The sequence below is a fragment of the Calonectris borealis genome, chromosome 3 (genome assembly GCF_964195595.1).
Source record: "Calonectris borealis chromosome 3, bCalBor7.hap1.2, whole genome shotgun sequence".
Lineage (NCBI taxonomy): Eukaryota > Metazoa > Chordata > Aves > Procellariiformes > Procellariidae > Calonectris > Calonectris borealis.
The window spans coordinates 58,528,041-58,672,219 of record NC_134314.1 but is presented as its reverse complement, the minus strand read 5'-3'; the positions used below and the strand labels follow the sequence as shown (position 1 = coordinate 58,672,219).

The window sequence follows — 144,179 nt, the reverse complement described above, 5'->3', positions numbered from 1 at the left end:
ACTCTGTTCATAGCTGTCAATAACTAATGCGTTCGTTTGAATCCTGAAGGGGCCTCAGACTGCAAAACCTAATTAATATTTACTAAGCAGCAGAAAATTGTATGGAAGAAAGCGTTTCTCTCTAGCATGTATAATGTATACTTGTTCATTCTGCCTTTCCTTTTTCTCTGTCCTTTACCTGTATTTGAGTGGATTTGTCATGACTCTTTTTTTCTTTAGGCATGGCACATACAGACCCCCTATTCCCTTGCAGATGCCACTGAGTAGGCATCTTCCTGAGAGCTATGAGTATACTGGTGGCATGGGAAGGCTTCCCACAGGTCTCAAAGTTCAGTGTAGGCAGACATGAGGAGCCATGGCCCAAGCTGCATTCCTGTACTGCTCCTGCTGGTCCCACAGCCATTTGTGTGAGGGGCTCATTTAGTAGGCCAAATTTAGTAGTTCAAATTAAGATCTCATTTAGCAGAAGAGGAAACCGTTCTCTGGTGGTTCAGACCATTTGAAACTGTGTTAATTCCGTTCTGGGAGGCACCCCTCTGACTCACTGCAACAGGTATTATTTTTCTCCCCTGGCAGTGGACAGTAAACAACCTAACATCCTATCCTAAATGTCGCAGAGAGACAGGTTAAGTGGACTGCGTCCCATGGTGTAAATGCGTCCACCACAGATAAACATGCCCCCTGCTATTCAGCTGAGACCTATCCCATCTGCACAGTTTCTCTGCTTGGGCCCTGGCAGCTGGAAACTTGTCCTCTCCCCACTCCCACCCTGCTAAATCTAATCCTAATAGGACAAATTCTCTTAGCATTCAATATGGGAATGATGCAGACAGGCCTTCAATAATTGGGCACTAATTTAATACCATCTCTCTTTGTTGGAGGTGCCTGGAATGTCTGTTGTGATAAAAGCTTTCCCAGACTGAACTTTGTTCTCCTGCCAGGTTTTTTGTTTGGTTTTCGTTTTTCAGAGTGGCTTAGCCAGAAGAATTTATATGTACACGAACCTACTCTGCCCTTTCACAGGCAGAATTTACCCACATGAGTGTGAGAAAATGCAATGATCTCTATTCGGTTTCCAGCACCAGTACTATCTTGTCTGAAAGTTGTGGAGGCACAGCCTACGGGAGAACCTGCTCACTGTTAGCAGTTTAAAAAATGTCAAAATAAAGCATCTGAAAGATTAAAGAGAGGCTTCCTTTTTACAGCATGGTCTAGTAAAATGGTTTTGCAGAGACATAATCCTCCAAGTCCAAAATGTAAGTAACTACCTTCCTAGAGCCAGGCCCTGGAGACCTATCTGTTGTTACCTACAGAGATTTGTTTGGGACGCTGTGATGGAAGGGCAGGTAATAAGATAGGAGTCTGGTAAGTTGAGGTAGGGAACCTACAAATACTTCACGAAGAAATTAAGCTCTTCCTGTGAGTTTCAAAGCTGAATTTGGTATGCACAAAAGAAAGCGAACATTTTTAAAGGAATTTATCGATTATTTTAACATTTAAAGTTTTCATCCTCTTGTCTTGCTTAAGCTGGAAGTTCACAACCCATTAGACAGCAAACCACAGCTGAAATGTCCTTCCTTGCTTTTCAGTGAGACTGATGATTGAGTTGTCATAAATCTGTGAAGTGCAGCTCTACTTTCTTTATGAACCTTGGACAAATGTTCCTATGCCACAATTGTGATTTAGGTTTTTTTTTGTACATAAAAAAATTAAATTTAAAAAAAAAAAGATGCTTGCAGCTGAATTTTGTCCTTCAAAGGTCTAAACCCAGAGTAATTCTCTTTGTAAATGTTTAGAAATTAACTGCTTGGCTATTTTTAAGATAGAAGATTAAAGAAAGAAACTACTATTTTTATCAATTATTAAAATATTTTGTCAGATGTTTTGTTCTAAAATAATAGAAAACTAAATGTTACAGGCCATATTTTGATTACTGATTTTACTACTGTAATGTAGTGAAAGGGTTCTATTGATACAGATAACTCAAAAAAAAAAAAATTCTCATGCTGCATCTAAATAACTCATAGTCACCTTAGGCCTGAATCATCAGTCTGCGTATCACAGGGCTGGACGTCAGGCACACCCTGTCTCTATGGGGCTGTTGTAACAGGTGTAATTCAGGTTTATGTTGTAAACTGCTGTTTTAATTTGTAAGCAAGCTTGAACTCCCTTGCCTTAATAATCCATCTGTATAACATGAGCAGAAAGGCACTGTCTCAGAGAAACATGGCAATACCCTAGAAAGAGAAGTTCAGTGTATGAAGCATTGAGAAGTCAACAAAAACTTATTTTAAAATTAATTTAATTTTTAAGTGGGTGTTTAGAATAACAGTTTACCTATTTTTCTGAAGACCTAAATTTTAATAGCACACTTAAGTAGAGAAGATAGTATCAAATGGATTCCAGGGAGGAGGATAAGGTACAGAGAAAGAAGCCGCTGAAACAGAAGGGAATACGGTACTCGGGAAAACTCTGGGCAAACTGGTTAAAACTCGGATTCATTTTACCTACTGTGTAAGGCATTAGCCAACTAGTTGTCTAGACTCCCTGTGTATGGAAAGAATACCCAGGGGGCAATTCATCTCAATTAATTTAGATACCTATCTTAGAATGGAATGAAATAAATGTGCTCTGAAGGTATCCTTTCTCTCCACTAACTATAGGGGAACTTAAGCACCTGGTTTAGACTAGACATTTAGCTCTTAGACAGCAGGATAGGTGAGATGTATGGCATGCAAAGTGAAAACGGGAGCAGCGTAGCATCAATAGCTGAGAAATAAAAGGGAGATGAACTGCAAAGGGCCTTTGGAGTAACAGGAAGGAATATGGAAGATGGGAAATAACATAATTAGGTAATCAAGTGGGGCCACACAAAAGGATTTGAAGAGCAGGACAAAATGATTTTGCAGCAACCAGGTAAATCTGACTGGGCTGTCATATGGTATAGAAGAAAATAGAAAAGGTGGCTAGGGGAAAGGTTTGCAATAATCAGTGCAAAAGCCGCTCAATGCATGAATACAAGAGCCTCCTGCTGGGATGCAAAAGAATTGCCAATCTTTGGGATATTGTGAAAATACAAAGGGTATTCAACCACAGTATCTTCAAAAGATGAGAAAGGCACTGAAGGTGAAAATAGGTTGTATTTTTACTGTAGTGAAGATAAAAGATACAATATGCAAAATGTAGTGAGAAAAGATATTTTTTCTGTTTGAACTGGATCTAGACCTCACAATGAGAAATTGCACATTGGTATGGCTTTTTTCTGGTTGCCTATTGTGGCAGAATTGCTGACTGAGATACTAGAAACATTTAAGCCGGAAATTTTTAATAGTACACTATCAAAGGGAATCTATTTTATTGAGAGAATAAATAAAATTGACATGATAAAATACAGAAATCTGCTCCCTGATTATGCATTATATCATCTAGTTTTAACAGTCTGACTACACATTTAATACTACCAATCTGTAAAATAGCAATAAATATTACATAATCCAAACCAAGAAAGAGCAGAAAATTTGATTCAACCAAATTTTAATTATGAATTGATAAATATTGAGTGACTGCAATGGCTTCCAAGGCTGGCTCCTTTGGATGTTTTGGGAAATTGTGCTGAAGTACTATAAAAACCCGTGGTGATCATCAATACCCTGTGTTATTTGAAACTGATCACAGGGTAATTGAAGGGACTATTAAAGCAAATTACTGGTTTGTGACTCTGATTTAACTAAAACATTTTTATATTTTTCTTGCCCATCCTCCCAGCTCAACATCTGAGCTGTACTTCTTGTGTTTCTCTAGGAATTCATCTAGGAGTCCTATTTTTCTCTGTGGTGTTTTGACTGTATTTTAAGCATAAATATTATGAATCCTTTCCTGTTGACTTTTGATTTACCAAGCTTTTGGCCAAGTCAATGAACAGATTAAGCTCACTACATAATACCAGATGGCTTTATGGTTTTGTGTCCTCTCCTAGGCAAGTCCTGCTGTCATCTCTGAGCATCTGCACGGAGCCGCGAGGGATGTGTGCACTTTTCATTCATTCAGCTGGGTCACTCATCATTAATATTCGGAGGAGGAAAGGAGGTGTCAGACAAGAGAATTGGTTCTGGCTTCTGTTAGCACATTGACATGTCAATCATTCACCCTAGAGGCTGCCAGGCCTGATTTAGTACAAAAGTAACTGCTGGGCTGAGCACATCACAAAAGGAGATGAGATTTCTTTGTGTTAACCAGCCCCTTCACAGGGTGGAAACGTAATTAGTCTTCCTCACAACCAATAACACATGAAACCCAGTGATTAGCGGGACCTACTCTGAGATAAAATCGCTGACCTCAATCACGTTATGAATGATTCTGCTGCAATCGTAAGGTGTTCTCAAAATGAAATTGTATTTAAAGCACCTCTCCTAGGAAAGCGGTCCAATCCAGCACAGTGATAGCTTGAATATGTTAAGTTCCCTGCAATTTCTTACATGACAGCTTTGATCATTCATAAAAGGTACTTTTGTTTTCCAAATTAATACAGTCACCTTTAAAAGAAGAAACAGCAGAAACAAATTAATCCTCAAGCCATTTGATCTCGTGCAATTTCCCAGCAGCCGCATGTGTAATAGCCTCTTAGTGCACCCTACTGGACTCCCTAAAGAATGCCTCCTGCTTCCATGGAGCAGCTTTAGTGGGAAAAAGGTGGGTACGGTGGCAAGGGCCACATGGGCTGAGCTGCTGAGACTAGAAAACAGGAATTCCTGCTCCATAAACCCTTCAACCTTTTCTTGCAACATTTGGATCATTTTTGGTGCCTTGAGTTAATCGAAACAAATGTAAGCATCGGCAATAAGAGCATTTGCTATCACAGTTCATAAGTGTTTGCCATCAAGGGGCAAAAGTTTCATTTTGCTCTGGTAGGCAGCTCGTCTTTCGGCAGACGGGCTAACACAGGTCAGCTTTCAAGAGTCTACCATTGTAATAGCAGACTCAAACTTCTCAGATACCAGGATCTGAACATTAAAGCTAGCTTCTTCTCTGGCAGAAGTTGAACCAACATCCAGGCTGCAAATATTCTGAGGAAGGTTAAATATTTATTCTATTGATCAGCTCTCTCTCCCTGTGTAATATCTCCTACCACCTAGTGATAATCAAAGAAACATTTTCACAGAGCAAGCCACATATAAACCAGTAAATCTTTATCAGAATCAATAGATAGACACCTTTCTATACCAGCTGAAGAACTGGTCTAATTAGCCTTAATATAAGGTTGTCAAATATGTGTTTTCTTCCCTTATGCTTGCAGTTATCTGCTGTATACTACATGTGACACAAACAATCCACCCTGAACTTCTGTCTTGGTGAAAATGTTGGGAACCTTTCACCTCCAGCATTTCTCATAAAAGATAGTAATTGTTTCATATACTTAATTTATTTCCTCAAGAAAAGAAAGAAAGTATTTCAGTGTCCTTAATTCATTTATCTCCGTTAGCCCCAGTGTCCATATCTGACTGGATCATGAAAGATGTATTCTTACTGTGGCCTAGTTTTGTAATGAAGTTTTATGGCCAGTTAAATTTAACCCAAAGTATGAACCCTACATCTCTGATTCAGATCCTGCAGAAAAACACATAATATCATCAGCCAAAGGCTGTAGCTAAACTGCAGGAGTAGGAAACAATGACAGTGGGAAACAATAAACCACTTCTCTTTTAGCTCTCATAGGTATATATTACTAATGCTGTTTAGTGATAGAATGGCTGCAACTCATGGGTAGGTGAGAAGAAAGCTAGATCTCCCTGGTCACGTAGCCATCCTGGGTACAAGGAGTAAAATACCATAAATATTTGGCTTTGGCTGTTATTTATACTGCTACTTTATTCATACAGTTATTTTAGTATTCAAAGACTGACTGTATGGCTGACTACATCAAGTGTTCTGCATCTCAAAGATCTGGCACCATGCCCACAAAAAAGAAGACTACAAAGCAGTTTGATGAACTTGTAAGAGTGCGTTTTGATCGCTAGCATAAGTCCATTTCCCTTTTATATTCTAAGAGACTAAATAGGCAACACAGTGGCATTTTACATGCCTTAATGAATGTTACTATTATGTAAATTATATTATTCCTATTAATAATACCACCTTCAAATAACATGTTCTTGCCTATTTTATGTAGGGCTGTAAGTTTACTGAAAGGATACAGCAGACAAACTCTGGCCTAAATATCTGAGAACATCAGTGGAGCATATGTCCTGGCTAAAGCAAGAGATGGAGAAGAGCTTTTGTGCTCTCTCTCAAATGGCCACAAGTCACTGTGTGTCAGTCCAGCATCCTCTCCGAAGTTGTCTCCTCTAAATTATGTGAATGGCCAAGGAGCTGATGTTCACCCTTTTTTTAAAGGTACTTCCTTAGCAAAATGCTGATCCTTCAATATTTCAGACAAAACTATAATGCAAAGAATCTATGTATATCTTAAGTCATTCTTAAGCCCGATTTCCCCACCGCCTGTCACAACGTGAAGAAACGGAGGCTAAGCACAGTACAATTTTGGATAAGCGCCATCACTGATAATGTGATCCATTTGCATGGCGAGTAACTCCAAGTGCAGTTATGTCAATATATGTCAAAACTATACTACAAATACATGCATATGTAGATGGTGTATTAGAGAGGAAGAGCAGATTGGTGTTAACCTGTCAGGTTCGATTTTTTGCTCAACAGAGATTTTGTGTGTTCCCATTTGTCCTCTTCAGTTCCTTGTCTCTAAAAATGGGATGACCATATTTTTTTACACACCACAGGAGATGTGACAGGTCCTTAGAAACAATATTAATAGTATTGCTATAGATATCTTTGATGGATTGATTTTTGGGAGGTTTTAATTGAATTTGTTTTTCCACAAGGAATGCTTGTGGAGTATAAAGATGCTCCAATTTGCAACATGCTTACAATGTTTAGATTAGTAGAATTGTATTTTCTTGCCCTTGTTTCCATCAGAATGATTTTTATATAGGATGCAACTGGTCCCTCTGTAATCCTCTCCATACATTGCATTTTCATAAATAATTTTATGACTTCAGAGACAAATAGTTTGAGAAGGCCGTCTGCTTTCATTTGCATTATTCTCCATGTGCTCGCTGCTCTGAGGTATATTATGTTTAGCAGTTGCTTAAATACTAATCCCCAGACTGAATTATCTCTGTCACTTTAAAGGAGGATAAGAACTCTTTTTATTATGAAACATTCTATCATCTGTTGCAATACAGGAGAGTGGCAGATATACACACAGCAGGCGATGAGCTTGCATTATTGTTCACTCAAAGGTTTAGGGAGTTATTTTCATATTTAAAGAAACTGCATGTGCAAAGTAACTGTTTCCGTGTACTGAAATAAGGAGACAAATTTTAAGAAATGGAGTATTACCTAAGAAAACTCAGACAAAGCTTCAGAGAGAGTATGCAGTATTTATTCAATGTTGAAGACAGATTTAAGAAAATGTCCAATGGAGACTTCTCAGCCACCAAACAGAACTTATGTTGAAAAAGCTAGGAAATAAAGTTAATAAATTGAAGAAAATTTATAAAATACATTGATTGTCAGATGACAGCAATATTGAAAATAAATATAAAGCACTTACTGTTTCTAAAATCAGTTAAAAGTCATCTATGGGACTAACAAAAACACAGTTTCTTTCAGTGGGGGTTTAAGAGAAAACTGTCTCTGAGAAGGCTATGCCTCTTAATTTTTCATTAAAGACATAGTCACAGCAATCTACATCTTCTTAACATCCAGGGTGGATTAATACTCCTCATTGTACTGCACATGCTGCAATTAAAAAGAGCTTCAGCTGATGTAAATCCCAGCAATCTCTTTGAATGGTACTAGCCACCAAGAACATGGCCCCCTAGCACTCTGCTCTGTAGCATGACTCCAAAGCGAACAAAGCAGCCAGCTGGCCTTCTGTGGTGCAGGGCTGAGCTATCTTGTGAGCTTTCTCAGCAGACAGTCCAAGAGCTCCTTCTTGGAAGAGGTGTTCATCACACTGGCAGAACTAGCGGCTATATTCACAAAGGGATTTAAGATCAGAAATTCCTCTTCAGGTCCTTAAGTCATGGGACTTAAGCACCACCAGCATTCGCATCTGTGACTAACGCTAGGTCCAGGCTCCTCACAAACAGATTTTCCTGTGGGTAACGCTGTGGGTGGACTCTTTGGGGTGGTTGCTGTAAAACCAACCTCACTTCAACTGGTATCTCTAAAAGAAATGCGCCATATTAAGATTGTCCTTAGTCCCAACTATGCTCACTGTAGGATGGTCCTTACTATCCTAAATAACTTATTTTCCCCAACCCTACTCTTTCCTTTTTAAGCAGGCAGGGGCAGGGGATGGGTTGTAGCACCAGTAAAATCCTGTAGACCGTATGGCGGTGGGCCTGTGAAGTGCCGACAGCGCGGTACTGCCTGTGACACACGCCCCTAAGCCGTACAGGAATCCCGGCCCAGCTGTCCCGTCCCTGCAGCGAGGTGCATCCCACGGGTCTGGCGACCAGCTCAGACGCATCGGCCTCCTCACGAGATGGGGCGGAGGGCAGAGCGGGGTGCTCCCTCACGCCTACCACTTCAAGGGCTGCAGCGCTCCTCCATGACAGGGATCTTCCCACCCACGCAACTAGGGCCTCAGCTCTGGGTGCGGCTCTCACAGTCCTTCCCACAGAGGTTGCATCTGCAGGCCTCCAGGGTTTGGGATGCGGGGAGAAGGCAGGATAAGAAACTCAAATCCCAAGTGGAGAAAGAAAGATGGCAGCTGCTGGCAGAAAGCCTGGAGAGGTGGCACGAAGGGAAGGCCAAACGCAGGCTGGATGGGGAGCGACTTCTGGAGGCCAGGCCAAAAGAAATGGTGTTGTGAGAAAAGAGATGGCAGAGGCTGGTGCAGGAGGAAGAAACCAAGCACAAGGCAAAACTTGAAAGATCAAAGCTCTAAGGTGAGTACAGGAAATGTTTTCATGAAACACAGCTGAGAGAGAAGCAGATCATGGAGAAGGATACTATAGACTTGAACCATAATCTTCTCAGGGGCAAGGTTGCACGGGCTTTTGAGAAAAGGTGTTTGAAAGAAATCGAAGGGAAAAAGAAGAGAAAAGAGTTGATCCAGTACAAAAAGACAAGACACAGACACCTGAAGTGAGTTAATCAGCAGGTCAAAGTTGATGAGCTTTAGCAAGAGACTTGCTGTGGGACACAAGCTTCAAAGATCTCAAGAAATCCTTGATCAGCTGATGGAGGAAACGATTAGGGAACCAAAAGAAAAATCTCTAAAGGAAGAAGAATGAAGTTTTATGGCCAAATTTAGAGCAAAAGAGAAAGAGGAATAGAAAAGAAGACATAAAAGTATGTTGCTAAATATAGCTGAGAGGAAAATTCAGCAAGCCCCAGAAATGCTGGCCAAAACTATTCAACAGAAAGTAAAACGCATCAAGGAAATTAACTGTTTGAAAGAAAGAAACCACCGCTCTCAAAGACAGAACTTGATGATAATGAAAAATGTCAACTACAGGAAATAGAAGAAGCAATCAGAAGAAGACATCAGAGAAGTGATTTAGTGTTAAGAGATAAGGAATCTGTTGCAGAAAAAGCTAGGAAAAATACCCAGAGGATCTTACGGCCTGAGACAAAAAGTGAGAGAACTGATGAATAGCTAAGCAAATGACTAGATGGCTTCAGATGCCTGTTATAGTGCAGATATTCTTGAGACTTAAAGAAAGATTTCAGCCATTTTTGAACCCAAAAGATAGCATGCAATCTATTCTTTTAGTGTTTTGGCAAGAGCTCTGGATTGTATCACACTAAAATGGTTTCATTTTAACTTTGCTGCATCCAGTGAATATGCCAATCACCACCTGAGCCACTTCAGTTCTGGCAGCCTGGTCTACCTGCTTGTTGTTTTGATGTTCTTCGGTGGCACGACACTTGGACATGTGAGCATCTATATGACAGACCTTTACAGCAATGTTCTCTACCTAGGTAACAACGTCTTGCCACAATACAGCAGCCCAGGTGAGTCTGCACTGCCTGTTGGTCCGTTTCCATGGCTGTAGCCACCTCCACAGGGCATTTGCCACCATCCGAGAGTCAGTATAGATACAGACTACTGGCCAGTTTTCTCATTCAGCAATCCCTAGAGCCAGATGGATGGTTTTCACATCTGCAGACTGACTTGATTTGCCTTTTTCTTCAGTGGCTTCTGCGACCCATTGTGTGAGACTCCAAACAGCAACTTCTTTCCACTTCTGATGGTTTCCTACAACACAACAGGATCCATCAGTAAACACAGCATATTGCTTCTCCTGTCGTGGGGCCCCAGCACAAGCTACCTCCTTGGGTAGTGCTCTGAAATCTCTGCTTTCTGGCCAGTCCATGATGTCTTCCAGGACTCCTGGGTAGTTGGGGTTCCCCATTTGGACCTGTTGCATGATCGACATTACCCATTTACTCCACGTAGTTTCGGTTGCATGATGTGTAGAGGGGACCCTCCCTTTGAACATCCAGTGCAGCACAGGCAATCATGATGCCAAGACAAAGTGTGCTCCTGTACCACCTACTTCCAAAGTGGCTCAAACCCCTCATATGCTGCTGATGTCTGCTTTTTAGACAGGTGTATTTTATATGACATTCCCATGAAATATAATTTAATTTACAAATTATTTATAATTAAATATGTTAAATACATGTAATGAAAATACATTTCAAATATATTTAGTGAAATTGTACTAGATAACCAGGTTTATATACGTATAAATAGATATCTTTTCACAAATAATTCTTACCCCTCATTAACTTTTGCAGCTTTGAGGAGAATGAATTGCTTATATCTGTCATTGCCTCAGTAATGCAACATATACTACTAATGCAGCATTAATATAATACAGAAATATGTTTGGGTTCTTTCTCAAACTAGACGAATTAGCAGTCCTAAAACAAAAATGCAATTATATTTAATCTAACACATAGCTAGCTAATACACAATCTGAAGTGAAATTTAGTTCTATAAACTGTTGAGTCAGTGAATTAGATGACTCACTGCAATGGTGTTTTCTTATTATATGATTGTATTGAGTTTCGGTAAATTATTTTTTGCAGTATGTTTAATTTTCATTTTGAAAAGTTGAAGTACTGTATCATTCACAGCCTGCTAGATATAAAATACAGCTTTTAGTTTTTGAGAAAAAATCAATCCCTGTGGTATGGGACTTTAAATAATTAAGAATAAATACTTTGGAGGGGGGAAATTCTGTGCATTTCATTGAGTAAACTATACTCCAATTCAAAGGCTGCAACGTAGACCTATGTGCTTGAACTCTTTTTTTAATCTATATTTATGTGGTTGAATATACCATTAGTCAATAACCTAGGACAAGAGCAGTGTCATCTGAAAAAGTAAAGAGCTTTCTTTCCTAGGAAAGGAAGGCTGAAACAAAGTGGCATTAGGCTCTACGCCTTTGTGAGGAAGGGCAGATGAAGATCCCAAAGAGCTGGCAGTTTCAGCTGATGTCAACTACACAAGTAACAAGTGATGATGGATGGGAAAAAGACCAAATTTGAGGGCAAGCCTTGGTCTGAATGTCATCAGAGATCTTTGGGGGATTCTGCCTTGTGAAACCAAGATTGCGTTTTCCCAAGCACATGGTTCAAAAATAATGTCTCTTTTCTAAAAAAGAAAAAATCTGACAAAGCAGAAAAATTTAGCAACTGATATAGCCTCACCATTTCACAGCCACTGCTGCAACATCATTAAATTAGATTTGTTTAAGAGCCTGTGTGTGAACTTTCCTAGCTTCAGGCTGCAGCCCAACAATTCAAAAGCACTTCTTGCCAGAAAAGAAAGTAAAACTGTATTTTGCCAATATAAATCAACTATGATTTGAAAACTTGTCCTGCTAAAAATTCAAAGAGATTGTAGAAGTGAGATAACCTAAGAACCCTACAGTTGGAAATATGCCTGCTCCCAGCTGAACTGAGGAATCTAATTTGTAAATCATAACAGCAAGATATTTGCACACTTAAAAATCTATGCTATTTTCTACAGTTCTTTAGAATACATTGTAGTCATCTGCTGGGAGATTTTGGTTAATCTTTCCTACTTTCAGTTAGAATCAGAAAGGGTAATAGTGGTGATTCTGATTTCTGTGTGCTGGGTCTCTAGTGAGGCAACAGACTTCTTTGCTGCTTGCCACCCACTTAGCATGCGATACAGAAACCCACTCCAGCTCAGTACGGAACACTCTAATACTGTGCAAATCATAGTATTTCATGAAAAATGCAGCATTATAACTGATCTCTCTTTTTCAAAGAAAAGATGATGTTACCTCTTTCTGACCTGAGCAGGTAGCCAAGAGTCTGCGGTCTTGTAAATTATTTCAAATGGAGGTAAACTGGCAGAGTCCAGCATATCTTAGATACAAATTAGTTTATTACAAAAAGTGTCAAAAGTCACCTTTCCTGAATGCAAGAGAAATTAAACAGCAAGGGCAGGTTTCTCAGCACACAGGTCAACATCCCTTCCTGAACAACACTTAGACAACAAAATTCTCTCTCCGTTTTCACCCATGCCTGTTTCAAATTGCCTCTTGTAGACTTTTCTCTCAGCTATTTCAGTCATTCTGCATCCCACAGATCTGAAAACGATCATATAGCAAAACCCGTTCGTGCTCTGTCTTTATTTTAGATGGAAGCTGTTTTCGTTTCAACTCTCTGAATACTTACAGAAGCATAATCGTTTCTTACCTTTATCCCTCACAAAGACCTGTTGTTAAACCCAGAAGCTTTTAATGACATTTAGCCAACTATAACAACATCTTGGTTTTGAACACTTTGCAACAGCTACAAAATTTCTCATTGCTGCGAACAGCAGCCATATACGGCCCTGTGTCCCAACATTTATCTTCAGCAAAAGGCAGATAAAGATAAATTGTCCTGGTCTTTGGCGACAAAGAAACAGCAGCATAATAGTTCTCCTGCGCTTTAGTGGTGTGGTGATAAAAAGGAATTGACTCAGAGTGGCCACGGGCACACAGCACAACCGGACAACGCGGGTGCTGAAGGAAGACGAGCTCACTAGTAGTGCTGTCTTTGGAAATCCTGTCAATGGGTGAATGGCATAAAATATACAACAAATAATAGTATCGATTCATGCTTAGCAAAAGCTTGAAACATGGTATTACTTGTCTTTCATGGTACATTGCTGGAATACTGTTTTCTTTTTTACTACTTGTTCTGTAGTAAAAAAAATGCTTTTCCTAAATTAGCCTTATCTGAGAACCCACTGTTCCTTCTAGTTTTGAACTACTATGGGCAGACATCTATCTAGACGTCTGTGAGTATGTCTGCAGTGCATGTGAGTATCTTGAAGCCTTGATCTTAAAGTGAACTCTGCACAGATTCACCTGTAGAGATGGTCATGATATACTCAATGCCAAAATATAAACTAGCTCCTGGTTGGTTTGGATGTTCTGACAAATGCTGCAAAGGCTTGGCACAGTCAATCCACATACTTGGAAACAGAACATTTTCAAATCACCATTTGAAAACATTCACTTCCAGTAGCCAACAAACAAGCTATGTATTTTTGTTGTGGTTTTTTTTTAACCAAGATATGTAATAGCTACAAAAATATTTTGAAATATAAAATAAAATCCATGAGGGATTTTGAAGCAATGTTTATAATTGATTTGGATAAGCTCAGCTTTTAGGATTACTTTCTGCTTCTTTTTAAAATAACTGGATTATCTGAAGGATGAAGAAATCTTTGACCTATATATTCTAGTTACTGTCTGTCTTTCTTCCATTTACTTGTCTTTAAAGCGTATTAAGACAAGCTAACCCATATAAATGTCTTGCGGGATATAAGATCCAATTTTAGTCATGCAAAAAGTACCTGTGCACCAAAGGAAGACAGATGGACAGATTCTTATTTTAGCACACACTGCATGGCAGAAGGAAGCCAGTGGAAAGCAGGACTTAAATTTCTCTCTACCTCAGAAAATTACAGCCACAGAATTATCCCAGAAAATTATAAGAAAATAAGAAAGCGACAAAACAAACAAACAAAAAAACCAAAACCAAAACCAAAACAAAAAAAAAACACCTTCATGCTGCTTATACTTATACCTCTCATATCAGTGTTGGTTACAATGCTCATCAAAGCTATGAACTTAACATATTATCAAGGAGAAAGGACAGACCAGAATGTGGCAGCTTAATTTATCAGTGAATTCCACTTCCTGCAAGGAGGATGTGACGGGCAGAGGAGAGAGTAACACATGGGGAAATTGCTCTTTACTGGGAAGGAAATGAGATGGATGCTGTGTAAGTAAATATTATTGAGGGATGTGAAACGATAATCCTTTTGCATCCAAGGACCACAGCTAGCTCAGATAACCTCTCCCAAAAGTCTAAAGAAATCTGAGTCTCTTGGCTGTGCATCAGACCTTCTTGCCCTTGCGTGGGACTGGCATGCAGTGGCATGAGGTGAGGCTGCAGGGATACGGTCTCAGGGCAGACAGGCAGTGGAGATGGCGCCCTGGCTGTCCGCAGTGCCAGTAAAGCCATCTTCAAGTACCGATGAAGTGAGTCTCCTGCATCTGCAAACCCAATAGATCATTTTCTTCATTCTCCTGTATCTTGCCTCCACCACCCTTACCTTTCTTCTTTCTTTGATTAATGCGTCGACTTAGATAGCACGCCCATCCTCTCTCACCCACGTGGAATGCACAGCATGTTCAATGCTAAATGACCCAGATGGAAGAACTTCTGACTGGCCCAGAGGGTGGTGAGCTTAACCGTTAACTTGAACTTTTTTTCCACCTGCCATTCTCTGACATATTTCACTGAGAAGTCACTATCATTATGAGACTGGAAAAAATGTGCAAAATAGAAAGACGGCATACGCACACTCCTTTAGTGCTCTTTGATTTCTCTTCCTCCAAATGAATTAAATGCCTTGTTCCCCACTTCTGAAACAAAGATATTGAATTTGGAGACAAAACAGCCAACAGTAATATTTCATTTTAGGAACGAAGTCTTGTTGGTTCTCTGTCAAAGACAATTTTATTTTCTTTACCACAGGTGAAGAGTCTCCTTACCAGACGTAGGCATTTCCAAACTGGGACAGGGGAGGGCACTAAAGAGTTACACATGGATCTGAAAGCTGAAGAAATGCTTTGTCCAACATGTAAATTGGCTCTAAAATGATTTCAGGCTTACCATGTGTACTTCTTGAATGAAAAAGAAGCTTTGATACAGCCTATTTTAGTTGATTGAACCACTTCCTTAATCTTTGGGAAAAGCTGCTGAAGCCAAGCCTTGCTTTTGTGTTTTATCATCTTCCAGCCAAGTAAGGAAAAAAACATCCTTGTCAATAGTTTTCTAAGAGCGTGTTGGTCTCTGAGACAAGTAGAGACATGGTGTGAACCAAAGTGTAGTATGTTTAGGCATTAGTTTTATTTGTCTCTAATTCAGTCAAATTAAGTTTTAGGGTAAAAAAATGTGTTTCTAAGGTCCTTGCTCTAACTGGGCTAATACCACTAAAGAACTGTCACGTTTAGATAATGGACTGCAACTCTCTGCATTTCTGAGAAATCTACTGCAAGGTTATTTGCAATTTACTACACTTGCTTAGGACTTGGCTCCTTATGGGAAGCAACGATTCATCTTCATGTACAAAGGGAGTGTGTTTTGTCAACAAAAATGAACAACACACATCTATTTACATAATTAATTACCATCAAGCTCACAGTAGCTAAGAAGCTGAGACAATTCCTCCCATTTTCTGCCTGTCAGAGTGTACTATCACAACTGAGAACATGCACTGAGGTCCTTCTTTGTAAAAGCACATCTGAATGAATACTCTGTTTCAATTATAGCAACTTTTTTTTTTAAGTAGTGGATAATTCTGTAACCAGTGGTAACATTTGTAATGATGCAGGCTGTATTCAGATCTCATGCAGTAGTGGAAAAATTTATCAGTAAGGCTTTACGAATAGATATTCAACGGATGTACAAAGTTCTGTATTTCTCTGAAGACCTTTTACACTATCTTTCATACTACACAACACATAATAAAGGTGGAGTAAACCTGAGTGTGTTGGTCAATCACAGGATAGTTATGAGGCAACGGAATGCAGTGCCTGTTAGTTTTAGGGCACCTGAGGAAACACAATTCTAACAGACATGGAGAGGTCTGAATGCCGCTTTACAGGCCACTGATACAGTTCTGGAACACCGTTCTTGTCAGCCCTGATCAAAAAGATGAGATAAAAGTGGAGCAGATCAGAGGAAGGCTATCAAGGAGCCCTGAAACACTTGAGCTGCTGGATGCCTTGCATGCAGCGAACACATATATACTCCATCCTTGGGCCTGACCTTGATGTGCATCCAGCTCTTCTCCACATCGTAGTTTTCTTTAAAAGGAAGCCCATGTGCATAGGCTAGACAAGAACCACCTTAAATGGTGCTTCAGGAAGAGGTTGGCTTTTTGGATGTTTCCAGAAGAAGTCTGGGAAGGAATGATTGCCTCCTATACACACAACAGAAGGCTAAATACTGGAAAAGGGAACGACTAATTTAACTTATGCGACAATGTTGTCACAAAAACATACGGTAAAAGATGGATGATAAAGAAAATGTCGCTGCAAATTAGAAGACAGTTTCTGAAAATTCTCAGAGGTGTGCAGCGTGAGATCTCAAATCCCAAATAAATGTTTATATTGTCACTGTCATTAGCACAACTGTGTGACAGATATTCTAGGGTAGACGGGGTTCCTCCTAGCCACCCAGGTGACATCCTCCTTATTGATGTTCTAAAAGGAATATCACATGCAGCAGAAATGGAGCTAGGGAACAAAGTGAGGCATGGAGGCGCATGCCTGCCTGGAGAGCCCGTGCAAGGGTGCAGTGGAACACAGCCCAGCAGCACAAACCTTCCCAGCGCTCACTGCCCCACAGCCAAGCTCTGCTCTGGTTTCCAGGGGAGTACAAGGTTGCTGCCTGCCTTCATGGTACAGACAGACAAGTCCCCTCATCGCTCACAAAACTTGTTTCTCTCCATGATCACAGTTTCCCCTGACAACCGCGTTTCTCCACAGGGACACTACGTCTGGCTGCCAAGGGATGGATGTTTGTGAGTGCAGAAATTTCACAGGAGCTGGACCTGCCCCCAGCGGATGGGAATGGTTCGGGTGCTCTCGGTGTCCAAAGTATATACAAAGCCTTCACTTTCCCCAGTCCATTTTTCCACTTTTGAAAGAAGCAAAAACCAAGACTCATTGCAAACAGAAAAATAAAACTTCTTTTGAATTTCAAAACAGAACAAACAAGCTATCGCTTTCTCTTAAGATAATATCAGGAGCTTCCAAAAACAAGGACAAGCTGTGCATATGTACCCATCTCGAATTTGTGGGTGGAACAGAAAACTGGAATCACAAACGCACACCATGTGTTACAATAATTTTTTTAAAAGAGGTCTGGCTGCTGCGTTACTGTATCGACACAGACTCCCCAAATCAATTACAAGGACATCGCCATGAAAAACAGGAACGAGGGAAGCGCTCTGGCTGCTTGGCCTTCCCAGGATCTGCAGCGGATGCGCCGGCCCCCGGCACCGTGGGGGGACTGCGGGTCATTTCCTCACCGCGCCGCGTGCCCTCGCCACACACCCCGCTTTTGTGCGTCCCAGTCTGCGGGGGGGGGGGGAACCGTGTGTGTTTTGGGGTTTTGTTCCCTTCATTACCATGCAGACAATATTCGGCTGTTCTCAAGGAAGGTCTGGGATCCCTGCTCTTTTCCCAGGCTTTCTTCTTGTCCGTGAAAAGAGGAAAAACAACGAGGAGCCTGTTTGGCTCCGTCTGGCCGAGCCGTGGGCTGACGGTGATGTAACGCCGAGCCCGGCGGTGACTGGCTGCAGCCAAACTGGTCATGCTCTGTCCACGCATGGCGCGGCCATCGGCCGGCGGCCGCCTCACACCTCAGCCCCCGCCGCCGCACAAAGGCTCCGAGGGGGGAGCATTCAGCGGCGAACAAAGCGCCAGCCAAGCATGAAGCTGAAGGGGATCTCCCCCTCGGCTCGGAGATGGCTCCCAGCCCTCGCTCCGATGCCTGCCCGGAGCTTGCGCGCTTCCTGGCTCATGCAGGGGCACCCGCCCGGGGCTGCGGAGATGCTGATGGTGATGATGATGATTATTAGCTGGTGGAACAGGATTTTGTGAACTTGGGGCTGGCGGGGGAAGTAAGCGCAGAAGGAAGGAAAGTAAATTCGTTTTGTTTCACAGGATACAAGGCCAGATCTCAACTGATGTAAACCAGGATAGTCTCATTGCCTTCAGTGGTAGATATATTCAAATATATATCAGCACAAAAGGTGCTCCATGATGTCGGATAACTGAAGGCAGTTTAACTTTACACTGTTGCACGGTTCTTTGTTGGACAGTTAGTAAGCTAAATGTCTACTAACGTCTATTTAAACAGAATCATTTAGGCAGTGGGTTTAGTTCGCAGTTTTTTGTCATCTTACGACATTTCATGTTGCCTAAAAAATACTCATTATTCTGAAATGCAAAAAAAAATCCTTAGTCAAAATTTGGTGATTGCTTATGATGGGCTTTTCTGTTTTGATTTTGAAAATGAGTTACGTTCTTATAACTAGAGATAGGTTACCACAGACAGACAATAGTTGTCATGCTTGGCGTGTGATCTCGCCAGACACCTGACATAGAAAGGTCTTATTAAATATTTGAGGTTCCTTCACAGTAGAAGGTAGTAAATACAGGATCTTTGTTTGTTAACTAACTTGTTAACTAGCCTTACATTTTCAGTCCTCATTCTGCCTTCACTCAGCCCATCAAAGACTGACTCCTGGGGTGACACATCCAAACACTTTGTTGCTCACAATAGTTACAGCCTCTTGACAGATCCAGGGGGAATGAAAAGCAACGGAAGCTTGCAGCTTGTTTTCAGCGGGGCAAGACACTGAAAGCATATAACCAGATTTTTCCAAGAAAATATTAGACCTTACGTGAAAGGGGAGGAGGACAAATGGAAAGGATTAAGCACTCCATGTTATCGGAAACATCTCTCACCTTGAAACTGGATCAACTTCTGAAGTATCAGTCAACTTACCTTTCAGATGCAACTTCCCAAGACATGCTGTCATTTAAACTTGCATAATAGGTGTCTGAGAGCATGCAGTTTCATCCTTTTAAATGCCTTCCAGAGTCTTGAGTTTGAAACGTGCTGTATTTAAATTCAGTCTAATTAAAGGTTGGAAATTAATTCATTAATTGTTAATTATAATGGAAATAAGTGCCCAGATACTTGATCTGCATGCCTTTATACTCATTAAAGCATACAGTCAAAGTACAAATGAACAGTAAAGCCCTACTAAGTAAACCCATGCTTATCACCCAGCAACACAAATATTCATTAAAAAAGCCTTCCCCTCAAGTTTTTCATCAGCCATTTAAAGTGCTTCCAAATACATTTGTAATCTTCTTTCTATTACAGGCCATTTCCCAAGAGTATGCAGGTACTGCCTATTTCTGCAGCTCCATGACACAAAGTGCATGCACCTAAAGTGTAATGAACATTTTCATTCAGGAGATCAGAAGTTGCCTTCTGGACAGTTCAGTCTCTCATTTCCAGATATTAGCATTTGGAGATTGACACATAAAAAATGATGAAGCCAAAACTGAGATATTACAGCAAACCCATGCATCCACGAGTACATTCAGGGTCCGTCTCTCTTTACCTTGGTATATATATCTCATACGCGCACACGCACACGGGTTTATGACAGCAGGAAATGTATGCAGTAGAGGGACTACAATTGCACTAGTAAAATCAGAAATTAGAAGTGCTTGGAAAATGGAAAGGATTTATCTATTAAAAAGTAAAACTAAAAATAAAATAGCTGGAGAGTTCCATGAGCCTGACACTGTATGTTTTTGCACAAAATGGAGCTGGGGAGAGGAATGTTTGGGGTTGATTTGTTATTGAAAAGAAATTAAAAAAAAACCAACCTAGAAAATTGGAAAGTCTTCCCCCAAGCAGTTTTCTTTGCTAATTAATTTGTCTTCATCATTAGACTTTTTCCTTTTCCTATAATAACAAGCTATGTTACCTCTCCCTTTTTGTTCATGGTACTTTTAATCTCAGGGCTTTGCTCTTCACTACTGCTAGCTAGCAAAGACTACAATTAGCACAATGTAGCCCTGTGCTGTTAGGATTCTCGTTAAGACTTAGCAATTCGCAGTTCAACCTGATTTTACCTTACTGCCAGTAATTCCTTGCCAAAGCCACCTTCCAGCCATGAAATCTGAAAACTTAACAGTGACTTCTTCAAGGCTTGAATCTCTAGTCCTTTCTGGGGGTTATCCAAAGCGATGGCATCTCTTGTATTTCTTGCACCATCCCCAGTTTTTCACTGGGTCCCCTATTTACAAAGTCAAGAATTGCTTGAGCTATAATTTTTAACAACTAAACACTTCAAACAACATACAGAAAATGTGTCCAGAGAGGAGGAAGATGAGGCCTGTGAGCTGCCACGCGGCTTTGTTTTTATATCTACTTTGTTATCGTGCTTACAATTGTCTTCTGTATTGTAACAATATTTCCTAGGCAAAAACTACCCGGTTCTGATTCTGATAGTGACTGAAGAGCAGCAGAACGAACGGAAGATCTTGAGAACAGATTCCATTCAAAGAAACCACAAAAGACTTAAATAGGGCACTATGCCACTTGTGAATCCTGGTTTGCTCTGGTAAAATTTGTACACAATGGTAAAAAAAAAAAGAGAAAAAAGTAAAACCTTCATAGGCCTCCAGAGAAAAAAGAAGGCATCCATCTGTACTTATACGAATATGTGTTTGGTTGTTTTTGACAACAGTGGTTTCTATTGCTGGGGAATAAACATTTCTAGTCCCAGAGAGGAAACCTTCACACTTCAGAAAGGCAGAAGGAAGAAGAGGCTTTTCATTCTGCTGTGAGATGCTGGGTTTTGTACTTGGGGGGGGGGAGGGCGACCCAAGCTTTCATGCTGATGGGGAAGTAAAATAGTTCTTTATGGAGTATTTTATAAAGGACTATCAATCATTCTGGTATGAGTCTGAAGCAGAAGGGGAGCAAAGGAGAGGTCATGCACAAAAAGGGTTGTGTTTCAAGCCACGCAACGAATGGAGATTTGACTGTGGGAAAGGAGATTCACATTCATGCAGACCCTGAACTTGGCCTTACAGAGCAGATAAGTGCTGCTTGTGCCTGCAGTGTCCTCTCACTGAGGTCTACCACCTATAAAATAAATCCTGTAATGAAAGCAGATCACCTCATAATGCAGTCCTGGAAGGGGTTGATTCGTCTAATATCTCTTGCTTACAAATGTACCGTGGGGTTACCATAGTTCAGGCAGCCTCATTAAAAGCAGTGCAAAACATGCAGAGCCTGAATGGAGATGAAATAAAAGGCCTGTAGATGGCTGTTACACATAATCCATTTGTTACTATGCTTCGAGCAAACAAGGGAGCACATTGTTTATCGAGCTGCTTTCTGTCAGCAGCAGGACAAATTCTTATATGATTCTAGTGAATATTATACAACATTCAACAAAACGAAGAGTGTGCCTTCTTCATAACGCTAGTAATGCATAACTGGGAGAGGAATGAAGGCAGAATAGAGAGAGCGAGAGTAAAAAACTGAGATGAGGTAATTAGTAACAGCTGTACAGGGAAACTGAAATTCTTCCTCATTCTGAGCACCCGGAGACCTGCAATGGAAAAGAGAAGGAATTTTTTCATGATTTTACATGCATTGCATATAGTATATATAAAGCTTAGAATCTATTCCCTAACCACTAAATTCAAGTGGTTTGTAATTTTGCATGCCCGTAGGTGACAAAGTCTCACTAAGTTTGGATAAACAAAAATAAAAGGATATTCTTGAAATAAAAGTTGGCCAGACACTGAAAACCACAATGGCAGGCACTGAATGAAGCAATGAATTTAACAAGTATAGGACCTGCCTAGTTACACAACGAAAAAGTTTAAAATAAAATTGCTATTTCTAGTTCTATATTTGGCATATATGGGAAGGCTTTTTTTCACCCTAACAAATGAATAGAAAACATAGTTTGCAGTCTATGTACTATTTGCTTTCTCATAGCCTGGGTTAAATGATGTCGATGCAGACTTCATCCTGACCTCGCTGGAGTTGCACCAAATTCTAAGCATGCCAACCTAGGTGTCAACCTAGCCAATTAGCACCGGTTAATTCACATTTTTCACCACACCTTGCTTTCTTTTCCAGGAACTACATCTTCATACATAGTTTGAGTACACTCTCATCGCTAATATATGTCAACAAAACAAAATTCCTGAAGTCGGATTTCTAAAAAGACACTAAACGCTCCTTATGCTGGCACAAACTGAGAGGTGGTTTTTATGCCTAAACAAAGGAAATGCGTGGAGGTTATTCTTCAAGCTCAATGTGCAATACACTACACAGAGCTAAACCCTTTGCAGTTTAAGGGTAGGACACTGGTCTGTCACCCCGCCTATACGCATACAAAGTGTTAGAAAAATGCATCACCTGAAAACAAACCTAAGAAGAGGGGGTTCACAGTCCAAAAAAACCTATCGTGAGGTTTTCTTTAGCAGCAGTATAATAACAGTCATCTAACTGCAGCTGAAGCAAGAGATTTTCGCCTCCCCTGGTCAGGAAATGACTTACCCCAGCTTAGAGGCGAAGGGGCAGGGTGTCTCTGAAACAGCTTTAGCTCTCCTTCGGGAGGGAAAGCAAAGCAAAGAGACCCTGAATGCAGTTAGGGGCCTCAAAAGGGAAGCAACGTATCTGCAAAGGAACCGGCGCAGTGTGAGGCCCTGACTGTTACTGTTATCTTTGTCCCGTGAGGAGATGTGGCAGCAAAACATGGCCTGGTATAGAGATGTGAAGACAGCACTAGGGCACTAGGGCACATACGCAAATTTCTGTGGGAAAACATCCCCTCTGAGGCACTGAGAAGCACTGACATACTTTCACATTAAATCATTAGGTAAGACAGGATCCTATTTTCCATCCAAACAGCACTCCAGAAGACGGGAGGAGCTGAGGGCCACCCCTCTTCCATGCACAACTAACCACGTTTGCCTCTACCCAACTGATCACACAGCAATTGCTTTTCTGTGTAATTATATGAAAGTAGCAAATATGATTAGGGTATAGAAAAACTTTCTGTTCTAAGGCTTTCATTGTTTGTGTATCTGGGGTAAATACTGGCAATCAGGATACAGGAAGAGTCACGTTCCTAGATTTCCTAATTATTCATTTTTCTGGACTCTAAGTTCCCAGAATTATTTGAGGCGGCTGTTTGTATCACAGGCAGCTGATATATTCAGGAATACAGACTCCAGTGGGCTGGATTCCTGCTGCAGCTGGGAGGTCTTTCAGACTCGGTGAGTAAGTAAATGCAGTGAGTGAGTGGGAACTTTTTGACTGTTTTGATGGGTCAAATCTTAACTGCTAGCATATGCTGAACGACGGACTCCACTGAAAACTTGGTTTGAACTGATACTACGCAAAAACCAAGAAGTAATGTCTGGCATCTAGCAATTAAATAAGAGGAAATATGTTTCGGTGACAGGGAAAAACATGGGGCCCTAGCGGGGTACCTTAAAGAGGTTGAGTAGAGCGATGGGCTGAGGAGAGGGGTGGTGGCCGCCCAGCTGGCTGCCGCGAGCGGGGACCTTCTGTTACTGCGATGAGCCGAGGCACCTACTGAGCCACCAGCAGGTCTCCAGCACCCGCGCCCACACCCGATGGAAAACCGCACGCCCTAACGAGCCCAATAAACATGTTCTGCTCTCCCCCGCTGCTCCGCCAGCCTGCCTCCGACCCCCTCCCCAGGCAAACGCCCCGCTCCTGCTCCTCCTGCCCCTGGCAGAGAGAAAACTCCCGTCTCCTGGTAATAAGAATCCCTCCATCCATAGAGCCTCACACGGCCACACACGCTACGAATAACACCCTCCGCTTCCCCCGTGGGTCGCTCTGAGGGGAGTGCTTCACCCATACAAATATTTAGCAACAATTTTCAGCAGAAAATTCCCAGAATCACATTGGATGGGACTGTGGGCTGGGGGCAATATAAGTGATTAATGGGTCCTCTGCAGAACAAAACCTCCTCAGCTCTGTCACAAGATAGTTGCTATGGTTTTTTGACACCGCTTAGCAGAAATTTGCTTTAGCCGGGGGATTGGAGGAGGGGAGAAACACAAAAAATACTATAGAAAAGTCCTCCATTGTACACTGGCAATTATTCTGAGCAAAATCCTGAGCCTGTCTAGAATTTCAAGCTCTTTATAAATACTTTCAATTAGACTTAAAAAATAAATAAATAAATGAGGAGACTTTGTTAAGAACAGACAGCTTGAAACATGTCTTGTTAGCTATCAACAAAATCTGTTAGAAATGTTGGAAGGTTTCAGCTAGGTTGATGTAAAAACAACATCAAATATCCCCTCCTGTGAGACTAAGTTAAATGTTCTTTGCAGTGACTCAATTAAGGCTAGGTAAAATGCATGCTTCATTGCTATCAGCTGCAACAACATCAGAATCTTTTAGCGGGATATTTTACCAAAGTCTCAAGTTTCAACTGGTTTAAAAATGCTTTATGGCAGATGGCAGTTTTCATAGGTGTAAAATATTCTAATATATGGGACAAGTTCTGCCTGAAACGTCCAACAAAATAGGAATGAGAAGTTGGCCAGGGAAGGCTTTTCAAAGTGTCTAAAAATGGATGCTTCCCATTTTATAAGGCATAAAAAAGCCAGAGCAGCATGCAAGAGTTTTAAGGCACCCTACCCATCTGGAAGAAGAGTCTTTTTGCATGTATTTTGAGCGACACAACTACAGGCTTTCATCACCACCCCCACTTGAAGGAAGATCCTGCTAGACTGAACACTGGAGATTTTGGGAAGTTCAATGCTTATACAAGAGCCTAGAGACATTGCCATCCTTTAGCAGCCTCAGGCATTTCTAAATTGTCTTCTAAACTCCAAAATCCACAAGATGCAGATTGCCCCACCTCCCTAGAAACTGTAGGGAGGGTTGTCCATCTATAGTCAAACCAGAAGACCTGGGAGCACAATTCATTTGGGTTTGTATGCTTTATGTGCCATATGTATTTATGTGCTGTAAATCAGTGCTATACAGGCAAACATCCAGGGTAGCTTGGAAGGAGAAGCAGGATAGCTGTGTTATCACGTCACTCTGGGCTACAGGGGGAATTATTCCAGGAAAAGCACTATACTGATACAGCTACTCTACTACTGCTACCTGAGTCTGCTTGTTCAGTTCCAGGTGGGACTGCATTATGTCGCACACAAATATTTTTTAGGTATCTTTGAAAACCCATTCCTTAATCTCAAGCAGGATTATTCATTACTTTATTAATTAATTCATCGCTTCACTAATTTCAGTGGTCCAAAGTCAGTTTTTACCAGCTGATCATCTGCCCACATGAACTACCAAAAATGATAGATTATATAGGACAAAAAAAGCTTCTGCAATGTATCCATTGGCATGTACTGTGTTGGACAGGCAAGGTGTCAAACTTTATAGCACGTAGGAGAAGTTCTTGAGAATTGCTTAACAGTTTTCAGTGGAAAATGCTGTGTTAATATTAGAATTTTTTATATAAATATAACAGTTCCAATGAAAATTTTAATTTAGAAAGTTGTTCAGTTCCAGGGTAGAAGGAGAAAGCATAGTCAACACCATGACAGATGCACAGCAAGTGCTTGAGGGGGAAGGTGGCAGGCTCAGGTGCAAATCCCCACTTTGCATATCTCCCTGCCTAAAACCTCAACAAGGTCTTGGTTTTATTCCCGTGGGAAATATTGAAATCTCAGGATGCTTTTCAGGATGGGAAAAACTTTTTTTGCCCAGCTCCACATTCTCCAAGTTAATTATTCCTGATGCCTGAGTGGTTGCTTTAAAATCCAACAAAGAGTTTATAGGGTATGAGAACGGAGTGTCCAATTTTCTTACCCAATGCAAGCTGGAAGACATGATGAAGGAGTATTTCAGTAATTAGCTGTAACACATTTGACAGGTAGATTCAGATCACAACTCGATAGAAATGCAGATAATAGAGGAATTTTCCAGACAGTCTTTCAATATAGCTCTACCACTGAAAGCAGCCTGAGTTGCACTTGAAAAGCTATAATGTGGCTGTAACATCTGTAAGCACATTGGTGCTCTTTCCACTGCTTCACTACGTGCTTGGTGCTGGGCTTTACCACATTTCCAGTGGTTTTGCTTTCAACATTTTTGGTTTTAAGTGGTTCCTTTGTTTTGTTATGATTTCAGTCATCCACCTACTGCATGTTCCATCCTACTTGTGACCACTCTCCTGATACCTACTTTCATAGGAGTTGATGTACGGTGTTCAGTAGCACACTGGCAATGTTCATTCAGTACAGTGCCTTTGCCATTCCCACAACCATCAGAAACGAATTAAGCATATATATGATGGTTAACATTTTTTTCTCTATGTGCTTCCTTTGAATTTTCACAGTTGTGGTATTTCACGCACAGTATGAAAATAACATTCATTTTACACTAGGCTTCTTTGCAGACCAGCAAATAACGAAACTGGTAGAATTCCTAGGTAGGATGTTCCTCCAGCAGAACAAGAAAGCTGGGGCTGACAGATGAGACGTGAATTATCTAAAGCAGTATTTTCTTGTTGAAAGCTATAGTGGTAAGCAGATAAAAGCTAGCCTTCAGCTTTTGGAAAATAAGGAAGGAAAGCAATTACTCTTGTTTAGACAGTTACAGTTCCCTTCTTCATTGACATTGTCATAGTTCCTCTTGACTGGGCATGAAAGGGACTTCCAAGAGGTTTTATTCTTAGACCAATGTGACAACTCATGTTCTTGATATTGCCGATTCCACAGAGGGAACTTACGTGACAGTGTTAAACTAGATACTTACCCTTGAAGATGCTATGGGCTCACCATTTGTCCACCCAGGAAATGGATCGCAAGGGACTACATGTACTTAGTTACCTATTTCTGTCTTTAGACAACTTAAGTTCACCACTTCAATTTTACTAACAGTATGTCCACTTCACTCACCCCCCAGCTCCTCTAGTCATTCAATTTCTTCAGGCTGGCAAGTGAAAAACAATAGAAATGATGAGATCCCATCCAGACATTACTGAGTGCCCCAATCTAAAGCAATTTACATTGGCCTCTGGGTGCACCTTCGCTTTAGTTTGGATCAGGAGCGCACCTTTGGACAGAGTTTACTGATCATCCCCACTTACTGTGCTTTTGTTCATGTTGCAGAGTGCTTTTGGAGAGTGCTCTTTCAGATGCAACGCAGTTGGCAGCTGCACTTGAAGGGTACATCTAATGTCCTCCAACTGCTAATGAAATGTGCAGCAGTCACATCAGCTCCTCAGCACCAACTCTCCTGTTAAAGAAGGCACTCCTATCAGGCTGCAGTACCTGTTAATGTAGACATAAGCTCAGTTAACTCCAGGAGAGAAATAAAGCACAGAAACTAACTGGAAGGAGACACCAGCCTGCTTAGGGATAGATCTTTGGTTTCCATTGCATCCCTCTTCTGCCGGCTAGCTGAGCTGGACTCTGAGGATCCCTTCCGTAGGCTCCAGTTCTTCCCTGGATGTGAGCTGAGACCTGCACCTACTGCAGGATCCATGAAGTGACATGGCCTCTAGGAGCCAGCAACCATTTAATACCCAGAGAAAATGTGCTACATGGCAGTACTGATACAAAGAAGTAGCAGTACTTCCTTCAAAAACTACTTACCTTTAGAAACTACTTACTTTCAAAAACTAAATAGAATATTTGAGAAATGACTCTCCTTGTTTATACGCCGCAAGTTTAATTGTAGATAAATGAAAAGCTGTTTACTCCACTAGGTGGTGTAATTTGTCTTTCTGACACAAATGGCCTTACAAATATTCCCCCTAATCCTTCATTCAGGGTGGGCCCACATAATATCATACAAAAAATGGAATGGGAATCTGGTCTACAGGAGTCAGCAACTTCATCAGGTCATCCCTCTTTGGTGTTTTTTATGATTCTGTAAAAAAGCTTTTGTCAGGATAGGATACCTTACCTTTAGAACATTCCTAGATCCATGAAGGAATAAAGTAGGAACCTGACACAAAAATATAATGGTTGCCCTCTATTTCCCCTTACACCCAGGTGCCATCTAAGCTGTTCATGTGTTTCATCTCAAGTTTTTTACAGTTCCTAGAAGCTCTCCCCTTGGTTTATGTCGGAGTTACAAGATGATGCAGTCAAACATACTCCTGGATCTTTCTTGGCCAGTTACGCTTGCACTTGCATGAGTATAGTTACACACAGGAGAAGCAGAGAATGCTAACCTGCATAACAGGGTGTATCTTGGAGGATATACCTTGGCTAAATGTAACCCTGGTGGATACATACCTCTGGTTGAAACAAAAACAACCTCCTTGGCTGATGCCATCCAATTCTTGGCTTCAATTAAAGTCCAGTTTAAAAAAAAAAGTATGTCTGGATCATAGCTTGCTGTTTAGACATTTGTAGGCATTTATTTGTTCATGTTCACTAAGTAACATCTACTGACACACATACAAAAGAAAAAAGAAATCTAGGAAGCAAGATGCCCAACAACCCATCAGCAGCATACCACTCTTCCCAGGGTTCTGCGGCTACTAATCTGCTACGTGGTTCAGCTCTCCCTGAAGTTCAGCAATAAACAAGTCCTGAATGGAAGAATACAGCTAAATAATTTTTATAGTGTTTCCAGGATGTCTTGTAGGTATTAAGCTTAAACAGAAGTCACAGAACTCACGGAAACAAACCAGTATGAGAAAAGAGACGGTTGTTCAAAGCACAAGACTGAACTGAACAAAACCCATTTGGCAAATTGGAGGAAGCTCAGCTATACTATCAGCTGCAGTTGCCTTTATGCTATCCGCCCACAACTTTGCTTGCTTGCCCTTAGAGAACAGACACTGGTAACATAGGCATTTTTTAATGAACAAACCCATGAGAAACCCAATCAAGAAACATATCCAACACAGAGGGAATCATCAGCGTTCAGTGCTGAAACTTTCTGGTTCTTCCTCACGGTCACAGTCTGCACAGAACCCACGTTAACTCAGGTTATTTACATAGATACATTCGAAATTAGCCAGAGCAGATAGCTCTGAAGAGTTTACATGCCCACCATACCCTCTCCATGCACAGAATTTAAAACACAGGACTGCCTACTGTGCATTATTAATGGCATTTCTAAACATTAGTGCCACTGGAGGATTTCTTTCTGAATGCAAATTTAGCAAACCAACCATTTCCTCTGTGGATGATTGATGCATGACAAATCTGAGGTATCTGCATCTACAGTTGTAAATGCTACATACCTAGAAAATCTGTCCGGAAATATTCTGCTAAGTATTTCAAGCTTGGGTGGAAACAAAACCAGAAAATTCCTCAGTAAAAGCTTTAGTCTCATGAAAATAAACAGTTAGCAGTTGGATTTCTCTCATAACCACTTCTACAGCTCCAGTTACTCTGGAATAGTATTATCTAGAGAAGGGTCTGTATGGTACTACATTGACCAAAGGTTCCAGAAGTATAGCTCTTAATGTGACAGAAGAATGGGTAAAGGTCCTTCTTGGTTATACACACTAGATAAACGGCCTTCTTAATATTATCTTCTTGTGCACACATTTAATCACAAGAAGAGGAAGAAGTGGTCTGTGCAATTGTAAATTCACACATGTGATAATCTTCACATTAGACTACTCCATGAAAAAAGAAACGTGAGAAACACCATGACAAGTCCATGTTTACCTATGCTGCACAGAGAATGTATATGCTATGTCTTCTTAGCGATGTTGATCAATTTAAACCTGATTTATGGTCTGTTGCAAAATCTCATACCAGGAGACGGCTTGCTAGCAGTACCAATGTACATAGCTCTATCACAAGAAAAAAGCACTTTGTGCTGGGCAAACACTCACATACTGAAAAAATACATTAAGTATTAACATGGAGTTTTCTGATCCATAAAGTCACTGTCATGTTGTCGTTAGAATATGCCCCTGAACAGAGGTGGGTTTAAGGGGTTAAGAAAGAAAAGGAAACTTGGCACAGGGAGCTACCTAATACTGGCACCGCATCAACAACATAACTGCACTCCAGTTTCAGCAAATGTGGGTTTTGCAGATTTCAGTTTGCAAATTGTGACAGCAGATGGTTGAAACCTGCCCCCATACAAATCCCATGCCTTGAAATGGCATTGCCTACATTTACACACCCTAAGAAAAGAGACGTGGATTCCCAAAGAACTGAGTAACTTCTATTCCCGCATACTGGGATGCCTGTTACAGAGGGCGCAGGACACTTGAAACAACAGCAAAGTATTTGGCCACTATTACATAGCCAATAAACTTTTATTTAGATGTGGAAGGAAAACATGTTTACAAGAAGAAAGATCTATGGAGATTTATTGCTCCCCTGAAATTCAGAGAACTCCCACAGGCTCCCTGTCAGCATGTCACTGCTTGAGCGAAAAGATGAGCAGGTTCTTTAAATCACAGGCTAAAGTCAGTATCAGCATAAATTGCACGGAGACTTCATCTCCGTGTTGCTTCCCGATTGATACAATCTGTGTATGAGGAGTAATCCAAATATTGTATTGCACATATTTGGCAGGTCTTGCACCCCTCTTCACAGACAATGGTTTTGTCGTAACTCACAATGAAGTTACTGTAATACTGGTCAAACAGCGTGCTGTGTGGCACAGACAACTTCTTGGCCATTTCATATAGGCTTTCTGGCTTCAAGTCTTCAATGCCGTAAGCTTTAGTCAGGATGTATTCTAATTTCCAGTTCGATTCATTTTTCTCGTTGGCATCTCTGAGGTCCAAATAAAACTGCCAAAGATCCTACAGTTAAAAAAAAAGAAAGAAAAAATAGGCATGGCTGTATTGCTTTCTTCCCTGCTTCATTAAGCCTCTAGAGTGATATATTGATTAGGAAGCTGTCGCTCCTCATTAGTCACAAGTGAATAGAAGGTCACGTCCCACCACAAGAGCTGGGCTTACACCCAAAGCTGGTACTTGCAGTGCGGTAATGGTGGGGGGGATGGGGAGGAGAAGAAAAAGGCACGACAAAAGGCAGCAATGGCACTGTTAGAGGTCTTTCCTGTCCAAACTGTAAACCAAACTCCACTATCCTCATGTCTGCTTCAGGAACGGGGCAAAAGGGTGAGATCCAGAAGTTTCTTTTCTGCGGACTCTGCTTCAAGCGCAGAACGGACAGAAAAAGGCCCAGGGAGAATTTAAGGGAAAGGGAGAGATGGAGATGCAGGAGTGAAATCTGCAGAAGAAAGGCACAGCCTGTATTAGCATAAGTCTCCAGAGAGAAACCCCAGTCCCTGTCAAGCTGCAGGATGCATCATCACTGAATTCCTCGAGGTCAAGATTTTACCCTGAATTACAGAGAGTCGTTCAGAGCCAAAATAATTATACAGGATTCACTTTATCTCCAAAAATCCCATGAGACTACAGAATAAAAGTATTCTACCTTTTTCCTTCTAAATTTATCTATAATTTCCTATAAAAAGTATAAACTCTATATAGGAAGGTGCATGATTACGAAAGACATCACATGGTTAAAAGTGCTTTTCTTCCTCTGCTCTTCTACACCTTTTAGAAGCACTTTGTGGACTGCATCCCAAAGCTCAGGCAATCACCAACAAACAACACTGGTATGTAAACAAGCCTGGGATTTAGGTGAACTTTTTTCACTGTTGCAGAGCTTCCTGCAAATAGTTTTAGGATTCCGCCCAGAAAATTTCTGACTGTCTTTGATTCTGTTGTAAGAATATTCCATAGAGAACAGGAAGTACTGGGTAGTCCTGCAGGCACAGAAAGACCGACCAAGTTCTCTTTCAGACTTCCATTCCTTTGCCCAGGAAGAAAAATAAGAGTAAGCACCAAAGTTCCACCAATAACCATAATACTACAAAGGCTGACATCTCGCTGTAATTTTTAATGACACTATATTTAAAGTCTTAAACAATGCTTTAAAATCTTTACTTACCAGCAAGCTATAATCAAGAAGATCATATTGATACAATCTGACACCAGGGTTATTGGACTCCATTTGCCATACATTCTTCACTGGGGTTACAGCAGGTGCCACAAACAAGGAATTTACTGGCTTTTCTGCAGGAAGAGGGAAGGTGAGGAAACAGTTTCCTTTCAATCATTTCTTTCTCAAACAAATGTGTTGGTAGAGAACCAACACAGCAAAGAACCAAAGTGACTGGCTTAGGTACATCAGCATTTTTTTTCCCTGGATTAGCTATATCACTGTGAACTCCTTCTATACTTCCACTGGACAGACCAAAATCTGTGTAAAATACCACACTACACATTCCAGTGTGTACCAGTTTGTCTATAGTAGAGGCTTCCCATCAACTCAACTACCTGTGCAAAGAGTATGTATGTACTTGCCTGTATGTAAGGTATCTATATTTTGCGTATTTCTACCGAAGAAATATTCAAAACTTTTAGTTGCTGTCTCCATGCTATATTTTACATGTTGCTTTATGTATTTTTTGCTTTATGCATTTATGATGTTATTAGAAACACCAGGGTATCATCACCTGACCCTGACTTCACTCATCTAGACTAGCCCAGCACCTAGCATGTGAACACCGATCTTTACAGGAACTGAAACATGAGGATGTACACGGGTTTTAATTAACAGAATATGCAGGTAAGTATATTGAGAGGTTCTCTGTGGAACAAAAAGAAGCCTTAACTATTCCTTTCTCTGACAACATCACAGCAGTGAAATCACAAGGTCAGTCTCCACATACAAGCAGAAGCTTTGAAAGTCTGGAGATCAGTAGATTCTTTTGGAGAAAACAAAACTGAGCTCTGTATCTCAGAACACTGGTGTTGGCTAAATATTACATTTATCTTGAATTATCTGGAATTTTGTCAAGAGGAATATGGCCTGAATAGAAGACAGCCTAAAACTGTACAGATAAACACAAACTGTATTTAGCTACATGCAATTTCACTGTTTAAATTTTGTCAAAAGATGCAAAATTATTAAAATAATTTGGAAGCAGTTACTTGCACATGCAAACTGTAAATACAAGGCACCAAGATCAGCCTGTCCTTAGTGAAATCTGCAGTAGAGGTGATGATTTCATGCACAAATGGGACAAGGTACAAAAATATGTAGGTGTAAGACTGCCTAGAGTACCATTTTAAAAAAAATGTAAAAAGCCAGTTCTTTCACTAGGGCTGGATTCCTTTTTACTGGAGATTAATTCCACGATAATGACATGTAAAAAGGTAAATTATTTAGAGTACTGTTACCCCAGTCAGCATTTTGGGCATTGCTTTTATGAGTTCATATAAAACATAAAGAGCCAATTAATATTTGGGTATTTTACATAAACCAAAGCAATGGACCTCTCACTGTTCTATGGTACAGACACAAATATTTAACAAGTTACTTGTTAGAGATCTTCTGTTAGAGATGTTAGAGTGCTCCATATGGCCATGCCCATGCTTAAAACTAAGGGATTTCAAAGCAATAAACAAAATTTTCAAACCTGGGTGCTTTTCTTGAAGGGAAATTAGCTGATCTAAGAGATGCAACAGGCCGAGACTTTCTTTCCCCTGCCTCCTGCTTACCCTTATCTTAATTAACTTTAAAGCAGCAGGGAACTCAGCAGAGAGGCACAGTAATGATGCAGGAAACACAAGAACATAGAGCATGGCTAGTCAGCCTGAGAACATTCCCTTTGACACGTTACACAATAGCAACTGGCTAGTATAATTTGCCCGTGTCACTGAGAGAGCAGAGAGGAAAGACTAGAAATTCTTGTCGAGGCAGAAGCATTCATGAAAAAAAAAATATAGGAAGTTTGGGGAGTCTCTTCTGACTTCAACAGAAAAAGACAATCTGTCTTGCAAGGTTCTCTTTGGAAAAAAATTGGGAGTGTGTGAGGCTTGAACTCTTGCAGATAAATAGCAGTATTTCCCAATTTCCTTTTTCAATTATTTATAACAGAAGCTGACTAGTAAGAACATGCAAGAAAGTATTAATTTGCTTTTAATCAAGAAGAAAAAGATGAAGGATTCAACAAGCATCATTACCTCTTTCATCCAGGAGGACCATGATACTATCTCTGTGTGTATGTCCAAAAAACTGCCCCGCAATAACACTACTGTATTTGCGAAAAATCTTTACCAGTCTCTCATTGTAATACTCCCTGATAGCTGTAGTATTCCTTGCATATGGCAAGTATCCTACTGGTACATGTCCTATTATATATACCTAAGGAATTAGATACAGAAAACACAATTAGCACTTTCATTTGAAACTTATACTTTTAGCTGTAACTTAGCATTATTATGAAATTGTGGTAACCCTAGCATTCTGAAAGCTATAAATCACAACAGTTTTGTTATACAAAATACAAACAGTAAGAATGTTTAAATTCATAATGAGAAAAAATCAACCGGTTTTTTTCAGTGAATTCAGTATATTCTTGGGAAAAAAGTTCCAATAAATCTGTGTGTGATTTTACGCCAAAGGAAAAATTGATCAATTATATCTAAGGAAAAAACAAGTTTACTAGGGCAAGACTTATGATTTGGCATCTCAAGGGGATAGTAAGAAAAACTTATATTAGAATATTTTTGAGCCTGCACGGTCAGAAAGTCACCAGAAACACAGAAGAACTGGTCGAGACTTTGTTCCAACTGCACACACCAACTAATATGCTGCAGGGTTTTATGGGGAAGGGAAATCTCTCCTTTCTCCAGTCTGTAATGTAATATTTTTAAAATTACAAGACCATAGCAAAATGTAAACATGTTTCAAATTAAACACTTTTTCTGGTCAGATGATGATGCTATCCCCACACCAATCAATCAAACACAAGCCAATAATTTATAACCTCACTTCAAAACCTGAGTATTATATGACAATTTATTGTAACACTGAAATCATAGCAATTGCTGTAGCTTGGCTAAGTTTTGTGGTTGACATACTCCTTTCTAATTTCTATTTTTGATACTTGTAACTACACAAAAATGTAAATGAAATATGCTAGCTTTTGTTTCAGGTCAAGGGTGCACATTTTAAAATTAAAGGCTATTGAGTAAAAAGAGTCAGAAACAAAAGTGCAAGTATTAAGTATTCTCATCTTGGCTTCTACAGTATTTCACATAGTAGGAAAGAAAAGGTATTTTACTGTATAATTTGAGAAACTGCACTCAACTATTTTAATTGTTGTAGTATAATGTGCATATTCAAGGAAGACTTACTAAAAAAATGAAATTTTGATTTTGCAGTATCTTTGGCAGCATTAATATTCTTCTAGAATCATGTTTATATTTTCATTGTCTCTACTTCTTACTACCTTTTTTTTCTTTTCAAAGTTTAAACAAATAATGCTGATGGGTTCTGTTCACAGCCCCTACCTTTTCCTTCTTTTGTGAAGAGGTTTCTAGTATTCCCTCCAGCCAGGCAAACTGGTTGGCTGGATCAGTGATATTCACAGTTACACTGTTGGGGCTGTAATATAAATTTGTGTTCAGACTGATTATCCTGAGTGGTTGAGAGCTATCACTGGATTCAAACAGCTGTGTGTAGAAGCCACCTGTGAAAATAAAACCAACATTATCTGAAAAATGAAAGGCTTCAAAGCATAACTTTAGAATGAAAGTACAGCACTGACAAAATATCCTGCCTCACTCCTTCTAATAAAACAGAATATGGCACATTTATTCAAGCCATGCATCACCTTATCACAACAGAACATCTTAAGAATGTTTTGAGCAACATTTTAGTAAGAGAAGTCGACACTGAATTTTTTACAAATTCTTGCCTGTAATTGCCTTTGTGTTTATTTGACAGTTTCCAGATGCAATTATCCAACTGACATGCAAGAAGTGCTCTGTAACATTTCTTCTACACTGAGATATGCAGTAATTTTCAAAAAGTCCACATTTCTTGAAATACTGCAAACATATAGGTTCCTGCAGGAAGAACTGTTTGAGTTTAGTAGCCTTGTACTTTGAAAGTCATTTAACTTCAGTCTGGAATATGATGAAAAGTAAAGATCACGTTTTTCAATCCAAGCTTCTAAAACTCTCCACAGCATACAGAGCTTCTTCAATGGATGCAATTCCATAGTTCATGGACTTCAGTGGAGCCATGGCAACAGAGCTATAACAATATAGCTTAACTTAAGGTCCGCCCCTTTGAGTTTTATTTTTCCTATTAGAATTTCTACTTCCACTCTTACCCAGAGTTCCTTCTCATTCAGGACAAAAAACCACAAATTAAACTTCCGAATCCCTAATGTTTGACTGGATTGGAAATTGGGTTCAACTTTTCAGTCCTTTGCTAAAAAGAAAAATCATAATTAGGATCTCAATATTCTCCCAGTTTAGTAAGTTGGACACAAATACGATGCAATTAACAGTATAATCACCAAGACTATGTGCTATCATAACTTGAACAAATATGTGCCTGTTCAATATGTTCTGAAATACATATAGTATCAAAACAGAAACAACATTTCATCAATTTTTTTACAACCAAATTTAAGTCTTCTTCTGCATCATACGCCTTTATCTAAAAAGTATTATGAGGTCTTGAAGGCAATAAGCTATTTCACATGCATTGGTACAAAGCCAATAATACTGCACATGTTACAAGAAGCAATAATTATTGCATAGGAAGAGAATAAATGTACCTTGAAGATAAGCACTGCTACCAGGAGAAGCATTACAGATAATCCATTGTGCGGATTCATCCCACGAGACGTAGCTAAACAAACGGGACAAATCTATAGAAACATTAGTTCTCTAAGCCCTAGCTTTACAATGCATTACCGGCATATTTTACCTTTTCTGAAGGTATTGATTGCTTCATCAGTTAGCCAAGGTTTCCAGAAATCTGCTACAGCATTGTAAACTTCACTGGTAGTTACAGGAAGCTGATCCTGTGAGAGAGCAGAACCTGCCTAAGTCTTAGCATTCAGACACACAGACAAAAAAATCACTAAATTATCCCACCTGACCTCTCACATAACACATCAGCATATCCAGTCATCACCAGGAGGAACTCAAGAAAGGGAAAAAAAACTTCTGAACATCCCCTACTGCTGATCAGGAACAAATGCCTGAACTTAGTCAGAACTGACTGCATGGCCGTGTTAATGCATTGATAAACTAATGCCAGAAATATTTCAAGCCTTAGGAGCACAGCAGAGTGGAAAATCATACATTGCGCAAAATTAGTAAATATATAAACTGAAGATTCAACATCTAAAAACAAAGTCTCTTGGAGGAAAAGCTTGAACATAAGCTTCTTTTATAGAAGGTGAATTTTTCAAGCAACTTGGGGTTCACAGCAGCTCCCCAAAACTCCACTCCACGGCCCTCAGAAACGTTCTGGTGAAATTCACAAATATTTCCATGATATCCTGTAGTTCTAGTAACAAAGCATTTAAAACATAAAAGAAAAGTTTTGTCAATATTTTCTCCCACTGGCTCTAATTAGGACTGTAGCACTCTTCAGTCTGAGCCAAGCAATGCCCAAGAGCCACGCTCTCACCTAACCCTGACAGGAAGATCCCAGCCTGTCCTTGCCATGCCTAAAATGCCTGCTTGGATTCTTGGTGCTAGAAGAAAAAAACACAGAGGTCGAAAAATAGGAACAGTATTACAGTGCATGTTTTCTTAAACATAAAATTTGACCTTTCTAAGATCTTTGAAACTAAACCTACATTATTAGAGGCTTAGACACTAAGTCTCTGTCTAGGAATAGTGCAATCAGAACTCTGTTCAGACATTTGTTGCTTGCAGTGCAGAGATACCAGTTATTAAGAAAGCTTCGAGCTATACCAGTTCAGCCAGAGGTAACAGTCACTAACAGACACAGCAAAGCCTGATCTCGGATAAGAGGCCATGTTATGGACTGAAGGTGGTTTGGACCCAGGCACGTCAGTGCTCTGCGAACTCGTAGATCAGATGGCAGTTCGGGAATTTGTTTTAACCAGGGGCAGGGATGTGAAACCAATAAGACTATGCAGAAAGACCGAGGTCACAATATGCAATCTGAAAGGTACCCCAATGCTTGATTAACCTGAGTAGTATTTTTAATAGGCTCTGCAAGAAAAATCACCCAACACCGTCAAATTGTTAAGACGGACAGGTCAGAACACAATAGAGAGCAATAAAATTCTTCAGTGCATGGTGAGCGCACAGCTTTCACACTCGCTCTGGAACAGCCTACGGTGTGTGGTTTGCTCCACATCGCTTCCAGTCTACGGGACATTTGCCAGGCATGTCCATATGAAAAACGGAAATGTCACCAACAGCAAAAAAAAAAAAAAATCCAACAACCTGAAATGACCCCACAGTGAGGAATTTCTAATCCCATGGTCTTTTTCAAACAGTAACAGAAAAGTATGTCAGTTCTGCGCTTTGGTGAAGCCTGCCATTTCAAAGCAAAGTATCACAGAAACACTCCTGTGTGGTTTTGTGCAGAGAGGAACCACAACAGTTATTCCATCAGCAGCCTGCTTCAAAATACTATTTGCTGCCCATCTGCCCTCCTGACCATCTTTTTTCTATCTTCAGATTTAATTTCACAAACAAAACTCATATTTGTTGGAAAAGTCACTACTTTCTTTGTCTACAAGGTTATTGTATACAGTTTTTTTCTTCTATATCAAAGGAGACTGCTGAATGACCACTACTCTCTGTTAAGACTTTTTAAAAAACAAAACAAAATGAAAACAAAACACTGAGTGAGACTTCAGTTAAGGTGTTATTTATCAAAATACTTTACCAGCGGTTTCTGGTGAACCAATTTGGCCCCCTGTCAGTGCATATGACAAGCTGAAGCTATACTACCAGAGTAAGAACACGAGAGACTGAAGTCCAGCTTGGTTTGTGCACTCACATTTCCAAGATATGTTTAGCTCCTATTTGCCTCTCACATTTCCCTTTCCCCACTCTGAGCACCTCTGTTACTCCCTGATTTGGGAATCACTAACTCCAGCAATGATACAGGCAATGATACAATCACCTGCTACATCAAGATATACCCTGATAGGCCTAATGAGTAACACAGAAAGCTGGAATAAAAGCCTTTGGGAGTGTGAAGGGGTGTTACTGAATTCCCATTAGTCATTTCAAACAAAATATTTCAGTTGACCTGCTCCACATCCCTTCCGATCCCCTCAGATCCAATGACAGAACTTGCTTCTCAGTCCTGTGTGCTGCCAGATCAACTCACAATATGCTTTAAAGGACACATGAAGCAACTGTTTACTTTTGAGCTATGCCAAGAACGATATTCGCAGAAAACTGACAGTAAAAAAGCACTGTCCTCAGCTGCAATGCCACACATATCCAGTAAATCATCAATGCTAATAGTTCTAAGTGTCCGATAAGGAAAGAAAAAAAGACATATTTTTAATAATAGTGGCAAAACTATAGGAACACTACAAAAATTCTGCCATTAGTCTGATAAAAAAAAATCCAGTGATGTCAGCAGACAGATTTCCAGGAGGCCTTTCAGTAGGCCAGGGGCTCCCAGATCCATTAAGGATGTAACTTCTATTAGATTAAGTTATTGTACACACATGCATGACTTACACAGCAAGAAAAAAATAAGCGTGTATTGACTATGATGAGACCTGGTGGTTCTAAGCCATGAGGAACAATTAGCAGTAAATTTGCATGACCTCAAGCAATGTATAGATTTTACCTGGCATCAACGTTTGCTTGGGTAACTTAACACAGACAGACACATGTACTTTCTGTTCTTGATTGGAACTATTTATAATTTAAAATGTTAATTGGAGAATTGTAGAATACTGTTTCCAGAATAATAGTTACATAAATTTAACTCTTATTTTTCACACCTGCTTTCTGAGGGGTTAGGACCACACTTAATATGATACATAAACAAATTTCTAACTTGTTTTACCTGTGGCCAGTAGTCATGATTGCCCAAGGCTGGGAAAACCTGAAGATCTGGAAAGAAATTACGAATTGTAGAACTCATATTGCCAATTATGCTAATGACCAACTTTGTGGAGAGTTCTTTTACAGGAACATGAGGAGGGCTATCTCTGAAAACGGAAAGGTTTAACAAAGGTTAGCAACACAAGGAAAGGCAAAAAATTCTGCAAACACATCTACATTCTAGCATGTAATACTACTATAGACTTTTTAATTAAAATCGTAGAATTGCCTGAAAGGCTCTCTGCAAAGGCTTTTTTTTTAAAAAAAAACAAACAAGTAGACTAATGTTTATCCTATGATTCACATTTATTACTACTAAGATTTCCTAGAAATTAAATTAATTCAAGTCCATCGTTTTGAGCTACTGTGCGGTTTGGGTTATATATCTTCCGTCATCTGCACAACCTTGTAAGTTTGTTTTTCCCCTTTTAACAACATCCTGTTGAATATGAAGTACAATAAGGTAAGTGAAATAAATTAATCACTTGTCTTTACGTATTTGTATTTCTTAACACCCTTCCCCCAGCAAAATTAAGTGACATAACATATATAACCTTTCCTGCAAAAAAGACCCTGTCATTGATAAACAACCTAGTTCTCACAAACACTCAAAGATACTAATCTCTTTGATAAATTATCCATTGACGAATACCATAAAAAATTACTGATGGTAGAATGGAGAATTTTGCTATGGCAGAAGCTATTGCTATTGCTTATGAATACCTAGAAAGTAACAGGGCATGGTACTATCGAGCTACTCATATGCCTCCCTTTCACACTTCTTTCTCCAGTCCCACTGCTAAGGCACACAAAGCCTCACAGATAACACCTGTGTGAGAGAGAGAGTATTATTACGCCCATTTTCTAATAAGGAACATAGGCACAGAAAAAGTAAACGTTTTACTCAACAGGGGACTGCACACATCCAAAATACTGCAATGAGGGACTGTGAAACCACACTTTCTTTAGAAGCACATGCAGCTATGAGCGATAGTAACGAGAACGAGATGGCATCTATGACACTGTTATCCTCCCTCCCGCTAACCCCTGATCTGGAATTCATGCAGGCACCGAACCTGAATGGTAACTTTGTACACTTTAAAAAAAAATACATAAGCTATAGTATTGCTTGATTCTAGTTACCTCTTACAGAACCAAATAAAATATAGTTAAAGGGTATTGTCTAAAAAGGGATGCACTTTAGATTTAATGACCTTAAGACCTACAAAATCCAATACCTCCCATAATAATTTATTCCAGTCAGTTATTCCTCTGACCCGTCTTTTTGCTTTTTCCACTTCCTACCTTCCCCGCACCATTTCTATTAACTTACACTAATACAGTCATGTGGTAAACGTCCCAATGAACCGCCCAACAATATCCAGAAATGATGACAGAGATGGAAGTCTGTTCCTGAGGCCTTAAATTCTCACTCAGTCTTCCACTTATTAGCCATTTGGACAACTAAAGGGATTATTTAAAACTAGCATTTGTGAGATACTGAACTCAGATCTGTTGGTGCAAATATAAACTTGTGAATTACTGCACTATATGGTTATCCAGCTTTTAAAAGCTCTAACTGCTGAGTCACTTGAACACTTACCCCGTCCAAATCATGAATGAAACCTGCTGTTCCGAATCCTTCATGAATGCAAATGCTGACAAAATAAGCTCATATGGAGAATCACACAAAAAGTCTCCAAAAGGGCCTGGGTTGGAGGCATTGGCTCCTTTAGAAGAAGAACAAACTTTGGTGCGATCAGGGGTAATGTGGTATGTCGGATCTAAATGTAGGTCAGATACATGCCAGAACTGCCCTGTTTCAGAAAAAAAAAAGATTAAAGAAAATGCATTATTTGCGTTTGAACTGGATATACATGGGTAATGCCCAGTTTGCTCCAGTTTGTCTGCTGCTATTCCTCTTTTAAGTTTTGAAAAGGAGAATAAATTTAACAAATTGTTCATTAGTCCGTCTGATAAGTGTGGGTGGGTTCTGCATTCCTGACAAGAGTCTTTCACGTAGTCTGCTTAGAAAAACTGAAAACAGAAGCAGAGGCATAGGTTTAAGCTATTCAGCAGAAAAAAAAATGGAGGTTGGTAGGGACTGGGAAATCAGCTCCTTTTCATTAATAGCAATCTGGAAACTGGAGGGTAGAGGAGGCAATAGAAGGACTTCTCCACTCCACCACCTGAAAAGAGAGGGAGTTGCATTTTAATTATTTTTCCAGACCTTCCCTGGCTGGAAGCTACTGTAAAAAATCACGGTCTAGAAAGAAAGGCAAGAAACAGCATGTGTGCAAAAATTTCAAAGCTCTTCTCCCCAGCAGCCGCAGCAGCAAAGAGACTGGGCTTCTCACCAGAGAGGTGTGTCAGCCTTACCTAATCACTACTTTCCAGACTGACACATTCTTAGCCACTGGTACTTAGCACTGCACAGAAAAAGGAGCTGAGAAGCACAGGAATATGGTGAACAAGATTAAGTTTGTATTAGACTACCAGCCTTCAAGTTTCATGTAAAACAAGAGTAGTTTCTTTTTGTCAGTTCCAAAGCACTTTGGAAAGGCACGTGTGTATCTGGGGTAGTGCTTGTGAAACCGGGAGAGATATAAATTGATTTTTCCCAAGGTCACATGCTCACTCCGTGGCAGAGCAAGCACCACGCGACTGGACCCCATGGGGATTTATTTCGGGAAGCAAAGACCAGCAGCGTTCTTCGAAATCTGCAACACTGCAACTCTTACCAAGAGGAGACAGAGAAACGCCTGGACACCGCTGCCTGTTTGGTCCGAGGCACGCATGAGTCACAGGGAATGAAAATCCTGTGGAAACCTTTTCGGAGCACTCGCCTGCGTTCGCTACCGCACCACGGATCACGCCAGGCAGAGCATGTGTGTGTTTGCTGACAGCAAACCAAATTTAATGTTTGCAGTGCGTGCCTCAGGACACCGTGCCAAAAGCAAGGCAGGGCTCACCTTACCCGCCACCGACCCGAGCGCCAGCCTACCTAGCTAACTAAATATAAACCCCATTTAACCCCCCCATTCCTGAATAGCGATGTATTTACTTATCTAAAAGTCACGTGAAGTTGAAGCCAGTTGGGACAGGGAATACCACTGCTGCAGTCCATGTGCAGGCAACAGCGAGAAGGGGAGGAAAAGGGGGCGCAGGAGGGAAGCACGTACCCCGGGCCTCCCCCGCCAACGGGCCCCCGCGCTGCCAGCAACGGGTCCCCGCGCTGCCGGGGCCGGGCTGCCCCTCACCCGCCCCCCCCCACGGGGTGCCCCAGCCGGGCCCCTGCCCGCCGTCACCCTGCGCGGGGGCGGCCCCGCTCAGCCGCTGCACCCCGGCGGACTCACCCACAGCGGAGCCGGGCTGCGGGCCGGCCGGCGCCGCCTCCAGCGCGGAGCAGAGCAGCGCCAGGCCGAGCGCCAAGCGGGCGGCGCGTCCCCCCCGCAGTTCCATGTTGGCCGTCCCGGGAGCGCCCTACCCGCCGACGGCTGCTCATGTGACCGCCCCGGCGCGGAGGAAACGGGCGAACCCGGGGCGGCTTGTGCAAGCCCCGGCCCTTCGCTACCTCCCCGGGGCTGCCGGAAGCCGCCACCGCGCCCCGCCCGCACGACCGGGGGCCAAAAGCCGCCCCTGGCCGGGGCACCCCGCTCGCTGGCGGGCGGCGGCGCCCGAGGGGGGCGGCGGGGGCAGCTGTCGTCACCTCAGCCGGCCGTGCCGGGGTGACTTTCAGGAGGTGCCACCCCCGGGTCAGCACCGAGACGCTGAGGACCTCGTAGGAGCCAGCCTGACCGCGGGCAGGGCTAAATTCACGGCACCGGCAGATCTGAGGTGGCCTCGAAGGAAGGTGAGGCGGGCAGCGGGAAGGCGGGAGTGTGCCTTCCCCGCTCGGCCGGTGGCCTATGGCGGCCGATGGGCCTGTCCCTTCGAGCCCTGGGCTCCCAGCAAGGGGTTACGGCTCTCCGAAGCGGCTGGCACCTGTGGCTGAAAATCCTTCCCCCCCCCAGAGCCAGCCGCGGCCCGGCCGGTGCTACCCACCGCAGAGCTGGGGCGCGGAACGCCTCTGAGGGCCGGCGCTGCTGCCGGCCGTGCTGAGCCGAGCCGAGCCGAGCCGTGCTGAGCCGAGCCGAGCCGGCAGCCCTGGGGCACTGCCGAACGCTGCCCCGGGCAGGCTGCGCTCGGACGCCGTACGGAGTCTCGAGCATCTTTTGGAAGGAAGGTTTCTCTCAGTATACATGTAAAAATGGATCCTGGTTACTTAACACGCTTTAAAATTAAAAAAGCTGATGAAATGTGCCATCCAGTACACCTTTAATACAGCTTAAGGAAAATGCTGAGGTGTATTGCAAACGCGAGTCTCCATTGCTAAGGCTTTATGGTAGCGGAGCTGCTGTTTACTGCTGAAGTCAGAGTAGTTTCCGGTGAAGGAAGAGGACTCGGTGTCAGTTTTAGGAGCAGACCGCAATAATGATGTCATGGATCCCGTAGCAGCCCCGCAATGTCCCGCTGCTCACTCTGATGTTCCATTCAGATCTGCTTTCCAGGGCTTTGCAAAGCCGTTTTACCAGCAGCTGGAAGTCCCGTGTGTCCCTATTTTCCTCACTTTTCCACTCCTCTGAGCAGTGCCACTTTGCAGGTACTTCTCCATTTTTTTCTCCCTTATTTAATTTCACATTAATATTGTTCGTCTTTAGAATAGCAAAAGACTTCACCGATAACTTCATGATGGTTTCATGTGACTTACAGAACATATGTATGTAGGGAAAAGTACCTTTGTTTAAAAGTGACTGTAATGTAAAATATTTACCGTTCAGGGTTTATTTGTAAACCAAGCCTTAACAATCTGTCTCTGCATGCCTTTCCTCATATTTAATAAAAACTTAATTTTTTTAATTCATGGCCCCACAAATCACTTGTCATGAAGATGAATGCCAGTACTGGGGACCCAAGTCTGTTTTCCCCAGTGACGAAGGAGAAGCAGCTGCTCCCACCTTTCTGAGAAGGGGTGGCTGGGAAGGACAGTCATGTGGCAAATGCACCTGCGGGCAAGCAGGCAGCAATGGAGGGGAGACAGGTGAAAGCTGTATGAGGTACTGAAGCTGAGGATTAAATGAGCTAATAAAACCGAAGGGCAGAAGATGCTGTTTAAACACAACTTGCACTATAGCAGCTGAAGCAGCCCAAAACAGACTCCCCGTACCACTGGAACAAGTTCTACTTTTCATTTCTCTGATGAAAAAAGTTAGCTCCTAGATTTTAAAAATGGTCAATAACCACCAAATAAAACATTTATAATGGTTCATAATTAAGGACTCTCAGTGTTCCCCACAAGAGAAAACAGACTTGGATGTTCCTTTCAGGCAGCTTCTTTGTGAAAAAGTAAAGCTAACAACATTAAATTTTGTGTTTGTGTTGGTTAGGTGCCATAGTTGTGTCTGAACTTTTATCAGGTAAGTGAGATGAGCTACCTATGTTATCCTAGCTATCCAGGGAAGCAAGACACCACATCCCATGATACCACATAGCAGATCTGAAGGATGGCACCATGCAGTTTTAGGCCTGGGAAGTTGGGCAGGACACCCCTCCTGCACCACCCTCTGCAGCCACACACCCTGGAGTACTGACCGGCTAAATGCCACAGCTCAACTTCTGAAAGGCGGTGGATAGCTACACCTCCATATGGTCCACTGAGTCAGTGTGTCAGAAAACATGGACTTTCCAAACAATCTCTCCATGCTGCCAGCAACCTATTTCAGTTTTCCTAATAATCTGAAGTGTAAGGCAGTTTTTCCCACCCTGGTCTTTTAGGGAACATTCTTCAGGAATAATGTTTTAAATTCTCTCTTTTAAGCAGCATTTTATTTTAAATTGCTCACAGTGCAAATTGTTATCTCCTGTACATATTAGCTATGAAACTACAGCTCAGGGAGTGGAATCTCAGAAGGTTTGTCTTACACTGTTCCCCCCCCATCCCTGTGGAGACTGATGAAAGATAAGCTTTGTACTGTAGGTTGCCCTAGTCCTCCCCTTTATCATGTTGGTCCTTTCCTCGCATCCTGTGAAACACTTCAATCTTTTGTATGTTAGCAAAAAAGCCCACCAAAACAAATGAAAAACTCTCATAACTATTAAAACCAATACTACAGAATCCCCCCCCGACATTGAAGGCTGTCTATCTATTGACCTTAGCATGCACCGGATGACAAATTGCCAGTGAAGAGAGGAACTGAAACTGGCTTGAGCCTCTCACTTCTCTGCCTACATATATAAAGACAGGGGCTTTAGATTTCTCCAGCAGAAAGAAGCCACTGAAGTAGAGTGAAGGCAATTTTTCATTTCCCACGTACTCTACATCACAGAGAGAGGCTGCTGCAGTGTTGTGTACCACATGCTGTTCTGTTGTTTAACTCAGAAAAAGGAACTTTTGACAACTCCCTCCAGAACACTGAATTAAATGTGTTTTAATTCACAATGAATTAATTGCCAATTAAATGCAAAAGGAGCACAGGTTTAAAAAACTTTTTAATTTCTGTTTGATCTGCATTCCAAAACAATTCAAATATGTTCCATTTACTGTAAAAAAGAAAGGCAAGTGTTTCAGAAATTTAATGCCAAGTTTAACCTGTTCCACTATACAGCACAAGCTTGCCAATTTGATGGCATAAAGTTTTTTTTTAAAAAACACCCCCCCAAAATTCTTTATTAACCTTTCATGCCAGAAATGTGCATTTTAGCTACGTTTGATTATGGACGGTACATTAATCCATCCAGCAGAAGTAACATCTGGACAGAGGTCAGGTAAACTCTACGCTTTCTCATAGTGGCGAACAGCAACCACATCACCAAAGGTGAGAGTCTGCAAGTCCAAGGAAAAGACAGACACGTTAGATGCTGGACCGTTTACTGTAATGACTTAACATATTGAGAAGTCCATGCTAGAGCAAGGTTGTTTTACATTATGTAATTTATATCTAGTTGGTCTAGATTATTGATACTTTAAATGAACAAGAGGCAAAACCTTGAAGTTATGGATCCCATAATAAACATAACTTTCTCCTTGCTACTTTCAAACCCAAGAAGCACATAACGCACATGTACAAGGTAACTAAAGTGAGACTAGAAATGACTGTTTAATTTTTCTAATTTTGTGAATGTAATTTCTTAAATATAGCATTGTTTTAATACAGATTTAACACTCATTTTCCCAAAGCTGATCACACTGCAAAATGTGCAATCTAAAATCCAAGTCCTCTATACCCATATTCTATACTATTATGCGTATAAGCATATACTTAAGGAGAACCTTGTATTAAAATAAATGTATTCTGTGCACTTACGTAGTCAGAACTACCAAATATTTTAGTTACTGCAGTTGTGCAGAACACTAACTACACTATGTGAGCTTTGGAGGTGTTTCCTGAAGTGGAACAGGGCATATCACCATGTTCAAATTAGAAAGGAAAAGGTTTTCTGTCTATACGTGTAGCTGTTTCCAAAAACAAAGCATGTATTTTCCCTTGAATCGCTTGTCACATTGTGCTGCACTGACCACATGCTTTAAGGTTTTAATTATTTTGAAGTCTCCATCCATACAGATACTCTCTGAAATATTTAGAAAACAAGCTAACTGGTTTTCTCCAACAGCCAAGTCACATAGATTAGTATAGCTGAAGTAGTTTTATTTTTGAAAGTTACATCTCTGGGCCAAAAATAAGCATGAGAAGTACCACTCTGGACATTAGATACAGTAACTTACACCATTTATTCATCCCATAGTCCTGTTCCTGAAAAGTCAGGAAAAGATTGTGAATTTAAAACAAGACTTTTCTTCACACAATTGCTGTTTATTGTCGTTTTTAACAAGACAGGAGGAATGAACCCTTTATTATTAAATATGAAAATGCTATTACCTCCTGCAATACTGTAATTTTATTTTCCTAGGGAAATACTTGTTCTGTGTAATTAAATATTATTTATGCGTGCATATATAAAACAAGTTTTTAAAGAAATCTAAGGTAGCACTGGCACCAGATCATTGCCTATATAATCAAGAACTTGTATCTTTTCAGCTCACCAGGACTTATTTTTTTTTGCTTGGGCATTTACACAAACTCTAGAAAGAACGTATACACTCTGGAAATCCACTGGCCAGCCTGCCTAAAGCCATTAGCAATTTTTCAGTTGTCAGTAAAACAAGATGCAAACCAAAACAAAATAAATATTTGAAAAATCTCTGCTAGCTTTCCCCACCAATTAGTTTAATGTTTTGTGTATAAGTAACACTATCTGTTCATAAAGCTTCAGATAAATGTAAGTGAGGGGTGTTAGCAGTGTATGTGAATGCTCAGTGAGCTTTATACTTACCATTACCATTTTGCCATCCTTTATTTCTCTCACAAAGTTTGTCTCCTTGCCGTCCCACTTCTGTACGTGCACTAGCTTGTCTCCATCCAGGGTCACAACTGACTGTGAGATACCAAGAAACACAAAGACATTCATTTATTTGGGGTATTTGGGATTCTGCTCACACATTCAGCATGCACTATTCTATTGAATTCTCTTCAATAGATGGATGTGGATCTGGAATGATAAAGTAGTCCCAGCCATTTTAAAGCCAAGCCCATGAATCATCCTCATTTTAAGCATGAGCTCCATACAATACTTTTTTGTGTCAAAGGATGAAAAAAAGTTGTTTCCTTTGAGTTCCAGTCTCACAACAACCACTGTTTCAGATATGCTTTGAGATAAAGTTTATGTTAAGCCCCCACAGATGCAGGGAAGAAGGCATTTCCCCATTTCGACTGGAAAAAGCTATGCCAAATGATATCTGGATTGAGAGAAAAGTGGGCAACTAACACAATTCTTCAACACTGGAAGGTAGAGGGGGGCTAGCGACACAACACGTTGCTTCAGACAAGACATGGCGTAAGCAGGCAAGTAAGATGCAATCTTGTCTTTTTTTCCCGTCCTTCACAGTGCTACAACTGGCAGTAGCAGAAGTTACATTTTTTTCCTTTGACCCTACCAAAGATACAGCCGCCGGGGGCGGGGGTGGGGAGGAAGAAGAGAAAAAAAGGCACTGCAGCCCGAGAGTTCACTTACTTTGCAGTTTCTGTCATCAGGAGTAGTTTCATCAAATTCCTCTCCAAGTTTAAAGCTGATTTCTGTGTTTTTGAAAGTGCTCTGAGTCCTGATAACTACTTTGTCCCCCTCGCTGCTGATAATCACAGTGGGTTTAGTCACATTCCCCACCTGCCGTGTTGCAAACCCCACTCCTACACCATCAGGGGAAAAGAGAAATCCATCAGACATTCGGTTTTTCACATCTCTTTTTGCCACACATGGAGGTACAGAAATCTCTTCCCCTTCTCTACCGCTTTAAGCTATCACAGTGAAATGCTACTTTCTGCTTCGCTTGTGCCCTTATACCTAAAATACTCCTAGGTACTCCCCCAGTAGCACGCAGCGGTAGCTCTGTACCCTCCCCTACCCCCCCGCACCGTTGACAAGGAACCCAATCCAGCAGCACGGCGTGCCCCAGCAGCGCCGCGGAACCGGCGGCAATCGCGTCTGCTGCTGTGCATTTCAGTTCCTTATCGCTCCAGCATAATGATTTATCTTTCATTTGTTTGTTTCCCCTTTATCTGCAGGCAGCATTTGCCCTTCTTTCATACGCTTTCCCTAACCCGGGGGCATCTCCCGCAGCCTCTCCCCAGCAGGACGGCTCTCACGCAAACGCCCCCCGGCCCCCCCGGCTGAACGACCCGCATCAAATTAACTCTATTAGTAGAGGCACAGCCGCCCAAACCTCCCCGCCCCCGCCGATGCCTCACCTGCACCCCTGGCACTGGGGGACTTTTCAATTTTTTTTTTTTTTTTTTTTTTTTTTTTTTTTAGGATGGTGCAATATTCCAGATCTCCTGCTGCCGCCCGGCCGTACCTACCCAGCGCCTTCATGTACTCGTCGAAGTTGTGGCTGTCCACCAGCTTCCAGGTGGCGCAGAAAGCCTCGACCATGGCGGCCGGCTGCGGGTGCCGATCGCGGTGCTGGGGAGTAGCGGGGAGCGCCGCTGCCGCCGCGCCGCCCCGCATTTAAAGCCGGCGCCCGGCGGGGGGCCGGGAGGCGGGGGGCAGCCGCGGCCCGCCCCCGCCGGCCGGGACGGCAGCGGCGGGACGGCACCTCCCCGCCCCGCCGGGGGAGGGCGCTCCTCGCCCCGCCTGTCGCCGCCGCCGCGGCCGCCGCCGGCGGCATAGGGCGGGGGGGGCCGCCGGCCGGGGCCGCCCCCCGGTCCGGGGCGCGCAGCGGGACGCCGAGGGGAAGGGGGAGGGCTGCCTCTGCCTGCGGCTCCGCACCTGAGCCGCCGCGGGGCCGCCCACCGCCCGCCCGCGGCGTTGTCCCTGTTGAAGTAGCGCGGGCAAGAAGAGAAGCGGGCACCGCGCGTGCAGTACTCCGCTGAATAAAAATACAGGGTCGCAACGCTGCTGCAGAACACCACCTCTAAACGCTTTCCCGTGAAGATTTTCAAGCCTGGTTTGGTACCGGCCAAGTACAGATCCCTTTCCCCCACCACCACATGGCATCTATATGGATGCTGTCCAAAATTGGCATTTGCTATTGCTGGCTGGAAACAGCATCTTGCCTCCACAACTGGCAGCATTTGGAAACTAAGAATGAAGAAAGAAGGAAAAGAGCTTAAAACTGTTTCGTCTAATACAATGTTTTTCTGCTAGAGAGGGAATGTTTCCCTTCTTCTAGTTGTTCTTTGAAATTCATTGAATGCGCTAGATAGTCATCTCCTCTCTTGAGTGTCTTTCAGAAAGCAGCCTGTCTCTGTGGGACAAGCCATGGTGTTGGCTTTTCCAGACCTACGGCTTGGATGGATTCCAGAGTCGTGAATCTAGCTCTTCAGCTCGCGTAAAAAAACTGGGGGACTAAGTGAAAGAGACTTCCTGTGATTTAGGAACAAAACTTCAACGATTTTCTACCTGGTGCAGCCATACGAAATACAAATAATTATGAATATTTTCCTAATATTTTAAAATTAGTTTTTGACTGTCATTTGCATTTCTTTCAGGCTCCTGTAGTATACGGCTCCTGTAGTATATGTAGTATACCTTTGGGTGTAGGGCAAGTGATGCTTGTGATGGGATTTTAATTTAATTTGCCACTTTTTCACTTGTCCTCAGAAGGAACTAACCCCTCTGAATTAACCCCAGGAATATAACCCTAATTCCTTTTACCACACAACACAATTTTCATTAGTCTTGCTAACCTAAGGGTATGACCTAGTGCATCTATTTCTCTTTAACCTTCCGTCCACTTACTTTGAAGTACAGAGAGACACGAAGTGCCCTCCTGCAGCTGCTCAGTTTATGTCTGACTTCCTCTTCAGACCTGCACTTCCAAGACTTTTCAGCTAGTGCTCAGAAAGCCAGGGAGGGTAAGAGCATCACTTGAAATAACAGATCCACAGTTGTTGTTCATGAGGCTGAAAGGAATCAAGCCCCTTTTTTTTGTCAAAGTTGATACAGTAACATTATCAAGTATTTAGTAGCCTTCACCACCTGTAGATAAACTCTGCAGTCATGGTCTCACAGAGGTTCACCGCTGGCACCCAGGCAGCTGACATGCAGGTACATGCAAACAGACCTCGCCACTCACCTACTTCATCTGAGATGCATCATATTACATCCTAAATGATTTTACCAATATCCTCATGAAACGTCAGTGTCTCCTCTCCCAGTACTGACAAGACGGAGTTATCTGCTCATGTAGATTCTGTTTGCAGAAGCCCTGGAGCCTCTGCTGATCCTTCTGCTGCAGATGTGTGCACAGAGCCCTGGGAGAGCTCCTTGCCCTCTATGCTCAGTGGGGCTTGTTGTGTAGAACCAGCCCCACGGACTTTGTGTGATAAAAAACTCCTCAAAGTTATTCAGTGCCACTGCCGGTAGCTGGACTCCTCAAGGACACTTCTGCCTTACACCTTCTTCCAGACGGCGCTGCAACCTGGCCCTTGGCAGGTAGCCACTTCAGGATCCTTCATAATTTAAGCAATCATACCTACACGATGGCTCAGTTCTACCAGGATTTCTCAACATACTTAGCTAAGACAAGTACCTAGTCTTAAGAAAAATGTATTCTTTAACACTTTGCACCATGCTTTGGATGTAAAACAGGGTCTGCTAAAATGTTCATATTCCTTCTGCTGCTTAGATAGATTGCCAAAGTCATCACACCAGGTTATATGATGGTGAATCCCACCTGTCTGTGTTAGTGATGATTTGCGAGCAGGATAAATCAACAGTAGGAAATGTTACATTATTGGCACCTCGTGGGGTGACAAGCCACGGCCAAAAATTTTTTCCATGCCATCTTATGCCCTACATTTGCTTGTGGATCCTTATGTAAGAGTTGTGTTAATGTCAACAGCTAGTACAGGACTTCATCCTAATCTATATAAATGGTTTGCTACAGCTGGAACGGAGATAGCAGTGTGAAATACACTGACCTGGTGTGCATTTTAGGTTGCTGCACAAGAGATCAGCTTCGAGTTTCTTTTACGCTGTCAGCAGAGTTTGAAGGTTTTAACAGACTGTGTACTCCCCTGTAAAAAGCCTGCGTGACGAAAGATGTCTCTGGAGATTCCTCTCTGAACACGCAGAGACTCATTCTTGTTTACACTGAACTCTTTACACCACCTGAGCAGTGTAAGTAGGCACATTTGCATTCCCTGTGCAAGGCCTGCTTGAAAGATGAAAATGCTGTGGCAAGACATCCCTGTGTAATAAGTAATCCTTGCTTCCAAAGGCCATCCAGGGTGAATTGGGACTGCTCTAACCTTCAGCCTTTGGATACGGGACACAGAAACTGTTTTTGGCTACCTTTTCCCCCTGTTATATCCCTGGTTCATATGCCCTCGGGCATTCAGAGAATGGGGCGCTCAGCCTCATTCAGCCTTCATTCAGTCCTTGAAAAAAAAATTCACTTGTTCAGGAAAAAAAAAAAAAAGGGCACCACACAATGGCCACCAGGCTCCTGTGGTAGAAAAGCCTGACCAAGAGGTTCCTCATAATCAATGTCAGGAACTGCTGAGCATCTAATCACTGCAGCCAGTCACTAAGGGCTTAGTACTCTGGTTATGGAAATGTAGTGAAATTGGCGCAGCTAATGTTTGAGGTAGGTTAATCTATCCTTCTGCTGTGTCCCTCTGTGGATCTAACACAGGAGGGGCACTCTTGCTACACCAATTCAGTTAAACCTATCCTTTTGCCATCCTTGCAGTACAATAGCCAGGAATAAGGTATTACTCTGTAGAGTTTGATCAGTAGTTAAGGGGATACTATGTTATAAGACCTTCAGATAATTTAGTGATGACTGCGTTAGTCAAACATTTCTGTGTTCGGGGCAACGAAGACCCTGGAACTGCAGAGCATCTTGTATCCATGTGTGCAACAAAGGGTAGCAGTGACAGCAGGGCAGTGACACTCTCCTGGCACGAAAGCAGATGTAGGCACTCAAGGACCTTTTAGATATTGAATCCCATTGAAAGCCAACATGATTCAGGGTCCTAACTCACTTAGGCATTTTGGTAATCTCTTAGCATTCTGAAATATATAGGGGGCTACTTTTGAATTAAGGAAATTGAAAATAATGTGTAGCTGAAAGTAGAAGAGATTTCCTCCATTTATGGACAGCAGACTAGGGTATTCTCAGCACATTTTAATCTTGTTTGAAGCCCTGCTGTGAATCTCTGTGCAGTTTTGATCTCAGTGTAATACAGAAATGACCAGATTTGAGTAGCTATTGTGACAGATGGGATGATGTTGCTTCAGGGCTGAGTGTGATTTGATTTTTGGTGCTGCAGAAAAACCTAATGTCAAACAGGGCAGTAGAATGTCCTTAACTAAAATTATCTCGTGTCCTCTAGCTGTCTAAGAGATTTGCTGATCCCCCTAATAAAAATAAACTATCTCAGTGCTGTCAGTGAGTCACAGAAAATCACTAGGCTTACTCTATTGATGGGCAGCTCTTTAGAAATCCCAGTTTAAACAAAAGAGATAAATGCCTTATGGAGAAGACGCCCAATTATGCAGCTGCACAAGCAAGTGGTCACAGAATGGCCTCAGGTACAAAGTAGCTGTATGAATCCAGTCTTGTGCTGCGTAAATGCCATGGGAAGGGCTCTGCTGGAACCGCGGACCAGATGATAGGCAAGGTGCAAGGTAAAGCAGGCAGGAGCAGGGAAGATATACATTTATACCATATCCCTTCTAAGAGCACGGCATACCTTAGGCAAAGCTTAGGAGCATGTTCGGCAAGCTTCCTGCCACTGTAAAAGCTCAACCAAAATAATGCCGGGACAGGCTAACATTAGAGCACAAGTCATGTTAAGGTCTAATTCTGGTGTCTCTTGCTAATTGGTGAAAACGAAGTAGTCTGTGATCATGTATTTCATTCTTGTAGATTCTCTCTTAGGTTACAAATTGGTGTGACATGAGATTAGGAGAGTCCTGGAAAGTAAATACCCACTAATACCTCATTATGAACTATTAGACATTTATTCGGATTGTTTTAAGCTGAGAGGACAGCTGGTCTACAATGGTTTAAAGAAGGAAGCAAATACTACTAAATATCTCCAGGGTCTTCTCTGCTTCTTAAAGGCATTTGTCTAATATTACTATATCTACCATTTAGAATACTCAAGTCAGAGGCTCTCCTCAAAGAATTAGCCTGCACTAAAGCCAGTGACCTTCCTGGCTCCCCGTTCTATTTATTGAAGAAGCAGTTATTTTAACTTTGTACCATTAGGCCTTTGGTTATTTTAGTATTTGTCTTCGATTTCTTTTGTGTTTAAGAGTAGAAAAACTATTTAAAATCCTCTAAAATGTAACAGAAATGTCTGATACTAGGTGTCACTTACAATAGCTGTCTAGTTATTGTAAAATCAATACAAGAAATCAGCTTTCCAGACTTACTATTTCAGCATGGGGAAATGTAAGGTCATACACTGAGGAAGAAAGAAATACAGTTTTATAAATAAGCAACTGACTATTTCAGCGGCAATAATGACTCAGAAAAATTTAGAAGGCATATGAATAAGCTGAACATACGAAGTTAAAATAGTGCTTATGTGCATAAATGGAAAAATAGCACATAGGTTTAAGGAGATTAGATTACTTGCATTTGACTTGTTGCAACTGATTCTGGAAGACTTGTGCAGATTTGGTGTTCAGAGCAGCCCAGTGAGAATATCAGTGGAGCAGAAACACACTCTGTATTACGGTCCAAGGGTTCTGTATTATAACAAAGGTAGGGAATGATTTTCATCATCATCAATACAAATTTTACAGTATTAAAGGAACAGGTGATCTCTAAATGTTGTATTCTCTTTCTGTAGCCCTAGTATACACCATGGAGGCTCTCTAACACTTAATAAGTGCAACTATTTGAAATTCAGTATAATCGATCTCAAACTACATCCTTGCAGCATAACAAAAGACAACTTTGCAGTCTGCAGGGCTGGATTTAAGAAACTTTTGGAATAGCTTAATGTACCTTCATTCTGTTTGTTTGTACTGAAGCACTCCATTTGCTGCAACATCCTGAAATCACTCTCAATACCAGCTGAGATTTAGACAAAAAGTAAAATCAGTTTTATTTCACTGAATTACAAATTTAAGAAAATAACTACTGAATTTGGAAAACAGGTGCAAAGTAATAACTCAGCTTATTAACTACCTGCATTCGGATACTCCCAGGGTCCTCCTCTGTTCCACTCAGCTATGGACTGACAGGACAGAGTCACAGCCTGCTGGAGCCAGAAGTGATCCCTCAGATGCAGCTGGAGCCACACTCCTCTGGGTTTGTCTTCTCTAAATTGGAATCTCTCACCTGGAGCAAGTCGTTTCCTCCAAAGTTCTAAAGTAGCAGTGGGTTACAGGGACCGTTAATGCACCCCCGAGAAATGTCTGAATTCCACAGTCTTGATAAATAATTTAATTAGATTATCAATTTATGGGCCTGTTGTTGATGAAAAAATGCCTGACACAGATCAGGCAGAAGCGCTTTCGAAATAAAACCTCATGCTGGGTGACCTAGATAGAATTACACACCTAACTTGATTCATTCAAGAGTGCAACTATATCCCAGCTTTACATACTGGTTTGTGACCCAGCGTTGAGTCATTTCTGAGTTTTCATGAATCTAAATATGTAAAATTCCTGGAACACAAAATTCTAGAGCAACTTAAAGCCTCGCAGCTTTAAAAGGGACTAGTACCAAGACAAACTTGGGGAAAACTTTAGTCATCCAGCTGTTTGGAGACAATCCCAGAGAAACAGAAATAAGAGTGGTCTCTTCAGTCTGGTATACAAAACTCCAGTCACTGGAAGTTAAGCCTAGAGAAATTTGTATTAAAAATGAAGTGCATATTAGCTGTGAGGAGACTTAACCCCTTGACCAGCTTTCAAAAACTGCCTTACTAGACTTTTCATCCCTGCAAGTTGTAAACTATGCTAACAACCACAGCTATTAGACATGATGCAGGAAGTAATTCAGAGAAGTTCCATATCCTGGATTATGCAAGAAATCACATGAAATGGTCACAATGGGCAAGTCTAAACCAGGAAACTTAAAAACACATCCCACTTGCTGAGTGTGGGTTTGTACTTTGCCAAATCCAGAGTCTACTATGGGAAAAGACGCAGATATGCCCAGAAAGGAAAATAGGCGTGTAGTCCCTGCCTGGATAGTCGTGGGACCCACTTTCTGGACTGTAGTGCAGCAAGTGCCAATGGGGAAGTATAGATACATCCACTATTCCTTTAATTCTATACATCCATGTGTACATGTTTCAAAAGATTTCCCCCTCAGTGTGGCAGTGGTAAACATAACCCAGACCCTCTATGTATCACAAAATCCTTAACTAATCTTGTAATAGTTAAACAAGGCTTCTAATAGCATCTTCCTCCAGACCTTTGAAACTTTCTTGAGCAGCTGATCAGTGCTGCAGTCAGAGCTCAGAACATCCAGAGTCCAGAGCCAGTGGAAGTTGCAGGAGCAGGCTGACTCGCTCGCAACCACAACTGGCTCAGCTGTTGTACTAAAAGAAGGGCTACGGAAAGGAAACATGGCGCAACTTTCACACCTTTAACTCCATCTCATTGTCCTTTGTCTCCCCCACCCTTAAATATACTCCTTCTTACATGCCAGCATTTCATTTTATCCTTTCTAAATTTACCCAGAAGTCTCCACTCATAACAGCCCATGTTAAAAAAAAAAAAAAGATGCAAAGTCAAGAGTTCAAAGGCTGTCTGAAAGAACATGCCTGAAAGAAACTTATTTCAGCACTTTCTTATATTGCAACATCATGTCTATTTGCATAATCACATGCTATTTTTTTTCTAGAGAAGCTTTCCCTCTCTCAATGCTCAAGACAAAGACTATTCAGGGACTGGCTCAAGGCTCTTTAATGAGTCTGTCTGATATATAAGATCTCTACCCAGTACTTGGTGGGAGGAATAGCAGTGAGTTGTCCTTCTACCATCTCATTTTATCGAATATGGAGGCAAAGAGAGATTAGTTTCTTATATTGGGTGTTTAAAGCACTAACAGTTGATGTTGGGCACAAGGAGATATAAGTGAGCAAAGCAAGGGGTGAGCACTGAAGAAAGGAAGTGAGTAGGTGGGTGTGAGCTTTGAATGGAGTTAGATGAGAAATTCAGAGGGATGGAAGGAATGGGATGGGATTGTTGAGCAATTAAAGTAGAAGATGTGTACAAAATTGGTGAGAGGAACAAGCAGGTTCAAAACCTGTAGCTCTCCTGCGAATGCATGTATGGCAGTTTTTCCCTTAAAGGGCACTTTTTTTTATGTGGTGCACAGGATACCATTGCTCAGCCCCTGCTGTCTGCTGGAAGCTGGAGGTGGCCTAGGTGGCTGCTGGGGAACGCCCGGCTCCCTGGCGCACTGGGCAGCTGTGTGCGGGTGGCTGCTGGGCCATGGAAGCGCTGCTGGGGAACGGGGAGCGTGCAGGAGCAACAGCTATGCTGGAGAGCAAGAAGTAACGTTATTGTGAATAAACCGCTTATTTAGCTGGGGAGATGGATACCGGCGCGGTCTGTGTGGAAGGTGCCTCTGAGGGGAGTTCGCCTGCTCTCCGCCGGCTGCTGCAGCTCAGCAGGAGCTGCCCGAGGGGGTGTGGTGGGGGAAAAGGGCGGCACATTTCAACCCCGTTTCCCCCATGCTTTTGAAGACGCCGGGACTTCTGGCGTCTACGAGCCCTTTGGAGGATGAGTCGCCGGGGCAGGTCAAGGGGCAGCGTCGGGGCGGGAGAGGTTGGACGCAGCCGCTGAAGCCCGGGCCTGCCCAGGGCGGGGGCGCCCTCTGCCGGCACCACCCGGCGCCCCCGGGGAACCCCGTCCTTCGTCCCACCGGCGCCCCCGGGGAGCCCCGACCTTCGTCCCACGGGCGGCCGGGGCGTTGCCACCGCTCCCTCTCTCTTTCACGTTACGGTTCATACCGAAGGAGGCCCAAACTCTGTCATTTCCGAGGCGCTGCGAGCTGGGGGCGGAGAGGGGCGAGGCTGTGAGGAAGGCGAAGGCTCGGCCGTGTGCCTGCCGCGGGCTCGGGCGCCATCTTGTGCCCGCCGTGCGGAAAGTGCCCGGCTGCCGCCTGCCTCCGGCACGGCCCGCGGACGGCCTGCCTGCCTGTCCGCCTGACGGCGGCGGAGCCCTCGGGCAAAAGATGCTCCCGTCCCCTTAGGAAACTAGGTGCATTATTAGAAAACTGCTTCTGGAATACTGCTGGGGGTTAACAGCAGATTACATGCTCCTTCTTTGTGTTTACCCTGGTCATGTATCATTTACAAACGTGCCCAAGGGATCTGAAAAAAAAAGTATATAGGAAGGTTAAACCAGTCTCTTACAGATTAGCTTTTCTGTACATTGTATGATAAGCACTGGATTTACAGCATCAGTCACTGCACAGCAGAGTTGCAGGAATAAAGGACTGGTGAGGATTGTCTAAATCCTCGCGTCAGGGCCCTTTACATGGCAGGCAGTTGCTGAATATATGTTTAATCCAGAAAAGCCCACAGCACCCAGGCTTTGTATCAACAGCCAAAAAAACAATTTTCCATTAAACGTAAGTCTTGCATTAAAATCCGGAGATCTGGCATTAGGACGTGGCACAGGACAGGGCGGAGCGACGGCCTTCAGGCCTGCTGTCGCTCCCGGCCATCTTGGGATATGAACTGGTCCCCACTGGGCTGAACAGGGAATTAAACCAAAATAATAAAATAAAATAACAGCTCTCAGCATTTAGTGCTGATTACTGTCTGAAGTAGAACAGCTTCAGGTGGGGAAGACGAAACTGAGCTCTCCCTAAAAAAGGTTAAAACCAGTCATCTATGGCGGTATTGGCACCTTAGCCCAAATCGCAGAGCGGGCATCTAAAGCTGGGTAGGCTGCAAGCCAGACTTGGACACCTGTTCTACAACAGAGTTTACAGGTTGAAAATGCTTTTGGGCTAGTTTACCCCTCGGTGCCCAAACCCGGCATCTTTCCTTTGCCCAGGCAGTGCGAGTGAGTTTCCACCAAGAGGTCTGGGCCTCCGAACCGGAGGCGACGCGCTCCTGCTGACTGGGCGAGGAAGTAAGCCGCAAGGGGCAGCGGGAAGGAGCGCCGCACATCTCCGAATGGCAGCCCTGTGGAGTGGGGAAGCTTCAGCTGGCATTATTTTCCCAAGCTTACGTAAGCCATTGGAGCAGTGTTCTCAGCAACGCGAGACGTGTCCTGCTTGTGATTACCCAACTTTCTGAATACCCAGAGACACCAAGGTACTGGACCCTTAGCAAAACCCTTGAAGGGAACGTCTCAGATTAGCTGGAGACAGTCTGCCTCTCACCAGGCCAGCTCATGCCCCCTTTGCACTTGCGCTGTCAAGCAGCTGCCTCCCAGCTGGTTTTGAGGTCTCTTAAACTGTCTCCCTCCACTTATTAGCACAAACTACCTGGCAGGCTGAGGAACCCACTAGATGGCAGGACAGTTTAAGCCCTTGCTATTTCTACCCAAACCACCTCAGAGCAAGTGCCCTGGGATCCCAGTGGGCTCAGCCCCACTGGCCTGTGCTGTATGGACCCTGGGGAACCCACATGCACCACGATGGGTCTGGGGCTTATGCTCACTGAGCACAGCAAATACAGCCTGTGCCAAACCGGTGGAGAACTCCATGCAGAAATCTCTGCTCAGTTCCTTTTCATGGGCTTTATCACACATAGAGCACCAGCAGACAGAAGAGAGGAATATGAACTAGTCCTAAGTAATTTGTTAAATCTTGAAGTATTCCTCTTTGTATGTGTGATACATAAAGGGTATTTGGAATACTGATGGTAAAGTGTAGTTTAAACCTCTTCTAGCCACTGCTCTGTTGTCATTTTTAACTAATGCAAGTGCAGTTATATTATTTTGTATGATCACCATTGTATGAAAGCTGCACAACAGAGAAGTGGCCACTGTGGGTCAGATCGTAGGTCCATATAACTAAATATGATGTCTTGGACAGTGCAAATGTATATGACAAATTTCCACTGACTAGCCTCCTTGCCTCCAAGCATTTCTGTTCATGCACTTTCTGAGTTGGAAGAAATTTTCTGTATGATTAGTAACTCATGACTTAAAACTAAAGTTAGATATAATTCACACTGTAGTTAGTATAAAACCAATCTTTCTCTTCAGTGACAACTAGATCTGGCCTGTACATTGCTCTACTATCAATGATTTGGAAATTTCTTTTAAAATATACCACCTTGTGAACTGCTTTGCCACTCATTTCATCCATCCAACCTCAGCCTATGCAGTATTATACCAGAATGATGGTATATGGCACAGGTGGAGATCGCTGTGTCAGGAATCATAGCAAATAAGCTTCATTTTAAAAAATGCTTAATTACTTCTCTTAATCTCTCTAAATGAGAACATTCTAATAATCAGTCCCCTACCTCAAAATCTATTTAGTCCTTTATTGCCTTTCAGATAACAAATTGAACTTTCCTGTTTTATAGCAACAAAAGATGTGCCTCAGCATGTTCATCCACCTCTTACATGAAGCTTCTGATGAAGGGCTGACCCAAAGAAAATTACCTTCTTAATGACATCTGGAAAAGATTGAGGCCAATTTTCTGTATATTCAAAGTACCTAAATTATTTTAAATATGCACAATGAAGTTACAAGGGTATTTCCTGGTTTGTGTTTTTTTTTAATATGCGGAGTGGCTAAGAGTTAATAATGGCTTCATTAAGTTCTAAAATTTGGAGACAACAAAGTTACCTGTTTTGCCTGGTACTAAAATGAATTTCTTTGCTCTATAAAAGCCTAGGATAGTGCTGTAAGCTGATAAAAAAGATGCTATGACCTGTGCCACACTTGCTGGAATGGAAATTGGGATTAATGCATTATAATACCAGATTAGCCTTAATAGAAGTTTGCCGCCGTAATTTATCAAGGTAATTAAGGATGTACCTAATTTTAGGCATTAAGTAGTTCTGTTGACTTCTGTGAGCCTGCATTTTAAGTTAAGCATGTTTTAAAATACTCTGCTGATTCAGGGCCGTAACTTTGTTACCCTGTGGATTAAGAGAATGCACTGTCATCAATAACCCATTAGCTGAGCTAAGGGGAGGGTGGTATAGGCTGGATAATGGTTGAAACTGGATAAACTGGCTCAGTGAGAAACGTATTCAGAAGCACTTAATTTGCTCTTTACAGGCTCAGCCGAAGTTTAGTACGACTATTACGTATCTTCAAAATACTAACAAGAAAATGAACCAGCGCTTTCCCAATGTTAGCTGTGCTTAAGATAGTAACCCTGCCTAAACCCCAGACTATTGGACAGCGTGGCATAGAGACCCCAGACAGCTCTAAAGGGGCTAGCCCCTGTCTGGCTGAGTCAAGTGTAATATACAACTAATAAATTCTTCTGGACCAAAGTTTCTATGGCACAGTGTCTCACACACCAATCAGTGTTTGTGGTTCTGTTTATACTGGTCAGAAACATGCAGCTGGCTCAGAACTGGAAAGGTTTATTTGACAAAATCCAGGGCATAACTAGATATTCCTCTTCTGTATCTGAACTAACTACAAAAGAGTTCTCTAATGCAGCCTAGACTAATAATTGTTTAGACGCAAACTGTACATGCATGTGGCAAGGAAGTATTTCTGCATCTGTAATTTGGTTAATCTGCAACTAGATAATACACAGGCAAATAAGGACTGTATAATATGTGACCCACATATTATAGATCAAAAAAGTTCATCCTGCTTTTAATTGAGTTGCATTTAAATGTTCCTGTTAGTCTTTACTTCTTATGCAGTTTTTCTAATTTTCTGTTAAAATTCTATGCCGCATTTTCTCAATGACAGGTGCATAGAGCTCAAGCACAAAGTAAGCACTAATTTTCCAGAGTGTTGAGCACTGTGACTAGTTCTAAGCTGTATGTCTGTGAGTGGTTAACTCCATATAGCTGTGGAATGGTTTTTATAGAGAGTTTAGCACATGAATAATTTGCTAAATTCAGCTGGTTCGTAATTGGTATTTTAATAGTAAAAAACTTCAAAGCATCTTAGGCTAACAAAATACTTACTTTAAGTATCTATTCCTGTAACCCAAATTTAAGTGTCTGTATTCTGTAAGAGAAGATTCTAAATATATCCAGTGCTGCAACTGTGCAAGAGGAGGAGAATTCAATATAGGCCATGACCTATTTTGAAGAGCACTTTAGCATACGCTCCATTTAAAGCATATAAGGAATTCTGTTTCAGTAATACTCAGCTACTTGATTTCCATGGGATCATTTTAACTTCTTAACATTGAACAATTTTATGTACTGTGATGCTATAAAGGAGGCTGGTCTATGAGAATGGGACTGCAACCCAGAACAAGAGTGTGTACCACAAATACAGTTAGCTCCGAGTCCCTCTCCACTGTGATTGTCAACTTCTAATCCTCCAGTGTCAGCTAGTTCAGTCTCTCAGACCTTCTTAAGCCACCTGTTTTGCTCCAGTGGAGTAAGTTATTTCACCTTTCAAAACCTGAAAGTAATTCTGGGATGTTGCACTTGTTAAATGAATACAGGTAAGTGGAGGAAACTAAGTGTCCGTTCAGTTGGATGAAACCGAATCCTTTACTGAATGGTCCCCAAAAGACAGCGTGTGAGTAAATGCACAGTAGGAATGGTAGGTGTGCAGAGAGGCCTTTTACAAGCTCTCTGCCAGCTATAAAATACACAAATATTTTATAGATGGAATACCGGTCAAAAGTGGAATGTACCCATCAGAGATGCTTCCTCCGCCTGGCTACAGCCCAGCAGAGAGATTGTGTGGGCAAATAAAAGCATTCGATTGTCAGTGTTGGTTAGGTTTCAAGAAGTACGTAAATGGCTGCTGCCCTAGGCTGCAGTAAAGGTGACATGTTTGTACCTGGATCTTAGGTCTCCTCCAATAAGGGAAAGAATGCTAAGTATTTTCAGGAGCATGACCTCCATAACAAAACAACTCCTTTCAGCAAAGAAAAAACTTTGCTTAAAAATCTTTGTAAGAATCACAATGATTGAAACATCTTCATTGTCAGCAAACAATAAAGCAAAACCCAGATGAAATAAAGGAAGTATGTATTATGGGGTTTTAAGTCTTGTCATACAGGAGAATCATCAAGGAATCAACAGAAGACAGAAAAGATGATAGCTATTTAATTTCCACAGTGAGATTAAACAATTTTAATCACTTACAAACATGGCTACTTTATTTTAGATACACATGAACAGCTACAATATTCAGCCTGAAAACAGAAATGACAGAAGTGGCAAGACTGATAAGACTGAGAGAACTGAGATGATCTGCCATAATAGAGTTTAAAGAGAGTTTGAAAACAAACACTGGTGTTTAAGTAGTTTACAAAACCTTTTGGAGACAGGAGGAGTAGAGAAAAAAAATTGTTTCTTTTTTTATTTCTCACACCCATCTACATATGTCTAATGAGAACAAAAATCTCAGGAGATAAATTACAGGTAATGTCTGTAATCTAATATATACTTAATACCATCTTAAGGTGGGGAGAGTGAACGCACCTCTGTGTCAGAGAGAAAGAAGCTATTTTGGGAAACTAAGAAGGATTTTTATTTTGAAGCAATTATTAGTTGGTGGTACATCTGCTAGGTCTATTAATTGAAACTGTCAAAGAAGATTAGTTAGGACGAATACTATAACCATGAGAAAACCCAAAGCAAGAGATACATTCTTTATTCTCTTCCCATTTGGATGTGTAGAACATTGGTTTTGAAGGACAACAGTAGAAAAAACAGTAGTTCCACGTTAATGTCATCTAGGTACAAGTGTGTTGCAAAATCTTGTCTGTGCTGCTAAAGTTGCTACCACACTTCAGATGGGGTGACACAGGGAAACTGGAAAGTCTGTTGATGGGTTTCATTAATCCAGCAGTCTTTAGGTGTTAGGAATCATTGATTTTTCCTTCTGCCTCTTGACTTTCCAGCAAGGCTTTGGATGATGGCACTTCTCCACCCTCTGCTCCTTCATCTAAAAAAGACAGAATTAAACATTTTTACCACACACATTCTCACAGCTTTTTTAATGTGGCCAAATATTTGGGTTCACTGATCACCTCTGTTTGAATTGGCTCTTTATTACCACACTTATGGGTGCTTTAGAAAGAGAGATTAACTTGAAAGATAAAGAACTTGCAGAGATATCTTCCAAAAGCAATTGCCTATTGGTGTTGATTTACCTGCTCCTTGCACATGCCGATCAATGTGCATTTGGTTGTAAGAAACAGACTAGAGATAACTTTTTATTATTGTTATTCTTTTTTTCTGGGTCATTTCCAAAGGCTAGTTAGAATATTGCATTCCTCTGAGCATTGCTTGGTTTCAGGTAGATAACATTACAGTTTATGAACATGCCAGTTATCTGGCTGACCTTCTTTGCCAAGAAATACCTAGGAGAATACACCCTGCCTTCACAATATGAGGGGATTTTTGTTACTCTGATTTGCAAGTTCACTCTTCCATAGGCTAGAGTTGAATGCTTACATGACTAATATAAGTAAAAGCTCCCCAGCATGTGTGGTCATTAGATGAAGAGTTCCATGCTGTCACTTTTGATGCTCAAATTCTCTCACTGAGAAACAGGAACTCCTCTTGCCTCGATTTCCTTGCAAAGCATAATCATTTTCACACTACCTTCAAGTCCCACATGGCATTACTAGTGCTAACAGAACAGTTTGTATAGCCAAATCTAAGACAGCCCATAGCTTTTGGGGGCTCAGCATATCTGGCTGTACTTTCTTCCACTTTAATAGCCGTAATCTAAGGGGTACATTTCCAGCTATTTGCCCTGGACTTGCCGTAAAATATCACAAACAGACAAAAGAGTTACATATCTTGGTCTCTACATATGTCCTGGTTTTGGCTGGGATAGAGTTAATTTTCTTCCTAGTAGCTGGTATAGTGCTGTGTTTTGGATTTAGTACAAGAATAATGTTGATAACACACTGATGTTTTAGTTGTTGCTAAGTAATGTTTATATAGTCAAGGACTTTTCAGCTTCCCATGCTCTGCCAGGTGCACAAGAAGCTGGGAGGGAGCACAGCCAGGACAGCTAACCCAACTGGCCAATGGGGTATTCCATACCATATGATGTTATTATTATCCCTTCCTTTTCTATTAAATTGTGTTTACCTCAGTCCATGAATTTTACTTTTTTTTCCGGTTCTCTCCCCCATCCCATGCAGGAGGGGGAGTGAGCAAGTGGATGTGTGGTGTTTGGTTGCCTGCCAAGTTAAACCACAACAACATATCACAGTAAATATATACTGCTATACACAATTCAAGAGCTAAAGCTCTTGGCAGAAACCACTTGATGTTGTAAGTCTGTTCAGAGATTTACACTGGTAAATTAAGAACTGAGTTATTTGACACCCTTCAGCATTACGTACCACAGCACTGTTGAGGAAAGGAAGACAGAGCAATCTCCTCTATTGGCTGTTTCTGTGTGGGGTTGGCTGTCTAATATTACTGGGGTCTTGCAGACAGGGTAGAGGAAGACAGTTTGTTAGAGGAAATCTAATCTCATAGTTGGTAGCACTTAGGTGTGCAACAGTGCTAAGCTGCTGAGTTATACACAGTCACCTAGAAAAAATTCAACAAACAATAAAGGTTATTGGCAGAATGGTGCCCTAACACAGACTACCAAATGTGGGAGACCAGTATAGCCTCTTTGCTCTCAAACTTCTAGCAGACTCCTCTTCAACCTTTGGATCACCAGTGACACCAATCAACTGTTTAACATGGTTCCAGTATGGCCTCCTATCAGCCCACCTGTGGAAAGTTTCAGCCCTCCAAAACTTACGGACCATCAGAGGATGATCAGACAGGATACAGATGGTCTTCATTTCAGAGTTAGGCTCTGAGATAAACGGCTGGTGCAAAAATCTCTCCTGTCCATCTCATGAGAACATTAATTCAGTGCGGCTTGCAGAATACATGGAAATTTATATCACACAGCTATGATCCTTGTATATTCATAAAGAATAAAGCAAAGTCTCTTTTCTCTTCTAAGCCAGACAAAAGGTATTAGCACATCCTGTTCCTGAGCTTTCACTATGACAGCAGCTGACAGCATTTTAGAAAGAGAGGAAATGTATGATCCAATGAGCATTAGCTAAATTTGAAGCAAGATGGAGAGAGTCCTCCTCACCATTTCCCATAATCTTCACTGAATCTTTCAGAGTAGAAAAAATATAGGACATACTTTATATAGCCACATGTTCCATCTTCTCCACTTTTCTCATTTATCCAACTTCCTTGTTCTGAGCTGGAAATGGCTTTCATTTTTTTAACAACTTATTGTTAAAGCCAGAAACAGGCAAAAAGAGATGCCTGTTAGAGCCCCAAATGTTTCACAAACAAACAGTTTCCCTGTCACAGCATTTGAACTTCCAAACTTTCTTTCCATTTTGATGAATTCTCCTCGTTTTGCTTGCTGTCTCATCAGAAGTTTAACTTAGAACATAATGAGGCTGTAATTCCCATCTGATACTTGTGGAATTCCCAACCCAAAAAGCATCCAAGCAGTCAGAGTGGACCTAACTGTATCCTGTATTCATTTCCTGTTATCACTACTGCAAACTGCTGATAACAGAAACTGCTCCTTCCAGGCACGCTCTGGCGCAGCTGTATGTCAATGCCAAAAGCAAAGGATAATTCCATGCTCTTAATTGTTCTTCAAATCCTGGCAGCGCTGGTCCTTGTATTTGTAAGAAAGCATCAGCACATTTTGCTAAAACTAATGTAGCTGTCTTTTATTTCTTCTTCTTAATGCATTGGATGGGTACCAGGAGAGGAGGATTATTCTGTCTGGAGGGCTAAGTGCTTATTTTATGCTGTGCTGTAACATTTCTTTTAACAAGACTTTCACTCTTTCATGTTTATTTTTATCCAGGGGAAAAAAAGGGATCGAAGAGAGAAATTTTGCATGCTTTAAAAAGTATACTCTTTCTAACTACTAAACTTTCCGGAGGCCAAAATGAAACAAACACGAGGAACTTATCTACAGCTGTGGTATACTTTTGTGCTTTGTTTAACATGGTTAACATGGTGAATCTCTGTCAAGGTTCACTGCTCTAAACAATACTGAGGTTAGTTACACATAATGTAGCAATGAATATTTCAGTGGGTTGGACTGATCACTTCACTTCCACAGCTCCTGACACAAATAACAATATAAATTCACATCTACCTCCCCTTTGATAAGGGAAACAATTCTCTCCTGCTGGAACCTGACCCCTGGTCACGGTGCATGAACTGTGCCAGGCGGAAGAGCTATTTGGAATAAAAAAAAAAACCCATAATATTTGAAAACTAAAGCATTAAATGTTAAGTGACTGTCTGTACTTTGCAATGGATTTCCAGTGCTCCAGTCACACACACCAGAAGGAGAAAATCTGTAGGGACATACTTTTCATACTCCTAGGGAAAAATCTCTCCCCGAAACAAAGGAGTTTTAACTGGACTCACAGGGCTCCCAGCTTTACTTTGAATGAACTCTGACACAGTGCCCGCCGTCCTTCCAGCCTGCTCTTCCAGATTCTCCCAGTTCCCCTCACTACTGCCCTGCAGCCTGAGGGTATCTGACCTGGTTGTCTTTCCCTTTTGTTTTTATGTCCACCCTCTCTCCTTCATAAATCTTTGCGCTTTCCTTTTGCAAACGTAATGCCTCCTTCCAGCACTCATTCAGATTCTTATTTTCCTCTTTCCCAGGTTCAAGCCAGGATGTGGTCATTCGGTCCCTTCTCACTCCTCCTGGAAATGTTTTTTCTACCTGCCCAGCAGTCCTTCGATGGGCCCGTGTTGGGTTTAGATTACAGAACCCCAAATACATAAATATAAATTAAATCACCAAAGCAAGAAAAACTTGTAATCAACGGAATTCCGCCCCCCCCATAGCCTTTATGGTGCTTTAGGAGGCTGTAAACTCAGCAGCCTGTAATTGCTTCGGGCAACGTACAAGCAGGACATGTATCCTCGAGCCTGGGAGTCCCTCCTATAATCTCCTTCAGTTCAGATTCATGGACCCTCCAACTCCTCAGCACAGGCCTGCCTCCCGCTGTGCTGCACCCACACCATCGCTGCTCCTGGATATGGGACCACCAGTTGTTAAAGCAGCAACAGTGATGGGCATGGGAAGAAAAAGTTACTTCCAAATCAGAACCTAAAAAAGTAGGGGCAACCCATGCTCAGGGCAAACCTGTAATTCTCACTTCATAGGCATTAGAAACCAGATTTTTCTGAATCTGAAAATCCCCCTGAAATCCCCCTGAAAGTAAAAAGAACTCAAATGTAAAGCCGGTGTTGATTAGACGTGTGCTAAATCAACAGAGCACCTTATCAATTTAAAGGACATGGCAAAATAAGACATTGGTCTCAGGTAGCAAAGTTGAAAGCTTACTAGCAGGAGTAAATCACTGTAAACCCTACTCTTAATGTATATACCTGAGTTAGGATAGCTGTAAATGGATTAACAGCGCAGCTTGCTGTCTTGTGCTAAGTTATCTCAGTGCAGGAGTAGACCCTAATTTATAGCTGGAGTGATGGTTTTCCAAGCTGCCCAGCAATGCAACTGTGTTTGCTCTTCCTCAGGGGAACTGGAATTCAGTTCCCAGCACCTTTCCCCAGGCTGCTGAACAGTGAATCTGTGGGTAGGTATGGCAGACTTAGTCTCGGTTAAAATTAACTTGTCTCATCAGGAGGTACAAGTGGTAACTGCTTTGGAAGGTTGAATTTAATCCTAATGAAGAAAGAAATACTAGTATTGACATCAAAACTGCACGATGGCAGAAGTCTTTAGGAGAAAGCAAAGGATGACTGCATAAAAATGTCCATTTCTTGAACGTGCAGCCATTACCTTCTGAAACGGAGAGCTCAGCCAGTTTGTGTGGCAGATCTGAAGTCCCAGCACCAGCAGGAGAGCCCAGAATATCTGGTAAGGCGTTCCGGCGGCCTGCCCGTCCTGATGCTGCAAAATCTGTGATCACAGGCTCCACATCAGTCATTGCTGACTCCTTTCCTCATAGCAACATCTGCATATGGAACAAACATAAGAAGAAAACAGCTGGATGGATGCTAATCACCTGCTCAACAATACAATAGCCATAGGCTTTGCCCAATGGGTCTTTTGTTATTAAAAATGACATATTGCAATACTAGGTGATTAAGCTTTATTTGTGCCCCCCGAAGAAGATAAAAGAATCTCTGCATTTTCTTATGTTGCCATTTGCACGTCAGACTAGCACAATGAACAGCTCTGTACCTACAACAAACCTGTGGATAGGGTCAGCAACAGCCCTTTCTGCCAGCCACTTGTATGTCTTTTTATGACCTGATCCCTCTTTTTAAGTGGTTTTGCCATACAACCACTAGGAAGGGAATTGAAACTCTATTTTGTCATACTGTATCTATGAAGCAAAGCATGTTTTATTATGAATCTTGTTTAGATTCTTATTTAGAATCTTCTTGGAACAAACTCCTTTCAGAGGAGCAAATTATACAACAACGACAAACTAAAACTCGTCATAAAATTCCTTTATCCTGCAGATATCAAACCCTTTGTTTTCCTTTCCTTTTCCTTTCCTTTCCTTTTCCTTTCCTCCTTCTTAGTTTGGTTTAACCTCAGCTTGTGCATGTGACTTTTATCTAATAAATAACTGAATCCTGGAAATAATAGAACCAACAGTGCTCAGCTCCCTCGATCCCTGTCTCATTGAATTGAATAGGAAAACTCCTGCTGACCGAAATGGGCTTTGGATCAGGCACAGAGGTGTTTGCAGGATCACACCCCAGGGCTCCCGCTTAAGTGAGAACACCTGGAGCAGAAGGAGGTGATACTTAGCTGCAAGTGGCACACAGGGGTAGTGTGTGAAAACTGCCATTAGCAACTGTATTATTAAGAATCACAAAAAACTATCACACCGGAATTGTATACAATAATTTCTGATAATTAACAGAGTAATTTCTAATAATTAGACATGAATTGCTCAATTAAAAACAGTATTTACTTCTCTATATGAATGTAGTTCTGTGTTCTTTGTGTAAACATGGTCAGTGTTTTTTGTGGGAAGGGATACAGATGGGGCTAGAGACCAATCTGATGGAAGGCTGTCAGCTTTTGGTTGACAACTGGCTGTATTTAGAATAAGAACTGGATAAGGGAAGTCTCAATCATTTTAGTGTTGTTCATATAAGAAGCAAAGCATCATAGTCCCCTTTCTAAAATTCTGCTAAGGTTGGGAAATATCGGTGCTCTCATTTCATGAATAGAAAAACCGAGGCAAATGGAGATCAAACATGACTTGCTCTGGTGTGCAGGAAGGGAGGGGCAGAAATTTGATTACTGATGCTGACCAGGCATTTCCACCACAAAGAACATTTTCCTTTTCTGCCTCGAAGTCCCTCTCAGCTGTGTCACTCCAACAATAAGAATAAATATTCTTAATCTTCTTTGTATCTCTAAATACTCTGTAAGAAAAGAATGAATCCTCTTGGCAAGAAATGAAGGCATGAGTAAAATCTGCAAGTCTGAAAGACAACTTGAACATGCAAATAAACCACCTCCTTTAACCAAAGTCAGTAACTGAAAGTTCTGACCTGGAGATTTAGCAGAAAGTTCCTGTCTTGCATGAAAACAGTCAGATCAAGTCCAAATGAAACTTTTCCATAAGTAGCAAAAATATAAAAACTATACATGGACATTCAAGAGTGCAACTTTTAGAAAATATACAAAGTATGTGTATCAACATTCTCGGTTAGATATAGCATTATACTTATTCGTTAAAATGGGTGAGATCAGCACTTGACAATATCAAAATACGGAGAATGAATCCATATTTACAGACACAGTCTCATGGCTTTTTGTGGGTGTTCGTATTTACTTAACTGTAGGTGTCCTAAATACACTTCTCCACATGCTCACCAGAGCAAGTAAAGAGACTGTAAATTAAACTTCAGAACAGAAAATACTCAGGATGTCCTTTTGCTTAGTAAAGCTGTTAAAATTTGTTCCCAATGCCAAAATACCAGTGTTGCTACAGCTCCTGCCCATTTCATTTCAGCCATTTAGTTGGTGAGACAATAATACTGTTGTGAGCTGTCTGCTGCTCACATAAAGATCTACAGAATGACATTAACATCAAAACACACCAAAGACTTTCTCAAACCTGTCTTGTGGACTTGTTTTTTTCTCTTTTCGCTCCTACATGGATGCTTTGGTCCCTAAATGGTTACTTTTTAAATGGAGAAAATCTGCTCTACAACTCATGCTATATGGAACTACTGTCTTCTGTAGTACGGTTTCATCTTACCCACCTGGTGCACTTGTTTCAAATCCCTCCCTTTCCTCTCCAGCTCACCTCTTTCTCCCCTGATGTAATCTCCCTTCATTGCGTAATACTGGACAACCCAGGAAGATGATGGACAGAGTCTGACACACTTTCATGTACGTGAATTTTGATTTATGCACTTGATTAAAAAGGTGTGCAGAGACAAATATAGAACAACTGTCAGACAGAAAATCAGTTGATCATTATCCATCAGTCTGGTGGCCATAGCTCAAACGTAGCACTCCGTGGCACCAGACTAACTTTGCAGCTCATTACTGGGCCATGACATAGCGCTGAGGGATTTTTGGGAGTACTAGGTTAATCTTCTCATATACGCCTCTGAAATCCCTGCAGGACCAGAATGCACAACAGACCACTAAGGTGTCCAAGGGGGAGGGAAATGCTCTGCTTGTGAAAACTGGCTACAACCAAAAGTAAAACTCAATCCATGTCACCTATCAGACATTTAAGTAAGTGTCCTCAGACAAAGCCATGGCAGGTAAACTACCCTGGGATTTTCTCTAAGCAAGACAGCTAATCTTTTGTTGGCAGCATAGCCAGCCTCTTCGGGGAAAATGAGTCACAGAAGCTGTTAAGAATTTATTTAAGTAAATTACAAAGGAAAAGAACAAATAAGTCTCCTGAAACACCTTGTGTTGAGGATCAAAGGAAAAAATGCTTTACAGTGCTCAGTTGTAGCAGGTGCCATGGTCCACATTAATGTCAGCGCTGTCTCTTCCTCACCCTATCTGTTAGGAAGTAGATAAATCACCACCATACGTATTTGTGACAGCTCTTTTTTCTTCTGATCTTTTTACTGTCTTATACAGAGACAAAATACTGTTTTTGTTCTGCTTGGAAGGACAAACTATTCCTCAGGAAATGTCAGAAGGTTCCTGACATTGATATTGTTGCAACTCCACGCAGGAGACTGGAAGACCAAACACGTCACTTCTTGCCACTCAGGCTACTTCTCTCCTCTCAAAAACTTTTCTCTTAGGTCTCACAACTAGTCTCTGCACTATCAGAGAAAGCTACCCTTCCCAAACACGGTTCCTTTTGAATGCCCCTTAGTAGGAACAAACTGGAAAGCATGAAATCCTCTCACAAACACTTGAAAAATACAATAGCCAAGTAGGACTTTTAGAGCCAGACTGATTGATTTTGTGTCTTGATGGTCTCTTACTGTAAGATGCATTTCACCATCTTACTTTATTCAGAAAGAACTTTAGTCCTTTTAGTTGTGTTTAGTTCGGTTTTATTTACTTGTAAGTAATGAGTGTTCCCCAAGCACCTTTACCCCAAAAGCCTGTAGGTTCAAAAGTTTCTAAGGAGAACAGAAAACTTATTGAATGAAGTGCTTCCCACGGTGCAACTGAGATGAAAACCACATCTCCTTGCTATGCCATTGCCATGCTTTCACATCCTCTTCTGCTGCAGCTGCATCCTGACGGCTTTGCCTCCTCTTCCCAAAGATCTCGGAATAGGAACATTCTCATTATACATGCTCACGTAATCCTTATGCTTTATCCTGAAGCATTACTGGGCCACAGAAAATGCTTTTCAGGAAGACAGTCCAGAGATTATGATGATGACTAACAGTAACCTGGGCACTGACATAACAATTTTTGTGAGAAAAATTTCTGTTATATGTTTTTTCACATCAATAACATTTGTAACACACTCGTAAGCCTAGTGCTGGGAAGCACACAGAAAGATAAGCAAGCGGTCTTTACCGTATCTATACCAAACACAGGAGTCTTGATTCTGTTTGGGGCTTAGGACAAGAGACCACACATTTCTTAATATACAAAAGCAATATAGCTAACGATACAAAAGTTAGAAGTGAATCACTCAGGAAAAAAAGTAAATTTGTTAGCTTTCAGTTTTTTTGATACATTGCTAACATTGAGACAAGAGTTCCTTTTATTATTTCATGTTAGAAAGATGATTTGGGTTTCCTGTACCAACAGAGATGGCCTCTCTAGTGCATGTTCTCTGAAAAATTCAGGAGTTGTTTTCCCACACAGGGAAACTAAATTATATCCCATCTCAGTAAATCCACAGTGCAGAAGCATGTCTGAGTCCTTCTACACCTTCTGCCTCAGTGTGGATGGTACAGCCCATATAACACATGATATTTTTGGGATGATATTTGGTATATTGTATAACAGGTTTTCACTTTGGTTCTTTGCAGTGTACACAGCTGGACAGACTTTTAACATAAATGTCTTGTGTGTTTCTTCTGCTCTGGATACATGACCTACTCTACACTCTTGCACCAGGGGCAACATCCTTACTAATAATATGCAAAAATGGCTTCCATACATGATTTTCCTAGTCCCAAACTGGTCAGCCTGGCATACTAAGATTACACCATTCCTCCATTTTCTGCCTCGGTGCTCTCAGAAGCGTTGAATGAAGGTCCAAGATCTTGATCATGTTGTTCAGACGCTCATCAGTTTGGGATACAGAATCTGAAAACCTTGGCCAAAGCTGTAGGATAAAGACAGGAGCTGATGAATTTTGCCCCTTGGTGAGTCCAATTCCTAGATAAATCTTGCCTATGCTTTCATGAGGAATGGTTGAAGACGGGGAATTAATTTCATTAAGTATTAAGGACCATCACAAACCTCACCAATCTTCAACTCAAAATGCAACATATACCTTAACTTTTGCTGTCACCTGTATACAGTACCTAAAAAGCGTATGTGTGCACTTGTATAGATACTGCAGCTGAAAGGACTGGTGTAAGCCAGTATGCTACGCCAGCATGCCATGCCAGCATTACAAGGTATGTATGGTATGGCATGAAACCATTTTCCATACAAATGAAATGGGATTAACTTTTTTCTTTCTCAGATTGGTACTTCGAAACTTTCAGTTGAATTTTCTGATCACTTCCATAAAGCCAGTATTATACTCATGGAAAAGACAAGAGAAAAAAAGTCACATAACTTATTAGTCATGCTGTTTTTACACCTCTGGAGAACACACAGATACCATGGTGCGGTTCACCCTCTACAAACCTGTACAGAGTAGAACAGCTTTACTGTGAGCTGTGTTTGACCCTGAGTACGCACCGTGCTCTGATGCATGGAATAACACATTACAAAGCTAACAGCAGTTCTAAGTAATGGTACAATTTTCCTGTTGTGAAAGAAAATAAGGAAGAGAGGGGAAGGGGTCATGATACTGACGACTGAATCAGAAGCTACCTGCAGCAAGTAATAAATGACATGACATTAGCTGAAGGCAGTCAATACCAAGCAAGCAAGCAAGCAACTTTCCAAATGTCTCTGAGTGACCAAAAGCAATGAGAGACATCAGTTTTAGTCGACTTCACAGGAAACGCAATTCAACAGGGAAGAAACTCTAATGCAGCAGCTATGCTGGAAAGAAATCAAATGCGTCCCCTACTATGGAATAAGAAACGAAGCTCAATGGAAACAAACAAACCAACCAACCTAATTCTTCCTCTTATATTTTGGCCATTCATCCTCACAGAGTTTTCATTTCCTATTGCAAAATGTATAAATATTGCCTGTCCCACATATACACAGTACACTTTCTGAGTTCAGCCACAGAGCTCCACCCTTCCAAATCCTTTCTTAAGATTCGCATCTGGCCCGAAATCCAAGAGAAGTCTGCCCACCTATGGGAACATACCTGAGGAATAATTTAGGAATTACTTAGAAATGTTTTTTAAAGCTAACTTTGCAGAGGCCCTGCAACTACAACATTGTGGTTAACTTGTATTTATGACTTTTCGCATTGCCAAAGGCACACAAGGAAATGAATATCCTTACTGTACTATTACTTAGTTTTGTTACTACTCATACATGCACCACACCTTTCCTCCAACCTTTCCGATCTCCTTGTTCCTCAGCCTTTGAACTGGGAATTCTTTAGAGAAAAATCAAAGGACTTTGATACCTGCTGCCCCAGCATCCCACGAACGCTTCCTGCGACACAGACAAGTCAACAGCTTGACAGCTACGTAAGCCAGCATATACGAATGTCCGTACTGTATTCTTTATTAGAAGCAGCGAGGGATTTGGTTCTATGCTTGCCAGCTCTGTGGAAGAAAACGACTCTGACAAAACCACTGGGAAAAGCTGAAGCAGCAAACAGCTTGTGGCATCCTGGAGTCCACTTACACAACGCACTCTAGTAAAGGAATTAGCACAGTGCAATATAAAATGCAATTGAGAGAAGATGAATTTACAATTTAGCAGATATATGAGAATGGGACAATCCTATGCACTAACCAACACACCTATGTACCCAAATTCTTTTACTGAAGAAGGCCCAAGTCTTCTTGAGATCTTACTGACATGAAGGAGGAACGTTTCCATCTAGTTCAGAGTGAATCAAAGGGCACTGGTATGGACAGGAGGTTCCCAGGAATGGCGATCCTTGTGGAAGTGCTTAAGAAGAGGAGGAGTTGCAAAGAAAGAGGAGGAGTTGCCTGGCAGCAACCTGTGGGCACAAAGGGCTGACAGTCAGGAGCACAAGGATGACAGAGGGGAAGAGGCATGGGGAGCCTGTAATGGTGTTTTTGTACACAGAGAGAAGCCAAGATTAACTGAGGGTCTATCTGAGATAAAGAAATTACACGGCAAGCTAAAGCAACACAGGAGGAAAGAAGCCTCTGGAACCTTACTGAGGAAGAGGAACGAAGTCAGTAACGAGGAGTTTCTGTGGAGGGCAAGCGGGATGGAGGCAGGGAGGAAGAGAGGCTTGGTAAAGTTTGGGGAGCATTTCAGGAGACCAGCTCTGCTGGAGGATACGCACAGAGATGGGCACTACAGAGAACCTATGGATTAGCAGCAAACTAGCTAGGTAGCAGTAAAACGGGCATTTTTTTTTTGCTTAAAAGATTACGTGTGTAATTATCCCAATATGCCCACATGTAGGAAACCTGAAGAGTCTGCACAAGAAATACAAGGACAGTTTACTACACCAAGGAATTTTTTTTTCTTTGAGAGGGATAAATTATTTTGTTAACATGACACGTGCCACAATGCCTAGTTAACTGAATACGTAGTATTTGTGATGACCTTTACAGACTGATGTTGTGCAGACCCCTCAAAAGAACAAGCAGCTGCAATGCAAGCTTCCACACAGACATGCCTCTTTTTTTGCCCTGCCAGCAGCTCCCTTCCAGGGAGAAAAGTGCCTGTTTATTTCATGTTCAGACCTCCAGAATGTCTCCCGGAGGCAGGAGTGGGTTTGGTGAAAGGGCACAACTCAGTGCTTCTCTCCATCTAGCCGTTGGGTGGTAACAGTCTGGCAGTGAGCAGGAACTGTGTGGGAACAGCAGCAGGCACCTTGCTAAGTCCCTAAGCCTTCAAAGCATGAGACTATTTCCATTAAAAAGCAAAGACAAGCTCTCAGAAGCACTTTATTGTTTTATTTATGCAAATGAAAGCTGACTTTTTATTTTATTATCTTTGTCATGACCAGATAACATTCCATAATTATATATAAAAACAGATTAATCATATCTTATTTGTATCATTCTTCCTCCTTCAAACCTACGAGCTGTATTTTTTATGGCCTGGATTAGACCTGGAGAGCATCCCACCCTATGCATGGACTTCTTCCCTGGTCAGCTTCAGTTGCACCTTACTGATGTGGAAATACTTGTGTTTAGCCAGTTTTGCAGTCACACCCCTTACTGCTTCTTCGCCTGAAGACAGGAGAGGATACTCTCTGTCTTGTACTGATATGGTTCATGTCTAATTAACACTTTGGAAAAGCTAAAGCATAACCAAATCCAAGCACCACTCTTCTCCTTAAGTTAGAGTAAAATTTTCCTATTTAAATTTTTCATTTCTGCATTTTGGTTTCATAGTGCCAAACACACACAAGGAGAAGTCACTGTCTCCAGACCAAGAATTAGTCATAGTAGTCTGTTCTAATAAAAACCAAAAAACCACCCCAAAAAAACCCAAACACCCCCCCAAAAAAAAAAACACCCCAAAACACACACCAAACCAAACCAAACAAAACCTGAAGTGAAACTTAGTAAATAATTGCTACTTACTCATAGAGGTCTGGATATAGCATTTAAATCAAAGTCAGCTTAACCCTCAACTCTTTATTGGGCAAAGTCCTATGTACTACTAAAAGCTAATTTTATTTTCTTTAGGATAGCAAGCTGCAACAAAGCCTGCTTGTCTTTGTCGTAAGTGAGTTTGTAAATCTAACACTCCAAGCTTTTATTACTCGACTAGCTTCCTTAAGCACCAGCCTGAAAGGTAAAGCAGTTGACAACTTCAGCTATTTCCCTAGTGTTTGTTGTTGATGAGAGCATCTCTTCCACCCTATTCACAAAGAGCAAATAATACTAGCCCGAGAGCTGCTATGGTATCTTGTAGACATCACCCCAACACTTCACTCAAACATGGTTCTCGGGGTCTCAGAGGTCTTTGCTTTCACCATGAAGCTCTGCATAACTATTTCCCCCCATAATTATTTTTTTTGTCTCTCGCTTCAGTTGTTTCTTCTACTCCACAAATGATCTGGGTTTCCTGAACTATTCTTCTGACTCATCCACGAATGCTGCTGGAAATCCAATCCAAAATACTTAATTTGGCATTCTTCACTGGATAGGATGTTGGAAAGAAAACCGTGTTTGCACAACTCAATAGATGTTTAGTTAGTTAATAAAATATTATTTTATTGGCTCAGTTCAAGGGTAGTAAGAGGTCTTTGATTTTCCAAATATAAGTGAACTATTGTAGGATAATTCTATAAAGTCATTTCAGCTTGAAGGACTGCTGGTCTACCCAAAAGTTTTTCCAATGACATTTTTCTAACTAATAAAAGATATTTTCTCTCCCTAAAAACTTTGTCTTGACGATGTCCTTAGGCCACCACAGGTGCTGGAAAGCTCTACAAATCATTTTGGTTCAGTTTGCCCTCGGGGAAAGATGAACCAACAGAGATCGCTGTGCTTTTCAAAGTAATCTGATGACTTTACGTGAGCCTGGGCAGAAAACAGCCATTTGGGATGTGAAGTCTAATACAAACAAAATGGAGCTAACCCCCAGCTGCAAGTCACCCTGGTGCACTGAAGCACCCTTTAATGAGTTACTGAAGTTTCCTACTGCTGTGCTCGACATATCAGTGACATGCCAGTTAACATTCACATAGATGAAAAATCAGTAAGACATACGGCTACATTTTGAGAAGTTATGTTATACAACTTTCTGCACTGTCTTCTAAAATTGCATTTTAAATCTGGACCCTCAGTTCCCTGCTCTGTATGTTCCACTTATATTTTATTTATGCTTTAGCATATATTTTTGCTTCAGATACAATATTTCTTCACTATTAAATGAATAATTTTTCATTTTCATTTCATTCTCCAACATACATCATGCCTACTCTAACACAATTCCACTCAGGTCATATCCTCTAGAGCATACCTGTTCAATCTTGGCAGTAGTCCCGTTTACTGACTTCAATGAAATTACAGGTAAAAAATCTGCCCCCTCCCATGGTGACTCACCAAGACAATAGACTGACATTCGAGAAATGTGTCTTCCTTTAGCCTTATAATTTAAGCTAAACAATGACCTTGATTCACAAGACTTCCCATTATATTTACAATAGACTTTAACTTACAAATAAAAAAATAAATTAAATCAATTACAATTCATTGAAACATATCCTGATAGTATAGGCTTACATTTTGATACTGCAGTTATGCATGTACTTAACTTTATCTGATTGCAAGGCTTCTGTTCCTTTCACTGTAATTTGCTAATACAGACAGCAGACAGCACTAGGAATGCGCTCTTTAACTTTCAGGAGCAGATCACTGGGTCAGATTTGTCCCACTCAGACTTGGAGATAAGAGTTGTCTCCAGTGGATCAGACGCCTGCCGATACAGTCCCTGGTTATTCGTCTGCACCAGAAAGTCTGTGACTGCACCTTAATGGTCAGAGACCACAGGGTATTTACATGCACGCACAGGCACAAACGATCAGAACAAGGCAAGCCTCAGATTTACTCCTCTGTCAGAAAATTTTGAGACTAGGGGAAAAACTTACCAAAATTTTCCACAGAATAGGGAATATGGGGCACAAATATTTGAGAGCATCTTGTCCTTAAATTTTCTGGGAATGAGCCAGCTCCACCCTGCTCCACTGAATAGCACCGATGAAATAGAATTTCAAATAAATGAAAAAAAAATCCCCAAACCTCCAATCTCTTGAGGACTAATGATGGAAACAAACAGCCTATATGATTAGCCACGGTACACACCAAGGAATTTTTCCTTGCAACTTATTTTGGATTAATTTTACACTTCAGGTGAAGGGTTTATCTGCAGTACTACACTTGCTCCTGCCTTCCTATTTTTAGATGACTCCATTTGTTTCCTCCGCTTCTCTGCTGAAAGAATACGATTGATCACAGCAATTTATAAACCTCGCTGACTTTCATGCTATTTCAGACTGTCTCTTTTTCCTATGAGAGTAGGCCTAATAGGTGAAATTCATACTAGTTATAAGCCTAAACAAGTCAGTGGAATTGCACCTGGGATTCATTTGGTTTAATTTCTTTAGCCTTTCAATATACTTCTATTTTATGAACGTATGAATCATCTCTATTACCCTCCAATGCCCTTAGCCTAGGACATTAAAACAGCCTACCTATCTTAGAGCTTCATGGTTATAGACTAGTTTGGTAAAACAGACATATTTTGATCAAAATTCTAGTAAAATATACCAAGGAAATTATTTTATGGTCTCCCTGAGCTTACTCGGCAATTGAGGAAAATTATTGTCTCTCAAAAAAGTAAGCCTTAAAAGTAAATCTCTACCTCCAAATATTATAGCCTATCTGTTGTTCAAGAACACACACCAGTCATTTCCAAGGCACGTACTGGGCTGGCAGTCAGATAATTTCCACACAGTTGAATTAACGTATTTTAAATTAATTCAATTAAAATGATCTCTAATTAAAGCAGATGGCTTTAAAAGAGTATTTTCCATTTTGCTGAATGATCCTTCAGTAAACATGCCCTGCTATCGAAACACCTGGATAGCATGCTTCGAATAAGGACCAAAAAAAGTGTATTTATATCCCAAATGATAATGAGGCTGTGAAAACAACCAGTAGATATAGGACCATTTAAAAGATGACAGAGTAGAAAGTTAAGGTGTGCTTTTTATAAATAACTTGAATGAAGTACGGCTGGACCCTTAAGCTATTTTTAGTTGGAATGCCACCAGGCACAGAACTTTTATTTAACTTGCTTAATCTACATGGGCCATTGCCGCTTAAGGAAAAGTGGAGGGATAGAAACCAAAATATAAGAAAGCCATCAAGTCTTGTTCCTACTCCTCATAGAAACAACATTAGTTGGGAGGTCCACATACTGAATCTTTTGGTTTTAAAAGTTTAACAATCAGCTTTCTTTTTCCTCGTCTTTATTATTTTTAATTTAACATTTAGTCTGCTATATTCTGAGTGAGAGGTGGGTTTAATTTTGACATGTCAGGCCAGAGCCATTCTCCCACAAGGAGTAGCAAAAGCAACAAGTAAGATCTGTCTGAGCAAATGTGTTTACTTTGCTTTCCTTTGGAGCAGAATTGGATAGGATTTTCCTACTGAAAACTCTTTTCCATCGTAAAGGAATCCACACTTCCACTGCACGGGGAACCATACCGTTCCTGAACCGTATCAATTTTAAGAAAAATTTTTTTACTAGGTCCAGGCAAGAGAGAGCCTGCCCACTGCTGCCGAAGAGTTGCTTGGCTGTGGTTAGGGCTGCAGAGGGTGGGAGGACAGACAGCTCGAATTCCTATGGATTAGGCGAGTGCTTTAATCGCGAGGCTCTTGCCGTTTCATGCCCGCAAGCACACAAACACGACCTCACTGGGTTTCCTTGCCCTGGAAAGAGCCTGTGTACAGCCCTGGTGATACAGGACATTTCCTAAAATGTTAGGAGGCGAGGAAAGCCCAGACCTTGCTCAGCTTTGTCGCAGGGGGGTGGTTCCTTTGCACTCTCATCTGGCACTGAGACCAAGATGGTCAAACCCTGGCAGCCACACAGGCCATGTAGGAGACTGGGCATCCTCCACCTCAACTCCTCCCTCCCTCGCCCTGAAAGGTGCAGCACCAGCCCTGCCCTCCTTCTTCCCACCCTCCCAGGGCAGCAAACACCTTCCCTCCTCTTTCTCTGCCCTTCTACAGCAGCAAATTCTCCCCCCACCAACATATACCCCCGAGGACACTCTCACTCCATGCACAAAGTCCCAGTGCCCCCCTCCCCATCTAGCCTCTCCCAGCCTGCCCCACAGGAGGACCACAGTAAGAGCCTACCCCGTCCCCGCAGAGGCTCTTCCCCGGGCAGCACCCCGCACGAGCCTCCCCGCGGAAAGACAGAAGAACGAGCAATGCAACCCGGAGAGGGGGAGTTAATCACATCTGCCATTTCACTCGCTCGCTGAAAGCACTCTGATGCCGAGGAATGAGGCGCCCGAAAGAACCCATTTCCAGTTGGTGAAAGATTACTGTTCAGCACTGACATTTTGTATCCTTCGGATTTTATGTTAAATTGGAAATTCCACCCTTGCAAGTTCCTCTTTGGATTTTGCATCCTCCACGGCATTTGGCCAGTGTGTATACATACCTGTGTAACGTGTTGTCAGAGTTCAGGAACTGCTGAATGCTTAGAAACAAATTTTTCTCATCTGCTAAGTTGATGACCTCTTCTAAAATGTCTATGAACTCGGAACATTTCCTTTTTTAGCTTTGCCAGCATAACCGTATTACAGCCTGACACCCGGCAGTGTAAATTAATCTCTCTCCTTTTTTTTTTCCCATGCAAATTCGTCAGAAGTGGATTTTTTCCCCATTTTGTCTTATTAAGCACAGACAGGGAGAGAAGGAGGAAAACAGTTAGGCATTATCACTGAGTGACTCTTTCTGAAAACTGATACTTCTGTTTTTAGACAGATTGAAACCAATACCAAGATCGAGGACACATTCTACAAAGATGCATCTTTCCCAGAAACACACAGACCAAACTGCATTGCCTAATGGAAACTCCACGGGAGTTTTGTTTGTGGAAGTATGGAGCTGAGCTTTTCAAAACAAAAACCTGGAAATTATACTGACAAGTGCAGATCTTTGGGGGGTTATGCTGATGTTGTAGTACTCAAAACATTTACTCCTTGTTTTATGCACTGGCATTTACTTCTGCATCAAGACCTGTATCTTTAAAAGGTCAAAAATAAAGATGCTTGTCATGCTTTCCTGATGAGCGGATATCCTTAGAGATGGTGGATTCCCTTTCTCTAAACTCCACTCAACACTGGAGATGAGTAGAGCCTACACCTCCTCCCTAGAGTCTGGCATAAAACTGCAGATGGTGTGATTTCAGGGGACTCTCTTTTTCCTGCAGATGACCTCTTGTTCTTGAAGAGCTACAAAAGACTGCAGGCACCATGGGACACATTTTTCTCTGGTCTTCTCTGCTACATTTTTATGGCTTACTTTAAAATGAGCAGTTGAAAGGTTTGTTTTATTTATATCTTGCGTTTTTCTCAAAAAAAAAATGCAGAAACAGTTCTGAATTTTCTTGGTTGCAGACGAAAAGACACGACCTTTCACCGACCAGACCTGTACGCTTCACTCATTTTTAAACTATGGGTCACATTCTGTTCCTTATAACATCAACCAAACCACTGCAGATTTGTTGAATTAAATAGAGGTTTAGTAAAGAGCTGACAGAAAATAAATCTCTGCAGACATCGCTCCACAAAAGCCCCACTCATTTATTCCGGATGGGGTGGGGGGGAGGAAGAGCAAGATTTGTTCCTGCCTTACAAGTTTTAGCACTCCTCCCTAAACTGTAAAGAGTCCCTCAAATCTGTGAGGACTGGATGAAGACCCAGTAGGCCAGGTCCAAGCACAGGCAGCTCTTCGTGCTCAGAGCTCAGAGCTCAGAGCTGTTCGTGGCCAGTGCTCCATCTCAGACTCCTCCTGGTCACAGAGAGCTCCAGAAACCTGGCTGTGATATGGATGTCTCTACAGGACCGACATGACAATCTGCGTTTGAAGGGCCACATGGACGGTGGCTCTCCCCGGTTTCGCCTGATGAATCCCTCTTCCCCTCAGAAGAAGGAAGAGATGCGCCCACAGAGAAACTGAGCCCGTTGCTGTACTTCTCAGCAGGAAACCCCCTAAGGCACCGACAGTCACAGCCAAAGAACAACATTTGCACATATAATCTAGAGTCTTTTTTTTTCTTTTAATCTAACCACATTTATTATACCAAACAAAATTCTTACTCTAATGTTTCAGCAGAGAGCCTAGAAGGACAAAGACGACTTCAGAGGTGCGTAAAGGCCAGCAAGCAGGAGAACACTGGCCAGGCTACGAACACTTAAATAATGGCGACCTTTTCTGTTTGCTTAGTTTGTTCAGAGCAGTATGCAGACAAGCACAGCCTTTTAACTGAAGTTCATTAGGAATGCTAGATACTATTGAAACCTTGTTAAAATAGTTTAAAAACAGCCTAAAAGAGGTAGAGAACACAAATGGCAGAATACAGCAAACGAGAGCATAAGAAAAAAACCTACTTACAGGACAGCAAAAAGGGGTTGATGAATACCAGAGAGACCCAGAAACAACTGGAACGTGATCTCAATGTCTGGCTTTCAGCTGACTACAGCAAAACGCCAAGGGAAAGCTGGACTGTTGCCAAGAGGGAAACAAAACTTGAATACATTAAAAAGAAAGAAACAGACTACAAATTCACAAACAGGAGCACATGCCTGACAGGTAGACTTCTGGACTTCAGGCTTTCCATTCAGTGCATTTCTGGTACAAAAATAAGCCCTCACCACCATGTCATAAAACAAATTCTCCATCCTCCCGTAAAGGCGGGCGAATCTCCCTGCACCAGCAGCGCTGCTACACTCACCCCAAAGGTGGCAGCTGCTGCCTGGACACTGTGTCAGAAAGCTGTCTCTCTTCAATGACATTCTGCTGTCCGAAGTGGTAACACGTTAACTATGGCATAAAAATGGCTTTGACACTGTTATAAGATAAATAATACTTTCCCACCGCCTTTTCAGCAAATGTCTACAAGAGAGTTAATATTTCATCATCTACACACAGAGAGTTTCACAGTGGACAAGAAAGCTGCCTGGAAATAACCATACTGCTTAATTTTGTACTAGCTGTCAGCTGATTTGCATGGAGAACCGACCAGCCTGCAGGGAAGAGGGTCACCTAGGATGACTTCTCAGCAATCTGCCCAATTCTGCCCCCCAAAATGCTAAGTACCTTAAAGTTCATGGTTCAGGTACGCCTTCAGCCCCACAGCATGGTCCTTCTTGAAGAGGGGCTGGGCATGAGCTACAGAAGAAAGCCACCACAATCACAAGGAGGAACATCCAGGAAGGTGCCAGCAGCTCTGGCTTCCACTGTCTCCTCAAGAACAACCTGCCGTCACACAACTACCAGAGAAGCAAATCAACACTGGAAAAGCCTCTCCGCTTTTAAAAATCAGAAAGGCTGAAACAATTTGAAGCTATACAAATAAAAAAGGCTTCTTGTGTGCCAAACACGTCAGCAGGGGGAAAAAAGGAAAGGAACACTGAAGAAAAATTAACTCCTCAGTTGAGGAAATGACTCAACGTTTTGTATAAAGTCAAGATGACATTTTTCAAAGGACATCCAGAAGTGGGGGACTGGGGGGAAGGTGGGGCTTTATTTACCACTGGATGGGTTTCTTCCAACACAGAGGACCCAACTGCTGTAAATCTAGAGCAATCCCCCAGGAGTTATGTTCCTCTGGATGTACACCGGGGCAACTGAGATCAGGGTCTTCCCATAAACTGTTCACATCAGCCATTTCTTAGTTACTAAAGTGAAAATGGGACACTTCAGTGGATGTCAGTGGAATCATGAAGTCAGGTAGCAGAAATAGAAATTAATTTGCCTAGATACATATTCCTTTTTTGTACACTGTCATCTCTATTTCAAATGTTTAACCTAGACATAAAAAGAAAAGAAAAAAGGAAACAATTTGTTTAAATGGTTATATTAAGTTAGCCTTCAAATCACTTATGTATTTATTTGGATACAGTATGAAACCACACTAAAGTCTACACTGATCTATTCAACAATTCAGCACTTGCCAAGTATAACCTTTCCTTCCCCATATTCTCCCTTGGATGAACTTCTTCCCTCTGCACTTTCATATTAAGTGATAATACTTCATGAAACCCAGTACAAACTTTGCAAAGGGCTCAGAGAACCCCTGCCTGTTCCACAGGTACTAGTTATAAAGAATGCCGCTCCAGAAAGTTGTTAGAATAATAATAATACAAAGATCAGCATTTTGAAGTAGATAGGGGTTCGTCGTGGAGAGATTACTGGATTTCAAAATACTGCAAAATAAATTGTACTACTTCTCAACCTCCATCTCAACATTTCTGCAACAGTAACTGATACAACAGAGCGAGCATAAATTTACAGGAAAAACTGCAATCTTCCCTGAAGCTTTTGGCACTCTGTAAAATTAGTTTTCTTCCTGTGCTTGTCGATTATGCCTATTTTATTGGTTTTGCTTAATTAACACTATCCAGAAGACACTTCAACGACATAACTGTCCTTGGCCATTAGTTATGAGATATGCTTCATTTATTTTACAAGTATAGTTGGCAAGGCAAAGCAAGAAAGGGTTTCTAATGAAGAACCAGGATCTGAAGAGACTAGCGTGAATAAAGGGAGACCGAAAACGTTACCAGGGTCACACCTACCAGTGCTGCAGTAGTGGAAAGGAACTATGTGGTTGCCACCATGCTGATGCACACACACAACGCAGCTGGGGTCATGCAATGGCTAGAGCCCCCTTTCCAACCTATTTTCTTTCCTTCTATTCCCCCTCCCTTCAATAAATCATGCCTGGTATCAGCAGGGAAGCAGAAAATTGTGAATATTATCTCAAGTTAAAATGCGCTCTTGTTCCAAATCCGTTGCTCGCTTGAAGACCAAAAACCATGCTTTAACATCAGTGATATATTACTGGACGAACGGTTGGTACCGTCAGTGCTCTGAACGACATCCTTGGCCTGAAATGCTTTCTCTGCACACATGCCCTTTCAAACCTGACATTTTATGTGTTGATTGTAGCTGCTTTATAGTTACCTAAGTGCTGAGGAGAGGAAGAAAACAACATGCACATACAAAAGGTCTGTTGATGGGTTCTCTCTTTTCTATTTTAAAGTTCAAAAGCACATATATTATACATCTTTGCAGCTCTCCAGGGCTTCTACCAGCTAAAGGATAGATTACTGTTACTGCAGCTTCCAAAGCTGTGACTCAGCAACCACACTTTCACACTTAGAAGTTTGGCAAGTGGCTTGGTGCCAGATAAACTAATGATCTAACAGCTTCCTAATATGCAGCAGGATGCTTTAATGGAAGTATGCCCATTATATATGTAAGACAGATTATTTGCTGTAAACTCAGATAAACTTTATTGGTCTTGCAGTGCTGAGAGCATTCAGAATCTCCCAAACAACGCAATGTTTGGGTTGTGGAAAGTCTATTCTGGCATGTCATCATTTATTAAGAAACAACTTTTGCATTTCTCATTTCAAGGAATTTATTTTCCAAATAATATTGCTGAGACCTTTACTTGCTGACTTTTTCTACAATAAGAAGTTCTATTTATTTATTTTTTAACAAATGAAGAAAGTCGTCTCGAGTTCAGTGCACTTGAGAAGCTCAGTTAAGTCAGAACGATTCCTTTTATAGACCAACCAAGTTATCTTGTATGAAGTTTTTAAAGAAATGAAAATTAGACCATGAGATATATTATTGTCTTGATGTCCAGAATGCTCTTTATAAATAAAATGCTTACCTATGCATATAAAAGCACTTCAGGTTATTTGTAATTTGCAAATATTTTGTATTATTAGGTATAGATACCTCCATATCTCCTACACTGAAGTCTAAGGACATATGTCATCCAAATTCTTTTTTCTCTAAATGCTGTTGCCGTAGCCAGTAAGGTGAGATGACTTCACTGAATATGGAACTGTTCAGGCTCACACCACAGCTGATGAAAAAAAGCCTCCTCTCTCAAGTGAAGAAATGTGGAGTCAAGCCTACTGCAAGCAGCCATATGTAAAGTCAAGCTTTGTGTGGACTGTCATGATGAAGGCCCACTAGTGTCCCTGGATCTCATCTTGCCTCTTTTTTTGTTCCCCACATCGCGATCTTTCATAGCATCTGGGAGTGGATTTTTCTTCGTTCTTCAGCCAAGAGCATGCGTATGTAGAATACAGGTGCCACGACACCTTTGCTCGAGGTACCAGACCTGCAAAGTAGAAAGAAGCCAAACCGCAAAACTGGATGCCAAAGTTTCCTCTACCAAGTCGGATGCTTCAGAAAACTGCTTCAACCTACAAATCTGATACATGAAAGGAGAGCCACCTGGAACTAACCAACAGGTAATACCTGGGAGAAGGGCAAGACTTTGCCTTGCGCTGGGTTGCCAGGAAGTACTCGCATCCACTCACCGCTCACTTCAGCTGATGAAGAAATCATCATCTCTGCTATGACTCCTTCAAATCACCAGGCAGGGCTCACTCCTCCTTTTGAAAACATGCCCAGAGGAGAATACCTGGTGATTTGAAGAAAAACTGCCTTGAGCTTCTGTCTCCTAGGTGAAAGCTCTGATCCCTAGGGAAGAGATTAAGTTAAGCGCTAGCACTTCCCACTGTGCAGAAGTATTGTAACTGAAATTCTGCTCTTTTGATGTCAACGTAAGTTCTGCCCTAGTCTTTACACTTTGACCTCTAATACCATGCTTTCTTTGAGGGGGAAAAAAGGTATGTCACAGAAGTTGGTGGTCAGGACTGGCATTCGTCAGGCCACCACTTGAAACACAGAGGAAAAATATTATGCTTGAAACCTAAAGGCTGCTTCTGTAATTTATGCAGTTACTATTTCTCATACAAGAAGAAAGAGGCCTTGGAATCAGTCCAACAGTCACAACTTCCACATTTCCAGCTGAGTACCATAATGACTGCGCTCATTTTGTCCCCACAAACCATAAATTCTTACCTGTCCTCTTCTTAGAGGTTAGCTCCCAACTGGCTGGATAAAAACTGTCCACAGCACTGAGCTGTTAGAAAGGGGTTAAGCCAAACATGAGTAAAACCAAAACAAAATTAAACCAAAACACTGTATGTTTATTTAAGTAAGACTTGACACTAAAAACATTGACAGTGCTGCAAGGAACTGCTGAGTATTTCTCTGAAAGAATATTTTCCTTGCATTGCCAGTATTACATTAGCAAAATACTGACAAGGAAAAGCACTAAAGAGGACCCCAACAAGGCACTGTTCTCTTGGCGACAACAGTTGCAAAACATCTTAGGACATTTACATGCTTCTTGTAACTGAAAGTAAATGAGATCAATCACAACACAGACCTGCTAATCTGATGATAGGACAGTTGTAATTGCCTCTGTTGCTACATGCTATGTTGACTTATCTCCCTAGGGGAATGGTTATTAGAATTTGTCCCTGCCAGTGAGGAGTTACCACACCTACAAAGAAAGGAACAGGATTAAAAGAAAGTTGAACAGTCAGTTTTCAATTATATGTATTATTTGCATGTACCAAACTCAAACAGTAATTATTTACTCTGGAAAGAGTTTTTAGACAGTTTTAATACAACTAAACTCAGGAAAAAAATAAATTCTGCAATTTTCCTAACTTTATTTCTCAATTACTATTAAGTCATTATTTCAGGCTGTTCAGGGGTACTTTTTAGATGATGTCTTTGTATCTTCCCATTCTGTATGGATTCTGACTCTCCTGCTGAAGAAAAGCATGAGCTTTCTGAGTTTTTCTCAAAGTCAGATGAGGAGGGGAAGGGAAGAAGTAACATAATTAGGAAAAATACAAACTAGTTCAACTTTATCCTGTTTAGTCTTCTAAAAAAGAGTTCCGCATATGAAAATGAATTAGGGTCACTGCTTCTGGGACAACTCAAAAACCTAATTACATCAAAGCAAGGAATCTACTTGACTTTGCCGAATACTTTACAAACAGATGGGGTGAGTAAGACATGAAGACAGGTCTGGAGGGAAGCAGGCTGGTAGCTTACTGGAGGCCACAGTCCACTGATGCTTCCTTCAGAACATCAAACACAAATAAATGGAGGGATATCCTAAAATGTCAGTCTTCTGAAAAAAAAGGAGCAATCACCTCTTTCACAGTGAAAACAAGTTAACAAAACAAAATTGTTCTGCTCAGATGGGAGTAAATGGCTGAGGCAGCCAGGTGGAAATCAGTAATTTACGCTTCCAGCATTGGTCAGAACTGTCTTCCTCACCAAGCAGATTTACAAGGCCACAGGGACAGACTGGTGTAGGTTTGAACCCCGGTACAGAATCAGTCGAGGTGATGACTGGGTGTGAGACGCGTTTTACACTTCCCTGATGCAGGAATTCACTAAGTCTCTTGCCAGTGACTACTGTTTTGTTGTACGGGGCTTAATCTGTCTTTTTGCCTAAATGAACATGTATCCACTGTCTTTGGCTTATTTCCCGCTCCTGCTCCCAGAAATTACTCCACTTTATTTTGGATACAAGTTCTTTGAACTTATTTGAGGCTAGAACACTAGACAGTATTATTTCTTCATTTGTTGAAGCAGAAATAAAACTTCATTTTTGTTTTACTAAACTACCTCAGCTAGGTGTTTGTTGGAATGCAGTTCTGCCTTCCTGCTAATTATTGCGATGGCTTCTTGCCAGCCATCATTTTGACTAGCTTCTAGATGAGCAGCAATGCTAAAGACAACAGAACATCATTCTAAAGAAAACAGGTGGCAGCATGAAAGGAAAGCAAAGATTTTCGGTTTGGACAGTTGCCTACAAGTCGTGGCTAAGCAACTCCCTTATGAAGACAAGGTAGGGCTTTGTCAAAATAGAAGTTTGTCAACATCTCAAAACCAGCATACTTTTCATCATGTCAAGGCTCACTCTGCGGAGAACAGCAGTGATATTTTGCATTACTCGTAGGCCTCTGAGAGTGGGACAGAATATGCAGCCAGGAGGAGGTGTCTGAGACAGAGCCAGAAGTAGAGGATAAAGCAAGGGTGAAAACTTGGTGATATAAAATCATAGAATAATTCAGGTTGGAAGTGACCTCAGGAGGTCACCTATACCAACCTCCTGCTCAAAGCAGTGTCAATATTTAATTCCAAGACCACGCTGCTCAGGGATTTATCCAGTGAGCTTTTTAGTATCTCCAAGGATGGAGACTCCACAACTTCTCTGGGCAACTGTGCCAGGGCTTGTCTGACCTCATGGAAGAAAAAGCTTTTCCTTACCTCAAGTCTGAATCTGCCCTGTTCTAGTTCTTGACCATAGTCTCTTTTTCTCCTGTTGTGCAACTCCGGCTCCATCTTCTCAGTAACACCTTATAGGTATAGGAAGGCTGCTCTTAGGTCCCCCCAAAGTCTTCTCCAAGCTGAGTAAGCCCCGGTCCCTCAGCCTCTCCTCACAGGGCAAGCGTTCCTTCCCTGACCAACTTGGTGGTCTCCTGCTCCACTTTATCAACATCCATCTGGTAAGGCAGGGGCAAAACTGGACACAATCTTGCAGACGTGGTCTAATGAGTGCACCTTCCTTGGTGAGTAATGTACAGTCTGTTGCAGGCAATGCACAAAGCACGATAAGATGGTCACAGTTACCACGAGTTTTCAGGTTGAGCGGCTCACCCCGACAGGTGTGCAAAAGATGGGGAACTATCAACTGATCCAGCAGGACTTTGTATACTAAGAGCCTCCATCTTTTGGAAACTGGGCATGGTGACAGATTTCCAGTTCGGCTGTGAGACGTGTAGAGCCGAGCATGTGGTACTCCAAATCAGGCATCAAAAATCAGCTTTTTTATTCTGAATGGGGCTGGCACCAAGTCTGGTTTCCAGATGGTTTTCTGTTGTGTGTTTCTGTTGCTTAGAGGAACACAGCAAAATCAGAAGGGAAAGCCCTTCCCCACAGAGAAGCAAGAAATCAGGGAAACAGAAGTAAAAATGCGAAGAATAAGGCAATAACTAGTATCTGTGTCACAGTTTTCTCAAGTACGGAACCAGCTGTGGAAGCTCTCACTTTTATGCCAAACAATTTCAGTGTTTGACTCTCCTGTCTGTAGTAGCTTTGGCTGGAATTTTCCAGTCTTATTTACACAGTTAGATGCAAAGCAGGCAATTAACATGCTTGTTATTTCTTTATTAACAAACACGCTCTTTGAAAGGACAGATGCTCTTGTTTACCATCCCCTCAGATTTCAGTCAGTCTCTGTATCGGTGTTTGAGCTCTATGCTATACAAAGTCTTGAGCTCTATGCTATACAAAGTCTGACTTCTTTTGCTCTTTATCTGCTTTTGATATTTAATTTTTCAAACTGCTTGATGCCTGTATTAGGATCTGTTTTAATTTTTTGCACATTTAGAAATGTTCCTTACAGCTCACTGATCTCAAATTCATTCATGAATATCACTAAACGTCAATGGGAAAATGCAGTTTAAGAATTTGACCCCTGGAGTAACTCTGGCTTCTAAAAGACTCCCAGCACAGCTGAAGGGCACATTAATACAGTGGGGACATGACAAAGTTGAGATAAAGGACTGCTAACTACACTCACCTTTAACTATTTGACTATGTTCCATTTATTTATTGTATTAGAGCCCGCTTATTGCCTAGCAAAAGACAACTCAAATACAATAGGAGATAATGTCAAATCAATAAACTGAAGTGCAATATACAATCGAATGCCGCTTTAACTCCAAGTTGTAGCACTACACGCCATTGTAGTGCATAGCTCCAGTACACAGGAGCACTCAATCATTTAATTTTCGTAGTTGCATGCTTGAAAACACATACTTAAGCACTCTGTACAACTGGGGACATAATCACTTATTTTATCTTATTTTCTAATTTCGTCTTTCAAAATAGCAGTTGCAGGCTTAAGAGAGGCCAGGACACAACAGGTCCAAATATTCAACTTTCTAGTCTTAACTCTGAAGAGTGCTGAGTATCGCTGACTTCTACAGATATTGGGGAGAGCTGAGGTTATTTAGCAACTTAAAGGATCAAGCCCTATTAAAATTGCAGCAATGTGCAAGACTTCATCAGAAATGTTTCTTTCATCAGGAAAATTTTCTTTTCTAACAGTAGACCTTTCCCTGACGTCCGATCTCCTGTAACAGCCTGATAGGCAAACACACATTCTTGCAGGTCTGTTGTGCTGCTGTGGCCTTGAGCCCGGGCCCTCTGAGGAGACCACAGAGCAAAGATGCAGCAAGTCATGGAAAACAGGATTCCCTTTGCTGCTCGTACCACCCTGCCTAAGGGCAAGCGTCGGAGGCTGAGCCTGCAGCTCCTTGCTGCTGCTGAGCAGCAGTAGCTGGGGCAGAGGAACTGGGGCTGGAAGGCACCTTACCCTCTAACTCTACTGCTCCTTCAGCCCTTGCCTCTTGACCTTGAACCCATGTTACAGTTTCCTCACTCCTTACCAACTTTTCTCTTTTACTGATGCAGAACTCAAGCTAATAGACTTTGCGAGCTTATTGGGGCTGGGGAGGGATGGTGGTCAAAAGGATTGAGAAGGGTAACGAAGCTGGTGAAGGGTCTGGAGAGCAAGTCTTATGAGGAGCGGCTGAGGGAACTGGGGTTGTTTAGCCTGGAAAAGAGGAGGCTGAGGGGAGACTTTATCGCGCTCTACAACTACCTGAAAGGAGGTTGTAGTGAGGTGGGTGTTGGTCTCTTCTCCCAAGTAACTAGTGATAGGACGAGAGGAAATGGCCTCAAGTTGCGCCAAGGGAGGTTTAGATTGGACATTAGGAAAAATTTCTTTACTGAAAGAGTGGTCAGGCCTTGGAACAGGCTGCCCAGGGAAGTGGTTGAGTCACCATCCCTGGAGGTATTTAAAAGACGTGTAGATGTGGTGCTTAGGGACATGGTTTAGTGGGCATGGTGGTGTTGGGTTGACGGTTGGACTCGATGATCTTAGAGGTCTTTTCCAACCTTAATGATTCTATGATTCAACGATTCTATGATTTAGTCTTTCCTCCCATACTGTAGAGCCGATCCTGCCTGTCTGTAACACAGAAAGGGAGAGGGGAGAGAAATCTCCCCCAAACATCGGTATGCAATCTTTGGTGGCTTGCTGTTGCGAATCAGCAAATTCGCGCAGACAGACCTAGGCCCGAGTGAGGCTACAGCTTATTTCCATGCAGGTTATTGTACTGTGCACAGGATTTTGTAAGCACAATTATAGCCTCTGACATCCTATCTAAAAAGAGCAGTCACCATAGTAACGCTTGAATCATGTGGCACTGCACACCTGATACCAATCAATCATGAAAACATCTTTATAAAGAAACAGACTCCTGGAAAACTGCAAATGGAGGTTTCTCGTTGAGACTAAGAAGATGCTCTCTTACCACAAAAATGGGAATTGTACCTTATAATCTTCTCATTTGACTTTCCCTCCATACAATCCCATTGTCTATCAGCTTACAAAGGTCATAGAAAATAAAAAAGGGCAACAGTTCTGTGCTGAAAAGAGTGACAAACAACGAAGTACAGCTGGCATGTAAATGATAGGCTGCATTTTTCCCCCAGAGCATTATCTGTGACTTCTGAGAATACAGCCATGCTCTGGTTGCTGAAACAAAACATAAACATGCCCACCATAGTGCCTCTCCACCGCCCCAGGACACCAGATTCCCCCTCAAATGTTAAAAACCAGAAATTTCACCAGCTTCTTTCTCCCTTTTTGCTTTCCCAGTCTGCAATTTAATTTAGTTGATTAGAGTTGTGTTCCTCTGCATGGGTAAAAGAAGAAGAGCATGTTTAAGGAAATGATGTTTGCATTTAGCTTGGCACCGTGGCTTTCAGAAGTGCAGAGTGCCATCAGCCCTCCAGACTCATCCAGCAGCCAAAGAGCCGATGAAGTTGCTGATGTCTCAGGGGGGGGTTTGGTGGGTTGCTTTTTTTTTACAGCCCAGCTTCACCCTAGCAGACTTTGAGCTATCTGTGCTGTGCCTGCTCCTCTACCTGTTTCAACAGCCTGCTGCCTCTCGTCATCCTGGCAAGAACACTGCTACAGGTTGATGAAAATAATCCCAGCAAATAACTCATGCACAAAGCTCAACCAGCCTCAGCAGTATTTCCAAGATAGTCTTGGTATTTCCTATTTGATTCCATCCCAAATTATCGCTACTTTCATTATTTGAAAGTCTACCACTTCTTAATTTTCCGTTGAAAAAGACTGTTTCTGTTCAGATGGCTTCCATCTTTGTCATCTTCCATTCCATCTGTATTTTATTTTTCAAATAAGTCACAGCTATAATAATTTATTTTGACAGTGCCTCTCTTTTAGTTGATGTGATTTTAGAACAGGAGAGCCACTGAATTTGCAAATGCCATTGACTGACAAAAGTTGGATATCCAACTGCCATGACGCTAGTAACAAATTTGCTTAGAAATTCTTTTAGCATCCTGGAGATGAGTGTAAAAACAACAGGAGTAGATACTGTATGAGTCTAAGGAGGTAATGAGACATCCTTTACTAAGCTTGCTGAAGTCACCAGAACCTGCTCACCCCCTCTTGCCATTCCTTCATTGCTGACCCACCAAGAACAGATTACGTGCACATGAGCTGCTACCACAGGTCGTACTGTCTGTAATGCTTTAGAAGTCAGTGCTAGTGATCATGGAGTCCTATTACACATAAGGAAGTTGGGCTTTAAATCTGCTTTCATAGTCTGTGGAAGTTAAATTTATTCAGCTGCACTTCTGACATGTGTCTCACAGTAAATGGCATTATTGTTCGACAGGGCAACAGACCCCCATGATAGAAATGTAATGTTCCAAAATCAAAATTAAGACGTCACTAAGAGTTTATTGAGTTTCAAGCTATGCCAGGGCCCAGTTGTGGTTTTCAAACTGCATAGGAATCGGTAGCAAAAGAGATCCATTGATTTTGGCAAGGATCAGAGCGTATACTTCGATTACAGCCAGTATCTTTTGCAGAGATAAGTGGCAAGGGAAGATCAGGAAAGCGCAAGTGAGTTGTTACAGCAATTGAGAGAGCTGCCTGTGGCCTCCTGCGCTTTATCAGCCTGTAGGAAAGAGCTCAAAACCCGCCCTTCCCAAATCCTTAGTTTAAAGACAACAAAGTAATCCATGCAGCGAAACACACAAAACCAGTCTACCCTCGCCCTGAAAGAGCTTTGCCGTAAATAACTAATTAACCACGCAGTGCAGTCTGGAAGGCATTCGTACACAGGCACCCAGGAAAAACCCCGTTAAGGAACAGAACATCACATTATACTTGCCACTGGAAAATGATGATTCATTTGTTTTCCATATCCATTTATAATTTAAGGGTCATCATAAAAAAAAAAAAAAGCAGTGAGGGTCAAAAGCTTCACGAATATTTTCATTACCTTCTCTAGCAAGTCTTCATATGCTTTTGCTGACAGTAAGATCACAAACCTTTCACCCTTACGCAGCTGACTCAGCAATGCTATAGAAGCTGTCAGTACTGCAAGTTTTGAAATGTATGCTAAACTGATGCTTTCTCTTAAGGTTGCCTTCCTTTACTACTGTCCTTATGTGTATGAACTTCAAATACCGAATACCGGACTGTGGACTTGGGATGTGGCTTTTAGGCTGGGGGGCTTTTTAGTGCTCCCTTAGGAATACAATCTTTATGTAAGCACATCTTCACTGTGACTCTTTTTTATCCCCTGACGCTGTACAGTAGAAGTAACTAATAAATAGCTTGCTAAAGAGTTATTTATACAAGTGCAAACACAAACCCACTAGATTTGATAATATATTTTCCTTTTGTACTAGTGTAAAATAGTAGTGAAATAAAATCAGCATGATAGAAATTTGGTCTGTAAAAAGCAAACACAATCAGCACAGCAGAACTAGCAAGCAAAACAAGTCAGAAAGTCTGCCTTCTGAGTTCCCCTTCCAGATTCAGACTTCCATTCCTGGCACCTATGGTAAAGATTTTTTTGCCCTAGTCCAGTTTTAATTTCTGAGTCTCAGTACTATCACCTAGATGCATTTGACAGCTTTTCTCCCCTCTTCTTTCTGTGTCTCGGAGAAGAGCAAAAAGCAAAGATAAAGCCTGGATCCTCTGACAGGGTTTGTCTTCATGCTGTGATTGATGAGGCTGATGCTGTTCTGAATTTAAACTTGAAAACGTGAAAACCAAGATCATCCCTCTGAAGCAGTGAGGAGAACCGACTCAGCCCATTGCTGTAGGTAGCATAGCCTGAAGTTGCTTGAATAGGCTCAAAAGCACTTGAAGACAGAGGCCTGCCTCGTAAGAGAGGACTTATGGTATTCATTTACCTGGAATTTAGACTGAATGACCACTAGTTTCTACCAGTGAAATGTAAAAGGAATTGCTACCTGCTGCAGCCCAGCGCTCCCCTTCTCCAGGGGAGAAGGATTTCAGCCAGACGTCCCCGGCGAGAGCCACCCCCCCAGAGAACAGGAGAGGGGCAAGTCACAGGAGAGGACGCTCCCCGCCAACCCGCATACAAAGCTCCCCTTGTCCCCCGGGGACTCCAGCTGGGAGGGTGCGTGTGCCTTACCCTCACCCGTGGTGGTTCCCCACCCGTGAAACACATGACCACGAAATCCACAGGCGTACTGGCCAAGTACAGCTCTACAGCAGGTGGGGAACCAGACTAAGCCCTACGGACTACGGACTAAGCCCTCTCCTTCTTAGGCTTCCTATCTATTCCCATGACTGTAATTACAGCATTGCTTTGGCCGTAAGAGGCCAACGTGCTCTTTCTTCTGAAATACATAAATATGGCATCAGTTTAGACTGTGCAGTGCTTTTATAGGACATCTTTAATGTGCACACAGAGCAGCTTTAGAGATTCCACCGTCCTTTTTGTGAGAGGTTCATACATGGTCTCTCCAATGAAAAAATCCCTTATCACAATTCCTCCTGGGTCCTGGGCGACTGTTCCCCACTTCAGTGTGGTGCCTACACGGTCCACAGGCTTTGAGAGGATGCACAGTGACATAATCCTCCTCATACAGCCTATGCTGGACATGAAGGATATTGGCAGGCATGACTTCCACATTGTAAACCCGTATTTGAGGAGTTTATCCTTCAAAATGGATGGAGCTTATCAGTTTGCACATTTTTACCATTCCCAGACACAGAGATATGTGGGCTCTACATCTGAACAGATAAAGGAGACTAATTTAATTTCTGATCCCATATTGTAAACTATTAAGCTACACAACTTGTGTCATGAGCATTATCTGCAGTGAAATATGTAAGAAAAAAGACAGTTCATGAGTTCTTTTATCAAGTTTAAAAAAATGTCAAAAGAAATTCCACAGATGCAGAGAGGAAAAAACCTTTTCCATACCCAGTGTTATTACTACTTATTGATAAGCATTTCAAACTCAAAATCTGTTCTCAACATTCAGGAATGAGCACCCCAAAGAAGCTTGTTTTCAGCAACAGAAAAACCATTTTTCAAAAACAAGTCCGTCCATATTAATGAGGCCTCATTAAGCATCTTTCCCTTAACAATCCTGGCTGTAAATACCTTACTGAATTACTTAATTTGCAGAACCACTCAATATCTGCACTTCTCATATGGGGGCTCTAAGAACTTAGGTTGAATGACATAGTGTAAAAATCATCTACTGTAATTAGGCTTTAGTTTTAATTACACAAGTTCAGATGTTTTTGTTAACATAGATTTTCTTCAGATCTTCAAATATAACATGAAGGAGCTCTGCACTCCTCAATAGGATCTTAAAAATCACCAGGATTGTTTCTTCCCGAGCTGTGACTAGTTCCTGTTTCATTCTCCTCTGGGACATCTCAATGTATACCTTCTGAAAGCAAGAGTAGGTGGATGATCTGAAGGGTGTTCACTGCACGTAACACCCTTTCTCACCTCAGTATTTCTTTGTGCGCTGAGAGGCACGTGAGCAATGCTTCTGCCTTCAAAACCACTTGCCCTGCAAAGCACTGGCAACACCCCTACATACCTGGTACCATGACAAGAAAGCAATGGCCACAGCTGGGGTAGGGGCAAGGAGACAATTACACCAGCTGGCAGAGAGCGATGAGGAGGTAGCAGTGACATCCAAAGGAAAGATGAATTACGGCAGCAGTGAGGCTTGACTTTGAGAAGACTGGGGCTATCATTCCGGATGTCCTGTACCTTGGCCAGGATCTCCGTCAGAAACCAACACTCTGCAAATTCTCACACCTCCAGAGATTTATGGTTTGCTTGCCATTACACACGATCTTAGCATTTCAAATGTCCACAGAATCAATAGGCAACAAATCTCAATTGTTTCCAAGACAGAACTTGCTTGATGTTATGCAGTTGGCTTGATGTTATTGGCTTCAGGGAGCAATTTCTGGATGTCTGTGGCAAATCTATCCTGGATCTGAAAACTGAGTTCAATCTAAAGAGATGATTGAGAGGCCCAGGAGGTAATTAATAATGTTGAGAAGATCATAAAAAAATTGAAGACAGTAAGATCTATCAACGGCTATTAAACACAAAGATACTGTACCTGGCTCAAGTAACCCATGAGCTGCTGAGCACTGGACACACATGGAGAATATGCAGGGGAAAGTACTGTTGTGTGTTCACAGCATTTTTCTTAGGCACTTATTTTTTACTTCTCTCAGCAGCAAGACACTGCACAAGATAGCCGTTCAATCTGAACCAGTTCAACTGTTCTTATGGAGAAAAATATAAAAATAAACCCCCCCACAAATGAAATCCCCATTATGTCCGTTCAAAACAAATGGAAAACTTTCCTCCCCTTCCACACCATAGAGCAGTCCAAGTCATTTAGTCAACACTGATTTAAGAAAACCCTGGACACCCAAGCAGTGGAACAGCACAGCACACCAAGGTTTCTAGTCCAGTGTTTGCTGCCTGGTGCTGTGGTGAGGCAGAACATCATGTTTCTAATAAAGAGAAGACCACAAAACACATTTTCAGTTTTGATTTCCACCCCCAGAAGCTGGTGTGGGAGACCACCTCCAACTAGCCGCACAGCAATCCCTTGCAGAGGGGAAGGACTGGTCCTTCCTGAGGCAAGGAGAAGTCAAATGTGTCTGCTGATTTTGGACAGGTAGAAAGCAGAGTCTGAAAGTGGAAAATTACAAGGGTATTCTGGGCTAATAAGACATTACAGCTTTCCAATGAAAATGGGAAAGGATCCTATTAACTGTTCATTCGGTTCAGTTTTTGATTTCAAAGAAGCATTAGAGAATGAAAAAGCACTCTGAAGATTGGAAGAGCTCAATCAGAAAAGAACATAAGACTATCAATTTTGTCTTCCTATTAAAACTGTGTGACCCTTCCACTTGTGCTGAACTCTGCTTGAATGGTAAAATGGGAAGTTTCACAGCGCACAAAGAGATGAACACACAGGTATTTCCATATTGATCATCCCTGAAGCCCAGCAACTCTCCGCTGGTGGCTGCAGAGGCAGCCCTGCAGTGCTGCAGGTTGCCCTTCTGAAAGGGCAGCAACAGGAGCCATCAATTCCTCAAGCAGTGCTCTTTAAAGCAAGGTGATGCCGAGGAAATTTAGAAGTCAAATACCCTAAAGAAACACCACCTGCTCTCCTGTCTACAGAGACATCCCTGACATTGGGCAGTCACGACATGACAATTTATGGCTGTATCTGCCACAAATAAAGCTGTATCAGCATAGATGTGAGAGCTGAAGTCAGCAGTTCCAAAACTAAATCCCTCTTTAAAAACCTCTGATTAGAAGGAAAAGGACGTCAGAAGCCCAGACCCACCATAGCAGCAGCTTGTGGTCACTTGCCAATATTCAGCTGAAGCAATCTGCTGGCCCACAAGGGCTTGCCAAAGGTTGAACAGCATTTGGAGGTGAGGGGAAGGAGGTCCCAGGGAAGACAACAAATCATATCTGATCCCCAAAGAGGTGGAGAGGGACAGCAGAGGCGGAAAAAGGTTTTCTTCAGTCTTTATTCTTGCACTATATAGGCCAGACACAGCTGCAGCCCAAGGGGTTCCCTGAGGGTTAGGGTTGCACCTCTTAGCTCTCCCTGGAACAACAGCATCTCTGCAAAGAGCAGGAGAGAGAAAGCAGGAATCATTAAACCCCATCCCTAGCCTCTGCATACTCCATTATACCTTCATCCATCAAACGGGATTTTTACGAGCGCTTTGCAACCCCCCCTGCAAGACTCCTTGGTGCTATCAGTAGGGGAATGCAATTTTACATATCATGAAAACACAGTATTTACATTTGCATGTAGCAAATAACAAAAAAAAAAGCATAACTGACATCAATGGCAGAAGGATGATAAGCCTGAAGCCTTGACGATAAGCCTGAAGAGAAGCAAGTATGTTTGAAAACTACTGTCCTCCATCCAGAGTCACTGCTGAATCCACCATCCCTCCCCAATTTCATGTCACTTGATCATCGCACTTTCTCCTCCCTTTCCCCCACCCAAACTGTTCTGCACAAGAACCTATTGCATTTGTTAGCACAAGGGTCTCCATCATGCAGCCTCTAAAACCGCATTTGCTAACATTTCTTTTAACCTAACAGGCTGTGACTGACCACATGTTACTTCACATCTGGTATCACTGAGATCAAACCTGAAATAAAACAACGGAAGGAAGCCTTGGCACACTGCGTATCCAAGGACGTCACATTCATGATAACTGAAGGTCACCTCCGGATTCAGTGTGCTGTGAAACCAAACCTCAGGCAATCTGGTGGTGTTCTTGCTCTTCTCTCTGCCATGTATACCACTTAAATGATGCGAGACTCCTTATGCAGCTTTTAGCAGCCTAACTTCAGTAAGTGAACAGTTCTGATGTTAATTCCCAGGTATTATTCCTGGTCCATCTCTCTCTCACATATGCATAGCAACAGCATTCCCTCTGTTCATTCCTGGAATGAAATCTTCCCTTTACCCATATTTAGGAGAAGGATGAATGCACTGGCTTATTCTGACCACAGTTCACGTGTCAATGCTCTACACAAGGATATATTTGGGCCACACATCAATCATCCATGCAGCTTTACAGCGACAAGCAGGCAGAACTACAGATTTTTTAATCGCTCTTGGTATGAGGATATCACCAAAGAAAAAGCAGAGCCAGTGTACCACTGTGCTGCAGAGATCCATCTGAGAGGCTAATGTAGCCAGGCACAATTTATAACAGATATTCTGAATTATATCAGAAGCCAAATTCACCCTCATTTACCCTCAAGCTCAACAAGGCAGACAGGCACCAATAGAGGAGTCTACCCTTCAAGTCCTGGGTGGTCCTTAGGCCTTGGTGAGCTGTGGCTCTAAGCTGGCTAAAAGTACCTCTTGAGGCAGAAAACTGTTCTTGAAAGAGCTGCTGAAAAGTTCTTCTAAGGATGCACTGCTTCCAAAGAAATGCATAAAAACCCAATAGAAATAGAAATAGGGTAGGATACATCTCACAGAAATGAAGGGACACATGGCATAAGCCTCAGGATTTTGTGTATTTAGCCAAGTTCCTTTCAGGGTTTTATTCAAAATCAGAAAAATATTCATGCATAGCATTCAAGCATGCCTATTCCCACTAAAGGATGTCCAAGCTCCACAGCCAACTTCTCTTACAATGGTCTGCGTTTTCTCTCACTATTTGTCCTTAGTGATTTTTTGCTTCTCCAAAGAATTCTGAGGGCAGCATGAAGGAGAAGAGACAGCAGGTATTTAGCAGTAGTATAATGTCTGTTAGAAGCACAAAAGCTACCCTGCCACAAATACCATTGGTCAGGGGTTTGTGCCTAATGCCCAGGCTCTTCCTACCGCATGTTCTTCTTAGGATGCATCGGTCAGCCAGTCCTACACTGTCCTCTCAGTTTTCGTGTTCACTGAATTTAATGAGGTAATATTTGATTCTTCAGAGATGTGCGTTTGGAACACATCTGGGAGCTGACTGTCAAAATACTCAATATATATTTGAAAATTACATCTGGATGAAGAAAAAGGGAGGAACATCTACAAATAAACTACTCTCCTATTGTGGTCTTTCAACTACAGCATTGGAGGCTGAAAAACGGGTACCAGATATCAAAAACTGACAAAGACAAAATAACTTTGTCAAAGGAGAATGAGCTGCAAGTTCACACTAACTCCTTTACCAATGCAAGTGGAAGTTTTCTTTGAAACTGTAAATGACTATAAAAAGAAAAATCAAAGTCAGGATATACCAATACCCTTTCTAAGATTTCATACAGCAAGAAAATATGCTGAACATACACACCCAGGAAAGCTGTATTTAGTAGAGTGTTGTTTCAGGTTGCTTACTAAGTGACCTGAAATAGTTCAATGGAACCGGAGTAGTTCAGTGGCTGTAGAGAAGAATAAATTGAGTGAAGCAACAGTGCCCAGCCGGTGCGATGGCAGAATACTTGCGTATGTAAAACCTGCACTTGCGTTGTGCAGTAGGTTTTACATACGTGCCAGTAAATGTTTCTAGGATCATAAACTTTTTCACAAACAATTAATTTCCATTATCACCCGCTTGGCACAACTGAATCCAGAGCACGTCACTCATTTGCCTCGTTAGAAGAACATAAACTCCTCAGTCTTTCAAGAAACTTCCCTGGTGATACGTTGTCTGTTCTGCATTTTGTAAGCTTCGTCTCGCAGCTCGGAAGGTAACATTTTCCCATTTTATTGTCAGGGGTGTCACAGATTAGAGGACAAGCCAACATTTCTTGGTAAGCACGCCCATGTTCTATGGCCTGCTTTACAGGCATTATGAATGCTGCAAATGCTCTTCCTTGAGACTGAAAACAGTACTGCTGGCCTCTGCGTTTCCCTTCTCCAGCATTAAATAAAAGGGGAAAAAACTGGTTTGAGGCAAACAGGTGAATGTGAAAGTTCTGGGTGCAGATCTCCAGATGTTGCAGAGCCAGCGAGGAGATCTGTGAGAAAGTCCACCCCTACGGCACAGACCCCCAGCTGAACGATGGCCTCCAGCCACAGGGGAGCACTTCCGACACAGGATGCCCCATGACCAACCGGCAGAAGCTTCATCACCAAACCACAGCATGGAGGGATCTATGGGGTGCCACAAACTAAACCCTGGCACCGATCAGCTCCGACAGCCAGATGCGGCTCATCAGCAGGCTGGAGAAAATGCCAAAGAACGGTGCAGCTGCTGGAGCAAGCCCCGTGCCACAAATGGCCACGAAACCACCAAGCTGAGGTGGAGGCGTGAGGCTGAAGCCAACGGTGTGAATGCTCAATAGATGCCATACACAAGCAGCAGACAAATATCTGCAGACCTTCCTCCCCTTCCCCATGTCCCACGCTCTTGGAGAAGAAGGTACTTGCTACGCTGCTGGGAGGTACTGCTACACCGCACATCAACGTCTGGGATTTGTGGAAGCCCATTCTGGATTTACTGGGTAGCTGCCCTCACTACTCAATTGCAGAGAAGCAAACAGAAATAAAAATCGGGGTTACATGGTAAAAATGCCTTTCCAAAATCAAGTTATGAAAGACAAAAAGAAAGGTTTAAATGAATTTCTGAATTAGAAGTAATCAATTTGGTGGTGTAGTAGAAAAGCTCTTTTGATCGGTTTGGGTTTTTATTGTTTTTTTTTTTAATCTGAACCATTCATCAACCTAAAGCTCCGAACAATTCCTACATTATCTGAGGAGGCACTGCTGATTCAAAGCAAGGATTAGTAACAACTCTGTGCCATCCCAGAGCCATTAAAACTGCAAGTTAGGGGATGGGAAAAGGGCAGATGCATCTGATAACTAAAATGACCTTTCTTACAGATTTCCATGTTTGATTACCAGTATCTGTTCAGGTTATACAGATGCACTGGTACACTGTAACATCAGAACTCTTCCTGAATTGTGGAGACGAGAATAAGATAGTCTCTACCACCAAAACAGGAGAAGCCTCACAAATCACAGAATCATAGAATCATTAAGGTTGGAAAAGACCTCTAAGATCATCGAGTCCAACCGTCATCCCAACACCACCGTGCCCACTAAACCATGTCCCTAAGCGCCTCATCTACACGTCTTTTAAATACTTCCAGGGTTGGTGACGCAACCACTTCCCTGGGCAGCCTGTTCCAAGGCCTGACCACTCTTTCAGTAAAGAAATTTCTCCTAATGTCCAATCTACAAAGTGCAATTCAGTACTGCATACACAGTGCAAAATAGTGCAAAATAGTGCAAAACCATCGGTACAATTTTATTATTCTGAATAGTGAAGATGCTTTAATAAACCCTATTAAACCCAAGCGTCAGTACCAGTCCCAGCATTAAACTGTTGAATACAGAGCAGTCTTTCCATGGCAAATTTATGACCAGAGGAAATGTTATAGCCTTGGTATTTTTATAGCATCCATTCATTTTTTAATGGAGGAGGGGGTGATCCAAGATTTCAAAGGCTATTCGAAGTGTCCTCTACCTTGAAGAAGGAAAGTAACCTGCACCGGGACACCTGCCACAGCTCCCAAAACATAAGATGGCAACTGGGTACAACCGCCGTTGCCAAGGCACATTCATGTAGTCAGCCACCGTTCTCCTCAACAGACTAGGAGAGTATTCGCAGGGTCTCGTTAGATTCATCCTGCACATTTTGGTTATAAAACCAAACCGTCCCGACCTTTTATCTCACTCCTCTGCCCAGTATCATTGACACCCGTTGTCGAAGCCACGGTGCACAGCCCCAAGGCCAAACGGCACGCAGCAGACCTTGTTCCCCGAGCCGCCCCCTGCCCCGTCACCCCAGCTCTGCCCCATCACCCCAGTTCTGCCCCGTCACCCCAGCTCTGCCCTGTCACCCCAGTTCTGCCCCATCACCCCAGCTCTGCCCTGTCACCCCAGCTCTGCCCCATCACCCCAGCTCTGCCCCCTCCCACGGGCAGCTGCCTTTCCCAAGGCGTTCCAAGTGAACATCCCGCAAACTCAGCACCCCAGATGAGAAGTACAGACAGTTCATGAGCTATTTATTGCCCAATGCAGCATGATCCGAGAAAAAAAAAAAAAAAATCAACTGTTATTTTTGTTCCTCTAATTTAGAAAATGAGGGTGCAATTTCCTCCAGAAAGCAGATGCCACAGAATTAGTGGTGTTTTTTTTCCTGGTATTTTGTTCACAGTTTAAACATTCAAATTGGAGTCTCAATAAGTGTTTGTTGAATGTCTAGCACAGTTAAGCTCTATTTTTGTCTAGAGAAGTGTCATTTCAGATGTCACAGTTCACCAACGAATGCTGAGCACCACGTTCATGCAGGGTGGCATTTCGCCTAGGATCTACAACTCCAGAGCCTTTCTCTCCTGAGCAGCAGCTCTTCCACTGAAACATAATTAACAATATAACACATCACTGCAGCTCCTCTGCAGCTTCCATTTGCAAACAAACTGGTGCTAATCTCTGCCAGATCCCAGCATCGCCCTCTCCTCAGCTTCTCTTCCTCCTCACCCTCCCTCCCTAAATTCAGAGTCACAAATCTACAGGAAAACGTCTGAAGACACTTTCTGAAGGGATGTAAAATGGAGAACAGAGCATCTGCTATGTTCCTCACTCAAAATAACCCTACGTGCCTTTTATACAGTCCATATGCTTATTTTCTTAACAATTTTTGAAACTCCCATACTGATACCAGACATGACCATGTCCTAATACTCCTTCCTCAGCTTCAGTTTTCTTCCCCCCTGAGGATTCTCTCCTCTGAGCAAACCCAGAATGGCTCCAGCCGCTCCCAGGTTAGGCGCTGGCCGTGCTGGCACCCTGCAAGCGCAGCTCCAACACCACCGAGCTGTTTTTAGCTCCCCTGCTGCCCGAGGCTGAGCATCTTCCCCCTCACCACATCCCATGTAGTGATGAGCCATCAATCCTCCTGCTTGTGAACCCAACCCTCTCTCTTATGAGATCGGGCCTTAAAAAGGTCTCCATCAAAAGAGCACGTCTCTCTCTATGCTCCTATCAAGGCCTTTGCCCCAAAACACAGGAGAGGTCAACACAGACACTAGAAAATCAGAACTAGGTCTCATCCTGCACATGTTTTGTTCAGCTGTCTATAGCCTGGCTCGTTGTCTGATGGAGCAGTTCAGACTGGCACGGGAGGAGTGGAGCCAGATCCCCCTGCCAGCTCCTGGTAAGACATCTGAACAGATATCCCCATTTTGGGAGAAGTTTAATTTCAAATGGTAATTACGTCCCACCTTCGATGGGCTCCTGCTTTTCTCAGCCTAAACTGCTGGATTGCCTGGCTTGTTACAGACACAACTAACCGATCCGCTGCCATTTATACGTCAAATGTGACTCCCGTCAGATGGTAGCTCGGGCTGTCAGCCTCGCTTTTCTTCCTCTATGAAATACTGACATTGGAAAGTCTTAACAAGGAAACAGGGATTTCGGGAAATCTCCTTCGCTCCAGAGACGGCAGTGCTGGCTCTTACCTCTGCTCCCTAGTTCTCAACCAGGAACAGTGCAGGAACACATGCATTCGTTCCTACCCCGAATGATAGCTCTACAGAAAGGTCTGGACTGGAAATCCTGGCTTTTTGGTGGCTTTAATCAAATGGAAACAAGGCACAGCATCGGGATGAGGGGGAGTGGTGGTGGGCAGGGGCTGCGCTGTCCAAAATTTAAATTGACCTTTTTTTAATCTGCTTTGATTCACCTCCCATCTTACACATTTTTTCCTAAGTTCTGAAAAGGTACAGAAATGAGGCCAAAACACAAATTTAAACAAATAAATTACCATTTCCTTTCAAAATCTATGCTTAGAAAACTTACATAGTTAAAATATTTATAGTAAAAGCTGATCAAGTGACTAAGTATACTTAAAAAGTTTCCTTTTTAAAAAAAATTATATGTCCCTGAATCTCATCTTTCAGTTCTTCCAGAGTATAAATTTTCATTTAATTTTAAGCAATAGAACTTCAGGTTCTAGGTTTGATAGAAATTTAAAGAACAAGCAACTTTTAAGATCATTATGGTGTGAATTTTTAATTGATTTTTTTTGGTAGTCAGAATCAAGAGGCAGATATCACTCCACGTGGACTTGCAAAATAGGTCAGCTGGGTAAATTTGTTCAGCTTTCTTCTATGCTCTTTAGACGCCTCACCAATTACTACTTCTTTCTAAAGAGGCCTCCAAATTTGTTTGTTCTCTCTTTATATGACATAATTTAACTCTCTACAAAGGCTGGCTTGTTAACCAGTCATTTAATTAACACAGTGAATATACAGTTGAATGTCTTATTATATCTGTTCAAGATAGCTAAGCTTCTGTAATAACATTCAATTTCCATGGTAAGACGCATGAATTGTTATCATTCACCCAAAACAAGAAATTGTCTCTGCTTAAATGTGATTATAGCAAGTAGGTTTCCACTTGGAATTATTTTAATAATCAGTAAAGGTAAATGAATTAGTATCGTAAATTAATATTTATTTCTTTTACTTTCAAAACTTGCTAGAACAGAAACAATACACTAACTCTATTGGGAAATCTGTTTGAGAAACACATCGTCCCATTTATTCTGTTTTACTTTGAAGTGCTACTTCCAGCTACCTGTAAGTAATACGAATTTGAAAGGAAAGAAAGAACGTAGAAGTAAGCTAGCCCATTAATAAAAGGAACTGTGTGGACAGTGTGTACACTCTCTTCAAATTTTAAGTAATAAAACTACAAATTCAGAACAGAAAAAGCTAGCATTGCCTTTTCAGTAAGTCTTCTTCCTAAAGGCATCGTGTTCTGGCTCTATGCTATACCCATCCACGTTCAAGTGGAGAGCTTCCGACCACATCAACAACAGGATGTTTCCATTAGGAATCGGCTGAGATTCAGTTTTATTCAGTTCAATTCTTTCCACAATCCTAGCTTTTCCAGCAAACAAGTGCAAATTCAAGGGGAAAGAAAACAAATATTCCTCCAAGCCTCACACACTCACCTTCTTAAGCTTTTTTAAGCTCTCTGAGGTAAACAGCAAGCACTTTTAATGACAGTTTCTGAGTAGTGATGGGGAAGAGCGAGGAGGTGGTTGAAAGCACTACTGGCTGCTTAATGCAAACTTTTATAGTGCTCAGGGAATGCATGTTCAATCACTGCTTATGAAACAGCTTTGACAACACAGAGAGGAGCTTTTTGCTTGATGTTTGTTTAAGTAAGATTATATCTATTTCAGAAGCAATTGCTTTTATTTTACTTTTTTTTAAAATTTTTTTATTAGACTGAAGCAACCCACAGTCTTAATAACAGATTAGTGAGTTTCTGGAGATTTCATTATCATGATGTTTCACTACACTCCGTATCTTCTCAGAAGACATTTACAGAAAACATATGAAAAGGAGTATAGAATTTATAATACCTGAGCTTCCCAATAAAAAAAACAAGTGAGACATATAAGAACCCCATCCCCACTGAAGGATGTTTCTTTAAAACGTCAAAATCACACCATTGCACATGATGCCTACTTTCAAGAAAGCAATAGGATCCGCGTTTCATTTTTGAACACAGAACATAAATATCATGTTAACACTTTAGCAAAACATGTTTACAAAGATCCCTGCATATTTATGGTACTATATTGTGCCTTGGAGAAAGCTTTTCTTAGATGAACAAAAGCAGCAGCAAACTGAATTAGACTTGAAGCCTGAAACAGAGCACGTGCAGCACACTTAGAAATTATTTTACAACCTTGAATTTAACCGTATTTAAGACAGATTATATTGGCAAGATATTTAAGGCAGGGACTGCAAACCACTATGCTGTTGTAAGCATCTATTTGTTATTTCTTATTAAAGGTACTGTCACTGGCCTTCTTTCAGTCTGGGAAATAAGGGCCCCTCTTCCCTGTTACATTTTTCACGCACAGATGGTAACACGGACTTCGCAGCAACTTTTTTTTGGAACTTGGGATGACAGGGTCGCAGGACAGCTCAGGCTGGACGGGAGCTTGGGAGGTCCCTGGGGGGGCCCTGCCACAGCAGGCTCAGCACCGAGGTCCGGCCGGGCTGCTCAGGGCTGTGCCCCCCCGGGGCTGGAAACCCCCCGGACGGAGCGGCACAGCCTCCCTGGGCAGCCTGCGCCTCTGCCCCGCCGGCCCCGGGGAAAAGCCCTTTCCTCAGGTCCCGTCTCAGCCGCTTTTCCTTGGTCCAGCCGATGCCCCTTGTCTCTCTGGCTCCCTCTTCTCGACCACCTCCCCGCGAGTACCGGGGGCTGCTGCCAGCCCCCCCGGAGCCGCCTCCCCCCGGGCTGAGCCAGCCCATCCTCAGCCTCTCCTCGCGGGGCAACTGCTCCAGACATGACCATCGTGCTCTTGATACTCTCAAAAAAGGCTCCTTCCCCAGAGGAAAGTGCATCCTGTTTCACAGGGAACCAGACCAGGCGAATCGCAGACAGCTCTTGTCAAGTCCACAGCATCATCTGACCACGCGCGTCGGGGGTGGAGCCGCGTTCCTGTGTCCAAGCCCGGCTCTGCTACAGGCAGGATTACAGCTAAACCGGTGTCTCATCTTCCACTTAGAAGCTGTCTCTGTGAGAGCATCCCATTCACGCTCCGGAAGAAGCGGCAACAGAAACGCAGAGCTCTGCTCCGCTCCGCCCCTCAGTTCCAGGGCGGCTTCCCTTTTTTGCAGAACTGCTCGTCCGCTCAGAGGCAGAATTTCTAGACATCATCTTCCTGTCTTCTGCTTCCTTTAGTCCTCCTATCTAACCAACCCTGTCCACAACAGACAGAAGAGACCTTTCAAGGTCTCCATGTAAATACTTACAGGACAAACCTTACCAACACTATTGAATGGAAACTCTCTTAACTAAGGACTGTAAAATCTACCTTTGTAGATACAAATTGCTTATGAACAAAGCATACCACATATTGCCCAAGAATTAAAGCTATTTCTGATGAGGCAGAGGGAGGGCGTAGAACTCACCTTAATGATAATCTAAAGTGGTATGTCACAGAGCACTTTTCATTAGTTAGTATGAAATATGTAACAGCTGCTAACGCTTCTGCTGCCGTCTAAGCAAAAGCCAAATACCTCGTAATGAAGAAATTATCGATGGGTGAGGTGCTCAGCTACAGGATGCAAATGGCACAGGTTTCAAAACTGGGCAAAACAAAAATTAAAGGAGGTGTCAAGCCTAAGCAAAAGGGAATACTTTATCGAGACAGAATACATAGTTGCGCGAATTTATTAATGCCTGAATCATGTAGACATCATACAGAGATCATAAAATACCACACTTCCAGGTGTCTTCTGTAGCGTACATGAATATGCACACTGCCACAGAGCTTCCATGTAAACACTCCCTAGGATATAGGATAACTCCAAGATGCTTCCTAATCAGAATATGTTGTATCATGGGGAAAATGTAAAGCTTTAATGCAATATTGTCCTGAAAGTGTGAAGAAGTAGCACTATTTGTCGTGGTTTAACCCGGCAGGCAGCCAAATACCACGCAGCCGCTCACTCACTCCCCCCACCCCCAGCGGGACGGGGAGAGAATCGGAAGGGTAAGAGTGAGAAAAACTCGTGGGTTGAGATAAAGACAGTTTAATAGAACAGAAAAGGGAAAATAATAATGATAATGATAAAATATACAAAATGAGTGATGCACAATGCAATTGCTCACCACCCGCGCTGACCGATAACCAAGTAGCGATCGCTACTTCCTGGATCACGCCTACCGTTCATATACTGAGCATGACGTCACATGGTATGGAATACCCCATTGGCCAGCTGGGCTGGCTGTCCTGATTATGTTCCCTCCCATCTCGTGTACCTAGCTCAGTCAGTAGGCACGGGAGCTGTCCTTGGACTAGGAGGGCACTTAGCAACAACTGAAAACATCAGTGTGTTATCAACATTCTTCTCATACTAAATCCAAAACACAGCACTAGGAAGAAATTTAACCCTATCCCAGCTGAAACCAGGACATGATAGAATATACAAAATGAGTGATGCACAATGCAATTGCTCACCACACGCTGACCGATAACCAAGTAGCGATCGCTACTTCCTGGATCACGCCACCCATTCATACTCAGAGCATGACGTCACATGATATGGAATACCCCATTGGCCAGCTGGGCCAGCTGTCCCAACTGTGCTCCCTCCCAGCCTCTTCCAGAGCATGGAAGCTGAGTGTCCTTGACTAGCCCTGCTAGCCAGGGTACTTAGTAACAACTAAAACATCAGTGTGTTATCAACATTCTTCTCATACTAAATCCAAAACACAGCACTAGGAAGAAATGTAACTGTATCCCAGCCAAAACCAGGACACTATTAAAAGTTCTGGACACACAAACTGAAACTTCCCTCCTCCCTGGTTCTCCTCAGTTTCATTTCTGTTGGTCCCTTTTCTTTTAAGGCCTGTCACACAGGTACTGCTAACCATTTTGTATTCGCAACTAACTCAAAATACTGTGAAGAGTATCCTAGTGACATTACCCTTCAACAAGTCAGCCAGGAATAATAACCGCAAAGACCAAACCCAGAGATCTGCAGGCATTTGGGTTTGTCTTGTAAAAACAGCTTACGTACTCCTGTGATGTTCACTTTAATACTTGTTTTCATTGACCTGCTGGGTTCTCTTCAGGCAAAGAGAGTTGCAGGATGTCGATCCGATCCAAGGCCGACTCTGAAGGAGGGATTTTCATTGCAGAGGAAGCTGTCCCTACCCAAGAGGTATTGAATGTAGCACATCTTCCAAGGACATTTCAACAGCTCTGCAGCTGCGTTACTGAACACAGTTACAGGTTACTCAGGAACCTATGGACAAACTTGTGGGTTCCCCACAGAATTTTGTAAACCGTTTTCAAAGGTAATTGAAAAAGGCTAAAATAAAAGGCTGCCCATTTGCCCATGAAGGCTGGAAAGCAGCATAAATTATTGCCCTGTTCTGCATCAGCAGGTGTTTAGATCTGCAAACATAAACGGTCCTGTGTACTACAAACCCACTTCACCTTCCTTTGTCGGATGGAATACGTGGACAGGGTGGGGAAAGCCAACAGAGAGGAAAATAATGCATTGCTATCATTACATATGCAGCAAATACTGCTTAATCTGGATTAAAGAAGAAAAAAGCAAGAAGCGCTCCCTGATCTGCAGTTGCTTCTCTGGGATCTTCCTAAGAACACCACAGCAAAATGAAAGTTTTTTAATTAAGAGCTGCGTCCTTGCAGCACAACCTCGCGCAGAACCGCCCCCACCTCTGGGGTCAGCACGGAAAGATGTGCGCTACACACCAAAGCAAGCACATGCAGAAAAGCTTCTGCCGCGTATATTCAGTGCTTACAGTGCTCTGGCAAACTAGCTGAACAGCCCCTGCCCAGGTGCCTCAGCCTGGGTACACCTGACACAGCTCCACGCTCAAAGGCTGCTCACGGTTCACGTCTTCCCTTGTGCAGTGCAAACCTGACCCAACTGGTAAAACTGTCACCTCCCTTCGCTGATGCTGTTTTTTTAGGCTGTAGTCAGATGTGCTGCCTCGGCCGCAGCTGAACCATGTCAAGGGCTCCTGCTCTCTGCTGGCTTTCCCACCCCAGCCCATCCCCCTGGCCTCTGGGCAGGAGCCACGCTCCCCTCTCTGCAGGATGTCACTGCCCTGGTAAGGGCAGGGTTTTGCACACCCTACCCGATCTGTCACAGCGGTTCAAGTTAAACACTTCTGCTGGCAGGGTTTTAAGATCCCTTGGATGCATCTTAACCGAAACAGACTGGGTAGCATCTACGCATGCTGCTACACCCCGCATGTCTGGGAGCAATGCATCTGCTGGTGAGGGGTGGGGGGTGAGAAACCGCTGTGGGAGTTGCCTCTTAAACCAGCTGGGAGGCACCCAGCCCGGCGTGCCTGGTGGCAGCTCCCCGGGGTGCGGGGAGAGCCCTGTGGGGCTGCCAGGAGGGGCCAGGTCCCCGTGGCGGGGAAGGAAGGATATTTGGCTCCATCGAAGTGCAAGAAGAAGAGGCAGGGCAAGATGTTACAGGAGCATATGTGCTTGTTCCCAGAGAAAAAGACGTTCTTGTGCACCTTGTTCCTCCTCTTGCTAATATAAACCGGGAGGATGAAATCAAATGGCATCGCTATACAAGCACAGCGCTCTCTCTTCAGCACAGAATGCGGGCTTTAATAATATATGAAGAGTTTCTAAAAGATGTAAAGGAGAGCTTAGTGCAACTTGAATGCAGATGAATATTTAAAAAGAAATTAACATCATTCACTAAGCACTTCACTAAATTGGTTTCATTTATATATGTACGTTCATGCCCAGACAGCAAGTCCAGTTGATATGTTTTCTACCATACGAAAAAAAAAAGCAAGTCATCTTACTATACTACTAAAGCTTTCTAAAGAACAAAACAAAACAAAACAAACCACCCAAAGCAATTTCTTAGGGAGGTAATGAAAGAGAGAAGAAAGGAACTATTGTGATGGTATTAATGTTGGAAAGACAAGGAAGGAGAAAATGGGCAATTACCCGTAAATACAGCTCTTAACTTTAGTTATGTAACAGAACAAATAATCAGAACAATAACCACCACTTAAAAGTCAATAAAAGCGTCAGGTATTTATAAAGGTCTTGCTAGATAAACTCACAATACCTTTCCATGCTTCTCCTCCATTATCCTTCTCCTGTAGTGACCCGGGGAGAGTGCTACAGCATCACACTATGCAGAGAAAGCAGAAGAAACAGCAGTGGCAGGAGGAAGCAAATGAAAGTCTAATCAAAAACTTGTAAGCAATTCAGAGAAACAGATTGTGGAAGAAAGTAGGTTTTATTGTGACCACAGTAATCAAGTGTTTGCACTTGAGTCAAGATAACAAAAGAAAATTGTCATCGTCTATCAACCTTGTATCTGGAAGTATTGAATTAAGGGCTAGGAAAGCAACAGGTCAGTTTATGAAGTTGAGGAACAACAGCATTTATATGTATGCCATTACCAGAAACATCTTGGACAAATAGAGCTTATTTTGAGCTGACTGTGGAGGCAAAAAGGCATGATCAAAACTTCCAAGACTGTGCACTCCTAAGGAGCAGAGAAATTGAAAAATATAATCACTAACCTTGTGAGTAGCAGAAGCTATGAAGCTCAGTATCCTATGGAGCACCTGCACGAATTTTCTGATGTCTAATAAGCTGAATGCTTGCTACAGCTCTTCCCTCAGTGGGGGCATCAACCTCACCTCTCTCATCTCCGTGGTTACCAGCAGTCTTGAGGTTAGTAAGAATTTCATCACTTTGAAATCTCTACTCTTCTATTTATATTGGTTGAAACTGATCCCCAGGGGTAAAAAATTACTCCGGGGCAATGCGGGGAGCTATCAGTCAGACGGCATTATTATTATTTTAGCCTCATCTCCTTAGGAAACCATGTTAAAAGAATATAGTCAGGACAGAGGGGAAGAAATAACAAACAGAAATCTCAAATGGGAAAAACTTCTAAAACCAGAATTATTAAGTCAAGTACAGAAGACATTATTTCACGTGAGGAAAGCCAGATTTTGGAGCTTTTCACAAACAGATCACCATTCCTGACTTTCTAGGATTTCTGCTAAGCCATACTCTTAGGCTGCAATGAAAATCTGGATGATCCCCTTGTAAAAATGTAAATGCCAGAATCTTAATCCATTCTAACACAGATGTTTGACTGTCCAAATACTTCTACCAGACAAGATCGCTTAGATTTATTTTTGTAATTCTCCCCTTTCAGCACCGGTGGCGATCCCATGGGTCTGAGTGGCCAGTCTGGACACCACAGAGTGGAACAAATCAAGCCATCAATCCTAAATCCTGCGTTGTTGCACCGCTCGCAAAACTGTTTGAGGGAACAGGGAGCACGCTAGGGAGACGCTGCAGTGAATGAAGGCTCTTTGGCCATCAAGATATGGAGAGAGCACAGAAATTTCCCTCACTCTTCCCCCAAAGCCAGACAAGAGGGAGCCATGCCCAGAGAAGTGAGCAAGGTCCTGGAGCATCTTCACCAGAAAGCGAAATCAATGAAGTCCAGCAGAAAGCCCGGCAGGAGTTCAGGGAACGTACAAGCTCCCATTAGAGCGATCTTTAGCTGATGGAGAAAACTACACATACGATTCCTCACAGATTTTCGTCCCAGGTTTTAGAAATCAAAGGAAACAGGTACATTCTGAATGATTCATTAAAAATACTCGTTATGCTAACCGAAAATATTATTTGAACAGGACACATCAATAAATGGACACAAGGGAACAATTTTGCACTGCCAGATTAACAACATGACCTGACTGAGTTTCTCTCTCTCTGCATTTCATTATTTGCATCAGTATTTTTTAAATTTGTCATGATTTTGAAGCTCATATATATTTTTATAGCATATTGATGTAAGTTATGCTGTTTTGCTTAAATTTGTTACTGTCATGACATGTCTAAGACAAAATAAAGTAGACTGATCTCTGTTCCCACAGGGTGTATTTCAAAATCAATCTATAGAACTAAACCTTCACTCTAATGGCACAGTAAAGTGACTGCTTTTGTAAGTTATTTGAATATTTCTAGAGAAGTTTCAATTTATCTTACTTCCATGTAAGTAGTTTTATCAGCTGTAACATTTCACAAACATCATAAAACAAACATTTAAGTTCAGCATTTCAAAGGGAATATTAACAACTGAAGCAAAAAAAAAATATTTCTTCCGTGAGGAAAGGTAAACAAAGTCATGGTCTTTCCTTCAAGGTCTCCGTTCTGATCAAATGTTTCATCCAAACTGGTTTTTGCTAGCTACAAAAGGTGATGGAAGTTATACTGGGTAAGTCAACACGCTGTACATATTTTCACATTCATCAATCCTAACCACAATGCCCCCAAAGACGGTTAGGATTGTCTTGGAATGACCAAAGTCTCATTATTTCTCAAAATTCAAACTTTTAAGAATTGGGTGTATCTGTACCAACCAAACAGTATGCTGTACATCATTTTTCTATCGCTTCAGGAGTATTTTGAATACTCTTTTTACTTCTTCCTTTGCTAAAAGCACTTGCCTGCTCTTCAGAGTCCACAAATAACTTTTAACAAATGCAGAGGAGCATCCATCAAAACTGAATTAAGAAAAATTCTCTTACTGCCAATATTTTGTTGCAATCAGAAAGAAAAATTCCTGCCTTGTGAGTGATCAAAGTACAAGGACACTCCTTGCAATCACGGAAAGATGAAAGTCAATGATGTATTTTAACTCATTTTCTAGGAACATCTTTTGCATCACCAAACTGCATGTTGTTCATCATCTTGTCCATGCAACTTTAATTATGGACTTCATGCACAAAGGTTATTTTTCAGAAATGTATTTTAATATAACTAAGCAGTCTTATGATGTAAATAAAGCCGATATTTTTACTCTCTACTCTTCATGTTCTTACCACTGATTAATTTGACCATGCAAACATAATTTCAGAAAGGAGTTGTGGATAAAAATTGCACCTGGAGCACTTCTGATTGCTCTTCTGCCAGAGAAAAAGTCGTTTTAGTTTTCCTCCTGATGAGAGGCAGTCTATTTATGGCACCTAAAGCTTAATACCTAACGTTAATAAACATTAAACCTGGTCGGTCGATCGTGCGGAAGCATCTAGGACAGGGAGGCACAGCCAGATTATCCACGGCCACGCAGAACACCCGGGACACGGTCGGACACCGCACCTCAGGTCCCCAGGAGCACCCTCACCAGCTACCTCACCTCTCCCCTCCCAGCGCATCCGGGCCACGCGTCCCCGGCTGTAACTTCTCCCGTCCCTTTCCCCGTGGCGCCGGTCAGAGGCTGCCCGAGGCAGGGGGCAGGGGCCGGGGTCGCTGGGCCGGGAGCCGCTGGGACGCGCCCGTTACCGGGACGCTCCGCCTGGCAGGGGCTCGGCCAGCCGGCAACGCTCCGCTTCGCAGGCGCAGGGCGGGCGTCCCCTCCCGCGCCCCCGCCGCCACACGCCGCCCGGCACCGCCGCCGCCCCTGCGGCGTGTCCCCGGCCGGCACCCGGACCGGGCGACCGAGCCGCCCGCGGCGGCCACGGCCCGGGCAGGAGCGGGACGCCGCCCTGCGCCGCTCCCCCTCCGCCCGACCCCCAGCTTGCCCCGCCGCCGCCGCCGCCCCCTCGGCTGCCCGCCCGCCGCACTCACCCGGCGCCGGAGGTGCCGCTCCCGCGGCCGGCGGGTCTCTGCCCTCGGCCCGCGCTGCGCCGGGAGCCGCGGCCGTGGCGGGAGGCGGCGGGCTGCCGTGCCCGCCCTGCGGCCGCACCGCCCCCCCACCGGCGCGTCCGTCGCCGCCGCCCGTCCCGGCAGGGAGCGGCGCGGGGGGGCCGGGGCCGGGGCCGCCCCCGGAGCGCATGAGGCGGCCGCGGCGGGGCACCCCCGAGGGGCTGCCAAGCCTGGAGGGGGCGGACCGCCAGCTTGATCCGACCCTTGGCGCTGGCATAGGGCACCGCTCCCCAAACTAAACGAGTGTGGGGTGGCCCAGCTTGGTGCCCCCCAGCTTGCCTCTGCAGCCGGGAGAGGGGGCCTGGCCGGGGACCCCCCCTCACCTCCAGCGAGCATGGAGGGCCATGCCTCCCGAGGGCCCCGAGGCCCTCCTGGGGACACAGAGCTGTCCTTCTGCAGACTGATGGCGGCGGGGAGAGCAGGTCCCGGTGCCCGGTCACCCAAAAATAGCGGGGAAAAATACAGCTCTTACCTGGAGCCTTGCTCGTTTTAGTCTCAGTTCTTCGTGTTACACATATTTTTGGCTGCAGTCCCTCAAACTGCACCAGCAAAATGACACAGGACATCCTCCCGCTGCTGCCCGACGCAAGCAGCTAGTGTCTGACACATTCTGGTGTGAAAACAATGCAAAAACTTGGCTCCTGGATGTAGCCATATGTGACCCTTTTTGGCTGCAAGCTTTATTATGCGGCACAGGGAGAGGCCGTGGTGCAACTGCACTAGTCTGTCGTAAGACTTCTGGCCTCTGGGACGTGCCTTTATGCAGGAACTTGAAAAAATGCAATCTGGGCCTGAAATGAGCAGTGTTTGCATTTTGCCTCTTAAAATGTGGCCCTGTGAATAATATAGCAAGTTCTGTGTCTTAATTATTGCATTTCAGTGGGAACACAAAAGTTAACATCTGGCATCTTAGAGTATATCAAGGCACAGTCACATTCCCTACAGCTGGATGCACAAGACCGTATTATACCAAACTGGCTTTGAAAGCTTTTTAAAAGATCTAGAAATTTTAGGCATTGATTTTTAACATAGTTTTTCTACGTTGTACCGAAAGGACTCTAGACTATCTATTTTGAAATCCCTTTAAAGTGTTTTTAAAATCTCACTACAGGCAATCCATATTTATCTGAGCCTTTATCCGGCCATTTCCCTAGATCCAGTCATAGCCGCATGGAATGCGGAACCTGCACAGAGGTTTTCCATTTATAGCTGATATTCTGAGAGCTGGAGAGATTCAGCTAAAGATGGGTATCATACCTGGGTTTTTCAGTGCTTACACTACAAAGTATGTCAAGATTTTTATCATATTTATTTATGATAACAAATAAAAGGAGTCAGAGGGTTACAATTTTATTTCATTTTGAAACTGAAGTGGCATTCCTGAACTTAAAATCCCTTGGTTTTACTTTGTACATTTTTCTGGTGTGACCTAGAATACTTAGGATCTATTTTTAAGACTATTTAAGACATGTTATTACAGTAATCCAATTTACAATGGGAACTTTAAACACCTAATAACTCAGGTGATGGCTTAGAATTGGTTGGTTATCTTGGGTTTTTATTAGATCTTTCCAAATGTCCTCTTAAAGTATAAGAGCTGTAGTTTGGAGTCATGCCACTACTCCCTGTAAAATACTTTTCTTAGAATATAATTTACCGTATCTCCTTTAATGATTAGTCTCTTTGTCATTGATTTTATTATTTGGGCAGATGGTTTGATTTCTCAAAAAACCCTTTTGACTACTATTTTTAGCTTAATGATAAAAATAATGAGCAGATGTGTTTCATTTTCTGGGTTATAAGAAAGGTCCATTCAGAAGAATGAACCTGCAGTTATTCTCCCACGAAGCTAGTATTTATACTGTAGATTTACATTCAGCAGCTCATTTTTCCAGCAGAAACTGGAATTCAGTGTGCTGATCACCTACGGTGCTTCGTTTGTGTGGGGACACATGAGGAAAGAAGAATACACCCAACCACCATATATATCACCATTAGAGATATTAGTGCCAAAGTGCAGTCCTGGACTTAGCTTGGTAATATTATGTGAAGGCCTTGACGTCTTTCTAACTCGTCTGGATGTCTTCTGAGGGAAAACCCAACCTGCGTATTCCTTCAGGCTGATGTAGTGGTAGTACTTCTGAGGTAGTATGAAACGCTGCTCACCTTTCCTCATGCAGCCGGTGTCTGCCGTGTACAGGCGGGATTTCATGGGTGGTGTTTGGGGTGGAGAACTTCAGACAGCTGTTCTGAATTAGGCCCAATACGAATGTCTGGAAGAACCGTAGATACCAATAAGTGTGATAGTTACTATACGGCAAGAAGTTCTTCTTCAGAGATGTGCATGTTCCCACTGTGACACTGAGAAAATCATTTCTGCAAACCTTTCACAAGCTACCTTAGTGATGTTCGGTAGTGGAAAGCTGTTTCGAAGCAGCTGGGATCGACTTATTTTCTGCTGTGGGCATGCCTTGACAGAAACATGGAGCACCCCACTTAGAGCCACAACAGGTTTCTCTTCCCTTTCTTTATCATAAACTGCTATTTCTCTGATTTATTTTAATTTTTCCCTCCTTGTAGCAAAATCAGTGTTATTTGAAAAACAGATTTTATATCTGTAAGGCTTGCTGAGAAACTTTTCATGCTATAGCTCTGTGCAGTTTCTGTATTTTTAGACATCTCGAGGATTAGGAAAAAATCCTAGTGTACTTTAATAATATTCATGCCAAGCCTTTCTTTCTTTCTATTATATTGTACATATTGTTGAACATTTCAGATAGAAAATAATAGAAGATTAAATCCCAACGAAGCTTCTAATGATATCAATTGCTACCACAGGAAACAACCCAGTGAGGAAAATACTGCAGATGACTATTTTTGAATTCCAGTTGAGAAATTTATGAAGAAGATTTTGTTTTACTGTGGTGCCTAGAAGCCAGGGAATGAATTCAGTGGCCCACATCCTTGCTAGTCCTGTGACCATGTTCCATATTTCACCTGGCATCTAAAATTTGTAAGATAAACAGGATATATATAAAGTAAAAAATGAAACAAAAGCAAAATGCAGACTTTTACAATTATTTTGCTCTCCGTGCGGTGCCCCCACTGCAGCGGGCACTGGCGATGCCAGCCAGGAGAGGAAGGGGACTGCACCTGGGGAGCGGCGGGACCACCATCCTTCTCCATTGGCCACCTCACTGGATGGGCCACGTAGCAAGCCTCCTGCCAATAGCCCTTCCCTGAGCTGGGGGTAGAGCTGGGCTGAGCTGGGTTTTCTTTGGATCTGAGCAGCCACGGTACTGGACGTAGCAATGTGTCAGAGCCTCAGGCCTCAAGCTGGAGGCAGAGTCTTGCCTCAGTAAAGGCTTCTGAACTCTCTGCTTTCTTCTACAGAGCTGGCTTTAGAAAGCTGACGTTTTGCCCTCCTTAAAAGCATCGTCTTAAGATATGCAGAATAAATGAATATTCCTTGTAAAAAAAAAACGAAGGTTCTTAGAGGGCTGTAAATAAGATGACAGAGCTATAGAAGAGGAAGAAGAGGCCTGATCTGAAGGCAGAAGGCACTTTTCAAGAAGTGGAAGTTGTGTGCAAACAAGGGAGCTTACACAGATCATAAACCCCGACAAATTAGGCTTAAAGCTATAAACAAAGATTTCGAAGAACAACTTGCTAAAGGCAAGTACAAAAGTTACTAACAAAACCTTAGACCGCAAGAGCTGGGAAGTTTTGCAGAGCTGAGAGATGATCTTGGAGTAGAAGGATCACAGAAAAGGCCACGGAAGAGGTGCTAACGCAAGTAACTCTTCGTTGCAGTGCTCACTACCAAAGAGCTCGGAGACATTCATATCCATACTCTTTCTTTACAAAAATCGGGTCTGAAGAGTTATCTCACGTTGAATGGTTGGAAGAAGAAAAATAGCTCAGATAAGTAAAATGGATAATAAAATCAGCTGGCCTAATTCCTAGTCACCCAGAAGTTCCTAGAGAGGTCAGATATTGAATAGCTGTTCCACTAACTGAAGCGTAAACTTACCATTCAAATAGTTTTTGAAGTCAGCCAAATAGTAGGTACCAAATCTTGAAAAGGGCTCCAGAGGGTATTTGTATTTGAAGCAATTCACTTAAAAATATCCTAAAGAATAGTATCAGTTGGCACACGAATAACTCTGAACTAATGGGGAAGCATCAACCTACCTTTTGTGGAAGGAAGCCATGCCTCCTCCCTATCTGCTGAAGGCTTCATCAAGCTGCTTCAAATGTAAATGATCCAGTCTATACGGGACTTTTAAATACCATTAATGTTTCTGTCAAGGTCTTTTAGGAAAGACCTATGAAGACCTTTATAAAGACACTCAACTATCTTGAGATGAAAAGGATTAATAACTACTTAAAGGCCCATCACGGGATATTAAAGAAAATGGTCCAGATGCAACTTCTGCCTCGCAACGCAAGAGGCACTGAGTGAAATCCTCAGACAGGGGGTTTGAAACCAATAAAAGGAAATACTTGTTCCCCACAGCACATTATTAAATGACACTTTGCCCACATAATCAGAGAATGATGTAGAAACAAAAATCATAGACGGGTAAAAAAATGCAAATTATGGAAGAAATATCCATCAGGTGCAATTAAACACAAAAATTCCGATTTCCAGTTCTTTATATGCGTGAAGTCTCTAACAAATGACCAAAAGCAACAAGGCTTATAATAGGCTACAGAAACAGAAAAGCAAGTGCATCCCTTGTGTCTCAGCTCCCTGCAGCTTTAACACCTGCAGTCTTCATGCTTACTTGGGGAAAGCTCAGACTCTGGAGACATTCAGAAATCTTCTTGGGGAGAATGTTAGTTGGAAAAGGTGTTTCAGTAGGAATACTAGAATTTTTATTTACTTATTTACCAGTATTTTCATTAAAATACTGACAGCATGAGCACTGCATGGAGCCCTTCCTAGTTTGCATAGCACAACTACTCTACGTGGTAACATCTTTTTCTTGTTACCATCGTACCCTCCTGTTGATCAAAATCAGGAGAGGGCCTCCAACATATTGGCCTCCAGCAACTGGCCTCTAAATTAGCACAAAGCAAGAGTTAATTGCACAGAAGTTAAAAGCAAGTATGAAGCAAAAATCAAGCTTCTGATTAATGAGATTACATGTATGCATCCAAATACATGCAAACTTCCACGGGCAAGCGTTCTGTCATCTGTGATACAGCATCAGGCTTCATGTCTTGCGACCTAGAGCAGAACTGACAGCTATATACGGGCTTTGAATTAAAGCACTCTAAGGAGAAGGGAGGAGATTACATTGCCTAGATTCAGAAGTGTCTACCCAGAGGATCTGCAGCTGAAATGTGTGTTCATATCAGAATGACAAAACCAGGGTTTGAACAGAGATGCTGCTTTTTCAGCCCAGAGTTGGTTGTATGTGAGATGTGCCCTGCAGATATCCAGCTCTTGCCTCCTACCCTTCCTCATCTCCAGGCTGCCACACACATTCATAAAAGGGTTAGAGCATTTAAATAGCCTGGTTACAAAATTGTATTGAAACATAGATGCTGATGCAAATTGTACAGCGTGTTGGCGCTGTATGAATAATGCCAGGCCTAGAATGAGTCTACATTAATTCCAAGTGTCCTGTATTTCCATTTCCAAACTAGTTCTCTTTTGATATTCATATTGCGAGTTGCCTTCATTTAGATTATTTTCTTTCTTTTTGCAATTTTCCTTTGCATCTATTAATGCCCTTGCCAAGTCTCTGTATACATAGCTAATTTCCAAAGCTGCCCTCATCCTGTTCTGTGTTTGATCTCCAGTTCTTCCAAAGGAATGTAAACAATAGCAATCAGAAATCAAGATAAAGAAAGAGGCATCTCTTGAGCTAGCTTTAACAAACAAATCCTTATTAGAAACAGGACCAAAGGAATCAGGAAAGGGTCCATTCCCACTGTAAAGTGTTGGGTTTTTTTTTTGCGTCCCAGATATACAAACTGTTGACTTGTGTCCTATTATTTTGCTCACCTCTTTCATATGAAAAGCATGAGCTACCCTTTGAAGCCTGCTCCTGCTTTGTAAGGGAAAGCGAGCTGTTCCCTTGTGTCACCTCCATGGAGAACACAGGCACGCGTGTAGCCTCACCAACAGCACGTACACCATGCCATCAACAGCAGTCTTCTCGCCAAAGAACGGAGAAGAAGGAAGACAAGTCAAGCTGGTGATAGTGCCACTGAGGAGGCTATTCACTGTGGTGGCTGGTGTGATGAATGGCCATATTCAGATGATACATTTGAGAGTGGCTATAAACCACCTGTCATTAGGAGTCTGCATTTATCAAGTCAGACGTAACTTTGGTGACTCTGGTACCTGTGGGGATTAATGGGCGAAATACATGCAACCCTGCGCGCTGCAGCAGCTACCGCAAAGTCACTACACTGTTGTTTGATCCTTGCTACCAAAAATTACAAAAACACTTGTAACAAATACAGTTGTTCATAAATCCCTGGAATAGCCTGCTGGGTGAAAAGTTCATTAAAAGTCACATTCAATTAACAAATGACTGTCATCGACAGATGTGTATATCCTGAGGTACAGTGTAATATATGTCAGACACAGCCAAAATGACAGGCTAAATGGTGATTAATGCTAAGCTGACAATTTCACAAAGCATCACACTAAGTAAAGGAATACCTCTGAAATAAGCAGCCTAACCCGCATAACTTAAGCTAACTGGGGTGAAAATATGAAATAAGGTAAAAAAGATGATGTCCAAAAAATACAGAGAATTGCAATGTGTTTGCAGTCATTCCCCAGGCTATGTTTCCATGTTTCACCCAGCTGGGGAGGAAACATCTCCTTTTCAGATCAATAAATAGACAAACATTTTGTTCAGAAGTGATAAACCACAGCAACAGAACTCCAAGTCCATTCCCAAAAAGACAATGAAGGCAAGGTAGAGTCTCAAATGTGACTTGCTGGGCTTCTGAAGAGCATTGCATACAGGCTCAGAAGACCCAAAGTGGTGGTGTTCACGAGCCTCTCCAGAGCTTTGTGGGACATCTTCCAGGCCTAACACATATTACTGCGACGTTACAACTGAAATGCAGGCTGTGTTTCAATATATGAGCGCGCTGGCAACAACACTGAGTTAAGGAGTTCTTTTGCCCCCCACACCTGCTTCCCAGACGGTCAATTTTAGCTCCATGAAATGGTGCATCATCTCCTCAGTTGTCCTGTACAACTGGCTGGGGGGTCATGATATAAACTGGAACGGCAAATGGGGCGTAGGGTGGGCCACAGGCACTAATGAATATTGCCAGAGTAGTATCATGAAAGCATGGTCTCCACTCAAGCTCTGCTATACTGCAACCATCTACATGTGCTTAACTTAATTGTCAGGTGGGTCCTCAAGAACTGGGGTTGACTATGCAGAGCTGTGCCTTACCAGATGGAGTGTGCTCAGACATTGCCCTTTGCTGGAGTGAAATGTCCAGTTTATTCATTAGCATTTAAAGAGAAGACACTGATTCCTTTCATCATACAGCTCTAAGTTCTTAGTGCAACAGAAGCAGTGCAGAAAAGTTGCCAGGCCATTACCTGTCTTCTAATAGTTGAGTTTTGCAGCAGGAGGCACAGGAAAGGTACAGTGCAGGCACCGGAAAATTGCCACCTGCTTGCTTTAGAGCAGTGAGAAAAACAATGCAAATTGCTTTTGTGTTGTGAAATAGTTTCTTAACACTCTTTGGTGTGCATGATTTCATCTTGTCTACTCAGTGACCCCAGGCTCTCTGCTGATAGAAATTATTTAGCAAGTTAGCTCAGCTGGAAGATTTACACAGTTCCTGATCTCTGGGGTATCAGAGTTTGATCCAAATACGCCTTCAGTGCACCAGTTTCTTTTAAATTTATCTTTTTATTATTTTTTCCTCATTCTACTGGATACAAGGAAGTTGGATGATACTTACTCGTATGGCTGTCTGCAAGGTGTTCTTTACGACTGAAGTCAGTTCAACCTTCCAGAGCGGTGGCTGCTGCAGTAATGTCACATCCTGCATGAATTCCTGGGCTGAACACTTTCACTTTTTCTGAGCATTCTGTCCTCTGCACACCACAGCAGTTAGACAAAATGATCATATGGGATGAGGATACCAACCATTCCCAGCTGGAAATGTTGGGAAATTGTCCTACCAGGAGCAGTCTTGTCAGATGTCCAGAATAAGCTATAACTACTGAGGAAAGGTGCTAAAAAGGCAGAGAACTGAGAAAAAAAAAGTTGAATACAAAGAATAATCTCCAGTTTTCTCACTCCAAAAGGGACAGGTTCACAGCATCCCTCTTGTCCCCTTCCACATTTCCCTCTTCCAAGGGTCTTTGACCTGTCTCTCAAACCCGGCCACAAAGCACATGCCTGTCACAAGCACACGTTGCTCAAACCACAGCAAGGCAAGCAGCAGCGGGACAGCCCTTCTGCCTGCACAGGAACCACGGGTGTGACACAGCACAAGATACAGCATCTGCAGTCTAACAGCAACCACAGTCAGCCAGTGCTCCTGGCATCAGCTTAACTCCACCAGCAGTAAGGACCGCTCGTATAGCATCATACGGGGAGTCAGTTGCAAGAAATAAGGCTAGAAGAGTTACAGCACCTGATTCTCTCCTCTACAGCACCTGATTCTCTCCTATAATCCCAAAATAACACATTTCTTCATTTCCTCATCAAATGACTGGACACTGTGTGTTGTCATTCGTTTATATTATGAGTACACAGGCTACAGCGATGTCTCTGTCAGGTCTTACTTCTCATGCAATTTATGGTGTATTAGATACTTCTGTAACTGCTTTACAACATTATTCTCTCCCGTCTTCCTTTTGTTTTTAAAAGCAAAGTAAGTAATAACTTCTCTTTCAGCTATAAATTCCCAGGGCTTTGGAGCACTGCTTTTCTCATAGTGCCAGTCCCAGCTAAATGAATGCTGCGTGAAGGTACCCAGCTTACCTTTGCCGTCTCCAAAAGCCAGGTTCTTCCTCAGACTTTTGTTAACTAGGGAGCACTCTTCAGTAAGCACAGCATAAAGGAGCTTATAAAAAGATATAAACCAGCCTCTCAATGGCTGCAACAGCTAGAAGAAAAAACAAGCCCTGAGACGCATTAATGAAGAATGAAGCACAAATCAGTAGGGAGACAAAAGACAAGAGAAACAGCATTGTGGAGAATTATCTGCATGTTGTCACAAGGTGATCAGAGAACTAAAATTATTACAGGCATCCAAGCACATGACTCTCTATTAATTTGGCATTAGATATCATTTTAATTTGGTATCTGAGTAGCCTGGACTACAAAGTTCCAAATAAAGAAGACACTTAATGCAAGTAATTTGGAATAAAAAACTTAGAGAATAGAATGGACTGGAATCTGAGTTCTCACTTCAGAGGTAGAGATCATTAAGTCAGGGATGATGTAAGCAGCAACAAACTTGCACTGTGTCTTTCTGGGGGGTACTCATTTCATGGCTGGCTCAGAGAAGTCTCCAGGGAGAGAGCACATGGATACTGAAAAGCAGCAAAACCAGTTCTGAAGAAGGGTGAAAGGACATTTTGTCTTAAAAAAAAAAAAAGCTGAGAGAGAAGATGTTTCATGAAAGAACCTCTCAGAATGAATCAGCTCTTTGGAGTGCATCAAGTTAGCTTTATACAGACTGTTTCTGTGTATTCACCATTTAGAAACCTTCAGTGAACCAGTGAATTAATTTCTTTCGGGAAGTTTCTCAAAAGTGTCTCGCCAACATCACTGGAGAATTAATCTTTATAATTCAGCTGTCAAGCACTATGACTGATCACCTATAGACTTATTCTTGCTCCCTCATTAAATGGTCTCCGCTTTTAAAAGACTTTTTCCCCTGAAAAAAAAAATCCTCACCTAGTCACAAAATTGATCTCAAATTTAAGCAGCCTTGAAGATCAAAGTTCTTAACTTTGTGTTTATTAGTCTCAGTTAGAATTATAATTATCTGAAAATAGTAGGAAAGCAAAAGTTTTGTTCCTTAGAAAGCTCGGGGGGAGAAGATAACTAGGACATAGACAATGGATTAGAAGATACAGGCCGACCCTCTTAAATAACCTTGTAGAAGACTCTCTGGGCTGCTGTAAAATGGGAATATTAATAATTCAGAAAATCATTAAGAGAATGATCACTGTGGATTTGGAGGTCCAAAACATTATACCAGGTAATGAGACCATAGGGAAAGAGATTAAGGATGGACGTATCTGAGATTTGATCAGTTCTGAGGGAAGCAGTTTGAGCAAGAATCTAGCTGACAGAAAGACCATCAGTGAAGGGTTAAGAAGAGAGATGAGCTTTGAGGAAGAAGAACTGAAATATTTCTCCCCCGATGGTAATTAAAATGTGGAATGTCCGACCAAAACTATCAAAACAGTTGCAACAAAAAATCATATTCAGGTAAAAGTTGTATGTAGTCAGATGGTACCAATTAGAAATTATATCTTCATCCAGAACCAATGAATGGGTGTATACCCAATTTATGCATATGTTATTAGGATGCCACAGCAGTGCCTCTTTGCAGACTTTCCATGATTGTGAGAACAGCTGTAATCATTCACACAGAAGCTCGATGACTACAGAAATGGGGCATGTGGTCTTTCCATAATTCAAACTTACTATGAAGTTCCTGCCATGGCAATTTAGCAACAGTAAAGAGCTTGGTTATTGTAGAATGCAAAATTTTCAAACCATCACTATGTAGAAGAAATACAGCCTGAGTTTTTTTCCACTCTCATAATCCCTGAAAGATATGTTTCCTCTAACTGTCCACTAGAAAACAGTATTTCCTCCTCAGAGTTCTAGACATAGCACGGGACAGTTCACAATATGCAGAGATGACTGGTCTTCTAAATTCATAACCAAATGATTTGGGGGTTGTCACTGGAAAGTTTGTTTGCTATGTTATTTAGAGTCCATGCAACGTTTACTCACTTGGATGTGCTTCTAAATTTAATAGAGCTGCTCCTCTAAGTCAGTCTTCACCAGTCAGGCCACCAAAGTGGTCCTTGCTGTATGAGAAGTGCCAAATACTGACTTACATTGCTCCTGTTTTGGTTTCGTGCGACACAACAGAATGTGAGTTTCCTTTACTACACTACAGATGTGAAATATAAAAATGTATAGCAAAAAGATGTTTGCCAATCAGAAAATCTGATTTTTTAAATTATTTTTATTTTATTTTAAGTCAATCCAACGTGATCATGAGGGAGTAATATTTGGAACCAGAAAGTGACAAGAACAAAAACCATGAGCCTGGTACTGTAATGTTGAAATATGGTTTTGGGCATAAACTAATGCTGGCGCATCATTCATAGAATAGCAGAACAGCCTAGATCGGAAGGGACCTCAAAAGATGATCTGGTCTAACCTTTCGTGGGAAAGGGGATTCATCAATTACAAGAGTTACATGATGCATCCTTTTCTAATTTTCCATAAACGTAAATTTAGTGAGTCCCATGGAGTGTAAATATTAATACTGGCAATATTAAATACATAAACAAAGCATGCAAAAGCAGAGCTTTCAACCACTGCATCTTATGCTTTTGTCTTTTCAGCTTTCATAAGCTAAACAATATGATATCCTTAGCCCATACCTTTACTTTCATTGAAAATTTTTAAATTTTGTTGAAAAATTGTAAATGATGCAAAAAATATAAGTTTTGGGATATTCTGGTTTTGGTTTTTTTTTCAATAGTAGCCTAAAGGCAAAAAAAGTCTGGTAGAAAGAAAAAAATACTTTTATTTGAAACACTAAAACATAGGGAAAAAATATTTTTCAAACTTTTTAGTTTTAGTTAGCAGTCATTAAAATACAGCCCCCTATCCAAAGCAAAAGTATGACAGTATCTTATTCAGAAAAAAAAAAAAATGTTGATGGCAAGATATAACTTCCACAGAGTTTTCCTCCATTTTAAGGAACTTCTAAGGATGTTTAAGTGTGTATGAACCTTTTAATTATTTTGCTCTTAAGCATTAACTGGATAACCAGGTAATGCTACAAATATCAGAAGCTGAAAATAAAATATATAGTACCAAACACAAACACTAAAAACTAGGTGAAGCTAGCTTAGGCTGGGTTGTTCCGATACGCATTTTTGTTGTAGGTGGTTCTCCTCCATATTCATTATATATTCTTATTTCACCTAGGTTTTCTTTCCCTCCTAGATCACACAGTGCATGTTAAGGAGGCATTGGTGCCCTAAGACTCCCTTCCACAAAATCCCCGTGAGATGGTCATTGATGTGCCAGCGTAGGAGTACAAAGGATCTGTAGTTTGCTCCCTTCTTTTGATTCACCAGGGCATGAAAGTTTCTGGGACTGACCTTTTTCCTTTCCTGCAGTCAGCTTTAAAAATTCTTTTTCTGCTAATGGCGTATCAAGCCTTGACACGAGAATGCCAGAATGATCTATAAAATGGTTCCCAGTCTCCTAAGCTTGACCATCTGTGGCCCTTTCTTTAAAAAGATGTGCGTAAACACTTGTATAAACACGAGTTTCAGCAAGAATCAGCATTTATAGTGCTTGGATATGAAAATACCTGCTACTAAATGAAATGCTAGGGATGTTACCTGGGGTCCGGAATGGCATCTCTCACTAGCTAAGCCAATAAGGATAAAAACATGACACTGTAAATTCAATTTATAAACATGGTATAAAAATATTCATCATGGGCTTAACGTATTTCTTTTGCACTAATGTCTATGTTTTATATATAAAGATATGCTGCATATTTATACGTCCAAACCACGTCACACATGCTGGGACACCACAATGTGCCTGCCTGGATGTGCAAGTCCGGATTTACCCCGCCTGATCGCACTCTGCAGGCTGCCCTCCGCTTTCCTTCTCCATCATCTGGGTTGGGACATACACGCAGGGAGGAGCCCGGCCACCTCCTGAAACACACCTCAAGTCCTGAGGCTCGGAGTCCGAGATGCCAGAGTCCAAAGTCCTCTCCCCCCAGACTCCGTGCTTAAATCAATGAGAAAAATAGCAGCAGGTTAACTATTGTCTGCTTGCTGACTATGTGGGGGACCTTGGGGAACCAGATGTTTACCTGGGGCACATTATTTAAGAAAGCATTAAGAAAGCCTTAGAGTGGCCTTCAATTTGGCACGTTGCAAGAGATAGATGAGGGCATTTCTGTGCCTCTAATCTACCCCGGATGATGGACACGGGAGAGTGACCGTTAATCCACTCCCAGCACCACTTGGACCAGCACCACTTGGACCGTTCTCTTTCACCATCCACATCGCTCTGAAACGGCCACTGACCCATTTCAGACCTGCTATCTCATCTGCCTCACCTGATACACTGCTGTCACAGATTTTGCCACCCTGGAAAGAAGCAAAATTACATTTATTTCTTTCAAAATTGAAATCTGCCTCTGTTGTTGAGTAGCCTGGAGCTGGCTCTTCTTACCTGCGTATCAGGTGGGCAGGCAAAAACAACACCTTTGTCTCTAAGCTCTGATTCACTGCTCAGAGCTGGCAGGAAATCTCATTGCCTTTTTTAGGAGATCTTGCGTGCCCACCTGAAGTAGGTTTGCTACAGGCAGATAGGCAAATGCCATTTGCAACTTGGTCAGCCTTCGCCAAATTACTTTGCCCAGAAACAAAGCTGGTCTGGGGGCATTCCAGAAAAGGTGGGAGGCTGCTGAAAAGCATAGTGCCAATTCCCACTGGGAGACAGCACAACCCAGGCCTGACTGTCCTATCTTTAGCCCTAGAATCAAAATAGGAGTTAATCTGGTTCAGCACTGAGAGGTTTGTGTCAGGGGAGGTGTGAAACACTCCGGCTGTTAATCATAGAATCATAGAATCATAGAATCATACAGGTTGGAAAAGACCTCTAAGATCATCGTGTCCAACCGTCAACCCAACACCACCATGCCCACTACACCATGTCCCTAAGGGCCTCATCTAAACGTCTTTTAAATACCTCCAGGGATGGTGACTCCACCACTTCCCTGGGCAGCCTGTTCCAAGGCCTGACCACTCTTTCAGTAAAAAAATTTTTCCTAATGTTCAATCTAAACCTCCCTTGGCACAACTTGAGGCCATTTCCTCTTGTCCTATCGCTAGTTACTTGGGAGAAGAGACCAACACCCACCTCGCTACACCCTCCTTTCAGGTAGTTGTAGAGTGCGATGAGGTCTCCCCTCAGCCTCCTCTTCTCCAGGCTAAACAACCCCAGTTCCCTCAGCCGCTCCTCATAAGACTTGTGCTCCAGGCCCTTCACCAGCTTCGTTGCCCTCCTCTGGACGCGCTCCAGCACCTCCATGTCCTTCTTGTAGTGAGGGGCCCAAAACTGAACACAGTATTCGAGGTGCGGCCTCACCAGAGCCGAGTACAGGGGCACGATCACCTCCCTATTCCTGCTGGCCACACTATTTCTGATACAGGCCAGGATGCCGTTGGCCTTCTTGGCCACCTGAGCACACTGCCGGCTCATGTTCAGCCGGCTGTCAACCAGTACCCCCAGGTCCTTTTCCTCTGGGCAGCTTTCCAGCCACTCTTCCCCAAGCCTGTAGCGTTGCCTGGGGTTGTTGTGGCCGAAGTGCAGGACCCGGCACTTGGCCTTGTTGAATCTCATACAGTTGGCCTCGGCCCATCGATCCAGCCTGTCCAGGTCCCTCTGCAGAGCCTTCCTACCCTCCAGCAGATCAACACTCCCGCCCAACTTGGTGTCGTCTGCAAACTTACTGAGGGAGCACTCGATCCCCTCGTCCAGATCATTGATGAAGATATTGAACAGGACCGGCCCCAAAACTGAGCCCTGGGGAACACCGCTCGTGACCGGCGGCCAACTGGATTTAACTCCGTTCACCACAACTCTCTGGGCTCGGCCGTCCAGCCAGTTTTTTACCCAGCGAAGAGTGTACCTGTCTAGGCCGTGAGCCGCCAGCTTCTCTAGGAGAATGCTGTGGGAGACAGTGTCAAAGGCCTTACTGAAGTCCAAGTAGACCACATCCACTGCCTTTCCCTCATCCACTAGGCGGGTCACCTGGTCATAGAAGGAGATCAGGTTGGTCAAGCAGGACCTGCCTTCCATGAACCCGTGCTGGCTGGGCCTGATCCCCTGGTTGTCCCGCACATGGCTCGTGAGCACCCTCAAAACCAACCGCTCCATGATCTTCCCCGGCACCGAGGTCAGGCTGACCGGCCTGTAGTTCCCCGGATCCTCCTTCCGGCCCTTCTTGTAGATGGGCGTCACATTGGCAAGCCTCCAGTCGTCCGGGACTTCCCCAGTTAACCAGGACTGCTGGTAAATGATGGAGAGCGGCTCGGCAAGCTCCTCCGCCAGCTCCCTCAGAACCCTCGGGTGGATCCCATCCGGCCCCATAGACTTGTGAACATCCAGGTGGCATAGCAGGTCATGAACTTCATCCTCTTGAATTATGGGGGGTTTATCCTGCTCGTCGTCCCTGTCTTCCAGCTCAGGGGGCTGAGTACCCTGAGGATAACCATTCTGACTACTAAAGACTGAGGCAAAGAAGGCGTTGAGTACCTCAGCCTTTTCCTCGTCCTTGGTGGCAACGTTCCCCCCCGCATCCAATAGAGGATGGAGATTCTCCTTGGCTCTCCTTTTGTCATTAACATACTTATAAAAGCATTTTTTGTTGTCTCTCACGACAGTGGCCAGGTGGAGTTCTAGCTGGGCTTTTGCCTTTCTAATTTCCTCTCTGCACGACCTAACGCGATCCCTGTACTCTTCCTGAGTTGCCTGACCCTTCCTCCACAAGTGATAAACTCTCCTTTTTTCCCTGAGTCCCAGCCAGAGCTCCCCGTTCAGCCAGGCCGGTCGCCTTCCCCGCCCGTTCTTCTTGCGGCACATGGGGACAGCCCGCTCCTGCGCCTTTAAGACTTCCTTCTTGAAGAACGTCCAGCCTTCCTGGACCCCTTTGCCCTTCAGGACCGTCTCCCAAGCGATCCTCTCGACCAGTGTCCTGAGCAGGCCAAAGTCCGCCCGCCGGAAGTCCATGGTAGCGGTTTTGCTGGCCCCCCTCTTTACTTCACCAAGTATCGAGAATTCTACCATTTCATGGTCGCTAAGCCCAAGCCGACCTCCGACCACCACATCTCCCACCAGCCCTTCTCTGTTCGTGAACAGCAGGTCAAGCGAGGCATCTCCCCTGGTGGGCTCGCTTACCAGCTGCGTCAGGAAGTTATCCTCCACACACTCCAGGAACCTCCTCGACTGTTTCCTCTCTGCCGTGTGATATTTCCAGCAGACATCCGGAAAGTTGAAGTCCCCCACGAGAACAAGGGCTAGCGACTGGGAGACTTCTGCCAGCCTCTGGTAGAATATTTCGTCTGCCTCCTCTTCCTGGCCAGGTGGTCTATAACAGACCCCCAGCAGGATATCTGCCTTGTTGGCCTTCCCCCTCATCCTTACCCACAAGCACTCGACCTCGTCATCACTATCATTGAGCTCTAGACAGTCGAAGCATTCCCTAACATACAGGGCTACTCCACCGCCTCTCCTTCCTCGCCTGTTCCTTCTGAAAAGCTTATAGCCGTCCATTGCAGCACTCCAATCGTGCGACTCATCCCACCACGTTTCCGTGATGGCGACTAAGTCATAGCTACCCCACAAGCTTGTCCCTACAAGGACAAGCTGTGGTAAGACGGAAGATGAAAGTGCAATGATGAGCTGGCAGAAGCTGTCCTGACGGTGCTGCTGACTACTGCAGGTTCTGGAGAGCCAGAGGAGCTGGGACTTGCTGCAGGGTAGAGCCCTGACAGCCCAGAGAAGGAGGAAGGTCAGGTTGTATTTCCTTTAGATGAACACTCTTTCTCTATGGTTGCCATACATTGCCTATGGCACATGTTGTCATTGAAGACAGATGTTTTCTAGGACAAAAGTTAAGCTGCCGTGAAAGTCAAGAGACAAGATAAGAAAAATACTTTTCAATCTGGATCTGAAAGGATATCCGTACAAAATAAATTATTTATATAAAACATAGAGAACATATCAAGCAAATTTGCCCTAATAATATGCTGGGAAAGCCTGGAAAACCTAAGAAAGCAAACCTAGACCAGACAGTATTTATGTGATAGAACATCAATGACTTATAAAATCAATGCTTGTAATTCACTTCTGTGAGACAGATGAAACAGCAAAAATACAGTGGCACTAGTATGAAAAAAGTACAAAATCTTGTGTTGGTAGAGAAACAAAAATTACAGTGATTCCTTTTCCTGCCTTAGGTTACAATAAACCAATCTGCAGCTGGGATCAGGAAGAAATCAAGAAACTACTAGTAATGAATAGGATATTTTGCCACATTTGTGGCAGTAGTCTAGACAGACTCCTCCTAAACTCTTGCATAGTTAAATAACCCTCTCTTTTCTTTTCAGACATCAGAATTTTTATATACGGGAAATGGATCCTATAGGGGACATGTTGAATTCACAGTAGGCTATGTAAACATTCCCTGACACCGTTATCATTGTATGATATTTGACCAGAGTCCCTCCTTGTTATAAAGCCTTCAAGAAGAAAAATAATAATTTGTTATAGTCAGAGAAAAAAATGCAGGTAAAATGAGTTTAAAGACAAAACTTACAACAGTTAAAAAAATGGGAAAGAGAAGTGTTATTGCCCCCAAACAAAAGCCTCCTTGTTGCTAAGTTGTATCTGCAAAGCCATGTAGATTGGCCAGAATATTATCCAGTAGACCTCAGTCAAGAAATATAGTTTATTTGTATTGAAGTAAATACCTCACATACATTTACCTTTAATACCTGCTAGTACTTAGGTCTTTCTTGATAATGTCTCATGGGTCAATGCTTGACCATCAAAGGTGGGTATAGGTCATGATTTAGTACCTGAGATGCCATCATCCATGTGAGCTTGCTGGTCAGATGAGTGGGAGCAGGGCATGCCATTGAGATCCAGGCTTCACTGGGCGGTCATGATATCCACCAGTTCTACCCACCCATCAACTGGGCTTTTGTTGTCAGCGAACCAAAAAGGGTTCTGCTCTGGTCCCTCAACAGCACTTAAACACTTTGAAATAAGTTGCGACTCTGTTGATAGAAAGTCTCTATTAAATAAGGAAGGAAAATTACTAAGATTCCTGTGGTTTTCATGATAACAAACTTCCACATGCAGAAGAGTGAACCAGATCCATGCAACAAAACCTTGCTGTGCTTAATTTCATAGGCATAAAGAGGAAATCAGTGCTGAACATATTCCAAAGCAGTCATAGAAATACCAATGCTTCTGAACGCTTCATCTAGCCTGTGGCTCTTCCATCATTATTATAAAGCGACTGCTCCAATACCATTTCTCCAGTGCAGAATACCATGAATGATGAAACTCAGATTTAGCAGTGAAAAAAACACTGTTCTTCAAACCCACCTGTCAAGCCAGAGAAGAAAAATGGCAGAAGGAGGCTTATGTTGTTCAATGTGGTTTTTTTCTTTCATAGTATTAAATCAGTTTAACTTTGGTTTCTGCAAAATAAGTTGCCCATCATCACAAATAAAAAATAATTCTGGCTCTAAGCATTTTCTCAAGGTTTTTTTTAAAATAGGGACCTAAAATTAGGCATGATTTCTGGGTGGCCTGAATGGTCTGCTAGCGGGAGGTCCACAGAATCAGCAAGTTCAGCTGAAGTTAATGGGATTGCGGAGACTTATTAACATATTCATTTTGGCATTCATCTCTGAAAATGTTGATTTTTTTCTGTTTAAAAAGTAGTTCCATATGAAGGATTCGGAAAATAAACACTGATTTACTTCCTTTGAATGCATTGATCAGTAAGTATATCCGTGGTGTCTTTTACTATTAGGTTATACTTGCACACAGGCAATTTGTTCCACTCCAGAAAACAGCAGCGAACCGTTCCAGCTTGCCAAGAGATCATACTGACAGCTTAACAGACTGAGAGAGCAATTTGTCCGTTTAGTACACAGACATAAATCTTTCTGCTAACAGCTTTGTTTAAGGGACAGGACTGCTTGCTTCTACACCTCAACCTGCCACTGACATATATATATGATCGCGCTGGGAAAGAAGCTGTAGCGAGGGAGAATGCTTACATTTAGAAAAGCTGACTTCAACAGTGTTGCTCTCTCTCACGTGAGTTTATACAGATGCAGAGTTCCTGTTGTAGTCCGAACTTCCCTCGTGTTCAGTACTTCAGTGCTTGTGGCCCTGCGAGTTACTAAAGCACACGTGTACAAATTCCACCTTTGCTTTCCCTGCACCAGGGCAGCTCTTGGGTTGAAGGATTATGGCTGACTCGTGTCCCTGCCGGTCTCCCAGGGCTCTGCAGAGGAGGTCTCTCGTCACAACTCACCAAACTGCAGGAACCGCGTTCCTTTCTCCAAAATCCCCTACGTTGTACTGCAGCAATTAAAAAAAAGGACAACAAGGGCTCAAATTTTGCAAGTTTGATATCCTCTGTAAAAGCAGCTATTGATGTGGAAATTGTTGCTCTATTTTTAAATAAAATTATTAAGTTACGTAAGGGAGAGTCCTTTTATCATTAAAAAGAGGAAAATACAGATACTTGTTACTACTCAGTGCATCATTTGACGCTTAGCTAAGAATATTGGAAAGGCTGTACTAGGTCAGACTTTCAGTACTGGGAAAGTCTTCTTGCCCAGCATTATGACAGAGGCCAATAGCAAACGCTTCAGGAAAGAGTGTAAGTGAAGGACAAGCAGGTGGTAATCGCTTTGCCATCCCAGTTCCAGCAATTACCATTTTAAGGATTTCCTGAATAGAGGTTGCAACTGGACAATTATGTTTAACAGCCCTTGATGGATCTTGCTAGTAGCTATTAATCTAAAAGGGAGCCTCTTTTGTAATTTCATGACTGATTAGTTGCTTTGAAAGCTCCTTGTGTAAGGCTTTTTAGAAATCCAGGTACGCTGTAGAAGCCAAATCACCCTTATTCATATGCTCACTAACTTTTTGAAAGAATGCTATTAGGTTTGTGAAGCGTGTGTTCCCGGGAGGCTAAGCTGTGCAGGTGCCCCTGGAGCCTTTGGAAAAATTGGCATCACATTTGTTGCCCCCTGTCTTCTGGGACAGCTGCCAGAGCCAGTTAAGTAACAGCCAGTGGCTCAGCAATTTCATATTTTTATTTGTTAAAAACAGCATCTGATCCCACCAATATTATTAATTTCTTTGAAATGAGCCATAGTGCCCAAAATATCAGTCCTAAAGGCAAAATGATCCCTAGCTGTTGTTCTCGTGTTGCTGCAACAGGTAAGTGTTTTTATGGAGCAAATACTAAAATCCTACAGCTTTACCTCCTCATGATTACATTTTAAGAAGATTAGAACTTCTGCATTGCCACTCCTGACTGGCAAACTTTATGCTTAGCCGAAACACGTAATTGAGGGAGATGTGTCCTCATTGCCTTTGAAAATGAAAGGAAGGTCATTAATAATGCAGACCAGTAACAACTGATGTGTATCAGCACAGCTCCAATAACATCCCTGCAGATAAAATAGAAATCATTAAAAAAATTAAATTCCCTTCTCTAAAAATACATCAGCTTTCTGTAAGTTTTGCTTTTTGTATGTATGCATGCATTTTAAGAGTTATTTAAAAAAACTTACTTCAATAATCAAATGGCTTCAGATAGTGCTATCCAGAAAAGCAGATACTGTCTAGACCACTATCTTCTTCTAATCTAGGCCTTAACTATGAGGTACAAAACTCTGAGGCCATTTAGAATTAAATTGTCTCATTTAAAGCCTGCCTATTAATCCTGAGCTAAAAATATCTACATTTCTTGGCCTATTTTTAGGTGAGACAGTAGTTACACGTATTTGTCAAAAGAGATGCAATTAACAAAAATGTTATAGCTCATATAATTATATGTGCTGCCTAATATATATATAAAAATCATCATCTTTTTAGTTAATGTTGGGGCACATACACCTCCACTACATTCAGTGGAGAGAGGTGACGCTGTGCCTTAATGGTTCTGGCCCAGAGGTAGATTTCACATAAAAGTTAAGAGGCATTTATAAAAATTCAGGAAAAGGATTTGGCTCCAAATTAGCCATTAATAATAAACAGAAATAAGTAAAAAACAAACGACTGTGTATCTACAGTGTTGAAATGAAGAGTGAAGTGCCAGCAAACTCATTGGAAATGCAGTTCATGTCAAGTAACGTATCAATGCATACAGGTCCATATGTGTACCTGTTTGTGTACACGTATATCAATGTGCAACATGCAGATATGTAATTACACACATACATATTTATCTATATACACACATCTACATGAAAAATGAGAAACAACAAGTATTCTCTGTGTGTCTGTCCCTATGAGGATAACTTATATAACGAGATGGTGATAGCACGGCTTTCAGTTCTAGTTTTTGGTAAATCTGCCCAGAGTAAAAGCCGATGAAACCCTGCCTGCCCGCAAAAGAAGAAAAAATAATCCAGCGGAGAGAGGCAGGTTTCCATTTAACACTGAACATGCATGAAAGATGGGTAGGGGCAGCTTTCTCTGTTCTTGTTAGGCTGTTGATCAGTGTTTGTTCATGGAGGAGAACGGGGCAGCAGAGCAGTCACAGCCGGCCAGCGTGCACCCCGGGAACCCTGGGCGCAAGCCTCCCTCCAAACCTGCGCTGAAAGCTGCCTTTGGCAAAGCCACTGCGACCAGGTCTCTGGTCACTGAGGCTCGAGACTGGAGGCAGCCTAACGCAATGCCAGTTACGTCTCCTCAGGTCCTCTCAGACACACAAGAGCTCTCTGATACACAAGAGAGGATGATTTTGAAGAACATAAATGGACACAGGTCTTCTAAAATCTCACTGGCTGACGAAAAATAGGAGGAAAAAATCATTCCTTGATGAATTCCACAGGCTTCTTTCGACATAACCCCAGGACGAATAATACAAACACAAAGCTTCTCATCGTTGGACCACTAGGCAAGACGGGAATAGACTGAAAGTTGTCAGTATTGGGTTTTAAAGGCATCCATCACACACTGGTAAAATGCTAGCAGCAGTCTACAAAATGTCAATTATTTGTCAACCATACTATGCTACACAAATTGAAGGGGTTTAATTTTATTACAAATATTTCTGTCTTTTCCTGTTAACAACATAGAGCATTATGTAGTGATGCGGAACCATCTTGTTAATTTACCCTTGGAGAGCATTTTTTTCCAAGCAAACAATAGCAGTAACAGAGGTAGAAATTAGTTTTCCTCTCTCACTTGCAATGACTGTGATGGGGCTTAATAGGAACGTTAATAACAATCTTGACCCAATCTGCATTTAATCTTCTGTTGCCACGAATAGAGTGACGATAATTTGCACAATCTGATGATTTTTTTGTTTTTTGCTTCATGGCAGTAGCTGTATAAAACAGTTTCAGATTATTCACTCTTTTTGAAAGAAGCATTAAATCCATACATATTTACAAAAAATATGTATGTTGTTCATCAATTTCTACTCAGTAATGTATTTTTCTAGATGACAGAACATAATTTTATAAACATGCATAATAATGCTTTACCATTTAAATCCATTGCATCATTTGATTTTGATCTGCATAAATGGGTATTGTTAGAACAAAAAAACTTGCAAGTAAGAGATAAAGAGAAACATTTATTCTATATTCTTATATATTTACTTGAATCAGTATTAGATTTACATCTAGGTCAGTCCTTAAACATATGGCCTCTGAATTACATTTAATTTCAGATATCTTTATTAGGAGTCTTTGCACAGAAGTCTTTATTAGAAGTCTTTCCATCAGAAACACGAATTTTATTCTTTTGTGCTCCACTTCTCTCTCACAATAGAGACATAACACTGGATATCATAATCACAGACATTATTTCAATATTATTTTTCATTTGGAGGATCAAGGGAGGGGGGGAAGGGATTTTTGTAGTTTTCACTTAAATATGGCTTAAAGTGAGTGAAATGTAGAGTTGTACTGTGTACACAGATTTATTCCAGAAAATACATCCCTGTAGACTATTTTTCTGTTAATATCGTAGAGATAAAAACCACATCTTCAAATTGCCTATTTCCATTTAAACGCTGCCAGGGAGACATTTCCATTCTTTAAGTTGCACTGCCCTCTGGGGGACATGATCTTCAGCTGTATCTCCATATCCATGTGGAGAGAACAAAGGCCTTCCGTGGTTTTCTCCTTCAGTTTTGAAGGCTGAACATTTTGCTTCCTCCAAATTTTATGCTGATGGTTGGTATGATTTTGGCATCGTAGCACAAAGATGAGAGAGGCCCCATTACAGCAACCTTTTATTTGCTCCTTTATTCCCTTACACATGTTCTCTTTTTTGTGTGTGTGCTTGGAAATCTTGTCTGGGAAGGCCTGGAGGTGCTTTTATATTTTTCTGAGATTTGTGGATGTAAGGTAGTCTGTTCACGATGAAAGGTCTGATGCTGCTGTACTGCAGTGCTGGATGCTTCACGAAGCAATGCCCTAGGTCCCGGAGAAACATGCTCACGGCTTCTGCACAACTGGAGGTGGACAGAAAACACCTCAGGCTCAACACTTTTCACAAAATGTTTTAACTTCTGCTTACGCAGTGCACGTTCATAACACATACACGTGCACTGCCTAACTATATGGAGAACTGCTGGGTTTATTATGCACACATTGCACGCATGGTCACCGTACGTATACCTTGTGTTTCCTGCAAGCCTTAGCATTTATTCTGTGTACGCCAGGCAGTATATTCTTTGCACTGTGTTCACAGCCTCCTACTTGCCTATTCCTTCAAACAACAAATGCAATGAATGGTAACTCAATCACTGAGGGCAGGAACTCATGGCAAGAAGTGCAGCCTCCCTCAACATGAGGCAACTTGCCCACCTCCCGTCCAGAGCAATTTTCAGGATTCTCCCTCTCACGCTGCTTACCGGTGTGTTGAACCACTAGCAGAAAACTATGGATTTGAAAAAGCCTTGCCTAACGCATAAGCCTGTTTAGTCTATCTTGTTCTGTCTCGCTCGCCCTTCCTCCCAGTGGTCTGAGTAGAAGAACTCCAGACAGAGTTTTAACGAGCTGCAGGTTAAAGTGTGTGTAGCCGTGTTTGGGATCCCCCGCAATGCAGCCCTGCGCTCTCTGCAGACCTGGTGTTTAGTTCCTGAAGGAGCTGATGGAAGTTGCTTGTGCAGACCATGGAACTGACAGGCGAACTCTAGTCTGGCAAAATCCTAATTTTCCAATAAGCGTGTGACAAAAAGGCAGTTTATAGTAAGAAGCTCCCTAACACAAACAAGAAAAAAAAGTTACTTTTGGGTCCTGTTATTTTCTAAAAAGAATTCAGAGAACTACTCAAATAACAGATGACTATGATTCTCATATCCATACAAACTCAAGAGGCTCACAGGGAACCAGGAGATCACACTGGGGAAGCCTTCTGAGACAGATATCTGGGTATGAAGGATTCCACCCCCCTTCAAACTGAGTAAAACTGGAGCACCGCAATGAAAATTAAGGCAGGACTCAAACCTAGCAATGCTGCAAGAGGCTTTTCCAGAGGCAAGTAGACTGACAGCAACTAGTTAAAACAAACTCCAGTACAAAGGCAGGTATTTACCATCATGGCTGAAAGTAAGCAAAGTCCTAAGCATTTCCATAGCAGCATATGAACAGCCAAAATAGACCTCCAAATTCCCGAGGAACAATGTTGAGAAACTGCTAGTTTCTACACAACCGAGATTTCACAATATGATTTAAAGCTGTCAGGCAAGACATATGACTTGAAAGTGAAATAAAACTCAAGAAGAGAAATTCCTGTAGTAGATAGGTTCTCTCTTACAATTTGCTAGAAAAGGTGTGTGATGAAGGAGGAGGAGGACTCGGTTCAGTGAAGTGTATGTAATGCTTCAGTATCTTTCCACAGTAGATGCTCCAAATAAGACAGCAGAGAAAATGAAAGAATCAGAGAATAATGATGTGATTTAGTATTTTGGAAGAAGAGATCAGGTTGGTCTCTCAGAAATAGTCTGCCTTGGCTATGAGAGGTTTTTGTAAGGAAGAAGAGTGCACTGTGAAGATTGTGGGAATACTGAAGCAGAAAAAATCTGTAACTAATGAAAACTCGTATTTGGAAAAGAGTAAGGGCTTCTCAAAGGAGAGGGAATGGACTCCTGTTTTGAGAGATTACTAATTCATCACACAAAGCAAGCTATGGTGCTAGCTGTGAGCAGACGCTGAGCCTGCAGGACCTTCTGGCTATCGCGGTGGTGCTATGTAGATGAACACAGCCCACTTTACTGGCTCAAATCAGTGCACAAACAAAAGTCATCATTAAGAATTACCGTTGTGGATCTACTGGCCGAACTAAAGGGACTCCAACATTTTTCCCCACCCCCTGCCCTCCCGCTGCCCTTCTGAGGAGACACAGGACGCAGGACGGCCAAATCCTCATCCACCGTCAGCCCCAGCCTTGCGCTCCTGTGATCAGGAGCAGGAGACAGAGCAGCGCTCGCTGCCTGCCTTTCCCCATGTCTTGTCTCCTCCTTGCCGCAGCTGCAAATCCACTTCCATTACCCTGCCTAACATGGGAGGAGGTCCCATTACACTACAGTGCGTCTTGCAGGAGAAGATGGCTCAGGCTGACCTCAGGCTCAGACCTCACGCTCAGATCAGAGCTCATCCGCACCTCGACTGCTGTCTCAGTGCAGGACTAAGAGGTGCTGATCAGCAATAGACCGAGGAGAGCCTGCTGGCCACTGGCAAGTAGGCTA

The 144,179-nt window shown here is 42.4% G+C and overlaps 3 protein-coding genes across 10 annotated transcripts; all 3 read right to left on the bottom strand.

Moving 5' to 3' along the window:
- Nucleotides 1–30,469: 30,469 nt before the first annotated feature.
- Nucleotides 30,470–43,737, bottom strand: SMPDL3A (sphingomyelin phosphodiesterase acid like 3A). Its single transcript, XM_075145761.1, is given in 9 exon segments — nucleotides 30,470–30,703; nucleotides 30,705–31,000; nucleotides 32,160–32,284; nucleotides 34,241–34,421; nucleotides 35,573–35,751; nucleotides 37,005–37,101; nucleotides 40,101–40,245; nucleotides 41,742–41,955; nucleotides 43,495–43,737. Coding segments are annotated over 9 exon segments (1,437 nt in total). The 5' UTR covers nucleotides 43,601–43,737; the 3' UTR covers nucleotides 30,470–30,609.
- A 2,843-nt stretch (nucleotides 43,738–46,580) lies between these two features.
- On the bottom strand, nucleotides 46,581–50,282 carry FABP7 (fatty acid binding protein 7). Its single transcript, XM_075145760.1, has 4 exons — nucleotides 50,089–50,282; nucleotides 49,247–49,419; nucleotides 48,509–48,610; nucleotides 46,581–47,000 (listed from the first exon to the last, which is right to left on the bottom strand). Exons 1-4 carry the CDS (start codon nucleotides 50,234–50,236, stop codon nucleotides 46,950–46,952), a joined length of 474 nt encoding a protein of 157 aa, XP_075001861.1. The 5' UTR covers nucleotides 50,237–50,282; the 3' UTR covers nucleotides 46,581–46,949.
- Nucleotides 50,283–63,871: 13,589 nt separating this feature from the next.
- Nucleotides 63,872–118,420, bottom strand: PKIB (cAMP-dependent protein kinase inhibitor beta). Of its 8 annotated transcripts, none has more exons than XM_075145753.1 (4): nucleotides 118,326–118,419; nucleotides 89,201–89,261; nucleotides 69,618–69,792; nucleotides 63,872–64,733 (listed from the first exon to the last, which is right to left on the bottom strand). In XM_075145753.1, the coding sequence occupies exons 3-4, from the start codon at nucleotides 69,763–69,765 to the stop codon at nucleotides 64,648–64,650; spliced, it is 234 nt and encodes a 77-aa protein (XP_075001854.1). In that variant the 5' UTR covers nucleotides 69,766–69,792; nucleotides 89,201–89,261; nucleotides 118,326–118,419; the 3' UTR covers nucleotides 63,872–64,647. The 8 variants fall into 8 exon arrangements, with proteins under 8 accessions (XP_075001854.1, XP_075001853.1, XP_075001855.1 ...); XM_075145752.1 differs by lacking the exons at nucleotides 89,201–89,261; nucleotides 118,326–118,419 and adding exons at nucleotides 74,416–74,583; nucleotides 85,406–85,713; XM_075145754.1 differs by lacking the exon at nucleotides 89,201–89,261 and having other exon boundaries at nucleotides 118,326–118,420.
- Between the last annotated feature and the right edge of the window lie 25,759 nt (nucleotides 118,421–144,179).

Bases quoted from the DNA above. Each gene is read 5' to 3' on its own strand.
- FABP7 (XM_075145760.1), bottom strand. From the start codon at position 50,236: ATGCGGGGCGGCGCGGCGGCAGCGGCGCTCCCCGCTACTCCCCAGCAC. The intron at 48,611-49,246 runs GTAAGTGAACTC...GGTATCTCACAG, and splicing joins CTGATGACAGAAACTGCAAA to TCAGTTGTGACCCTGGATGG. The intron at 47,001-48,508 runs GTAAGTATAAAG...TTGGACTTGCAG, and splicing joins AGGATGGCAAAATGGTAATG to ACTCTCACCTTTGGTGATGT.
- PKIB (XM_075145754.1), bottom strand. From the start codon at position 69,765: ATGACTGATGTGGAGCCTGTGATCACAGATTTTGCAGCATCAGGACGG. The intron at 64,734-69,617 runs GTAATGGCTGCA...TGTCTTTTTTAG, and splicing joins TGAGCTCTCCGTTTCAGAAG to ATGAAGGAGCAGAGGGTGGA.